Consider the following 115094-nt stretch of genomic DNA (forward strand, 5'->3'; position numbering starts at 1 on the left):
CATTCTAGCCCCTTCTCATCACCCCCAACCTGAGCTCCCCCAAAGAGAACCCTTGCCTGCTGGAGGCACGGCCCCTTCGGGGTGGGGGGGAAGGGAGAAGCCTTTGCCAGCTGCAAGTCCCCCCAGATCAGCTCACACCTCAGAACATCTTGTCCCCAACGAGCTGGCAGGGGCGCCGGCACGGAGTTGGGGGCGGGGAGGTGCTGCCATATCTAACTGGGTCGATTGTGCATAACTGTCTGGGCTGGTTCATGGAATGTTCTCAGGGGCCCCCTGCCCCTCCCTCTCCACACCCACACCCCCCCGGAAGAAAGGAAAATTATTTTTCGTATTGTAAACTTTAAACACGAAAAAGCTGTTTTTAATTTAGCAGAAACTGGCTTGCATCTTCACTTTGTGCACGTTTGTGTCCTTCAGAGGGAGGCGGAACATGCGTGCACACAGGCACGCAGACGCTTACACGCACACCTGCACTCATGCATCTGACACCCACATCCACGTGGTCACACTCACAGGTAGCCTTGTTCATAGGCCGTGTAACGTGCTCACGTGCTCACTCACGCACAATTAAACACACAGCTCACATGTGTACGTGCTCCTGGACTAGCCTGGCCCTCCTCTGCACAGCACCCTGAAGGGGTCTGGAGCTCATCACCTCATCACCTCCTTCACCTTTGGCCCAGGGCAGCTTGGGCACGTAGGGACTGAGCTTGTGGAGAGCCCGTCTGCTTCCAGATATCCTGCTTTCCCACCGTGGCCCTGGATGTGGCCGGCAGGAGCCTCCCTCTGCACCTGGGCTTGGGCTGTGGGAAAACGCCATCTCCTGGGACGGTGGGATGGAGGCCCGCGAGAGGGAGGCCAAGTGTGACTTCTGGGGCCTCACAGTGAGCGAGGGCCAAGGGGGCCTCGGGGGAGCCGTGTGAGGTGGGAATCTGCCCCAGACCTGGCCAGCTTGGAAACCCGCCCCTGGCTTCATCTCTGAGAACGCAGCTCCAGCCCCTCTGTTCTCACGGGCCCTGGAGCTTTTGCTTCTCATGGTGGAGCCTCGGCACATCAGTTTTATTAGGGGCACCTGGCCATGTGTCCCAGGAGGCACAGCCTGAATGTTTGTTGCACAAATGACAGCTTTTGGGGTGGGGCGGTGGGAGCAGAGTCTCATCCACTCCAGGATCCGTGGGCACCGTTGGCCTGCAGACCCCCAGGGCAAGAGGGCCACGAAGCCGTGCTCCTGCCCACAACAAAGGGCCCAGCTTAATTCTTGTGGCTGACCCCGCTTGTTGCCATCCCGGCGATCATTTCACCCTCCTCACCAACAGAGCCATGGTTTGGTGCCCAGCCTCGGGGGTTAATTTAGGATTTGGCTGAGCCATTCTTGGCAACGTCTTTTGTGGGGGTTTTTCTCGATCTGGGCACATTTCCCAGTTCTGGCCAGCAAGTTTTAAGGGGAGGTCTGGGGTAGGGGTTTCTGGACACAGGAAAGGTTTTATTGCCCCCTTCCCTCCCTTACTGTTTCCCACGAGGACATGATGCCAGGAGCTTCTGTAGCCATCTTGTGGCCATGAGGAGCAAGTTAAGACAGGCACAGAGATGCTGCCTCCCAGAGCCCTGAAACCATGGGGGCACCAGTCCCACCCTGGAACCTCTTACCTCCAGACTCCTTTTTATGAAAAATCACAATGTCTGTGCCACTTAAGATACTAGTGGTCAGATATTCTGCTAATTGTAACCCAAACAGTTCCAAAATTATAATATAAATGTAACAGATGCTGGGGTTTCCCCATCTTATGTAAGTCAAGGTTTTAATTTGCAAGCAGCGGAAACACCAGCCAAATTAAATAGCAAAAATGTGCATTGGAAGTCTGTTCAGTTCCTCACAAAAGTGGCAGGAAGGCTGGAAAACCAGACTCAGAAAGTGGTAGAAATCAAGGAGGCGAGGGTGATTAGCTGACATCATGCCAGGGAACTGGTTGGTGAGGTCACTTCTGCCACCACCACAGAATCCAGATGCCTCAACTGGCACTGCCATTGGTACTCCGCCATAGCTGCCCCTGGAAACCACATGCTCCTGCCCCAATGCTGTGTCTTTGCATCACTTGGAAACATCCTGTTGGCCCAGCGTGTCCTGCTCCAATGCCCTAGGGAGTGGGGAAAGTTAGTACCTCAGTGTATTAGTCAGCTGCTGCTGCTGTGTAACAAGCAACCCCAAGTCTCAATGGCATGCAAAAATATTTTTCACATGTCTGTGACTCAGCTGGGGTGGGGTATTTGTTCTAGGCTTCCCTTGGCTGAGCAGCTCTGCTTCCAGGTGCAAGACTGTGGAGTAACCAGGAAGTTCAGCTCCACCTACCTTGCATCTTCCTGGGACCAGCAGCTAGTCAACCTATGTTCTCCTCTTACAATGGTGCCAGAGGACAAGTGGGATCACATGAGGCTTCCTAAGGTCCAGATTCGGAACTCTTGTGCTGCTGCTTCTACCCATATTCCTTTGGCCAAAGCAAATGATGTGCTCAAAATCAGGGCTGGGTAAATATCCCCTACCTTAGGCAGGAAGAATGCACAGCGGTGTGGCAAAGGGTGGGACACAGAAACGAAGGGGAACTGAGGCCCATAATTTGACTGATCACACCATTGGCTTTGGAGCCTCTGTTGTCATTGGAGAGGCTGAATTCCCATTATGGGGATTCCCCAGCCTCCAGATGCTGGGCCACCAAAAAGAAAAGCCAGCTGTATCTCTGCTGCAGCCACTGCCCCCTAGAGGTTGGGGCATCTTTCTCTTTTATTGTGGAGTAGATTGGGGCTGTAAGTGTCCTGGGCTTTTGGACAGCGGGTAGCGGGGGGCTCTGTGAGGCAGTTTAGCTGGAGCTCAGCCAAGTCTCAGGGCATTCTGGTGTCACTGGAAGGCCTGCCCCAGATGTCCCTTCAGCGTGGTGGTTGTTGTGGTGGGGACTGGACGGCTGGCTCTGCCCCACCATACCCTAGATCCATCCCCCTGGGTCCCTGCCCCCTCAACTCCAGCCTCCTTGGCAGTCCGGCAGTCCGCCCCGTCCTACCTTCCACCCCACACTCAGCCTGCGGTGGGGGGCTGAGGGGCCTGGGTCCTCATCTAACCTCTTATTCGGTCGTAAGGAGTGAGCTCCATGTCTGGTGTTTCTGGCTCCCATCGGGTTCCTCCCTTTCGCTTCATAATCAAACCTGGTTCTTGCTTTGCCTTTCAAAACTCTGTCTGATGAGGGCCTGGTTTGGAAGTCAAAGACGGGCCCTGGATGGTTTTCCTCTTTGCCTTCCAGCTCCCAATGGCCCGAGTTCACCTTCATGCAATGTGGGTACCCTGGATTGACTAAGATTCCATATAAGGCAGTGCAGAAAAGCAAGCCATGAAAACTAACATCTCGATGTAGGGTTTTGCTTCCCTAACAGTTATTGAGTGCTTGCGAGGAAGCAGGCGCTGAGCTAAGTGCTTTACATGCATTATCTATTTAATCTCCCAAGAGCTTGCTCTGCGGAGTGCCATTATCTGCATTTCACACGGGAGGACAGTGAGGCTCAGAGACATGAAATCACTTGCCTGTTGTCACACAGCTGGAGAATTGGCAAGGGCTGGGCCACGCAGAAACGCACAGGAATTTAGGTTTTAATTTAGCTTGTATTTAGAAGCTTTACATTGAGGGGTGCTGTGGCCTGGATGCAGGGGAAAGGGCATTCTAGGCAGGGAGACAGCCTGTGCAAAGACCCACGCAGGATCAGCAAGGCTGGATGGAGGACATGAGAAAGGGAAGGGTGGGAGAGGATGCTAGGGAAGCTGGCAGAGAAAAAAAGGGAGCCAGCCAGAGTTATGGAGCACAGGAGAGAAAACTATATCATGGAGGCAGCAAGAAGTAGCTTATAGGACTTGCCTCTTAGCTCACACTTGGATGTGCTCTGTAACTCAAGGGAAGCTATTTAAGAATGGGATACTCCTGGGACTTCCCTGGTGGTCCAGTGGTTAAGAATCCACCTTCCGGGACGTCCCTGGTGGCTCAGTGGTTGACTCCATGCTCCCAATGCTGGGGGCTGGGGTTCAGTCCCTGGTCAGGGAACTAGATCCCACGTGCATGCCGCAACTAAGAGTTCGCATGCCACAACTAAGGAGCCTGTGAGCCACAACTAAGGAGCCCACCTGCCACAACTAAGACGCAGCACAACCAAATAAATAAATAAATATTAAAAAAGAAAAAATAAAGAGTCTGCCTTCTAATGCAGGGGACGTGGGTTCAATCCCTGGTCGAGGAACTAAGATTCCCACATGCCGCGGGCAACTAAGCCTGCATGCCGCAACTACTGAGTCCACACTGCACAACAACTAGACAGTCTGTGTGCTGCAACTAGAGAAGCTCACGTGCCACAACAAAGAGGCTGCGCTCCGCAATGAAGACCCAGTGCAACCAAAAAAAAAAAAAAAAGCGACAGAGAGAATGGGATATTCCTTATCCCTTTGGGTCAGGGTTGGCTGGAGAAGGACCCAGGGCTGTGTGAGTCCAGAGGGAGGAACAGCTCTGCTTTGGGGTCAGGAATGGCTTTCTGGAGGAGGGGTCATTTGAGGTGGGTTTTGAGGGATAGATAGGAGTTTCCCAGGCATATTCATTTAACAAACCCTTCCTAATTCCCCATTTCTGACTAGTCTTGTGTTAGCTCTGGGGAGCCAGGGAAACAGAATGAACACAGATGAGTATAAAATGAGGCCTAAAGTGCTCAGAGCCATCAACAGAGAACAAGCCTTAGGAGTAGGGAATTGGGTGTGTCTGTGTTCTTTCTGCATCACACAGGAACTTCAAGCCCCCGGAGTGTCTGAGAAGGGTGAACATACTTTCAGCTTCTGATCTCTGCTCAGTCTATAGGGGAGCAGACAGTACTCCAGACACAGCTGCCTTCAGAGGGTGGGATGTTCCTGGATCATGGGACAAACATTCAAGGGTACACTTTAGATAGCGCCCTCAGGGTGGGTCTGCCAGAGGAGAGGTCTGAAAGATGAGAAGGTGCCAGCCATGAAAGGATCTGTGGGGAGAGCAGTGCGGGCAGAGGAAACAGCACATGCAAAGACCTGGAGGTGGAGTAGCAAGGAAGCCAGGGTGGCTGGAGTGAGGGGCCAGGCTGTGTGAGGACCCTTCGGGCCACAGGATTTTTTTCTGAGTGTCATAGGGAGCATGAGATCCGCCCCCCTTTACGAAGACCATGAGCTGCTCCAGAAGTCTTGCCCGGGCCACACTGGGTGGTGGAAGGTGTCTTTGATGAAGGGAGAAAGTGATAGAGTCGGGGCTGGGTTCTGCCTGGGTCACCAGACGCCCTGGCCTCACCCTTCTCAGGGCTGGGGGTCAGTGGAGTGGGAGGAGGGCTTTGGTCACTGTCTGGCCATTGTGCAATAAGCAGGCTTGTGGCTTCCTCTGACTCATCACCAGGGTTTAGGATGGATCGAGTTGCTGCTGGGGTGCGGGGTAAACGGGGGTGAGTAGGGCGAGCACTGGCCCCTCACCTCTGCCCTGTGGGCACAGCCTCTTGCTGTGGCCCCTGCTCCCCCTGAAATCTTTTCTCCTCCATCTTTCTGTGCAGAAACTGGCTTAATGCAGCCTTATGTAAGTGATCTGGGTAACCAGCATTTTTTGAGCACTTATTATGAGCCAGGCACTTGACATATATTAACCTCATTTAAACTTGACAAAACCTGGTGTAGAGGAGGAAGCCGACCTCTGCTGTCAGGCCCGAGTTCCAGTCCTGGCTCTGGCGCTTAACTTGTTATGGGCAGCTGCCGTCCCTGCTCTCTGTCACTATTTCCTGTCCAATCTCAGGATGGTGGCAGGGACTAAAAGTCACATAAATAGAATGTCCAGTCCCTTACCTGACTCCCAGAAGCTTCAGTCTCTGTGCCAGGGAGAGAAGATGGACTTCAAATCGACTTCAGCAAAAAAGAGCATGAATTATTGGCTCACATAACTGAAAAGGCAGGAGTGTCTAGCTTCAGGTATGGCTGGATGCAGGAATTCTGAGAGTGTCTTTGCCTACATTTGGTTCTGTTTTCCTTTGTGTGGGTTTACTCTCAGGCCACCTTTCTCTTTTTTTTTTTTTCTTTTTGTCCACGCGTACTGTGCGACTTCTAGGACAGTTCCCTAACCAGGGATTGAACCCAGGCCACGGCAGTGAAAGCACAGAATCCTAACCACTAGACCACCAGGGAATTCCCCAGGCCACCTCTCTTCAAGTGGTGACCTCTGGCTCTGCAAACCTGTGTTATCCTTCAAATCAGCCACCCAAGCAAAGAGGGTGCTTCTCTTTCCCATGCTTCAAACAAAAATTCCAGACTTGCATCTCATTGGGCAAACTGGGTCACATGCCTGCCCTGACCCAATCGTGCTGGTCAGAGCAATGGCTCTGCTGATTGGCCAAGGCTTCCAATTTGAAGGGGAGACTGTGGGGAGAGCGAGTGGTGAGACCAGCTCTACCACAAACCAGGGACTGAAAGTTGGAAAGGGTTCCCTGAAGGGTAGTTGGTTGTTGACACCCCAGATAGGTGGCAGATACTTGCTAAGCAAAAAGGCTAGAAGTCCAATAAAGTGCTCAAAACCATATGAACAAGAAGGATAAAATAGAGCAGTGGCAGTGCCCAGGACACTCCAAATTAAAATCTATGTATGTGTATGTATTTAATGTGGACTTTTCATTAAACTTGTAAAATGTAAATAAAAGCATGTTTGGAAAATGTTGGTTTCCCCCTATGATCTCCATCAGTGTCCCCTCCAGCCATCCCTCGCCCTGGTAAAAAAGTGTGCTTGTTGTGCAATTAGAGATGCCCCCAATTCCCCTGGCTGCCCCTCCTGGCTTCTGCCCCACTCATGCTCCGAAATCCCTGGAGCCTCTTGAATACAAACTTTGACATTGGTGGTTGGGGTCCCTCTGTCTGGGGAGAGACAACTAGGTGTCAGAATCCCTCTTGCCTCTCTAGGTCACCTGCCCCCCCACCTCATCATCGGGGAGACTCTGCTGTCCCTTTCACTGATGGGTCTGGGTGGGATTTCTGGACCTGTCCTTTAGCACCCCATGGCAAAGCTGGCTTCCTTGAGCAAAACTGGACTGGAGAAATTCACAGAGAGGAGGCTGAAGCTATGTAGCTCCAGTTCTCCGAGCTTAAGGATCCAGAAAATAGGAACTGGATAGGGGATAGGAACAGGGAAAGAAAGGTGTTAAGGACGACATTGGGATTTTGGGCTGGGGACTGATCGCACCCCCAAAACCATGTTGGCCATAGGAGCCTCCCTTCCTAACATCACTCTTCCTCCTGGCCCATCACTGGTTTTATTTTCCACATCACATTTCTCTCCATCTGAAAAGTTCTCGGGTCATTTGTTGGTGGGTTATGTTCCATCCCCCCGCCCCGACTGTGCATCCCATGAGGGCAGGGACCACGTCTGCTTGCTCACGCCGTTCCCCCAGTACGCTTGGCACACATAGGCGCTCCATAAATGAATGAATGCATGCATGGATGAGCAACGCCCTGAACTGGTCTCTGAGCTGAACTGGCCCGAGCCCAGGCTCAGCCTCGAGTGCTACCTGTCCTTGGGATGGGTGCTGGCTCCATCTTGGTGACCTGGAAGGGTTTGCGTCCAGGAGTCTCTCTCTTGGGAGCTCCAGCGGCCCAGCCTGTCCCTTGCCCAACAGCCAGACGGCCGCTGTCCAGCGGGCCAGGAGGCGGCTCACTGCGACTGCGCCGAAAACTCCACCCTCCCTCTCCCGCCTCCCCTTCTGGCCTCTAAGCGCGCCGCCGAGGCGCGCGCATGCGCTATCGCCCCCGCGCCGCGCGCCACTCCTGTGCGCATGTGCCGCTCTCACTACAGCCGGCGCGCCTGCGCACTGCCCGCCGCCCGCGGGTCCGGCCGGCGCTTGCGTGGTGGCACCGGCGAGTGGGGGGGGCGAGGAGGTGGAGGAGGAGGAGGAGGAGGAGGAGGAGGCGGCGAGAAGATGGCGACTTCGAACAATCCGCGGAAATTCAGCGAGAAGATCGCCCTGCACAACCAGAAGCAAGCGGAGGAGACGGCGGCCTTCGAGGAGGTCATGAAGGACCTGAGCCTGACGCGGGCCGCGCGGGTAAGGGGGCTGCCCGCGCCGACCCCTCTGGGCCGGAGAGGGAGGCAGGGGGCGCGTGTCTGGCGCGTGCACGGGGTGGAGGGCGCGCGGCGGGGGCGGGGCGCGCGCGGCGGGGGCGGGACTTGGCTCGGCCCGTGGGGACAGGTGTCCCCACGCCCCGGGCGTCGTGGGCGGGACAGGTGCCCCCACATCATCGATACCTGAAGGGGTGAAGGTGTCCCTGCATCATTGCTACCTGAAGTGGGGGACAGGTGTCTTTACATCATTGTTACCTGTAGGGGCAGGGGTCTCTACATCATTACTACATGGAGGGAGCAGGTGCCATTACATCATTGGTACCTGAGGGGGGAAAGGTGTCCCCACACTGCTACCTGAGGGGGATAGGTGCCTTTATATCACTGCTACCTAGGGCAGTGATACTGAGGTGTGTGAACTGGGTGCTGCTTGCAAGCATTACTGTTAACTGGGGCGGGGGGATAGGTGCTCCTATATCATTGGCACCTGAGGGGGACAGCTGCCCCCACACCATTGCTACCTGAAGGGACAGGTGTCTCTCCATCATTGTCACCTGTGCACTCACTGCCTGAGTGTTGGGGGAAGGACAGGTACCCCCACTTGCAGAGCTGAGATGGGATAGGTATCTCCCTTTTGGATACCTGAGGGAAAGGTCTGGCCTCCGCTGTGGGGACCTGGGCGGGATCAGGAAGGCAGATTGGGCTGTCTTGGAGCTTGGAGTGCAGACAGCTGCCCCTTCCCCATGCAGCCCATATGGTGGGGACCAGGTGATGTTCCTCCCACTAGGACAAGGTACAGCTGGCCACAGATGGCCCCTGGCCCCTCAGGACCAGGATGGAGGGACAGTTCTTCAGATGGCTGGGTGCTTTTGGTGTGCAGGAGCAGGCCCGGTTACCTGCTAACCTCATCTGGGAAGCCGCTGTAGGCCTGGAGCAGGGGCTTGGTTGTGGCTGGGGTTGGGGGTCCTGGCCCTTCTTCTGGGCCCCAGCTCTCTGGCGACCACCGTGAGGTGCCAAGCTCCTTGGGTCTCGGTATCCTCCCTTGTGGAGTGTGTGTAGCAAGCCCTTCCTCGTGGGTCAGGGAGGGGAGCATGCTTTGCACAGGTGGCAGTAAATCTCTGCTTCGATCCTGCAGAGCGATGGGACCCCTGTGCTGTACCCTGGGGCCTTGGGGAGGGGTTGAGTGGGAGCTGCAGACACCCACCCCGCTGGTTTCTGGATTTGGCGTCTGATCTGACTGGCCTAGGCAGACCTACCTCCATGCCGTGAGCCTCAGTTTCTGATTCCTCAGGTGGGCTTTTGGGGTGACGTTACTTTTTAATTAGTTGCTTGTTTCTCTTTGAGATCATGACCGTAAGACTAGAATGTGTGTCTTCATTTCCATGCGTTTGTTCAGCTATATCAGTCGGGTGCTCACTGTCGGCCAGGTGCTGCTTGTCCCTGCTCCAGCCGCTTGCGGCCTCGCTCAGGATGTGGTTGGTGAATGAATGAATGAATGAAAGCGCGCAGCTTGAGTGTTGCCCATACGTCAGGGCTTCTGAGTGCAGGAGTGTCCACTTCATCTTGTCTCCAGCATGTAGTGTGTGCTAGCATGCAGTAGGTGTCAAATGTACGTGGTGTGACAAGAAGAAGGGGTCACACTGGTTCTTGACAGCTCTTCATGATCCAAGGCCTGGTTTCTGCTTTAGGGTTGGAAATGAATTATTGATGTTTTTTTGTTTGTTTGTTTTTGAATTGTTGTTGAAAAGATATCTTTCAAATAACAACTTTATTGAGATAGTACCATATAATTCACTTGTTTAAAGTGTACAATTCAGTGGTTTTTAGTACATTTACAGAGTTGTGCAACCATCACCACTGTCTAATTCCAGAATGTTTTCATCATTCCTCAAAGAAACTCCACACCCATTAGCAATCACTTCTCATTTGCCCCTCCCCCCAGCCCCTGGCAGCCACCAAGTTTTCTGTCTTTATGGATTTACCTGTTCTGGACGTGTCATATAAATGGACTCATACAAGATGTGGCCTTTTGTGTCTGGCTTCTTTCGCTCAGCCTAACGTTTTCAAGGTTCATCTACATTGTAGCGTGTATCAGGAAGCTTCTTTCCTTTTTATGGCTGAGTAGTATTCCTTTGTATGGCTGGACCACATTTGTTTATCCATTCATTGGTTGATGGATGTAGAAAAGATTTTTAAGATTCGCAGACAGCAGTTCTCTCGGCCCCTGGTAACCGTTTCCCATCTCTTTCCTCCCTCGCCCTGTTGCCTTCCTTTACTTCGGGAGTTGGGGAGGTAGGGTGGGCTTGGGCCCTGGGCGGAGGTGCACTTATACTAGATTTTTACAGACAGAGCAGTGTTCTCTATTGGGGGTGATTCTGTCCTCAGGGGACATTTGGCAATGACATTTTTGGTTGTCTCGACTAGGGGAAGGGCTGCTACTGGCATCTAGTGAGTAGAGAGTAGGGATGCACCCCACGATGCATAGACGGCTCCCACCATAGACAGTGATCCGGCCCCAGGTGTCAGCAGTGTCAAGGCCGAGATACCTTCAGTTTGAAGGAAACGCTGTGTGGGCAGGGGTGCGAGCTTTGCACCCAGGCAGATAGTTCAAAACTCCGCACCCACCAATACGGCTGTGCCACTGTGGGCAGGCTGGTGGCTTTGCCTGCACCTGAGACCAGGATGGGCAAGCTCTTTCCCAGCCTTTTCCGGCTATTGCACATGGCACGTGGTACATCAGCAGTGTCTGGTGCAGGTGAGTGAACCCGCCTGATGCAGGGTCTCCTCCTGCTCACCCTCCCATGGCTGCAGCCTTCTGCGCTGCCTCCGCCTGCGGTAGACACAAGCGTTTCACCTGAGAACAGGTGGGACGTGGCCCAGTTGGTACCTGCTCTTCTCAGGGGAATTCCACAGGTCAGCACGCCCACTCCCGGAGCGAGCGGGGACGCTCGTGTCGATGTGTGTCTGTGCACGGCCCTCGGTCGTGATGGGTGCACCCGCAGTGCCTTCCCTTGTGAAAGGCCGGTCAGCAGGTGTTGAGCCTGATGAGTAGATCCATGCTGTCACTTCACCCAGGGGCAGGTACCCCAAGGGCTAGTTCGGGTGGCGGATGGGGTGCGACGTCCACTTTTGGGTCGCAGGGTAGAGAGGTGAGTGCACGAATGCTCCTTTCTCGTCCTCCGACTTGGGCAGCCTGATGTGCAGAGAGGGCTGTGGTGCTCTGCTGTGTGACTTCGGGCAGGTTTCTTAACCTCTCTGGGTCTCAGAATCCTCATCTGTGAGCAAGGGTAGCTTGCTTATTCCACAAAATGTCATTTTTATTTGCCCAGCACGTCGCAGGGACTGTATTAGGTACTGGGGAGCCAGCAGCATATGAGGCATGTGAGGGCCATGCTCTTGGGGAGCCGGCATGGTTTTAGTGGAGACAGGAGAGAATTGCTACAGATAAATGAGGCCGATGCTCTCAGAGAGAAGAAGCAAAGCAATGTGCTAGGACTGGCTAGGGCGGGAGGCTGGCACCTGGACAGTGAGACAGAGGCCCCCGCGCCCCCCACCCCCACCCCATGCTGGAGAAGGGTGTCCCTTGTGAGGGAGGCAGGTGCAGAGGCCCCGAGGTGGGAAGGGCTTGGCGAGGTTGAAGCTGGCATATTGAGAGAGAGAGAGGAGAGATGCGGCTGGCCCCTGAGGGAGGGGCCCTGGGAGGGTTTGTGATGGTCAGTGGCCTGATCCTTTGCTTGTTTTTGTAATAGCTTTATTGAGATATCATTCCCAATACATTCAAACCACTCATTTAAAGTGTACTGGGACTTGCCTGGTGGCACAGTGGTTAAGAATCCGCCTGCCAATGTAGGGGACAGCCCTGGCCCCAGGAAGATCCCACGTGCCGCGGAGCAACTAAGCCCGTGCGCCACAACTACTGAGCACGCACTCTAGAGCCCGCGAGCCACAACTACTGAGCCCACGCACCACAACTACTGAGCCCACACACCGCAACTAGTGAAGCCCGTGTGCCTAGAGCCCGTGCTCCGTACCAAGAGAAGCCAGCGCACCTCAATGAAGAGTAGCCTCCACTCACCCCAACTAGAGAGAAAGCCTGCATGCAGCAATGAAGACCCAACGCAGCCAAAAAAAAAAAAAAGAAAAGTGTACCAACTAGGGACTTCCCTGGTGGTCCAGTGGTTAAGACTCCGAGTTTCCACTGCAGGGGGCACAGGTTCAATCCCTGGTCGGGGAACTAAGATCCCTCAAGCCGCGCGGCACGGCCAAAAAAATAAATAAAGTGTACCATCCAGTGGTTTTTAGCATATTCACAGAGTTGTGCAACCATCACCAATTTTAGAACATTTCCATCACCCCAGAAGGAAACCCCGTCCCCTTAGCAGTCACTCCCCATTCCCCCTCCCACACTCCTGGCAACCACTCATCTACTTTCTGTCTCTGTGGATTTGCCTGTTCTGGACATTTCATATAAATGGAATCATATAACACGTAGCTTTTTATGTCTGACTTTTTTTGCTCAGCGTGATGTTTCCGAGGTTCATGCATATTGTAGGGTGTATCAGTCCTTCCTTTCTTTATTAAGAATTGTGGTAAAATATACAAAACATACAGTTTACCATCTTTTTTTTTAACATTTATGTATTTATTTTATTTATTTTGGCTGTGCCGGGTCTTAGATGAGGCACTCAGGATCTTCGTTGCGACATGTGGGATCTTTAGTTGCAGCGTGCGGACTTCTTAGTTGCGGCATGCGGGATCTAGTTCCCTGACGAGGGATCAAACCCAGGCCCCCTGCATTGGGAGCTCAGAGTCTTACCCACTGGACCACCAGGGAAGTTCCTAATTTACCATCTTAACCATTGATAAGTGTACAGGTCAGTGGTATTAAGTACGTTTACAGTGTCGTGTAGCCACCACTGTCCGTTACTTCATTACTCTTTAAGGCTGAATAATACTCCATGGTGTGGATACACTGCATTTCGCGTATCCATTTGTTCATCCGTGGACACTCGGGATGTTTCCACCTTTTTGGCTGCTGTGACTAGTGCTGCTGCGGACGTTTGTGTCCCAGTGCTTGTGTGGACGCGGGTCTTCCTTTCCCTTGGGTGTATACGCCGAGGAGTGGAGTTGCTGGTCACTCTCACATGGTAACTCTCCATGTAATCATTCAAGGATGCTTCGTGTCTTACAAAGATGGCTGTGAGCTGAGTGGGCAAGGGGGTGAGAAGGGAAGCAGGCAGATGGTGCGAGGCCGCTGTAGCATCCCGGCTGGGGAATGGAGAAGGTGGCTTGAGCAGGGAGGTGGCCGTGGCAGTGGCCGGAGTGGTGGATTTTGCCAGCAGAGATGACTGGACATGTGGGTGGACCGGATGTGGGAGGTGAGGGGAAGAGATGGGGGCGCGTCGCCCACTTGCCGGGGGCTCAGGGCACAGGAGGCTCTGCCTGTAACTGATCACTGAGCATCCCAGGGAGCAGCACCTGGGCCAGAAAAAGCCCGCGTGCAAAGCAGTCCACGGTGGCCCAGCCAGGGCTGCCAGCTCTGGCTGCGCTCAAGGAGGGTGTTCTCCCGGCCCTACCCTGTGACGGGGGTGGCTCTGCACAGGCTGTTGGAAAACGGGCCTCTGGGCCGCAGGCACCGTGCAGCGGGGGCTCGGGTTAGCTGAGCGTGGAGGCCGCCCCCAGTCCTGGCCTCCATCCTGGGCTTTGGCACCATTTGCCTCTGTGCCGGCTGCTTCAAGTGTCTGGTGCCATCTGCAGCCTTAACACACACACACGCACGCAGGACTCGCCGAGCTGCTCTGTTGAGAGGATGGGGTACACGGCACCCCACCTCCAGAAGGCCCCAGCAGTCTCAGTGCCCTCCAGCTGGTGATCTGCCACACCCGGTAATAGGTTGCATGGGGGCCCCTAAGAAGATGTGCCCACATCCTGACTCCCAGAACCTGCGACTCTGACCTTATTTGGAAAAGAAGGTCTCTGCAGCTGTGAGTAGGGTAAGGATCTCAAGATGGGGTTGTCCTGGATTTAGGTGGTCAGATGACTGGCGTCCTCACGAAAAGAGAAGACCCGGACTCACGTATGAGAGGCCATGTATGACGGAGGCAGAGATTGGAGTGTTGCAGCCACGAGCCAGGGATGCGTGGAGCCCCCAGAAGCTGGAAGAGGCAAGGGAGGATCCTCTCCTAGGGCCCCCAGAGGGAATGTGGCCCTGCCGACACCTCGATTTTGGATGTCTGGCCTCCCGAGCTGTGCAAAAATGAATTTGTGTTGTTTTATGCCCGCCCCCCGCCTTTGGCGGTCATTTGGCGGACACTCTCCTGGGCTGAGACAGAGCCCGCGGAGTCCAGGTACCATGCGGAACCCGCTTCGGGGCGGTGGGCCTGAGGGTTGTCTGCAGATGTGCACACGTGTCCTTCTCTGGCAGGTCATGTTCCCCTCGAGGCCTTGAGTGGATCCGTCACACACCCATTGTCAGGAACTGGGGACTCTCACTCTGTCCTGGGCCTGGTGGTGATGGTGAACAAGCCTGAGAAACAGCAGCTAGAGCAAAGGCCCTGGGGCAGGAGGGGCATCTTGTCAGGAGCTGACCAAGAGTATGGTCACAGTGTGGTCAGGGGTAAAGTCTGTCCTTTGCACTCTTGGGTCCTGCCCCCTGCCGGGCGCCGTGTGGCTTTCACTCATCCCCATTCTTGTTGCTCAGCCCCTCCTACCGGAGAGGAGGGTCGGCTTTGCCATTGTGCCCATGGGGAAGCTGAGGCCCAGTGCTGCATCCCAGCCGGGAAGAGGCAGAACTGACGTGTAGCTCTGGGATGAGCACACGCGCTGTGTCCGAAACAAGGAAGTAAGAACACAAACTAGAACCTTCAGTAGCTTGCCAGAGCCTGCTTGGCCCCATGTGGGCCTTGGTTTTTCCGAAACGTGACTCAGTTTCTCCCACCACGCCCCTGTTTCTCCCATGACTTGGACCCTGGACTCCATATTTCCTGTCACTAATTGTCCTCGTCTTGGAGGTGGCAGCCTTGGGACACCATCACACACACCTTTGTGTGGTGCCCATGGCGCTTTTCCCATAAAAGCCATGGTCTAGATCAGGCTGGGTGCCGAAGTCTCTGTGGCTGGCACGGGACACGCTTCTGGGTTAATTGGTCCAGTTGTCATTTGGAAGGAGGCTTTCTTGGAGAGCCCTGGTTCTGTTCCCACAGGGGACTGCTGAGTGGCCCTGCCAGCCGGGGGTCCTGTGTAGAGAACCCTCCTAAAGCTCATGGCCAGCCCGGGAACCATGCGGAGTGACCTTGTTTTGAAAAAAAAAGCCTTAAAAAATTGACGTGAAATTCACATAAAATGAACCATTTTAATACACATTTCGGTGGCATTTAGCACATTCACAGTGTTGTACAACCATCGCCTCTGTCTAGTTCCAGAACATTTCCATCACCCCAGAAGGAGATCCAGTCCCCATTAGCAGTCACTCCCTATCCTCCCCTGCCCCATCTCCTGGCAACCACTAATCTACTTTCTGTCTCTGTGGATTGGCGTGTCTGGACGTTTCATGTAAATGGGTCCATACAACATGTGGCCTTTTGTGTTTGGCTTCTTTCACTCAGCATGATGTTTTTGAGGTTCATCCACTTCGTAGCACGTGTCAGAGTGTCATTCCTTTCTGTGGCCAAATAATATTCCGTTGTGCGGATGGACCACATTTAGTTTATCTGTTACCTGTTGATGGGTATATGGCCTGTTTCCACTTTCTCACTGTCATGAATGGTGCTGCCGTGAACACGTGTGTGCAAGTATTTGCACAAGCCCCTGTTTTCACCTTGTAGGCACATGCCCGGGAGTGGAATTGCCGGCATATTGATTCACCAGGTGGTGGCCAGTGCTCAGGGTGTGCGGCGCTGGGGCCCACCTGCTCCGGGGAATCCAGGAGGGCTTGCTGGACCTGCAGTAGGTGTGGAACCGGGGGGGTCTGTGGCTGGGTGAGGGGAGGGTGTCACTGGCTGAGGGACAGGCATGGAAGCTGAGGGCTTAGTTCCGAGGCCGCCTTCTCATTTCCTTGACTGTGACCCACTGTTAGAAATTTGTGTTTCGTGTCGTAACAGCAGCCACCAGCAAACATACAATTGAAACAGTTTTCTCCAAGGAGTCCAGCCCTCCCTGTGCGCGTGCAATGTTCATATAATTGGTTCCCTTCTGTTTATTATAAAATGCCAGGGACCCACTGAATTGGTTTCATAACCCAGTAATCCAGGGCTCAGCCAGCTACACCTGTTTTTTTGTAAATAAAGTTTTATTAGAACACAGCCACGCCCATTCATTCATGCCTTGTCTGTGGCAGTTGAGTCATTGCCACAGAGACCTGATGGCTTAAAGAGGTGGAGATATCTACCATCTGGCTCTTTACAGGAGTTTGCTGGCCCTGGGCCAATGGCTGTCACCCACAGTTTGAGCCCCACTGACCAAGAGCAACAAGGAAGGTTGGGAGGATGGTGGGCAGTGGTTCTGTCACTCTTGGGGGTCTCTGAACCACCTTGGAACTAAAGGATGCAGACTCTGGGCTCCCCCAAGATCCTGCTTCTGGAGGTCTGGGTGGGGACCTGAGTTCTGAGTGGGGATCTGAGGACCCTGCCATGTGGGCCTTGCTGGGAGGCCCGGACACCGGGGTCACCAGGGCTGTGCCAGGTGGAGGGATAGGGTTGGCCTCCGTCAGAGGGGTAAGTGGGCTGTCTGGCCCTTGGTTGGTGGCCTGGTGGTAATTGTCGGTCCGTACCACCAGGGAGGGTTCTGCTGTCACTGTCCCCAAGGCTGGCTCGGGGGCAGAGTGCCAGGTGACTCTTGTCCATGCAGTGGGCCTTCTGGTCCTGCTCGGGGTCACTTAGGTTACTGTGGGTCAGAATTGGGCCGTTGCAGGCGTCCCGAAGGCTGAGTGCTGGGCCTCCTCTGCCGCTCTCGGCGCCGGGAGCTTCTGGTTTCAGCTCAGTGGTACAGGCTGCCTTCCGTGCTGTTCCGTGAGACAGGGTACTGGCGCCTCAGGGGCTGGGATTCAGAGTCCTTGGTGCTGGGGATTTCTTTTTAAACAGGGACCCTCTGGAAAATGCCATGCGGATGTCAGGGGTGGGGTCTGGCCTGGGGAGAGACCGGCCCGAGTGCAGTGGTGGGGAAGTGTCAAAAATGGGTGCTCCAGGGTGCTCACCCCGGCCGGTTCTGCCTCTGCGGGCATTTGGCAACATCTGGGGATATCTTGGCTTGTCATGACTTGGGGCGGTGGGTGTTCCTGGCATCTGGTGAACGGAGACCAGGGGTGCTGCTCAACACCCTGCAGCGCGCACAAGGCCCCTGATGTCGGTGGGTGCCGAGGCTGAGAAGCCCTGCTCCTGTGCTCCCCCGCGTGCCAGGATTGTGCAGGCGAGAAGGGGTCGGTAGAGGCCCCCGGTTCCTTGAGGTGCAGACCTTGAGCCTGGCGACATATCAACACCCCAGGCAGCTGACGGCATCCTCCCGGGTTTACTGAGGGGGAAACCACAGCTCAGAGAGCAAATGTCACAGAACATTCGAGGTGGGAGAGCTGGGATTTGACCCCTTTGGACAGACCCAGGTCACCACACGTTTTCCCCTGTCTCATGCGGCTCTGGGAGTTGGCCAGCCGGTCGGGGTGGGGCAGAGCCTTCCAGGCTGCTGGAACCCTGTGCGTGGAGGGAAGGGCTTGAGGAGCATAGACTGCACGGGCAGAGGGCTGGGGAGGGAGGCGGGGCGGGTGATGGAGGGCCCTAGGCCAGGCCCTGTTTGTGGGCCATGGGGTGTCATGGAAGGTTCCAGCAGGACGATGACGTGAGTGACACGAAGGTGCGGGAGTGGCAGGGGCCATGCTTGCTAGAGCCCAGGTGCCTACACCCAGCAAGTGGTGGCGATCACCCCAAGAAAGAGCCTGTTGCTTCCCCTGGTGCACAGATGAGAGACCAAGGCGTGACAGGTCAGGTGGTTTGCTGTGTGTGGAGGTGCTGGGATCGACCCTGTGTCTGAATCTGGGGCCCACATTTTTCTTAATGCAGCCATAAGGGGCCCTGTTGGAGGCTGGGCTTCGATTCATATACATCTGTTGATGACCGTGGCGGTCATCCCTGGTGTTTTGCAAATCAGGCGTTCATTGTATTCCTCCCTGTGCCTGCCCCAACTGTGTGTCTGTCTCTGAACCCCCTGCAGCAGGGAGGGGACTGTAGCACCTTGGGCTCTGCCACGATGAGGACAGAGGGAAGGCCGATTTGGCACATTTCAGAGGTAATAATGACAGGGTTTACTCAGAGGTGAGCAGGAAGGAGAGTGAGGTGGGGGAACCAGTGAGAAAGGGGTGGGGATGGGAGAGTCTCACCTCATCTTGGAGCTTGTAGGATGGATTAGCCCCCCATTTCTGGCTGGGGCGTCTCCGACCCCCTCTCCTCACCTCCCTCCCTCCACCATGTCCAGCCCTACCCCAGAGCAGAGGTGGGTGTGCCCTGCCCTGGCCAGGGGTGGCTCTGGTGCCGCCGGCTGGCTGGGGGTCCAGGTGCGCAAACAAGGAAGCCACTGCTTGCCTCTCGGGCCAAGGATTCAGAGAGAGTCAATATTTATTATTTGCCAGATGGAAATGAGGCGCGGCCGGGGCTTCCTCCTCAGGGTTCTCAGATGGGCGTGGAGGGGAGAAAGTGCTTGGGGTGAGGGGGTCCTGTAGCACCTGGTACCCAGCTTGGGACCGTGCTGCTGGGCTTCTCCCTGCTTCCTCCTGAGTGAGTTTGGGCCTGGGAGTCCCCTCTGGGCTCTTCTCCCTCTCGGTGAAGCGGGGGTCACAGTGGTGTCTGCCTCATAGGCTTGTGGTGAGACCTAGACGGGTTAACCCAGGTAGCGTGTCCGGAAGGGGGCTCGCACGTAGATGCGTGCTTGCCGCTGCTAGGATTCTGGAGGCGTGCGCACAGTGAACGCACGGCGGTACTCAGCGGCACTGGGCGGGCAAACGGCAGGCATTCAGCAGACACTCAGCTCCTGCTCAGCAGGTACCCGGTATACCCAGCAGGTGCTCAGCAGACACAGAGTGAACCATCGGTGGGTGCACAGCAGGCATTCAGCGGGCACCCAGGGTGTACCCAGCAGGTGCCCGCAGGCGCTTGGCAGCAGGCATGGAGTGGGCACAGCAGACAGCAGGCACGGAGTGGGTTTTCAACAGGCACTAAGCAGATACTGGACTGTGACCCCCCCGAGGGCAGGCCTATCTCTAGTTCATTTTAGAATCTTCTGGGTGCAAGTGTCCTCTAAAAGGGCCAGTCTCCCACCACACAGTCAGGCTTCTCCCCTTAAGTAGTGGGAATGTGGCGTGGGGTCCCGTTTTCCATCTGGGAATGTGTACCGGGTGCCGAGCGGCTACAGAGCCAGGTGGGTAGTAGGATCTTCCCAGAGCTACAGTTTTCTGAACAGTTTTAGGGAGAAACTTGGAGTTTGTATTGACTATGCAGGGGTCTGGAGTGGACTGGCAGACCCCTGTGGGCTCTGGAGGGCGGGCCTGGGGCAGCGTGGTGCCTGTTCGGCCCTGCAGGTACCCTGGGCTGGGGAACGTAGGAAGCACCGGACCACGCAATGAGGTCTCCCTGCAGTGGCCAGGGTTTGGGCTGGAAAGTCTAGTCCTTCAGTCAGTATTTATTGAGCACCTACTTTGTGCTGGGCCCTGGGGATACCTTGCAGAACAAGTGGGGAAACCATGCCAGCAGCCAGCTGGTCCCTGGCCCCAAAGTCATGGCTCTGAGAGAGTGAAATGGGATGGGAGTAGGGGGGCCCTTTGGTGGAGGTGGCGGTTGGGCTGAGCCCCGAGGCACAAGGGTGAGCCATGGGATTGGGAGATGTGAGGCCTGTTGTTGGGGAGAGTCTGGCCCGGCCGAACTCCGTGGGTGATGTGTCATGGGCCCCCGTGAGGGGTCAGAGTCCGATTCTGGGGTGGTGGGGTGCTCCAGAAAGGTTATGAGCAGGGCAGTGATGTGCGATGTAGGTTTAGCCAAGATCCCTCCAGCCACCATACGGGCACAGGCCTGGGGAGAGTGAGGGCAGGGGATGCAGGGGTCTGGGGTGGATAGTCCCCTGGGAGGGAACCAGGGCAGGCATCCCCAAGGGGTGGTGGGTGCTGAGGGAATGAACGCTGACTCCTTACAGACCAGGACTTGCTGACTTGGCAGAAGTTCTTTCACCCAAGAATCGGGAATCTGATTCCCCAGGGTGGGGATGGGGGAGGTTTATATTAAATAGCTTTCACTTTATGCTCTGGTGGCCCCCATAATGAGGAAAGGCATTTCTGCAGCAGAGAAGAGACCTTGAGTCCTAATTTCCTATGTGAACTTCCTTCTCTGTCAGGTGGTCCCATCCTGACACCCCACTGGTTTCACCCACGGGGGTTTCACCCCAAAGCCGGGGCACGGCATTCTATCCAGAGGGGTCAGTCTCTGCTGTGAAGGACAGATCTTTTCCCTTGTTGGCTGTTGAGCATTTGAGCCTCTGTTCCTGGATCCAGCCTGGGAGCTCGGTGGTCCCTCCTGAGTTGCCCTGCTCCCGCAAGGACGCTCATGATGGGAGAAGCCCTGTGAGAGCTTTTGAGGTGTGCCCTTCCCTGCCAGCTGGGGTTGCAGGGACATACCCTGCCACCCTTTTTTTTTTTCAGTAATAAAAGAAATTGTTTATGTCTCAAAACTTTGATGAGGATTGAAAACAGAAAACCCAAAGCACTTCCCTTTTCCTCCGCATCTGACAACAGCTCACCTGGGCGCGGAGGGTGGGTGGGTGCATGCCAGCTGGTCATTCGCCTGGAAATCTCAGGGAGGAAGTGTCAGCCCAGCCAGGCAGAGTGCCCAGGGCTGGCTCTGCAGGGCTGGCCAGTCCTCGGGCTGGGGACACCGGGGTGGGGGTGGGGGGTGGAGCATGCCCCACAAAGACCGAGATATGTCCGCCCTGCCGGAACGTCCAGGGGGCTGCTGTGTCCATGCCCTGCCGGCTAAAGAGCCTCTCTCACATTGAGATCAAGTTCAGTGATCAAGTTCAGAAGAGACAAACTCCTGCGGCCCTCCTCCGTGGGTCCTTTTGTACCCGTGAGCATTGTGCTGTCTTGATCCCTGCTGTCCTCCCAAGCAGGAGGGCTTTGATAGCTGTAATTAGGATGGGAGCGGCTCATTAAACCATCACAGAATCAATGCACAGCCTCAGGAGTGATTTATGGGCCCAGCAGCCAAGGTGCCAAGGAGATGCTAATTTCATCCCTGCTGGCTCAACAGATGCAGAGGGAGGAGCCCTGAGGGTCAGTAGCAGGGGCCTTCTGGGGGTCACTTGTGCCCAAGAGCCCTCCCCATGGCGACGCCCCCAGCCTGCAAGTCTAAGTGGCTATTATTGGGGCTCAAAGCCCTGCCTCTGCCGGCTTCCCCCAAATGACTCCTCCTCTTGTGCCTCAGTTTTTCCATGTGTAGAGTTGTACAGATTAGATGACGTGCCCACCCTAAGCGCTTAGCCTCGTGCCCGGGGGCATCAGGGTGCCCCATGGGGCAGGGTCTTACACTTTGCACCCATGTGCCCTGGCTTGACATGTGACAGGTGCCAAGAAACAGTTTAGGAATTGTCTGTTCAGTTTTATTGGGGGGGAGGGATATTCATTTCTTTTCACTTTTTCTTTTGAGAGAGTTTTAGATTTAGTGAAAAGTTGCAAAGACAGTACAGTTTCCATAGCCCCTCACCATGAACGGCGTCACAGGACCAGGACAGCAGCATTGTCACAGGTCTATCAGCTAGACTCCAGTCTGCGTTTGGATTTCCCCAGATGTCCCTCAGTGACCTTTTTTGGGCCTAGGTTCTGTCCAGGCTCCCACGTTGCATTTAGTCGTTGGGTCACCTCAGTCTCCTCCAATCCATGATGCTCAGGGTTTCCTCAGTGTCCATGACCTTCACCTCTTGAAGAGAACTGCTCAGTCTTTTTGTGGAATCTCATTCAGGGCGGTTTGTCTGTTTTCTTGCCATGGGGTTACGGTGGTGTGTTTTGGGCAGGAATTCCATAGGAGTGAAATGCTAATTTTCTTTTTGTATTTTTCCTTTTTAAAAATTGTGGGAGGGAATTTCCTGGTGGTCCAGTGGTTAGGACTCAGCACTTTCACTGCCCGGGCCCGGGTTTGATCCTTGGTCAGGGAACTAGGATCCCGCAAGTCGCGTGACGTGGCCAAATAAGTAAATAAATAAAGTGGGAAAATACACGTAATGGTTCACCATCTTAACCATTTTTAAGTTTGGGGGCATTAAGTACATTCACATTGTGGTGCTACCGTCCCCACCATCCATCTCTGGAACTCTTTTCATCTTGCAAAACCGAAACTCTGTTCCCATATTAAACACCTTCTGTCTCTATGAATTTGACTACTCTAGGGACCTCGTGTAAATGGACTGACTCATAATATTTGTCCTTTTGTGACTAGCTTATTTCACTTAGCATAATGTCCTCAAGGTTTGTCTGTGGTGTAGCATATGTCAGAATTTCCTTCCTTTTTAAGCTTGAATAATATTTCATTGTATGGATGGACCACATTTGTTTACCCATTTATTGGACACTTGGGTTGCTTCCACCTTTTGGCCGTTGTGAATAATGCTGCTCTGAACATGGCTGTACAAATATCTGTTCGAATCCCTGCTGCCATTTTTTGGGGGGGTGTATACCCAAAAGTGGGATTGCTGAATCATGTGGCCATCCTGTGTTTAATTTTTTGAGGAACCTCCACACTGTTTCCAACAGCGGCTGCACATTCCCGCCAACAGTGCACAAAGGTTCCAATTTTTTCACATCCTCACCAGTACTTTTTATTTTATGGCTTTTTGATTATAGCCATCCTTGTGGATGTGAGGTGGTATCTCGTGGTTTTGATTTGCATTTCCCTAATGATTAGTGATGTTGAACATCTTTTCATGCACATGTTGGCCATTTGTATATTTTCTTTGGAGAGATATCTATTTGGGTCCTTTGCCCATTTTATTTTTTTTTAAATGTAAGTTTCACGCATACAGCATTGTAGTTCAACATCTGTGTACACTGCAGAGTGATCACCAACACAAGTCTAGTTACCATGCATCACCATACAGTTGACCCCTTCACCCATTTTGTCCACCCCCAACCCCTTTTCCCTCTGGTAACCACTAATCTATTCTCTGTATCGATGAGTTTTTATTTTATTTTGTTTGTTCTTCTTTTTTTTTTTTTTAGATTCCACATATGAGTGAAATCATATGGTATTTGTTTTTTTCCATCTGACTTATTTGACATAGCATAACACTCTCATATCCATTTATGTTGTCTCAAATGGCAGGACTTCATTCTTTTTTTATGGCTGAGTTGTACTGTGTGTGTGTGTGTGTGTGTGTGTGTATGTATAAATACATATGTATAAAACATTTTCTTTATCCATTCATCTATCAATGGGTACTTAGTTTGTTCCCATATCTTGGCTGTTGTAAATAGTGTGGAAATGAACATAAGCGTGCGTATATCTTTTCTAATTATTTCTAATTAATTTGTGTTACTTTGCCCATTTTTTTTTTTTTCTTGTGGTACGCGGGCCGCTCACTGTTGTGGCCTCTCCCTTTGTGGAGCACAGGCTCCGGACGTGCAGGCTCAGCGGCCACGGCTCACGGGCCCAGCCACTCCGTGGCATGTGGGATCTTCCCGGACCGGGGCACGAACCCGTGTCCCCTGCATCGGCAGGTGGACTCTCAACCACTGCGCCACCAGGGAAGCCCACTTTGCCCATTTTTGAATTGAGTTGTTTTTTGCTGTTGAGGTTTAGGAGTTCCATATATATTCTGGATGTTAATCCCTTATCAGATACATGATTTGCAAATATTTTCTCACGTTCCATGGGAATGGGGCCTTTTCACTCTGTTGATGGTGTCCTTTGATACACAAATGTTTTCAATTTTGACAAAGCCCAATTTATATATATTTTTCTTTTGTTGACTGTCTTTTTGGTGTCACAGCCAAGAAGTCATTGCCAAATCTAGTGTTTTGAAGTTTTTCCTCTGTTTTCTTCTGAGCTTCTATAATTTTAGTTACATAGTTAAAGTTTTAGCTTTAGGTCTGGATCCGTGTGGAGTTAATTTCTATATATGGTATAAGGTATTGGTTTAGCCTCAGTCTTTTGCATGTGGAGATCCAGTTTTCCCAGCACCATTTGTTGAAACGAGTGTCCTTTCCTTTTTGAATGGTCTTGGCACCCTTGTCAAAAATCATTTGACCATATATGTGAGAGTTTATTTCTGGGCTCTGTATTCTATTCCGTTGGTGTTATGTGTCTTTATGTCAATACCACACTGTCTTGGTTGCTGTGGTTTTGTGGTAAGTTTGGAGATCGGGAAGCATGAGTCCTCCAACTTTGTTCTTCTTTTTAAAGATGGTCTTGGCTCTTTGGGGTCCCTTGAGATTCCATATGAACTTTACAGTGGATTTTTCTATTTCTGCCAAAAATGTTGTTGGAATTTTTTTTTTTTTTTTTTTTTTTTGGCCACGCTGTGCGGCATGCAGGATCTTACTCCAACCAGGGATCGAAACCTGTGCCCCCTGCAGTGGGAGCGCAGAGTCTTAACCACTGGACTGCCATGGAAGCCCCTGTTGTTGGGATTTTGATAGGGATTGCATTGTCTCTGTAGGTTGCTTCGGGTATTGTTGCCATCCTAACAGTATGAAGTTCTGCTCCTCTCCTGCCAGCTGCGTGACCCTGGGAAAACACATAACTGGCCCCTGTCAGTTTTCCCATCACCGCTCCCAAGATGTTCTGTAGAGCAGGTTAACCATCTCAGTGTGTGAACAACCCTTAGGACTGTACCTGCACACAGTTGGTGCCCTGTGGAGGGAATCACATCTGCTGACTGCCCTGAGGAGCTACTGACTTAGAGGGGAGAAGAGGTTACTGGAGGGTGGGGCCAAGCTGGGAGGGCTGCCTGGAGGCAGAGAGCTCTGTGGTGGGACAGGAGGTGGGTAGGGAGCGACAGAGAAGGAACAGCATATCCTGAGGCACAGAGACCTGGCAGGGGTTTGTCTGGGGCACGACTGTGGGGCGAGGGGAATCTGGGGGCTCAGGAGCTGTGGAGGAGAGGTGACCGTCAGGCTGGCCACGGCGGGGAGGCCCGAGGGAAGAACGGGGCCACCCCCGGGTTTCTGGCTGCCGCGTGGGGAAGATCACGGTGTCATCTGCCAGGGCCACGAGGAGCGGGGGTGTGGAGTGGAGGACTTGGGCGGACAAGAGCCTCGTGAGGGGCTGCTGAGATGGAGGAGGCTCCTGTGAGCGTGATGGAGAGCGTTCCAAGCACAGGGCCAGGTGGCACACTGGAGTTGCTGGCTGACTTGGCATCCGGGGCTGCCCTAGAAGGGGTGACACGTGAGAAGCAGAGGGCTGAGTCCTTAAGAGAGCCGTGTTGGAGGGAGCTGGGAGGGGACCACAGGGCGGAGGCTGGGAGAGGAGCGAAGTAATGGGGAGAGAGGGGGGTTTTCCTCGCAAGGGTAGCCACAGGCACCAGGCTGGAGAGGCACCCCCTGTCGACAAAGGCCTGACCAGCAGTGCCTGCTCTGAGCCTTCATGGTGCTTGGAGGTGCAGGGCTACAGCTGCGTCTGGAGCAGAGGGTGCCTGATGGGGCATGGGGGGAGCCATGTTGGGCCCTGTGGTGCCCCGAGTGAGGTTCGCCTGGGGGGGGCGGGCGAGGGTGCACCTGGCAGAGGCTTGGCGTGGCGGGGTGGGGGTTGCCCGTGAGAAGGTGGGGACCAAGGGCACAGGATCCTGAGAGCGCCTGTTCTGGCCTCACGCTCCTGCGGGCACGTGGGACTTCATCCTGAGGGTGGTGGCAGGAAGCCTGCAGTGAGGGGCACAGCCGCTGGAGCAGGGGAGCAGACCCCGCCTTGGGGTCTGGATGGGAAGGAAGGAGACATTGGGAGGAAGGCTGGCCAGCACCTGCATGGGCACGAGAGAGGGACAGATAGAGCCTGGGGACCAGCCAGGGGTCATGGATGATAATTGGGGTGAGCCGGTGTGCTTGTCAACACCCTCCTGGGACCTGCTGGAAAGCTGGAAGTGCACCCAGGGGTGCCGCCTGGGAGCACTTGGTCCCCGGGACAGGTGAGTCTCCAGGTCCCGTCTGCCCTGGGTGCCTTTCCTTGTGCCTGCGCAGCCCCTCATCTGTCCAGGTGTCGTATTGGGCCCCATCCTGGAAGGTGGCTGAGTTCAGGGGCCTAATCTCCACCTGCCCTGTGCCCTGCCTGCCGTGGATGGGCCGTCTGCTCCCCCATCGCCAGCGCGACACTGGCTCCTCTGTCCACCTCCTCCGAGCATGGGAACTCTGTGTGAGGGAAGGCAGCCTAGGTCACTGGCTTTAATTCTTCTCGTAGCTTCTCATCACACTCAGAATGAGATCCCGTGAGGCTCTGCGCCCTCCTCCCCCTAGCTTCTTGCTCACTCATGGGTGGCCTGGCCTGCCCCCATGTCCCCCTCTGCCTGTCATGCTCACTCTGACCCCAGGGCCTTTGTACTCACTGGGCCGCCTGCCTGGAGTGTTCTTCCCAGCTCTAGTGTCACCTCCTTTGCCACCTGCTCCCCCACCCCCGACCCCCTTTCCTGCTTGTTTTCTGCACAGCCCCTCTCACTCAGAAATCCTCAGCCTCCACCCAGCCCGGAACCTGGAGCGCCCCAGGACCTCTTTATGCTGGTGGGTAAGCACGTGAGCCACAGAGCTCGTCCCCGGCCCTGCTGGCTTCCCTGCCAGCCTCCTTTCCAGCACCCTCAGGTGACTGGCTCCCCGTGTCTCCAACTGCCTGCTCGGGCCTCCTGTCCTGCTGGCCCCAGGCGATGCCTAGTGGACCCTCCCTGGAGGGCACTAGCCCCGCCGGCTGGGCCAGACATATAGGGTTTTCTGGGACGGCTGGAGGGTGAAGACAGGAGCCAGTGAGGGTGGCAGGGCTCCTGGGCTGTGCTGAGCGGTTCCCTCAGGTGGGGGTTCTGGGTGGCAGTGTAGTGTGCGCTCTCCCCAAGGAACCCCTGGCTCTTGAGCCAGCCTGGGGCTGGGCCTGACTGCTGACCCCTTGCCTTTGCTCATGTCCCCTCCCCAGGGCTTTGCAGACCTCTTGGTGTCCACTCTGGGTGGGGCTGCTCATGGTTAAATGCTGGACAGGCAGCAGTGGATTTCTTTGGGGTTTGGCTCAGGGTGAGACCTGCATTCTGGGCCTCGCTTGGCCCACATGCAACATCTTAGCTCCATACCTTCTTGTCCCACACTTGGCCTGCTTCTGGGGGTGGGGTGGGGGCTTCCTCCCTCCAGGCCTTGGGTCGGTCCACACAGCTGCTGAGCTGGAGGGAGGGGCAGCGGGGACAAGCTGGGCTTCGCAGCCCTGGGTCTGCAGCCAGCTGGGCGACCTCAGGCCTGCCGGCCCTCTTGGAACCCAGACTCGCACATGGGGCGTGAGGGGACCTGTGCAGCCCTCTTGTCTCGCCGCGGGGAATGTGGCCCCGCGCTGGCTGATAATAAATCACGAGCCAGGAATCCAGGCCCCAAGTTGTTGGCACTTTTAGTGTTACAGGAGGAGCCAGCAATTCTGATGTTTAAGTTAATTTCAAAAAAATTTAGAAGTTGGCCACTAGTTTGCATTTTTCAAAATGCTTCTTAGACCTCAAGAAGGCCACAGCTGCGGCCTCGGTGCTCCTGCCTGCCAGATCACAGGCTCTGACGTGGACCGATGGACCCCAAGGCGCTGTGGGTTGGCAGTGCGTGGGCGGCTGTGCCCCTCCTGGGGTGGGTGCCTGGCAGGTTGACCCTGGGCTGCCTCAAGAGGGGATGTGCCACGGCCAGGAAGCCACGTGGCAGTCTGTGTTCCTCTTCTGCGTACACATGTGGGGCCGTGGTGGCTTCCCAGTTAGATGACACTGCTCTGAGGGCAGGGACGTGGTCCTTGGCGACCGTCCCCCACCCACGCCGTTGTCTTGCGAGCGGGGGCTCGGGACAGGTCGCTCCGGATCTCACCCACTGCTCACCTCCATGCTGACTTGCACTTTGCGCTTGGCCAGAATCTTGGGAATGCTTTTCCTTTCTCTTACATGTTGTTTTATTGTGGTAAAAGTCACATAACATAAAATTTACCGTTTCAAAGTGCACAGTTCAGTGGTATTTAGCACATTCACAGTGTTGTGCAACCATCCCCTCTGTCTAGTTCCAGAACGTTTCCATCACCCCCAAAGGAGACCCGTCCCCATGAGCAGTCAGGCACTCCCCAACTCCCTCCTTCCCCTCATGCCCCGGCAGCCACTTTCTGTCTCTATGCGTTTGCCTCTTCTGGACATTTCATATAAATGGGATCACACATTATGTGGCCTTTTGTGTCTGGCTTCTGTCATGTTTTCTTTTTTAATTTATTTTTTATTGAGGTAACATTGGTTTATAACACTATATAAGTTGAATGTGTACAACATTATGTTTCTACTTCTGCCTTCCCTACAGTGTGCTCACTGTCAAAAATTTAATTACCGTCCGACAGTTGATCCCCTTTACCCATTCCACCCTCTCCGCCCCCCGACTCCTTCCCCTCTGGTAACCGCTACTCTGTTCTCTATCTACATGTTTGTTTTTGTTTTGTTTGGTTATTTACTTATTTATTTACTATTTCACATACAAGTGAAATCATAGGGTATTTGTCTTTCTCCATCTGACTTATTTCCCTTAGCCTAATATCCTCACGTTCCATCCATGTTGTTGCAAATAACAAAATGTCATTCTTTTTTATGGCTGAGTAGTATTCTGTTGTATACAAGCACTACCTCTTTTTCTTTTTTTTTTTTAAGAGGGGACTTCTTAAAAAATTTAATTTATTTTAAACCAAACCAAGCTTTTTTAAAAAAATTAATTAATTATTTTTTGGCTTCATTGGGTCTTCGTTGCTGCACGTGGGCTTTCTTTAGTTGCAGCAAGTGGGGCTACTCTTCGCTGTGGTGCATGGGCTTCTCATTGCGGTGGCTTCTCTTGTCGCAGGGCATGGGCTGTAGGAGCGTGGGCTTCAGTGGTTGTGGCACGTGGGCTCAGTAGTTGTGGCACACGGGCTTAGTTACTCTGCGGCATGTGGGATTTTCCCAGACCAGGGCTCGAACCCATGTCCCCAGCATTGGCAGGCGGATTCTTTTTTTTTTTAATTTATTTATTTTAATTTATTTATTACTTTTAGCTGCGTTGGGTCTTCGTTGCTGCATGTGGGCTTTCTCTAGCTGCGGCGAGCTGGGGCTACTCTTTGTTGCGGTGCGCGGGCTTCTCATTGTGGTGGCTTCTCTTGTTGTGGAGCACGGGCTCTAGGCACGCAGGCTTCAGTAGATGCAGCATGTGGGCTCAGTAGTTGTGGCTCGTGGACTCTAGAGCTCAGGCTCGGTAGTTGTGGTGCACGGGCTTAGCTGCTCCGCAGCATGTGCGATCTTCCCGGACCAGGGCTCGAACCCGTGTCCTCTGCGTTGGCAGGTGGATTCTTAACCACTGCGCCACCAGGGAAGCCCTCTATTCTTAATTTTTTTTAGGACCCTCCATACTGTTTTCCATAGTGGCTGCACCAACTTAACATTCCCACCAACAGTGCACGAGGGTTCCCTTTTGCCCACGTCCTCACCAACACTTGTTATTTCTTGCCTTTTTGATAATAACCATTCTAACAGGCGTGAGTTGATATCTCATTGTGGTTTTGCATTTCCCTAATAATTAGTGATGCTGAACATCTTTTCATGGCCTGTTGGTCATCTGTGTGTCTTCTTTGGAGAAATGTCTATTCTGCTCCCCTACCCATTTTTAAATTGTTTTTTTTTTGTTGTTGTTGTTGAGCTATATGAGTTCTTTATATATTTTGGATATTAACCCCTTATCAGATATATGTTTTGCAAATATCTTCTCCCATCGGCGGGTCATCTTTTCATTTTGTGGCTGGTTTCCTTTGCTGTGCAGAAGCTTTTTAGTTTCCTGTAGTCCCTTTTGTTTATTTTTGCTTCTGTTTTCCTTGCCTATCTAGAGACATACTAGAAAAATATTGCTAAGACTGATGTCACAGAGTGTACTGCCTGTATTTTCTTCCAGTAATTTTATGGTTTCAGGTCTTACAGTTAAGTCTTTAATCCTTTTTGAGTTGATTTTTGTGTATGGTGTGAGTTGGTGGTCTAGTTTCATTTTTTGCACGTGGCTGTCCAGTTTTCCCAGCACCATTTATGGAAGAGACTATCCTTTCTCTGATGTATGTTCTTTACTCCTTTGTCGTAAATTAATTATTCATATATGCGAGGGTTTAATTCTGGGCTCTCAATTCTGTTCCGTTGAACTTTGTAGCTGTTTTTCTGCCAGTACCATAGCATGACGTTTTCGAGGTTCATCCATGGTGTAGCATGTACCAGTGCTTCATCCCTTTTATGGCTGAGTAATATTCCATTGTATGGATGGATCGAGTTTGTTTATCCATTCATTAGTCAGTGGACGTGGGTGTTGTTTCCACCTTTTGGTGATTGTGACTTGTGCTGCTATGGACATGGTTGTACAGGTTTCTGTTTGAACACCTGAGCTCTGTTCTTTGGGTCTGTAACCTAGGAGTGGAATTGCTGGGTCATGTGGTAATTCTGTGTTTCACTTTTCGAGGCCCCACCAGACCATCTTCCAAGAGCCAGCTGGTTTTGCAAACCACCCTTTCCATGTTCTGTGTTGCATCCCAGCTTGGGAGCTGGGGCTTTGTGCCCATTTACTGGTCCTTCACCTCCCCTCCCCACTCACTCCCAATTTTATTGGGATTGTCTTATTTTATATTGTGGAGGTTTGAGTTGTTTGCACACAGTCCTGTAACCGTGAGGCTCACCGCTGGTTGCTTCTAGCTCAATGTCTGGGGGCTCGATGCAGGCTGGGATTCCTGCCCTGGTCCATCTGGAACGTTCCATTTATATGCGAAGACGTGAAGGCACAGGGATGTTGCATAACACGCCCAGGCACAGAGCCCCGGGGTGTAGGCCAGAGCAGGGAACCCCTTTGTGCACATCTAACTGCATGCCCAAGGAGGTGCCCCTGGATGCCTGTGCAGTGGCTGCCAGCAAGTCCCCCACCTTGCTGTGCCCTGTACCCACACAGTCCACTCCCTGTCCTGGCGGCTTGGCCTGCGAGTGTGGAAACCCACCCTGAAAATAGCAGCCACGTGCCTCCTGTGGGCAGCCTGTGCTGGACTCCTTCCCTCACTCCCAGGCCCACCCAGAGGCAGCAGAGTGGCAGTGCTCACTGGGGCCCATGCAGTCCCCCCACTGGCCTCCAGTGTGACACCAGGCAAGTGACACACACCCAGGAAGACTGAGCAGCAGGGGGTCAAGGGCGCTCCAGAAATCACTGGGAATCATATTGGCTCTATTTCTAGGAAGATGGCATTGTGCGTGTACAGACACGATGGGGTCTGGGCAGCCTCACAGTATGGACCTGGCACATGTTTGCAGAAAAACTGATGCTCTGTGAGCAAACGGCAATAGCCTCCCATCCACTGGTCATGTTACTGCTGGTCGGCCTGCACCACGCTCACCAGAAGGGCCTCTGCAGAGCTTTTGTATTTCGGGATGGTGGGTTAGGGACTGGGATGCTATTCCCACATCCGGAGCGGCGGAGATGACCCCGGGGACCTCCCCGCTCTGGCTGCGTCCTGTTGCCTGCACCTCTGTGCTTCCCTCAGCACCTTTCCAGGGCCCTTCCTGCTACCCCTGGGCTCTGGTGCCCCTGCACCCAGCTGGAGGGCGATTTGGGGGAGGGTCCCCTGAGAGTCTTCAGGGACAGTTCAAGCACTGTGTTTATTAGTTTCCTGGGGCTGCCACAACAAATGACCACAAACCTAGTGGCTTAAAACAACAAGAATTTATTGTTTCGTAGTTCTGGAGGCCAGAAGTCCAAACTCAAGATGCTGCCAGGGTTGGTTCCTTCTTCGGGCTCTAGAGGAGGATCCTTCTTTGCCTCTTCAGCTTCTGGGGGTGTCTCTGAGAGAGGCACTTCCGAGTGGGAGGGGTGTGAGCGTGTGCACCAGTGAGTGAGCACACGTACGTGTGCACACACGAGTGTGTGGGTGAGTGTGCGCGCGCACGCGTGTGTGTGCATTCAGTACTGAGTGTGTGTGAACACATTCGTGTGAGTGTGTGCCCAGACGTGCATGCCTGCCTCTGCACGCACATGTGAGCGAGGTGTGTGCGTGTCTCGCCTGTGGTGTCTGTGCAGCCTCTCTGTGAGGATGGCGGGCGCTGGGTTGGAAGTCAGAATTTGGAGAGCTTCGAGGGAATCCTGACAAGAGTGAGACGGGGGCTGAGAAGAGGCTGCTAGACTGGGGTGTCAGGGTCCCAGTGGGCTTCAGTCAGGAGCCACGGGGAGGGCTCCTCCCCCTTATCGGTCTCTGGCCGGTGGCCCTCGGGGTCAAGTGTGCCCTGGAGCCCGGCTCCGTCTTCTCGGCGGCCCGTGAAGAGGATCGGGGTTGCAGCCCCACACTGCATGCTGGGGTGGATTCACTGCGGGCTGGTACAGCCCAGTGGCCAGTCCTCCCCTCTTCGTCGGCAGCCCCACTTGACCCCAGGGGGCTCGGAGGCCTGCAGACGCTGCTCCCGTCCTCCCGGGCCCAGGGGAGGAGGCAGGCCCGAGTGCCGGGCAGGGAGCAGATCAGGGCTTCTCGGAGGAGGGGGCTCGGCATGGGACCCCCAGGTCGGGATGCAGCTGTTCCCAGAACTGGGGGGAGCGTGGGCAGGAGGAGGGGACGCACAGACAGAGGTTCTGGGGGGAGAGGGACTTGGCCACCTCGGGGCCAAGTGACGGGGCAGGGGGGCAAGGGAGAAGATGGCAGGCACAGCCAGCCCCCCAGGGTTGGGCTCGATTTTCACTGATTGATTGATCATTGAGGTGAATTTCATGTAATAAAAGTAACCATGTAAAGAGAACAGTTGAATGGCATTTAGTATATTTACAATGTTGTGTGACCACCACCACTATCTAGTTCCAAAATATTCCCACCCCCCCGCCAAGAGGAAACCCCAGGCCCGTGAGCAGTCACGCCCCACCCGCTCCCCCAGCCCCGGCAACCCCTGATCTGCTGTCTCTGTGGATTTACTTGTTCTGGGCGTTGCACTTAAATGGAGTCATACAGCACGTGGCCCTTGGTGTCTGGCCGCTTTCCCTCGGCATGGTGTTTTCGAGGCTGACCCGCATTGCAGCGTGTGTCAGTGCTTTGTTCCTTTTATGGCTGAGTGATGTTCCATTGTGTGAATGGACCACGTTTTGTTTATCCATTTTCCCATCAATGGCCACTTGGGTTGTCTCCACCTTTTTGGCTGCTGTGAACACGCGTGTGCAAGTGTCAGCGTGGACGTAGGTCTTCATTTCACTGGGGTACGTACCAAGGAGTGGAACCGCTACATCCCGAGGTAACTCTTTTTAAGTTGTTCAGGAGCTGCCAAAGTGGGGTTGGCTTTGATTTTAAATAGGATAGCAACCTACTGGTGTGTTTAAAACAGGAGCGTGACACAATTTGAACTTAATTCAAGAAGGAAAGAAAGGCTTTCCTGGCAGCGGTGTGCGGAGACGGCTTCGGGCAGGGGGATCGGGGAGGAGGTTGTGCGGGCATCCTGGTGCAAGGTGACCCAGGCTGGGAATGTGGACGGGGCACACAGGGGCCCTGGAGGGGGAGCCGCTGGGACTTGCTCACAGAAACAACAAGGGGAAGAGGGAAAGGGGAAGCCGTGGGATGCTCCCTTGCCTGCCCCCGCCTCTTCGGCCCTGCACTCAGGCTTTCTCCAGCCCGGCCCGGCCCCCTCTCTGGCCTCACCTTCGCGTGGTCTCCTCGCCATGTCACCCTGCCCAGCTGCTCGTCCCCACAAGCCCTTGGCATTCACCGTTCTCAGCCCTTGTCTTTGCTTTCTTTTCCTTGGGGGGGGGGGGGGGCGTGGCCCCGGGCTGGTGACGGTTCCTGGGACATGTCCACTGGACACGACAGTTCCGAGTGGGGCCCGCCCTGCCAGGCCGACTGTGGTCTGCGGGCAGTGAGGCAGCCCTAGGGCTGACCCTGCCCATCCCCATGCCTGGAGCAGGTGCCACCCAGGGCCCCACTGGGGGCTGGCGGTCTTAGGGGCTCAGGCAGGGCTGTGAGAGTGCCTGAGGGGCACAGGGTGGGCCTGGGCAGGCCCGGGATCCTGCCTCCCAGACCACAGAACAGCGTGCAGTGTTAATATGTAACTCCAGAGTTGTGCTATGTCTGAAAAATGGAACATAAAAGCTATTTTGGGCCCGTGGTAATGAGGGCATCTCGCTTTTGTCTTATCTTCCCGTGGCCCCTTCCATCCTAGGGGGAGGCAGCATTGAAGGAGCCACTCGCGAGAGGCGGTTTCAACCCAGAACCTGAGTTCTGTGTGGAGGCCATTTTTAAAAGTCACTCGTTTGGCATCGGCCCGAAGCAGCTGCTGGCAGACTGCCCCGCGGCGCCGGGGATCCCGGAGGCCGGCAGGTGCTGACCCCTACGGCGTGCGGAAGGCTGTGCTCCCTGCTGCATCTGGCACCTGTCAGAAACTCAGTCTGATGTTTTCAAGGCGGGCCGGGCAGAGGGAGGCGCAGGACCCATCACGGCCCGTCTGAGTCCGGCTCCCTCTCCGTGCCTGGGCCGAGGGGCCGCTTGCTGGGAGGCAGCCCCGGTTTCCAGTGGCCGGCATCCCAGCTGGTGGTTTGTGTTCTCCAGTTGGTGATGAGATTTAAAATTAAACTGCAGAGGGTCCATTCTTTCAGCTGTAAACAGAGACACGTGCTCACATGTTCCAGAAGCGGTGTGTATTCGGAGTAAAGGTGGAGAAACGATGAGTTTCAGAGTCCCCCGCCTCTCCCCGTGTACAGCACGCACGCGCTTGCAAGTCCTCAGGCCCGTCTTGGTGTCCTGTGGCTGCTGTAACAAATGACCATGAACTGGGTGACTTAACAGCAGAAATACATCTCCTCTCACGGTTCTGGAGGCCAGAAGTCCCAAGCAAGGTGTGGCAGGGCTGTGCTCCTTCCGAAGGCTCTAGGGGAGGATCCCTCCTGGCCTCTTCCAGTTTCTGGTACCTCCAGATGTTCCTTGTATTGTGGCCGCATCATCCCAGTCTCTGCCTCTGTCTCCACGTGGCCTTCTCCCTTGTGTGTCTGTGTCGCTTCTCATCTTCTAAAGACACCAGTCATTGGACTGGGGTCCACCCTACTACGGTACGACCTCGCTTTAACTAATGAGATCTGCAAAGACACCGTCTCCAAATAAGGTCAGATTCCCAGGTACCGGAGGTTAGGGCATGGATATATATTTTCGGGGGACACAATTCAACCCACAGCAGACCCTCCACCAAGCAGGTCCACTGGCCCTCAGTGAGGCCCCAGCTCCCCGAGAGGTGCAGTGATTTGCCCTGCCTTCATTCAAGCACACGGGGGCGCAGCCTAGTATGAGTGGGGTCTTCACTGGGCACAGAGCCGGGGGTTTGTGGACGTGCACTGCGGGCCCCTGGTGTCCCTGCCTAGGCTCGCTGCATCCCAGGCACCCCGCAGTGCTTCCCTGTGAGAATCGTTCCGACCCCTCCTCCATCCTGCCGGGGAGGCACTCCCAGCCCCATGCTGCAGATGAGAAAATTGAGGCCAAGAGGTTACAGATTTGCCTATGGTCCCTTGGCTGGAGAGCCGCAGTCCACGGGTTTGGGGAGTAGGAGGGTGAGCACAGACACAGGCTGTCAGCCTTACAGCAAACCTGGTGGAGTAGGTTGAATGGTGTCCCCCAAACATGTATGTCCAAGTCCTAACCCCTGGAACATGTGACTGTGACCTTTGGAAAAAGGGTCTTTGGAGGTGTGACTAAGTCAAAGATCTTGAGATGAGATTGTCCTGGAGTTGGGTGGGCCCTGAATCCAGTGATTGGTGTCCTTCTAAGAAGGCCGTGTGAGGGTAGAAGCAGAGATTGGCGTGATGGAGCCATAAGGCAAGGAACACCAAGGATTACCAGCCGCCACCAATTTTTAGATTGAGGTGAAACTCACATAACATAGAATCCACCATTTTTAAGTGAATAATTCAGTGACATTTAGTGCATTCACAGTGTTGGACAACTGTCACGTCTGTCTAGCTCCGGAACATTTTATCATCCCCAAGGGAAACCCCGTCCCCATTAGCAGTCACTCCCTACACCCCCCCTGCAGCCCCTGGTGACTCCTAATCTGCTGTCTCTGTGGATTTACCTGTTTTGGACATTTCATAGAAGTGGAATCCTACACTGTGTGGCCTTTTGTGTCTGGCTTCTTTCACTCGGCCTGATGTTTTCGAGGTTCCTCCACGTCGTATCCTGTGTCAGTGCTTCTTTCCTGTTTATGGCTGAGTAATATTCCATGGTATAGCCGGACCACATCTTTTCTATCCCTTCGTCCGTTTAGTTGTTTCCGCCTTTTGGCAGTTGTGAACAGTCCATCCACGGTTTGTAAATGTGTTTACATATGACCTTCAGTCTCCCCACTTCTGTCTCTGTCCGCCGGTTCTAGCTGTGGGACTGTCCGACCTCTGGGGACGTGTGGTGGCACCACCGTGAGGTTTAAAGTGTCAGAATTTCATGCCTGTGGTGGGTTTGGTGTTTCCAGTAGTGGGCTTGGTACCTGCTGGACGGAGGACCTTGTGGGGAACTCTGGAAGGCCCGGGCATGTGCTTATCTGTTGGGTGTCTTTTGCCTCTGGGCCCTTTGGGGGCGGGGGGTGCCTAAGAGGGCCGTGTAACCTGGATGCTCAGAGGGGCCTGTTAGTGAGAGGGGTGTGGGGCCCTGATGGAACTAGACGGTCCCCAAGTAGCCTCTGTCCCCTCAGAGGCCCTGGTGCTCTCAGAGCCCCCAGAAGGCAGATCGTGAGTCAGTGCGTCAAGGGTGATGGCGTCCAGTGTCGCCTGGTGGGAAGCATGGCGGTAATGTGGGTGCCCTGGTGGCCTCCTCAGGGCTCCGTTGTCCACTTTGCAAAGTGATAGGCCAAGATGACGGAGTGGTGACAGTTATTAGGTCTTAGACTGAGGGAGTGGATGTGTGGTATGTAGTTCTTTGTGCTTGCTGGGGTTCAACTTCGTTTTCAAGTTAAAAGAGAGAGGTAATAGGGCACCATCTGTGCGTGGGGGAGGGGTTCAGGGCCCACCCACCAGCCTCAGCTTCCCCTGGGAAGGGGAGATGGCTGCATCTGTCCTGGCTTGGGCGATCTGTGGGTATGAGTGTCTTGGGGCTGCTGTAACAAGTACTACTGACTGGGGGGCTTCAAACAGCAGGAGTTTATTCTCTCACAGCTTTGGAGGCCAGAAGTCTGAAATCAAGGTGTCAGCAGGGCCATGGCTCCCTCTGAAAGTCTGGGGGCAGAGTCTTCCTTGCTTCTTCCGGCTTCTGGGGGCTCCCCCGTTCCTTAGTGTGTGACTGCATCAGTCTCTGCCTCAGTCTCTGCCTCAGTCTCTGCCTCATCTCCACGTGGCCTTCTCCCTGTGTGTGTCTCCTCTTCTGTCTCTTATAAGGACACTTGTCATTGGATTTAGGGCCCACCTGGATAACGCAGGAAGATTTCTCCATCCCAAGATACTTTCCTTAATTACATCTGTAAAGACCCTCTTTCCAAATTAGGTCAAAGTCACAGGTTTCTGGGGTGAGGATGTGGACTTAAGTTTTTAGGGACCTAAGTGAACCCACTGCATGTGCCTGAGCTGACCCACGTCAGGTGCCTGGTCGGCACCTGGTGGGATGTGGGAAGGTGCCGTTTAGGTCTTGCTGTCACCATCTTCGTTGCCCTTGTCAGTCAGGGGCTTCTGACCCTGTCGCCCACCCAGCCCTGCCTTATGTCACCCCAGCACGCCTGCTCTGTCCCTCCTACCTCCCATGCCCTTTTGGTGGGCCTGCCCGGAGCTGGGGATGCCTCTCTGTGTCCCCCAGGTATACTGGGTGGACATCTGTGACTCACTGTCTGCATGTGAGATCACGCTCCCACCACTCCCCAAGCCCCTTGGCCCGAGTGGGGGGGAGCCTCCTCTCTGACCTCTGACCTCTGCGGGGCCTCTGCACCTCAAGCAGCCTCCCTTCCCCTGCTCCATGCAGCTGGGGCATCTCTCCCCATGGCCTCCAGGGAGCCCCCCGCCCTCACAGAACCCCTCACTGTCAGGATCATTGTGTTGGCCTGTTTTCGGGTTCATGTCAGTCTCTGGCCTGTGGAGGACGAACGTGGAGTGTTGGGTCCCCGCTTCAAGCCCAGGTGGCCCCAGTCACCCTGGTTATGTGATTTGCCGTGGCCCTTCCTTTGACCTGGAGTTCCTCCCATGTCCCATGGGGCATTTCTGGGGCTGCCGGCCACCCTGCAGCCTGCACACTTCAGCTCCTGTTCCCACTTGGGGTTGTCCCTGGAAAGGGGATAGCCCGGCCTTCTCCCGGGTCAGCCTGCGCCTGCACGGACCAACCACAGAGATGGTCTAGAAATTGCACCAGAAGGTGGGTTCCCCATCGTCCACCTCCGGCCCTGGGGGCAGGCGTGTGTCCCCTGCTCTTCTCTGGAGGATCCTGCCATGCAGCTCGGGCTTCTCGCTCTGCAGCTCTGCGACGCTGCAGGAACATCCTTGTGCATAAATCTGCCTTTTGGACCATCTTCCTCAAGAGAGCTTCCCAGAAGTGGGATTACAGGTCATAGGGCAGGAACATCGTTTAGGCTCCCAATGGATGCAGCCAAATGGCTTTGCAGACGCTGCCGGCCACCTGCCTCTCAGGGTCTGGGTCATTTCCTCTGTAGCTGACGTGTGCTGGGCGGGTCTGTGTGCCGACCTGGCTTCACCCCTCAGCCCCTGGGTGACAGCGGAGGAAGTGAAGGAGAGAGCACGGCCCGGGAGGCCCAGGGGCTGCAGGAGCAGGGCTGGGGCTTGAGCTCTGAGATGTTGCCATTATGGGATGGTTCTTAGTGTGGGACTCGAGGGGACACAGGATGAGGTGACTCTGGTGGGTTGAAGAGTGTCCCCCCTCCCCCAAGTTCATGTTTAACCAGAACCTGCAAATGGGACCTTATTTGGAAATAGGGTCTTTGCAGATCTCATCAAGTCACCGTGAGGTCATCCTGGAATAGGGTGCGCCCCGAATCCAGTGCCTGGGGTCCTTACAAGAAGACAGAACAGAGTCACGTAGGGAGAAGGCCACGTGAAGACAGAGGCAGAGATCGGGGTGACACATCTACAAGCCCAGGAACACCATGGACTGCCGAAAGCCACCTGCAGTCAGGAGAGAGGCCTGGGACAGATTGTCCCTCAGAGCCTCCCGAAGGGTCCAACCCTGCTCACACCTTGATTTCAGACTTCTGGTTTCCAGAACGGTGAGGGAATAAATTCCTGTTTTTTAAGCCACCCAGTTTGTGATCATTTGTTACGGCAGCCCCAGGAAACTTGTATAGTGCCCCAGAGTGGGGGATGGACATAGATGGCCCTGGGGTCAGGGTTCCTGCACCCACAGAAGCACCCTTCCCGCCGTGCCTCTCCACGTGGCGAGGCTGCCAGGGGTCGGGAGTGTGCACTGTCCTGAACCGCCACCCCACTCTTTCTTTTCTTTCTTTCTTTTTTTTTTGTTACTAGGCAAGGAACTTTATTAACCTGGTTCCAAACATTATTCCCAGGCTTCTCCAGCTTAATTAGCTACACAGAATGAATTGTGGGTAAGCAAAACTGGGAAAGAACTGCAGCGTCTAAGGGGTTTGGACTTAAACATATCAGAGTTCTAGATCTTATCAGCTCCAGAAATCAAGTAACGTTAGAACACAGTCATAGTAGAAATGGGCAACTCCAAGTAGCTTCTTCAAGCCTGACCTGCTTTCGAAGTTCACTTGATTATTCTGTTGGCCTCACTCTTGGAAGCCTCTCTGGCCTCGAGCCCCCCAGCCCCGGGGCCTCCCCCCAGAGCCTCCTGCTGGGCCCAGGCTGAGTATCCCCCCTGGAGGCCGGGAGAGCTTCCTGAGGTCACAGGTGAAACCAGGTGCGTTTGGCCATTTGGAAGGGGCCTCACTGTGTGCTAGGCTCGGCCGCCTGCCTTGGGGGAGGCTCAGCCAGGCTGTGGGGACCTTCTGCCTAGACAGATGGGGTCGGGGCTGGCGCTCGTGTGCAGGCCATCCTGTGCCTGTGGGGCAGTCGGCCTCCTCTCCCATGGACGTCAGGCTGTGGAACAGGGGAGCAGCATCTCCAGTTGGCCCTGCTGGCAGCACTGGGCTTTGCCTTTGGGCTTGCAAAGCATGGCTCCCCTGCTTCCCGCTTGGGGCCCCTCACACCTCTCTAGGACCTGTCAGGGCTTGTATAGGGCAGGAGAGCAAACACTGGGCCCTCCTGGGCTGCTGCACACACCCTCCCCGCCGACTCCCACCCTCTGAACCTGACGGTGACGGGCTGTGGCCCTGCAGTCAGTATGTGGTGAAGGGGTTGGGGGCAGTCCCGTTGCTGAGGCCCCTGCGCACTTGATCCCACCCCAGCCTGCTGGGATGCAGTGCCCAGGTGCAGGCCAGAGGGAGGTGTGCAGCTCCCGTGGAGCTCTGTGCCCAGTAAGACCCCATGTCCCTTTTGTCCCACCTAGTACAGCCCCCAGAACCTTGGGGTGGGATTGGCATAGTGTCGGGGAAGGGTGCCTTGAGGACCTTCCAGGGGCGTTTCTTGGGGGGGCCCTTCTGCAGCTCCCAGTGTGCCAAGACTGCCCCGCCTGGCGAGTCCACTATGGTGTCACCAGCCCCTGGGTCTCCAGCTGGGCGTTCACTGCCTCCCTGTGCTGTCACGGACTGGGCACCTGTGCTTCCCCCCCTGCCCACTCTGCAGTAACTGCCCATCAGAGCTGGCCTGACCTTGTCTTCCCTCTCTTCCTGGGCTTCCACTTCTGCCCCTAATGTTCCCTCTGCCTAGACCCTTACTTCTTCACCCTGGAGTATCACCTTAAGGGTCCCCATCATCGGCCTTCCCCGATCATCCATTCTCAGGGTCCCCACCTCCCCCAAGCTTGGCTCTGAGTGGCCCTGCCTCCTCTCTGGGCCCCCAGAGTTAGTTTCCTAGGGCTCCTGTAGCAAAGTACCTTAAGCTGGGAGGCTTAAAACAACAAAAGTCTCTCCTGGGCATATATCCAGAAAAGATGAAAACTCTAATTTGAAAAGATACATGCACCCCAATGTTCAAAGCAGCACTATTTACAATAGCCAAGATATGGAAGCAACCCATGTGCCTATTAACAGATGATTGGATTAAGAAGATGTGGTATATTTATACAATGGAATACTACTCAGCCATAGAAAAGAATGAAATAATGCCATTTGCAGCAATGTGGATGGACCTAGAGATTATCATACTAAGTGAAGTAAGTCAGAGAAAGACAAATACCATATGACATCACTTATATGTGGAGTCTAAAAAAATAATACAAATGAATTTACAAAGCAGAAATAGACTCACAGATATAGAAAACAAACTTCTGGTTACCTGAGGGGAGGGGGAGGGGGAGGGATAAATTAGGAGTTTGGGATTAACAGATACACACTACTATATATAAAATAGATAAACAGGGACTTCCCTGGTGGTGCAGTGGTTAAGAGTCCACCTGCCAGTGCAGGGGACACAGGTTTGAGCCCTGGTCCAGGAAGATCCCACATGTCGCAGAGCAACTAAGCCTGTGCTCCACAACTACTGAGCCTGCGCTCTAGAGCCCGTGAGCCACAACTACTGAGCCCGTGAGCCACAACTACTGAGCCCGCGCGCCGCAACTACTGAAGCCCGCGTGCTGCAACTACTGAAGCCCGTGCGCCTAGAGCCCGTGCTCCGCAGAGGCCACCGCAATGAGAAGCCAGCGCACCTCGATGAAGAGTAGCCCCCGCTTGCCACAACTAGAGAAAGCCCATGAGCAGCAACGAAGACCCAACGCAGCCAAAAAAATAAAATAAATAAAATAAAATAAACAACAAGGACCTACTATACAGCACAGGGAACTATATTCAGTATTTTGTAATAACCTACAATGGAAAAGAATCTGAAAAAGAACAGCTATATATATATTTGTATAACTGAATCACTTTGCTATACACCTGAAACTGACACAACATTGTAAATCAACTCCAATAAAAAAGTTGTTTTGGAAAAAAAAAGAATTTAATAACAACATAAGGATCAAAAAATACCAAACAGGGCTTCCCTGGTGGCGCAGTGGTTGAGAGTCTGCCTGCTGATGCAGGGAACACAGGTTCGTGCCCCGGTCCGGGAAGATCCCACATGCCGCGGAGCGGCTGGGCCCGTGAGCCATGGCTGCTGAGCCTGTGCGTCCGGATCCTGTTGCTCTGCAACGGGAGAGGCCACAATAGTGAGAGGCCCGCGTACTGCAAAAAAAAAAAATACAAAACAAAAAACCAAACAGATTCAAAACAAAACGAAAAACAAACAGAAAAAAAAAAGAAAAAAAAAAACCCGGAAATCTACTCCCTCATAGTTCTGGAGACGAGAAGTCCCAGATCAAGGTGTGTGCAGGGTTGGATCCATCTGGGGGCTCTCAGTGGGAGTCTGTCCCAGGCCCCTCTCCCAGCTCTGGTGGCTCCTCATAACCCTTGGCTGTAGCTGCATCCTCCGATCTCTGCCTTCACCTTCACACGGCCTTCTCCCTGTCCGTCTCTGTGTTCTCTTCTTCGGAGAGCACTAGTCGTTGGATTTAGGGATCTCCCGAAATCCAGGATGACCTCATCTCAAGAGCCTGAACTAATCACAGGTGCAAAAACTATTTTCAAACAAGGTCATATCCTGAGGTTCCAGGTGGGCATGCAGCCCCCGTATAGTGGCTGAGCCGATTCATCCTGGGCTGTTCCTGCTCCTTCGTGCTGCCTTGCACGTGCCCCCACCCAGCCCCCACCCGTGACCCTGGTGAACAGGCACATGACTTTACATTTGGGCCACTGATTCTGGAAACGCCAGCCGTGATTGTCCACCCATCACATCTCTGTCTTCGGCAGCCCCGGAGCAGCACGCACCACTTGTCACCTCCGCCTCACTGACTCCCGGGACAGGTCCAGAGAAGACCTATCCTTGCAGGCCACCCCACCCTACACCCTGGGGGCTCCTGCTGGGAGAGTCCTGGGGTCCCTGGGCTTCGCCTGGGCCTGGCTAGCTGTGGGTGTTCCCAGAGGACTCAGGGTGTGGGGCGGTTCTGGGCTTCCCAATTCCAGATACAGCTGTTAGGAATTCCCTGGTGGTCTAGTGGTTAGGACTCCGTGCTTCCACTGCCGGGGGTGTGGGTTCGATCCCTGGTCAGGGAACTGAGATCCTGCCTACTGTGCAGTGCAGCGAAACGAAACAAAACACAGGACTTCCCTGGTGGTCCAGTGGTTAAGAATCCACCTTCCAATTCAGGGGACGCGGGTTCGATCCCTCGTCAGGGAACTAAGATCCCACATGCCATGCGGGGCAACTAAGCCTGCAAGCCGCAACTCCTGAGCCCGTGCGCTCTGGAGCGCGACAACTAGAGAGAAGCCCACGTACCCCAACGAAGAGCCTATGCGCTGTGACTAAGACCCGACGCAGCCACAGAAATAACTAACTAACTAAATAAATATTAACAAACCACAAGAACAACAGATACAGCTGTCGATGGTTGCTTCCTCAGGATGGGAGCTGGTCCCTGAGGCACCTATGGAGGCCAGGCAAGCAGGGCCCCAGCTGTCAGGGCCTGTTGGCCCACCAGACAGACACAGGCCGGCAGCTTATCCGTGAGAGGGTGCTGCGGACCGAACTGTGTTCCCCAGATTCCTGTGTGGAAGCCCTAGCCTCCGGTGTGACCCTATGTGGAGATGGGGCGTGCAGGAGGTGATTGAGGTGAACTGAGGTCATAAGGGAGGGTTCCTGATCCGATAGGACAGGTGTTCTTATAAGAGGGAGAGAGAGACTTCTCACTGAACGCACCCCAAGGAAAGGCCACGTGAGGACACTGGGAAAAGGCAGCGTTCTGCAGGCCAACAACAGGGCTCTCACCAGAGGCTGTGCCGGCACCCTGATCTCAGACTCCAGCGTCCGAAACTCTGAGAAGTACACATCTGCTGCTTAAGCCACCCAGTCTGTGGTATTTTGTTACAGCGGCCCGAGTTAATACAGAGGGTTATTTTAGAAGTAAGGGGTCAGGGTAGGCTTCTTGTCATGTTTGAGCTGAAACCCAAAGGATGAGAAGGAGCTCCATGGAAGGTTCCAGAAAAGGGTGAGGTGGGTGCAAGGGCCCAGAGGCAGGAGGCAGGGGAGGGCCTTGTGGGCCACCGGGAAATTGAGGTTTGCCAGGAAAAGAGCCTGGATTGTAACCGAGGCCCCGTCCCGTTTCCCAGGTGACCTCAGGGCGAGCCAGTCATTCCCCCCCGGGCTTCAGTTTCCCCCCTTGTAAAACGGAGGTGAAGCCATGTCTCCCCATCTCAGGGCTGCTTCGAGGCCCCACCCAGAGTGGGTGCCTGGCTGGCGGGCAGGGGAGAGAGGCCCCCCAGGAGCCAGCTGTGCTGCACTCAGACCCCAAGGGACCCTTCCTACATCCCAGCCCGACCGTCTGTGCTCAACAACGGCCACCAGCGAGGGAAACAAAACATGCTCAGAGCGGACCCTGCGAATCAGCTGGGGATGCGGATTTGGCAGCGGCAGCAGGGCCTGATTAAAGGCATTCCGAGGCGCACTCGGTGTTTGTGTATCTGGTTCTGTATTTACACTTTGGGAACGAGTGAGGAGGCAGCTGGGGAGTGTCTCAGTCGGCCAGGGGGGCCGGGGGCCGGGGTGACTCAGCCTGGAATCCACGCTCGGCCACATGCCTGTGATGCTTTCATTCATTCCCGAGTTCATTCATTATTCCTTCCCATGCTCGGTAGACGTGTAATGAGAAACTCCAGTGTACCGGGCACGCTTCGTGGGGGCAGCCTGGCTCTCCTCACTGTGGAGCTGTCAGTTGGCGTGGGGGCCCATGGTGAGGTGGGACTGGGGCAGCAACAAAGTTAACAGCAGTGAATTATTACTGTTTTTGGCCGCACCTCACGGCTCGCAGGATCTTAGTTCCCCGACCAGGGATTGAACCCGGGCCCTTGGCAATGAAAGCAGAGTCCTAACCACTGGACCACCAGGGAATTTCCAACAACAGTGAATTAAAAACGTACCAAAAGCCTAAATGTAAGAGCTCAATCTATAAAATTCCTAGAAGGAAGCATAGGTGTAAATCTTCCTGGACTTGGGTTAGGGATGGAGTTTTAGATGTGACACTAAAAGCACAAGCAAAAAAAAAATAGATTAATTGGAGCATATCAGCATTTAAAACTTCGATGCATCAAAAGACTGTCAAGAAAATGAAATATTTGCAAACCATATAGCTGATAAGGGATTAAGATCCAGAATATATAAAGAACTCTTATAACTCAACAAGAAAAAGACATACAACCCAATTTTTTTAAAAGGCAAAGGAATTGAATAGACCTTTCTCCAAAGAAGATGTACAGTGACCGATAAGCACATGAGAAGATGCTCAACCTCAGTAGTCATCAGGGAAATGAAAATCAGAACTGAAATGAGATACCACCTCCCACCCATCAGGATGGCTACTGTCAAAGCAACAGACACTAACAAGTGTTGATGAGGATGTGGGGAAGTTGGGACCCTCGTGCCTTGCTGGTGGGAATGGAAAATGGTGCAGTAGCTGTGGGAAACAGTCTGACAGTTCCTCAACAAGAGAAATATGGAGTTACCATATGATCCAGCAGTTCTGTTTGGAGGTACATACCTGAGAGATTTGAAAACAGGGACTCAGATACTTGTACATGCACATCCACGGCAGCACTAGTCACAGTCGCCAAAAGGTGGGACAACACACGTGCGTTAATAGATGAATGGACAAAATGTGGTCCATCCACGCGGTGGAATATTATTCAGACATAAAAAGGAATGAAGCTCTGACACGTGCTGCCGTGTGGACGAACTCTAAAAACACCACGCTGAGAGAAAGAAGCCAGATGCAGAGGGACAGATAGTGTGTGATCCCATTTCTGTGAAATATCAAGAACAGGCAAATCCACAGACACAGAGAGCCGGTTAGTGGTTGCCGGGGCTCTGGGTGGGGGGATGCGGAGCAACTGCTAATGAGCGCTGGGTCTCTTTTGGGGTGATGCGAATGTTCTGGACCTGGCTAGAGGTGATGGTCCCACGACACTGTGAATGTACTAGATGGTACTGAATTGTACAATTTCAAAGGGTTCTTTTTTTTTTTTTTTTTTTTTTTTGCGGTACGCGGTCCTCTCACTGTTGTGGCCTCTCCCGTCGCGGAGCACAGGTTCCGGACGCGCAGGTTCAGCGGCCATGGCTCACGGGCCCAGCCGCTCCGCAGCACGTGGGATCCTCCCGGACCGGGGCACGAACCCGTGTCCCCTGCATCGGCAGGCGGACTCTCAACCACTGCGCCACCTGGGAAGCCCCTCAAAGGGTTCATTTTATGTTGTGTGACTTTTATTTTGATAACAAAGAAAAAAAAATGTTTAAGAAGGGAGAAGAGTGGTTCCGGGCCTTCCTGGTTGGGTACCTGTGCTGCCACAGCCGTCTCCCCCAGAGCCCCAGGTTTCCGAGAGGTGTGGGGAGAGACGGCATGACCCACAGATATTGGGAATGGAGCCTGGGAGGGGCCGTCTCCCCTCCCCAAGCTCACGTCTGGTGCGCAAGCTAAGACCAGGCAGGCACTTGGGGCCAGGCCTTGGAAGGAACCTGGAGGGACACAGCCAGACTAAGTGGGGTGCACACACCTCTCAGGGACTGCTGGCCCCGGAAAATGCACTGGCAGCTCCACGTGACTCAGAATCAGACCCTTTCAGGGGCTCTCTGGGGCTCCCTCCACAGGCCCCTACTGCTGCTGGAATACTTGGAGAACCTGATGAAGCCCTGGTCTCTCCCTCCCAGGGAATAACCCCGAAAGGTGACCCCTCTGCTGTTGGCAGCCTGCTGAGGACTCCACCTAGGGGAGCCCTGAGGGGCCGTGCTCAGGCCAGGGTGTGCGAATCCCCTGGGGTCCTGCTCAGCACTCAGGTCCCAGAAGGATCCTGCACTTGAGGTGGGATTTGCCCTCCACCTCCCTCTCACGAGTGGCTCTTCGTGTACTTGGGAAGCCGCCTGTTCTTCCTTGGGCCTCAGTTTCCCCAGAGTCGGGGGGTGGGCTGTCCCATGTGGGCACAGGAGAAACATTGTCCCTGCCTGGGATTCTGAGCACAGCGAACAGTTAGTTGTTCCTGCATTCACATGTTCATCTGTTATCTGGTCTCTCAGTCCCCGTGTGAGTGCCAAGCTACTCCATTGTGCCAGGGTCCTTGCAGGGCTGACAGTCTAATGGGAGGAGATAGACCTTGGTCGGGTGGTTTTGGATAGTGAGCCGTGGAAGGAAGGAGGTGACCCCGTGGGGGAGAGGTGCGCAGTGTTGGGCTGGCCCAGCGGGAAGAGCCTTCTGGAGGAGGGAGGGCCAGTGCAAAGGCCCTGAGGCAGTTACCTCAGCTGGTAGAGCACAGTGGTTGGGGGAGGGAGAGCAGAGGGCCAGACAGTGCAGACCTTCCTGGTGAGAGGGGGAAACAGGTCTGCTGAGAGCTCACAGCTCCTCTCTGGTGCTCTGCTGTGGCCCCCATGCCTGCCCTGGCTTTGCAGGACAGAGCTCAGCCTTCAGCTACTCCCCTTAATTTCATTAGAAGCTTGGCCAGTTGCCATGGTGGTTGCTGATGGACCTGACCGAGGCCAGCTCCTTCTAGACAGCGAGGCCTGGGAGGGGTTGGCAGATGGGAATTTGCTGTATCCTGTGGGGATCCCAGAGGACGGGGGCTGCCCTGGAGAAGTGATTGCATCTGCCATGCCTTCCCAGGGCCACGGGCCCCCGTGCTTCCCCGGCCTTGTGGCCCCCACTCCTCCCAGCCCCTTGGACGGTGCCAGGATCGGGGGTTGTGTGCCCAGTAGGGATGTGGACACAGACTGGGGATGCACGCTGTGCTGGGCAACTCTGTCCCTGTGGGGTCCTATCAGCAAGGGGGTTGGGAGAGGCTGGAGAAGCCACCCATTTATACACGGTTCTGTAGGGGGAGTGGGGGTCGGGTGGGGGAGAAGGACTTTGGGGGGGGAGGGCCAGTCCTCACTCAGGCTGTGTCAGGGGCCGGGGCGGGGGAACCCTGTGTGGAAACGAGGGGCCCAGGGCGAAAGCAGGACCTGAAGTGGCTTTTTATAGTGAGATTTGTGCTGGGTCCCCCTTGGCAGAGCCGAAATGGTTGGGTTGATGCTCTGACTATAAGCTCCCAGAAGGGCTGGCGTGCTCTGATCTGTGATGTGATGTGGCCTCTGGGACACTCTGCGGTCCCAGCCACCCGCTGGTCCACAGGGTTATGCGAGAGTCAGGTTCCAGGAGTGGAGTCTATGCCCCACTTGGCCACTTCTGAGCTTGATGGCCCTGGGCAGTTCCCTTGCCTGCTGAGTCTCAGTTTTCCCATCTGGAAAGCAGAGTGTGCTGGTAACCTCCTCAAAGGGCCTGTCTTATTACTATTTTTTTTCTTTTCTTTTTTTTTTTTTTTGGCCTCGCTGCACGGCTTGTGGGATCTTCCCCGACCAGGGGTTGAACCTGGGCCACCGCAGTGAAAGCCTGGAATCCTAACCACTAGGCCACCAGGCAACCCCCAAAGGGCCTGTCTTAGGTTGAATTGTGTCCCTGCAAAACACGTGTCCTGGGGACTTCCCTGGTGATCCAGTGGTTAAGACTTTGCACTTCCACTGCAGGGGCCACAGGTTCGATCCCTGGTCGGGGAACCAAGATCCCCCATGCCTCATGACGCCCCCCACCCCCCAAAAAAAGATATGTCCATGTGCTCACCCCTGGAACCTGGGAATATGACCTTACTTGGCAGGAGGGTCTCTGCAGGTGTAATTAAGGGTCCCAAGATGAGATTACTTCTAAATTAGGATGGGCTCTGAATCCAATGACAGGTATTATTCTAAGAGAAAGGAGAGGGGGATTTGAGACACAGACACAGAGGGGAAGGCCGTGTAGAGACAGAGGCGGAGATCGGAGTGAGGCAGCTGTGAGCCAAGGATGCCTGGAGCCCCCCCCCGCCCCCCGCCCCGCGAAGCCAGGAGGGGCCTGGGACGGACCATCCCTCAGAGCCTCTGGAAAGAACCAACCCTGTCCACACCTTGATTTTGGACTTCCACCTCTTGAACTGTGAGGGAGTGAATTCCTGTTGTTATAAGCCACCCAGCCTGTGGCAATTTGTTATGGTCGCCTCAGGACACCCGAGACAGGGCAGTTGTGATGCTTAAATGTGCTGAGACTTGAGAAGGGCTCTGTGGCCCGTGGCGGGGGCTCAGGGGTGCCGTCTGCAACACTTGGGGTGGGAGGGTGGCTCAGAGGGTGCCTAAGGCCTATGCTGTGCTTCCTGGTCATCTGTCGTGTCCCCATCAGCCTCAACCCTGAAACACCTCTGACCCCTAGGGTGTGGCGCCACGTCGTTGGTTGGTTGGTTCACACGTGGGAGCAAGAGGATTTGAGAGACACGAACTGGACTGTTCTGGAAAGATCTGGGGCTGCAGGATGCTGGTGGGAGGCAAGGCCAGACATAAAGCAGCACTTCCTGGGGGTCCGGCGTGGCCCCATGCAGTGCTGGCACCAGACACGTTGTGACCAGTAGACCGTGAGTCTCGGGAGCCCGCCACCTGGCGGTTACAGGATGGGGATGGTGGACAGGGTTCATGGGCCAGGCATTTTGGATGGGGCAAACGTGGCTAGACAAACCAAGGGGCATATGGAAAAGGCCTGGGTCAGTCAGTGGTGCTATCATTTTTCTTCCTTTTGACCCAGTAAAGGAAGAGGGTAGCTTTAGGGGAAGCTGGGCAGGGTGATTCCGGAACTCCCTGTGCCATCTTTGCAGTTTTTCTGTGAACCGAAAACTTTATTAAAAACAACAACAGCAGGGCTTCCCTGGTGGCGCAGTGGTTGAGAGTCCGCCTGCCGATGCAGGGGACGCGGGTTCGTGCCCCGGTCCGGGAGGGTCCCACATGCCGCGGAGAGGCTGGGTCCGTGAGCCATGGCCGCTGAGCCTGCGCATCCGGAGCCTGTGCTCTGCAACGGGCGGAAAAAACAACAACAACAACAAAGCCAGAGGCCAGTGTGAAGGTGGCTTGGGGGGGCCTGCTCCTTGGGTGGGGTGTCAGGGAGGCCCCCCCAGGGTGGGTGTGGAGGGGGAGCTGTCACAGGCTGAGGCCCTGGGGGGAGTCACAAACTCGGGGTGCTTTGGGGTCAGGTGGCCAGAGGAAATGAAGAGTGGGGAGAGCAGAAGGCAAGGAGGCCACCGTGAAAGCGTGGGTGATGGGGCATCTGCCTGCCCTCAGCATCTGGAGTGGGGTCCACTCTTACAGTTGGGGAGCCTGGACTTGGACCCCAGACTGTCTGACCCGCAGGCCAAAAGCAAGGGGGAGCCTGGGAGTCACAGCTCCTTTGAGCCTTGTCCAGACTTCACTGCCCTGTCTGCGCCTGCCTCTGCCAAAACCCATGAGGATGGGGTGAGGGGAAGGGGTGGCCCAAGCCTCCTGAGGGCATCAGGAGTTGTGTTGGTGTCCTGAAAGGTTCTTATGTGGCCTCCAAATGGGACTGTCACCTGGCTGGTGAAAGTCACCTCCTGAGAGCGGGAGCAGTGGTGTTCATTCATTGATTCATTCCTTCACTCATGTGTTCTGTGTTTCTTTGTTCCACCAGCAGGTGCTGCTGAGTGTTAGACCCTGGCTTGGATGCCGGGTTTATGGCGAGGTTGGGGGTAGGGTAGGGTAGGAAGCGCCGTCGAGGGGGTACAGAGTGAGGACCACTGGGTGGAGGGATGCACGAGGGACTGTGGCTTGACAGCGGGAAGAGGCATGAACTTCAACGTCAGGCAGCTTGTTAGACCCTGACTGGTGGTGTCACTCTGCTCTCCTCCTTGTGGACCCTCTGAGGCATCAGGCCCATGGGTGGAGCCCAGGCTGGCACCTCCTCACCCCAGGACCTTACTCCTGGGGCTTCCTGGCCAGGCCTGGGATGGCAGTCAGCCCCTGCAAAAGTTAAGGGGGTCCCTAAGACCACCTTCACATCTGACACCAACTGCAGAATTCGAGGGTTCCCAAGACTACATTCAGCTCGGCAGTTCACTGGAAGGACTCAGGAGTCACTGAGAACCATCATACGGTCGCGGGGTCTGTTACAGTGAAACGACACAGATCACAGCTGGCGTGGGGCGGCGGCCAGGAGACTTCCAAACACAGAGCTGCAGGTTGTCCCTTCCCGGGGAATCACGCGGACAGTGCTTGCTTCTCCCAGCACCAGTGTGTGATGACATACATGGGGGCTGTCAACCAGGGATGTGCCCCAAGCCTTGGTGTCCAGGGTTCTTATTGGGGTTCGCCACGCAGACGCTGCTGACTGCTGTCTGCAGCTGCTGCAGAGGGTGAGCTGGTATTGCATTGGCCTGAGACCTCCACCCGCAGTCACACTGTTGGCATAGATACCCAGCGTGGCCCGAGGACCTAGGCAAACAGAGACACTCTTTATCAGGCAGCGCTTTCACTTCCCAGGAGCTGGGGGCAAAGGTCAAACTGCCCTGGGCCAGGTTAACTCTCCTGCACAGCCCCACATACAACCGACGGTGAGCACAGGGGTCCCCCCCAAAGGACGAGTGGGGCCCCGCACTGTGTCCACTCCAGAGGCCGCACCACAAAGCCTGACATTCCCAAAGCACAGTGGGTGGGGCTTGGGAACCATCAAGGGAAAGAAAGCCTCCGCCAGAGGGCCACTGTTGCAGCAGCGCACAAGCCACGAGCAGCCTGTCGCCAGTCTGGGCTCCCTCTGGGCCGGAACGTGGCAGCTTTGCAGAGTACTTTCCAGAATGCCGCGGTTTCCAGAGCTGGCCGTTCAGCCTGGGACAGAAGCACGTGTGTTATAAGCACTTCCTGTATCTCACACAACCGGCGTTTGTGCACACACGCTCACCTGGACCACCCACTCTAGAGAGGGGGAAACTGAGGCCCAGAAGGGGGCTGTAGCTCCCCAGGGCCACATGGTACTCGAGAGGTGGTTCTTGAGAGGTGGATGTAAGGCTAGTTCCTGCCACGTGGCTCAGACACAAGAAGGGCCTGGCGGGGGGGGGGGGGGGGCGGGTCTCGGGTGCAAGGTAACCCGTGCCCATCGCCCATCCTACTTGGCCTCCCCCTCCGTCCTGACCGGGGGCTAGCCTATTTCATCTCGTGCAACCGCAGGGAGGGACACAGTGGGGTGTTCTCGGTGAGCGTCTCCAGCCATTGGAGACAGAGCCTGGGCCGGACCCTACAGATGCCTGAGAACCACCCGCGGAGGAATGGAGCAAGGTCAATCTCCCTCCTGGCTCCACCGCAGCTCGCAGGAAACAGCTGTTTACCTGGGTGAGGTGCTCGGCCGGGCGAGCAGCCAGTTCCCGAGCTTCACTTCCCCCTCCGGTGTCGGAGGCCCCCCAGGAAGCCGGGTCTGGCGTGGGAGTGCCGGGCGGTGTGGGCGGACAGCAAACGGAGTGCTGCCAGGAGCTGTTTGTGAGGGAACGTGAGCCGGTCTTGTTGTGTACACAGCGTCGACCCTAGCAACCGCCCCAGCCGGCTGGAGCGGACACCCACCTCTCCCCGGGTGCCCAGCTGCCACCCCTCCGTCACAGCACCTGCATACCAGCCTGGGCAGACTGACAGGCTTTGGGGACCTGGCTGAGGGCCTAGGGCCACCGGTGGTGTCAACCAGGTCACGAGCATCTGCTATTCCTGGCAAAGTGGAATCGATGCTCCAGCGAGGAAAGGCCCGGTCCCAGCCCCGCACCAAGGCAGCCGTGGCTGGTCAGGGAGCCCCGGACTCCTGGTTCTGAGGCCTGGCCCAGCAGGACGAATCCCCACACGAGTGATGGGCAGAGGACCGTGCAGGGATGCAGCCACCCCAGACGAAGGCTCTGTAATGCGTGAGGCTGGCGGGGCAGGCAGAAGGAGCCTGGGGGCTTGGGCAGGACTCCTTAGAACTCAGGCGGGGTCTGGCAGACCCTCTCGCCCTGTGTGTGCTGTCAGAGGGATTGTACATGCTGCACTTTGAAAGCCAGCACTGCACTTCTGAGCTGGCCTCTCTGATTCAGGCCAGTGGAAAGACAATTTCTCCTGTGTCCGGGCGTAAATTCGCAGCCTCTGGCCCGCACCCCGGGAACGCAGCCTTTGGCGTGATAAGAAATGGCTCCCCTGGGGGGGTGAGGGGCCTCCTGCGCAGGCTCCAGGCTCCAGGTCCACTTGATACTCTTGCTTATTCACAAATTGTCTGAATCAGCTGGCGACGCCCCCTCAAGTTCATGGAGGCAGCACCCCCAGGGCGAGTTTCCCTGCCTGGGGAGGGCCACCTGGGCGTCTCGGGTCTCTGATTCTGCTGGTTTTGGTGGAGAGAATCGTGGCTCCTTTGAGAATCTGAGTCATGGGGGTGCCACACCCTCTGTGCCCGGTGCCACTGACTCCACTACTTGGGGCCCTCGGGAATGATGCTCCGCAGAGTGTGCTCAGGAACCACCACCCCCGCTCCCCCCACACTATAGCTGTCGGTTTCTCTCTTGCAGCTCCAGCTCCAAAAGTCCCAGTACCTGCAGCTGGGCCCAAGCCGTGGCCAGTACTATGGCGGGTCCCTGCCCAACGTGAACCAGATTGGGAGCGGCACCGTGGATCTGCCCTTCCAGGTGAGCCCCCATTCCTCTCCCACACCACCTCCCACCTGGAGTGTGTTGCAGTCTGGGCCCTGGCCACAGAGCAAGAGAGCGTGCATGACAGCCGGTGAACAGCTGGGGTCACCAGACAATTGCCGCCGCCCACCCAGCCCCCGCCTACTCCTTCCCCTGGGATGGCCTGGCCAGGCCTCACCCGGATCCCCCCTGCCCATCCTCTGTCAGCGGAGCCCGCAGAGAGGCCGAGGTCTGGCTGTGAGTGTTTCGGCAGCCGCTACACCTGTTGGCCGACTGTGCGGCAGCGGGAACTGCTCAGGGCCTCTGGGGCTTGGCTCCGTCCCGCTTCACTAATCCGCAAGCCCAGCAATTCTCAGAAGGAGGCCCCTCAGCCTGACCCCACTTGTCTGCAAACGTTTTCTGGCAGAGACCCACACAGCACGGCTCCCGCAGGCCGCATAGCTGCCGCGCACGTCCTTATCATAAATAAGAACAGATAAGGTCCACCGCCTGCCTGGTGCAGGGCCGGCCTCTTTTCCTGGGCCATGTCCCTCGACCCTGGTCTGCAGGTGGAAGTGGGGGCACGGTGGGCCCAGGAGCTGGGCCGATAGCTGGGCCCCCCGCCCCCCAGCACAATATCTGGACTCCTGCAGGGACAGGTCCACCGAACAGCCACGCACTTGTCCCGTGGCTGGGACAGAGCCCCAGAGACAGCCACGTCCTTTAGCATGTTGACAGGCCAGGTGGAGCTGGGTCGCTCCCACAGGGAGCTCAGCCCCCACCCACCCCGCAGTCATTCCTCAACTTGCACTCCTCCCACACTGCTGCTGGGATGTGTCAGGGCACCAGCCCAGGGTCCCGCAGGCTGGCTTGGGGTCCGGCTGGCTCAGCTCTGAATCCCCAGGGCCTCTTGGAGCACGGCCCTCCTCACGTGGCCTCCACATCAGAGCAGATAGATGCATGGGGCTGTCAGGCTGATCTTCACATGCTCCAAAAGCCTCACCTCTTTGTCAGGGCCCTTTCTAGTTTGGGTTTTCTCCTCTCCTCCCTGGCTCCCCTCTTCCTCTGTTTCCCCATCCCCTCCTCCGTCAAGGACAGTGTCTCGCTGGGCATCCCCAAACTTGGCCCTGCCTGAGGCCACTGTAGAGCCCCCGTGGGCCGAGGGTGCATGGGGGCCTGTTGGGCTTCCCACTGGGGGGCCAGGCGAGGCAGGAGTGTCTCAAAGTCTTGGTTCTTTGCATTTTCAGCCCAGCGGATATCTGGGGGAGGCTCTGGCAGCGGCTCCTGTCTCTCTGGTAAATGAGCCCCTGGGCTGAGGCCTCGGCATCCCCGGCACGTGTGCGGGCGCTGGGTATTCCTGTGCGGCCGCCCCCGTGGCCCAGCGGGAGGTGTCCCGTCTGCCAAACGGAAGCAGATTCGCTCTGCACCCCCTTGTCTGGGGAAGTGCATATGGTCGCGTCGAGAGACCCCTTCCCCGGGGGATCCTAGCATGCGTGCCAACGCTGCATGGTTCGTTCCTGTGACACATGCACATGCGTGTGCGCGGATCCTAACTCGGCCTGGCGAGCTGGGCTGTGGCTGGGCCCGAGCTTCTCTGTGCCTCTGGCTCTGCTTCAGCCGCCTTGGTTTCCCCTCTGGGCTTCCAGGCATCTCTGGGAGGAGATGAACGGCCCCTGTCCTCTGGTGTCTGTGCCTGGACAGTGAGGTTCCTACCCTCCCTCGGTCACTGCTATCTCCCGGGCCCACAGCCTTTTGGAGGCAGAAGCACAGAAAGACCCAAGCTGGCAGCGTCCTTGCTGGGTCAGAGAAAGACAGGGTCCCCGGACGCCAGGGGTCCCCAAACACCAGGGAGAGCAGTCAGCCCTGAATGCTAGCCGAGGTTTTCAGACAGGTGGAGAAGAGCAGTGAGCCAGCCAGTGGCATTCTTCCGGAGGAAATTGCTTTTTGCCTGGCTGCCCAGAGAAGACAGAAGGGCCCGAGGGCCAGATGGCCAGGTAGGAGGCTGGTAGCTGCCTCCAGAGCTAGCTAAGGCTGCCAGTCTCACCCCAGTCAGATGGTGAGGGGCCCATGGCACCAGGGCTGGTGGAGAGCAGGCTCCTGGGGACCTCAGGAGCATGGAGCCAGGAGCGGGAGCCGGGCGTGACCGGGGGCCTCATGCCAGCCCCAGGTGCTGGAAGGGAGCCCCGTCCAGCCAAGCTGTGGGCCAGGGCTCCGGAAAGTGCCTGCACTTGGCTGCCGGTGGTGCTGGGACAAGGCTGTGGGGGAGAGTGCGTGGGGGCCGAGTCTCAATCAGGACCAGCCCCAGGCTCCACGAGGAGCCTCCAGGGAGCCAGCACTTGGCCAGGTGGGCCCCTGACGTCCTGGGCTGGAAGCCCTGGGGCTGTCTCTTGGCAGGCCCCTCCAGGGATGACGTAGGTGGGGAGAGGAGGCCGGCCAGGCCCGGAGAGAGAGGGCGGAGGCCTGTCTGCACCTGGCGAGGCTGGGAGGGGGTGCTCGGGCCATCTGCACCCCTGGCACCCTGGCCGGCTCCGGGCCCCGAGCTTGCGCCGCTCTGCCTGGCCCGTGCATGCCAGCTGCACTGCACGCCTGCCGCCCCGGCACCTGGAACCCCAGCGCGCCGCCACCCCTACAGTGCTCGGAGGCTGGGGGCAGGGGCCGAGGAGGAAAGGAAGTCCGTCTGGAGTAGCCGAGGGTGTCCCCAGAACTGGGCAGGGGGGTTGTAGAGGGACCCTGAGGCGAGATCCTGGGGGCAGAGCTGGGGTCAGATCTTGGACCATAGCTGGTAACCGTGGTTTGGGTTCCTCTCTCTTTTTTTCCATCTCTTCCTCTCCTCCCTCCCCACCCCCAGACACCCTTCCAGTCCTCAGGCCTGGACACCAGCCGAACTACCCGGCACCATGGGCTAGTGGACAGAGTGTACCGGGAGCGTGGCCGCCTTGGCTCCCCACATCGCCGGCCTCTGTCAGTGGACAAACATGGAAGGCAGATATCCTTTTCCCAGAGGAGGGGGGGCGGGGACCACTTCATCCAGCTGATGGACCTGCCTGCTGCCAGCTCAGTGATAGAATCAGGGCCGCTCCAGTCCTCCAGGGCTACCGGGCCCCACCAAGAGGGGGTGCCATTGCATGGCAACCCTGGAAGACTTCCTGGAGGAGGCAGTGCAAGCTGAGGAGCCTTTAGCCAGGCGGGGGCTAGGGGAGCACAGGGAACAGTGACACAGAGTAGGCCACTGGAGCACACAGCCTGAAATGAGAGTTGGGAGGGTATGCTCAGATGCCTGACTGGGCAGTGGGGCCCAGGAAGGCTGTGAGCAGGGCACCCACACGTCAGGGCCATGGTGGTGGACCCCTCTGGGGGCAGTATGGAGCCAAGGCAGTGGGGCCGAGGGGGATCTGAGCCAGACACAGATCAGAGGGAGGCTTGATCGGAAGACACAGAATTTGCCTTTGCACCTCTGCCAAGCAGAGAGGTTGTGAGGAATCCCACCCCCACCACCGACTTGGCTGCCCCTTGGTACTTAACCAGCCAGGCTCCCCCGCCACTGCGTTCTGAGTGGCTGCTCCTGGGAACCCCGGCTCTCTAGAACAGAGAAGCCTGTTCTTTCCTGGTTCTCGTTTCCACGGGCTGGGGGAGCCTGAGCAACTGGGCACCAGACCAAGCCCTCGGGCCCTGGGAGTCACCCCGTCAGCCCAAAGTTAAGAGTCAAGACCGGGGTCAGCTGAACTAGACTCCCTGCAGCCCCCCCTACGGGCCCCCGTTTCATGGCTGAGGCCCCTCTTGGAAGGGGTGCAGCCTGCACGTGCGCTTGCAGGGGGTGAGTGCTGAGTGCTAGGTGGATGGGGCTGCACCCTGGGGGCTGCTCGCAGCCAGGCAGGAAAGGCCCCCGCCCCGAGGCCCCAGCTGTTTGCCGGCTCCCAGCAGCCTGGCTACTCGGGCCGGCCAGCGCAGGGTTCTTGAGGCTCGGGGCAGGGCCTCAGCTGACAGCACCATCCCCTTAACTTATACTCACGCGGACAGCTGCCCATATGGCACCGTGTACCTCTCGCCACCTGCGGACACCAGCTGGAGAAGGTCAGTGACCCAGAACCAACCCCCAGCCCTCTCATTGGAAACAAAACTATACTTTCATCGTGGCCGTGCTTGGAAAACCAATATGCAGTCACTTAAAAATGACAAAACTTAGAAGCATCCAGAAGTTTCTAGAAATCAGCTCTATCCCTGTAAACAATGAGGTCACAGTTTTGGGGTCTTCCAGGGATTTTTTTTTCCCCTCTATTTATGACTTTTTTTTCCCCTTCTATTTATGACTTTTTTTTTTCCTTTTCTTTTTTAAACAAAGTTGGGATTGTAGTGAATATTCAGTGATGTCACTTGCTTTATTTAATGCTCTATTATGATTGTTTCCCACATTCCTGAAAAGCCATAGAAAATTTGATTGGAAAAGTATGATATATTTATTACTAGAAGATTAGGAAAATACATAAATGCATCTAGAAGATGAAAAAAAAGTCCATAATGCCATCATCTAGGAAGATCTAAGATAACAACAATAATACAGTTAATATAAATACCTACAATAACACAGATGATAGTTGCATACCAGTGTGAATGTACTTAATGACATAGAAGTGTATGCTTAAGAATGGTTAAAAAGGCAAGTTTTATATTTATTTTAGCACACATACGCAAAAAAACATATGTAGGTGACTTCAGTAAACAAAGACCCAAAGTAAACAAGCTATTAAAAAAAAACCACAGCACAAAATATGTCTTTTAATTAGGGACTTCCATAATTAGGGACTTCCCTGGTGGCACAGTGGTTGAGAATCCGCCTGCCAGTGCAGGGGACACGGGTTTGATCCCTGGTCCGGGAAGATCCCACATACCACGGAGCATCTAAGCCCGTGAGCCACAACTATTGAGCCTGCGCTCTAGAGCCCGTCAGCCACAGCTACTGAGGCCGCGTGCCACAACTACTGAAGCCCGCGCGCCTAGAGCCCAAGCTCTGCAGCAAGAGAAGCCACCGCAGTGAGAAGCCCGCGCACCGCAATGAAGAGTAGCCCCCGCTCGCCACAACTAGAGAAAGCCCGCGCGCAGCAACTAAGACCCAACAATGAAGACCCAATGCAGCCAAAAATAAATAAATAAAGAAATAAATTTTAAAAATAACATAATTAAATGCCCACTAAGCACGTGTTCATATACCAGGTCCTATTTCAACCATCACATACATTAACTGATGTAAGACGCACAGAGCTCTGTGGAGTTGGTGCTGTTATCCTCCCCATTTTAGGCATAAGAAAGCACGCAGAGAGGTCAGAACACTTGCTCAGGGACAGACAGCTGGTGGGGAGCCAGAATCCCCCTGGCTCCTCACAGCTCAGCTGGCCCCTGGGTCAGAGACAGCCGGGTCCTCTGTAACCTGCTGTTGTCCTTGAGCCAAGTTTCCTCCACGTCACTCTCAGTGTCTGGGACATCCCCGTTGGGGGGGTGTGGCTGTTTCCCCGAATTGGCTGTGCAGCTGGACCTGCCCTTTGCGTGTCTGCCCAGCTCCCCGTGGCTGCCCCTGGTTTCCTAGGCAGCTGAGGGGTTTTTCTGAGGACCCTCCCTCCAGGCACCTGCAGCTGGGGGCAGATTGTGTTATTGGGGCAGAGAGTGGAGCCTCTCCCAGACTCCTGGGAGCACTGGGCTGGTTGGAGCAAGACCCCCCCTTGGCCATTGGTCACCAGTAGGGGACTCCATGATGGGTTCATACACCCAAGGCTGGGCCACTGTGGGACTGTCAGGCCCTCTCTCTTCAGGGTTTCAACAGGAAAGCACTACCTTTTCCCTAAAGCCGCGAAGGCCATCGAAGGGGCAGGGATGGGCAGGGGCTGGTTAGGAACGAAGGGACAGCTCTGCTGCAGCCTTTGCAGACGAAAACCAAACTCACTGTTGTGGTTCTTCAGGGTTTTTGCTCAGGTACGCAGCTCACAAAAATGACCCATGACTGCCACCCTGTTCCATCGGGTGGGTCCCAGATAGAGTGGAACCAGGACTGTCCCTTCGTCCCCTTTGGGGCCAAGGCTCACTGTCTCTCTCCTCTCCCCAGGACCAATTCTGACTCTGCCCTTCACCAGAGCACAATGACGCCCACCCAGCCAGAGCCTTTTACGGGTGGGTCCCAGGACGTGCACCAGAAAAAAGGTATCAACGGGGCCCATGGGTGTCTTTCCTGGGGTCAGGCAAGTCCAGTGGCTGACCGCTGTGCTCCCAGAGGTCACAAATATGTAGGTGGACAGACCTGAGAAGGAAGACTCAGCAGGTGCTGTGGGACAAGGGGAGGGGTTCAGGGAAACTTTGAGATGGCGCTATTTGAGTTGGATTTTGAGGAGTGCGTAGGAGTTTTCTAGGCAGAGAAAACGGTCCCTGCAAACTCAGATTGGCTTCTGATTATGGATTCAGGGTATGGCCGTGCAGTCTGGGGGCCTTGCAGATTCTTTCAAATGTTGGGAGCAGCAAGCCTGGGGAAAAGGGGCATTTATCAGCTCGTGACCAACAGTCGGAGCTAGATGTTCAGCTTCAGGTATCGTTTGATCCAGGGCTTCACACTGGATCATTTCCCGGCTCTGATGCTCAGAACCTCTTGGTCCACAGGGTCTGTCCTGGCAACAGTGTGTGGGAAAGAGGCTAACTGTTCCCTAACTCTTGTCCAGAGCCTCCTTTCCAACTGAGTCATGCACACACCCCTGCAGCTGGGGCAGATCTGTGCCCAGGCCTCAGTTCCTCCTTGGAGGCAGGTATGGAGGCAGCATCCCTGGGACCTTCCAGGAAGGTACATGGCATCTTAAAAACTGGGGCAGTGTCACCCAGAGAGGGGAGTGTGACGCTATGAGGCCAGCCCTAGAAGCCCATGTGGGCCTGGTCTGCTCCAGGACACTGAAACCAGACAGTTAATCATTTACACTGCAGGTCCAAACGTTTACCACTTTTTGGGTAGCATTTCACTGTGTGAGTATGTAAACATACCGGGGAGATTTTGCTGATAGAAGAAGGATGGTCAACCAGAACTTCACCCCTTGGTGGGCAGGGGCTGTCCTCATGTGATCTTTCCAGCTCATTGGGCATCAGAGGCGAGACTGCAGAAGGGAATGTCTCCATAATAAAAGCGAGGATTCCAAATGCCTAGGGGTGACGAGAATGGACCTGGTACTTCCCTCCTGTTCCTGATGCTGGGGGCAATTCAGAGGGCGCTGTCTATCCTGAGGGAGGTCCGCCAGGAACTTGGGGCTTTGGGGGTGGGTGAGTGGGCTTCGCCCTCCCCAGGGACTCTTTGTGACCGTGGAAGGACCCCTGGTAGCTCAGAGTCCAGTTGGCCTTGGTGGGTTGGGGGGGGTGGGACACATCACCTCTCCCCGTTGCTCTAGGAGGGGCCCAGGCAGTAACGAAGTCTGGTGTTAGCCTGGCTGTCCTCCCATCCCCCAGTCCAGGTTTCTAGAAGGAGGAATTAACCTCCTCCTTCTAATTATGTTCATAGTGGCGCTATTGCAGCACTGAACCTCCAACAGGGATCAGGAAATTGGATCTCATAAAGAAAGTGTTGAAAGTTTTAAGGAAAGGGGCCTTCAGGCACAGCTGGTTCCAGGGCCTCGACCGATGCCCATTCCAGTCCCTTAGACCTTCTCTCTCCTCCTTTCCTCCTCTGGGACTGGTTGGCATTGCAGCTAACTCACAGAGCCGTAGCTACCACGGTTGGCTCGACCTCAGACTACGTTGAGCTACGTGGCTTGGTGCCAAAAGCCCAAGAAGGGCCCGGCCCCTGAGTGCTGACAGCCCAGAGGGGGAGGCAGGTGTCCACAGGGCTGTAGGTGGGGTGCACGGGGTGAGGCGACCAGTCATGGGAGATGGGGAGAGATTCTTGGCTGTTCTCTGCAGCCCGAGGCCTGAGTGGGTCCTGTGAGAGGCAGAGTTGACACACGTCCTTAGCTCCAGAGCTTTCATTTTCATTTCTTTATAAGTCACAAGTTCTCTGACTTTTTTTTTTTCACTTTTCTTTCTTTCTTTCTTTCTTTTTTTAACGAAACTCCTTTTTGCTTTAGTACAATCCCCAGAAGTCACTGTTGGGGCAGCTTCATTCATATCACGGTCGCGACTCTGTATGTCAGGGAAGTGCCCTCCTGGTGCCACCGCACAGCTGCAAAGATTCCTTTTCTGCTTCTCCTTCTTCTCCAACCCCACCCCACCCCAGTCTTACTATTAACAGTCCCTGGAATGGAGGAGACCACATCAGAGATGGACAAGAACCTTTCCAAGCAGGCATGGGACACCAAGAAGGTAAGAGCCTAAGGGTTTTCGGAAGTGGTTTTCCTTCTTGATCTTTTTTTTTTTTTTTTTTTTTTTTTTAGCACAACCCACGTGAAGATGGTAGAATAGCACCTTGGGGGAGTGTTGCCTTCCCTGAAGTGTGAACCTCGTTCCATTTTTTTTTTTTGGCTGTGCTGCACAGCATGCGGGATCTTAGTTCCCCAACCAGGGATTGAACCGGGGCCCTTGGCAGTGAGTACGCGGAGTCCTAACCACTGGACCACCAGGGAATTGCCTAAACCTCATTCAGTTTTGACCAGTTGCATAAGCCTTGAATACTAATGGCAGGCCTGTTACACTGGTGAAAACCATGTAAAGAATTAAAATCTATGTTCACTTTGGCAGCATGTATACTAAAATTGGAACAGTGCAGGGAAGATTAACATGGCCCCTGTACAAGGATGATGTGCAGATTCACACAGCGTTCCATATTTTTATGTGTAGTGATAGATGTTAACTATTAACTAGACTTATTGTGATCACTGCAGTATACACAAATATCGGATTATTATGTTGTACACCTGAAACTAATATAATATTATATGCGAATTATACCTCAATGAAAAAAGAAAGAAAGAAATGGAAGCCAGGGAAGTTAAGTGATTTGCCCAAGGCTGTGAAGACACTTAGGGTTTAGAACGTATACCTCCTAATTTTTAGCCTGTGATCGTTCTACTAACCCACAGTATTGGGTAATTATCATCGTTTATCGTCATTCTTTTTTTTTTTTTTTCTGTTGCACCGTACAGCACGCGGGATCTTAGTTCCCCAACCAGGGATTGAAATTGTGCCCCCTGCAGTGGAAGCACGGAATCCTAACCACTGGACCTCCAGGGAATTCCCTGTCCTCATTCTGAAACGTAAACTTCCACTCACTTGCACAATAATTGCAGCTTTTATTAGAGTACAGAGTCTGCTTGGAATTCCCAATTGGATTGGGATTTCTGTGTTATTTCAAGGTCCAGAAACAAATTTCTCAAGTTCAACCTACAAAAATGGCTAGTGATAAGATAGAATTTGTGCCATGAATACAGATTTCAACGAATTTTTTAAAAAATTAATTAATTAATTTATTTTTGCTGTGTTGGGTCTTCGTTTCTGTGGGAGGGCTTTCTCTAGTTGTGGCAAGCGGGGGCCACTCTTCATCAAGATGCGTGGGCCTCTCGCTATCGCGGCCTCTCTTGTTGCGGAGCACAGGCTCCAGACGCGCAGGCTTAGTAGTTGTGGCTCACGGGCCCAGTGGCTCCATGGCATGTGGGATCTTCCCAGACCAGGGCTCGAACCCGTGTCCCCTGCATTAGCAGGTAGATTCTCAACCACTGCGCCACCAGGGAAGCCCCCAATGAATTTGAATAGGACAAAAATGCACTAACACTAAAGCAATTTTGAATGTTTTTTTTTTTTAAATTGAAACCCTGTCAGGAACTCGGAGGGAGATGATGAACGAGCAGACAGCACTATGTTCCTCAAAGGCATGTGTTCAGAACGTTTGAAATCAACAGGAAACAACCTGAATGTTCGACAGTGGGGGATTTATAAGGAAACTGTCCTCAGTCCCTCATGTGGAAAGCTCTGTGTGTGTGAATTGGGATCTTTGAAGGAATTTTAAAGGCATGAGAGACTTGTGATAAAACTGGTATGTGGAAAGAGCAGGATAAAGCTGTTTAGAAAGGCACAAGACACGTAAAGATGCCAACAGATCCCTGGGCGTGCAGGACCAGGCCCTGGGGGAGACCCGAGTGCAGGTGTGAGCAGCACTGTTGGCCTTTTTTTTTATTATTATTATTTTTGCGGTACGCGGGCCTCTCACTGTTGCGGCCTCTCCCGTTGCGGAGCACAGGCTCCGGATGCGCAGGCTCAGCGGCCACGGCCCACGGGCCCAGCCGCTCCGCGGCACATGGGATCTTCCCGGACCGGGCACGAACCCGTGTCCCCTGCATCGGCAGGCGGACTCTCAACCGCTGCGCCACCAGGGAAGCCCTGGCCTTTTAATCCCCGTCTGCATGTTCCAGTTTTGCACAAGGAACGCATATGATTTTCAAACTTGGGGGGAGAAACTTAAAAATTCTAACAACCCAAACAAAGTCAAAAAGTAACTGAAACGTCTAGTTGCAGAGAGGTGCGTCAGTAAGGACATCAGGGTCCCTACACATGCCCAAATGTGGTGCTGCCATAAAGAAAGTGAAGATGGCTAGCGTCGTGACTCTGGGGAGGGGGACGGCCCCAGCATCCTGGGAGTGAGAAGATGGTGGCAGAGCCCAGCATCTTGGCCAGACTTCCTTTAACTGCCGCTCAAAACGATGCATCTGTGAGGATGTCAGTAAAGGAATTCCTGTGGATTTGTTGGGGGTGGGGTGGGGGGTGATGGGTGAATTTTTAATACTGTTTAGAAATCTCTTAGGATCCCATAACATTCGTGGAATGCTTTTGAAAAGATTCTTTAGAAAAAGTCATTGTCAAAGTGCTTTGTAAAAAAATCTGGTAATGAAGCGAGTGTTTACCCACGGAATTAAGGAGCCTGTGGCCAAGTAGAAACCCGTTCCTCCGGCATTCCCTGCAGGGGCTAAATGCCTGTTGGTCACATGCCAGTCGGGCCTCCCCCACCCCACCGCACTGGGTATGTGCATGGGAGGCAGGCCTAGCACCCCGCCCCCCCCCCCCCCCCCCCGCTGGTGTGTCCATGCTCCTGTAACAGTCAGCCAGGAGTGTCTGCCCCAGGGCCCGAGAGGCAGAGAGGAATAAGGGAACATGACACAGCCGAGCCCGCCACTGGCATGCCAGGTTCTGTCCAGTCATGTCTGCTGCCATCGGAAGAGAGTTTCCTCCTTTGTCCTTGAACAGGTCTGGGGACCCTGCCTGGAGCCTGCAGTTGTTGGATGGTGATAGTGTCCCGGGTTCACAGAAGGGGAAACAGGGTTTCTCTGGGACCCTCTCCCCGGGGCTGGTGTCCAGGGCGGCCACGGTCTCTGTCCTTGGGCCGCGTGGGCCAGGGAGCACGTCAGCAGCAGGGTCGCCTGTGGGAGTCGCAGCTCTGGGGCACCGCACCGCTGCAAGGCGGGTCAGCAGGGGGTGTGGGGAGCGCCCTCTGTGTCACTTAGGGCATGCGGTTTGAGCCTCCTCAGGCTTCTCCACGTGGTGTCCTTCCTTGCCGTGGACAGAGGCACACAGAACAGAGGTAGCCCCTGCCACTGGAGCCCTGCCTGCCTCCATTCAGGAGTGACACAGGGTGTTAGCCTGGAGTTTTCAGTAACCCTGCCCCCCGGCTGGCTGCTAACAGCCATGGTACAGCCCTGGGGGGGTTCAGATGTGAAGAGTGGGCAAGCTTCCTCTTCTTCCCCAATGCCTGCTCTCACAGGGGACCTGTGCCCACAGGTAGACAGAGTTGAAGCTGGGAGGGGGCTGTAGAAAGACCATCTCCACACAACTCTTGGTTTTGCCCCTGGGTGTGTCTGGGGCAGGCCCCCCCAATGCCATGGGGCCACGAGTTCTTCATCTGCAGATGAACTCCATTCTTGTTGAGCATTTCTTAGCCCTGGTGGGGAGAAGCCATGCTGTGAGGAGGAGCAGTGCACATGAGGAGGCCAGCTCAGCCTCTGCTGTCTTCTCTTTCAGACGGGGTCCAGGCCCAAGTCCTGCGAGGTCCCTGGAATCAAGTAAGTCTCAGCAGGGCCCACCCTGTGTGCCCAAGGCCACCCTGGGCTGCTTGGACGATGCCAGGGCTTCCCCTCCGCTCATGAGGCTACATATCCTGACAAGAGGGACACTGTACCGCTGGCAGCCACCCAGCAAGCCCCACTGCAGGGGGACACGCCTACCCCTCCTTCCCTGAGATGACAGAGCCCCTGTCCTAGCCCCAGCACACTCACCCCTCAGACACACCCTTTTCCTGGGCAGTGGGAGGACCCTCACCCCGGCCCCCATCCCACAGGGATAGGCAGCTTCCTGAGGTTCCACTGGAGGTGCTGACAGTCGTTTCTCCAGCAGGGCAGTGCCTAATTATGGGGTGTCATTTTGCGCCTACGAATTTTTTTGCACCAGCCTTCTTCTGCCCCTGCCACAGCTTTCGTGGGAGAACAGGCCAGCCGCCACCCCAAGAGCTCACCGCCCCCTCTGTCTGGCCTTTCCCCCCAGCATCTTTCCATCCGCCGACCAGGAAAACACTACAGCCCTGATCCCTGCCACCCACAACACGGGGGGCTCCCTGCCTGACCTGACCAACATCCACTTCCCCTCCCCCCTCCCGACCCCGCTGGACCCCGAGGAGCCCACCTTCCCCGCACTGAGCAGCTCCAGCAGCACCGGCAACCTCGCAGCCAACCTGACACACCTGGGCATCGGCGGTGCCGGCCAGGGTAAGGCTGGGCTGGGTGGCGGGGACACTCCCTTCCCTGACAAAGGTCACCGTCTAGTGAGAATGACAAGTGTGTTTGAATGATGACTTAGCAGGGTCACGTCCAGAATGCCAGGCGTGGGGGTGGAGCAGAGTCCACCACTGGGGTTCAGGGTTGCCAGGCTGACCCAAGGGGAAAGGCATCTGGGCAGAGGGCACAACCTGGGCAGAGGACCAGGGCTGGGAAAGCTCATGCCCCCAGGGATGGGACCATGGTTCTTAGGGGGGGCTGGGGGCTTCAGAGAGTTGGGGTGTGCCAGGCTTTCCTCATACCCTTCATCAAGGGACAGGCCTGATCTGTTCCTCTCCCCCACCTCTCCCACTCCCCCCACCCCGACCCCCCAGTCGCCCAACCGTGGCTGCCTGCTTAGGATGCTCCAGCCCGGCCCCCTCCCCTGAGGACGTTTCATGGGCCCCTGGCCTGTCCCAGTATCCCCCGGTGCTGCCCCAACCCTGTTCCTCCTTGGGACTTCCGGCAGCACCGTCCTTCTATGACTCAGGCGGGGACCCTGGAGGTGTCCTCCTCCACTCAGACCCTCTCCCCTGCGTGGCCTCCATCTGCTTGCTCCCTGCCCAGCCCGTGCCTCTTCTCCACCCAGAAGGGCCATCCGCTCATGGCCCTCCTCTGGTCAGGACCTTGCACAGCACCTCAGTTTCCTCCCTAGTGAAAGCTTGAGACCCGCGGGGCCCCCTAATTCCTGCTGCCCATGCCGACTCCTCTCCAGCCAACAGGCTCACCGCCGACCACCGTGGGGCCTTTGCACATGCCACCCCACCCACACAGCGCTCCTCCAGGCTCCTCACCCCGTCCCCTACGCAGACCGCCTCCCCTCCCCTCTGCAGGCCTTCCTGACTCCCTGCCCATGCCCCCGCCCCTGCCCCCTCTCACACTGGGTTGCTTTTCTGCACTCACCGTGCTGCTGTTGAGTCACTATTTCGCTCTTTCGTCTGTCCCCTGGGCTGGGCCTTGATCTCCCACGCCCTTGCTCTGACCCCTCTACCCACGTTGACTGTGGGAGGCGTGGGTTTGCGCCCAGGGAGGAGACAGGATGGGCCCCCGACAGCCTGGCGGTGGGACGGGCAGGAGGGGCCGTGGGGACTCACATGTGTCCCCACATGTGTCCGGACTCGGCGGTCGGTGAGAGCACTGCCTCGCTGTGCCCTCCCTATGTCCTGGAGCCACAGCACAGGTCAGCGCTCAGCGCCCACGGCACCTCCGCCCCGACCGTGGTGGGCAGCGCCACGCAGGGTTTTCTGAGAGAGAATCACACACTCACATTCGTGTTTGCCACACTTCCTCTGACTGCCCCGGGGAGAAGCTGACTGTGAGGAATGGGCGGCAGCCCCTGGGCCAGGGCAGAGCCCCATTGGGAGCTTTGCAGAGAGACTTCAGGGGGAAATTGGCCAGCCTCGGAGCCAGGTTGATTCAGGGAGTGAAGGAGAGCAAGGAGGCCGGAGTCATTCCCGGCTTTGGTGCTGACCGGGCCAGGGCCAGGTGAGGGTTGTTGAGGGCGGTGCAGACGTTCCCTAGGTATTTAGGCGAGGAGATAGAGGCCAGAGTGGTGAAGAGGAGAGAGACATTCTGCCTCATGCCATTTAGGCTGTGTTCTTTTTCCCGTGCCCCTGGCCCCATGCCTGCTGAGGCTCAGCCATCGGGCAGAGGATACTGGCCCTGGCCGTGTGCACCCCACTCACCCACCCACCCCTCCAGGGAAGGCCCAGAAGGCAAAACGAGCAGATCCAGGGGAGCCCCAGATCTGTGGCCCTCCCACCAGTGGGTGGGCAGCGTCCACAGATGCCCGTGCAAGGAAAGAAATCAGAAGGTTGGCCCTGGGGCTGCTGGCCCTCCGGCAGAGAGTCGCTGTTTCCCGCCCCCGTTTTTCTCCTCACGCCTTGGCAGCAGCCTCCAGGGCACCACCCCCTCTGCAGCCCCCCAGCGCCCGCCCGGGAGCCTCGCACCTCCAGCCCGCGCCGAGTCTAAACAAGTACAGGAAAACACAACACATGTGAAAACCATAGATGCAGGAACGAGTGCAGACCCCGAGCGTGGGGCCCAGACCCCAGCCTGCCTGGCTCAGAGCTTCGGCCCGGTAATGTCTGACATGTGTTCGGTTGTTTGCGAACCTGCCGCGCTCCAGCAGCTCGCCTGGCGGGGGCCTCACTCTCCGGGTGTGTTTTAAATCAAGCAGAGCCACCGGCCCCTGGCACACATGGAGATCGCCCCCCACACCACCTGGCCCACCCTGCAGTCAGGACGGGAGCCGGTGGAGGAGGAGGACAGAGGCCTCCGCCGCCAGGAAGACAGTGGCCCCTCTCATCTCCTTCCAAGTTTGCCAAAGTCGTTTCCCTGGCTGCACGCCGGAAGCGGGAAGTGGACAGGCTGAGGTCCTCCTTCCCTGCACAGCTCCGTGGCCAGTTAGCCCCGTGCACAGGGCTTCCATGCCACTGGGGCGGGCTCCTGCCACCTGGGCTGCCCTCCCCTGGCAGCTGTCCCTGCCCACGCTGGGCTTCCCTTCCAGCTGGCCCCACTTCTTTTCCTAAAGTTGATCCAGGTTGTCAAGAGGAACTCAACAGCAAGGCATCCCTCAGCCCTCCCGGCCCAACTGGTGTCTCAGGGGGTGGTGGCCGCCCCATGTGAGGCCAGGAGCTCACGTTACAGCCTAGCAGAGGATTAAAAACTCCCTTGTCTTCAGGACAGACGTCAGAGGCGGCAGCCGAAGGGCCAAATCCAGCCCCCCAGTGTATTTTGGCTTTCTTACACGATTGTGTGTGTGATGCTTTGAATTGACTTTCAAATATGCACGTAAAAACCTGGATGTCCAGCTTCTCTTGAAGCGTCAGGCCCAGCAATGGTGGGTCGAGGTCGTGTGCCTCAAGCTGGGCTAGAGCACTCCAGTTTGCTGCGGGCCCCTCCCGTCCCCGTCGCCCCTCTGTCCCCGCCACTCTTGGCATCTGCCCCTGCTGCTTACCGAGCCCCGACATCTGCTCCCGACGTGCATGTGGAGCGTTCCTCGGCCCGCCGGACACACGAAGCGTCAGATGCTCAGAGAAGACGAGGGAGCAGTGCAGGGTCCCGACTCCCAGTGTGCTCTCAGCAGGCGTCTTCCGGACTCCTCCTGACTAGGCCTCTGTCGATGGCTCCCTTGACGTCGCTGTGTTTGCAGCAGCCTGATTCTGGGCCCAAGGTCTGTGCAGAAACTGGCCCCCGGGGGCTCCGCTACAGGAGCTGTCGACGGTGCCAGGCCCCCCCAGCAGTGCTTAGTGGAGCGGAGCTGCCAGGGCATCCGAGGGGAAGTGCAGGCGTGACCGGGCTCGCCTTGCACAGATGACACAGCCCCAGCGAACAGCTGCCTGGGGTAGAGGGAAGGCTGCCCGTCATCTCCCCTCAGTGTATGCTGGGTGCGTTCTTGCCAGCCCTGGAACCTGCTGCCTCACCCGCTGGAACCGGGTTGATCCGGTGCCCTCCGCGGGGTGGGCCCAGCTCCCCCAGTGAGTCAGGCACCTTCACCTGGCCTTGACTGCGGGCCAGATTCTCTCGGAGCCTGCTCACGACCTCCTGAGGGCCTCGCGGGGAACTGGAGAGGACAAAGAAACTGAGTCTGGGGTGATCAGGCCAGGCCCCCAGGGCTCCCCTCCTGCCCCCAGCATCAGGGGGCCCATTGCTTCCCTGGCACAGTGCCCCAGGATCATCTGGCAGGCCCCAACGCACTGAACTTGACCTCACTTAGCTCCTTCACAGCAGACACATCCAGGGATCAGATTGCTGGGGGAGGGGGCCGGGGTGAGGGAAGGGGTGACTTGGAGCCCCCACCCCCCAGCAAAAGCTCCATCAGGAAGAAGATAAAATAACTGAGTTTCTTGCTCAGGTATCCTGATGGGGTTGGTGCTGCAGCATGCGGGAGTGCATGAGGTGGGAGGAGAAAGAAGGTTGTGGGTGCGTGTTGTGGGGGGAAGGGCTGCCAGATACAGAGGTCAGGGGCCAAGAGGAGATCTGGCCAAAGGAGCAGTTATGGGAAGGGGCACGTTCACGGAATGGGGGTGAGGAGAACGATGAGGCTCAAGAAGAAACTGCAGCATCAGGCGGCACCGATTTGGTTGGAGCTAACCAAAACCCAAGCCATTTTAGGGAAAAAAAAAAAAAAAGGGGGACTGTCTCTGAAACTAGGGAAATGCCAGCGTGGCTGGATCTGGGGCTCAGGTGCTAACTCTGCCCCTCATTGCCCTTGTGGTTACCAGGATGCCTCCTCACACAATTCTGGACCTCCCTTCCTGGAGTTCCATCAAAAGCCCCTGGGCAGGGTCTCATTTGGCCAGCCTAGTCACATGTCCATCTGGGGGCCAATCATGCGGTAGCCCGGAGGTGGGGAAGCGCTGATTGGCAGGGCCTGCGGGACACGCCCCTCCTGGAGGGATGGCAGGATCTGTGGGGAGAGTGTTGGTCAGCACTGGAGGTGGGAGCCCATGCAGAGCTGGGGGACCCTGAGGTCAGGGTATCGGGACCTCAGAGGGGGCATCCCGGGTTTGGTGATCAGAATGTGCCCACTGGCGTCTGTGTGAGCGATTGGACTGTCCTCAGCCATGACCCTGGGTGTGTGAGTGCCCCCTGCCATGATCCCAGTGGCTGGCATCATGCCCACCCTCCCTTCCTTTCAGGGATGAGCACACCTGGCTCCTCGCCGCAGCACCGCCCGGCCGGCGTCAGCCCGCTGTCCCTGAGCACGGAGGCAAGGCGGCAGCAGGCCCAGCAGGTGTCGCCCACTCTCTCCCCACTGTCACCCATCACTCAGGTGCGAGGGCTTAGTGGGGCGGGGGAGGTGGGGCCCGGCTCTGCCTCTCTGGGAGGCCTCACGCTCCTTCCAGGGAGCAGAATCCTGAAAATCTTGCCAACACTTTTTTTTGCTTTTTGTTGTCGAATTTTCAAACACACGGGGAATGCAGAAATCAGTGGCCTGGATTCCCCTGTGTCCATCATGGCTGTTAGCTTGTACCCGTGTGACTGGGCATTCTTTATTATGCCGTTCTCTTCTTTAAGATCTAGTTGCAATTTCCCAAAATAAAATGTTTAGAGAAGGTTCCCCCCCCACCACCACCACCAATTTGCCATGTTTGCTTTGTCTGCTGCTTTGGTAGTTGTGCGTGTCTAGGAGTTGGTCCGTTTCATCAGGTGCCCCACGTGCCAGCATACAGTGGTGCGTAGTACTCCCATAAGCCTTTTTATTTCTGTGAAGTGGTTAGTAACGTTGCCCCTTTCGTTTCCGATTTCCATAATTGGAATCTTCTCTTTTTTAGCCAATCCAGGCTGGTAGAACGAGTTAGGAAGTGTTCCCTCCTCTTCTATTCTGTTGAAGAGTTTGAGAAGCATTGGTATTAGTTCTTCTTTGAACATCTGGTAGAATTCAGTGAAGGTGCTGCGGTCCTGTTGGATCGTCACTGGAAAGTTTTTGGTGTCTGATCCCACCTCCTTACTCAATATCGGTCCAACTCAGACGTCCTTTTCCTTCTTGGGTCCGTTTCGGTAGTTTGTGTGTTCTGAGGAATTTGTCCACTTTGTCTGCTTTTCAGTCCCTAATAGATAATATTGTTTCTTCGGTTTTTTAACATGACCTCGATGGTCTTATCCACCCACAACGAAATTAACAGTAGTTCTTCTATACCTTCCGATGCCCGGCCTGGTCTCGGCTCTCCACGGTGTCTCTGTCTCTTGTACGGTTCTTGTTCAGCTCAGGATCCAAACAGAGCCATGCGTGGCTCCTAGCGGCTGTGTCTTCAGTCTCTTCATCCGTGCCCCCAGCCTCTTCTCCCCTCCCCGCCACGCCCCACCCCTGAGGCCTGCCTTCCCTTTCCGGAAACTCCCTTCCGGCCACTCCTTTCCTGCGTTCTGCTAAGTGTTTACATCCTGTAGCTCCTGGGCATATCCAGCCTCCCTCAGAGGGCAGGAGCCCATGCCTGCCTGCCTGCCTGAGGAACTGTCCGCGCAGACTCGTGAGCCTGGAAAACTTGCCTCTGGTTATTTTCCTCTTTCCAACTCCAAGAGGGGCCCGAGCTGGTCATTGCCGAGTGACCACACAGGAGCCTCCGTCAGCCCCACCGTCTCCAGCCTCCCCTTGGTGCCCAGGCTGCAGGGTGGCGGGAGGGGGTTCCTTCTCCCCGGCAGGACCCCACAGGGGCTAGGTGCTGGCTCCCCGCTGGGCTACCAGAGTGTGGTGCCCTGTGCCTGCCCACAGTGGGGAAACTCCGGCTCAGAGAGGCGGGGGATGGGGGCGGAGCATCCTGAGTCTCTGCAAGTGTGGAAGGGTGTGCAACGAGAAAGGCTCACTGGGGGCAGCCCAGTCCTCCGTGGGCCCTGGGGGAAGCCCGCTTCGCTTCCCTGGTCCAGGGTCTGGACATCCCTCTGTTCATCTCTCACTTCAGTGTCAATCACGCCAGGCCATGGGGGTCCCCTGGGGGCCAGGTGCTCACAGCCCGCTCGGCCCACTCCTTTGAGCATGTGTCCCACCTGACGCCCTCCTCTCCGTTCAGGCCGTGGCCATGGATGCCCTGTCTCTGGAGCAGCAGCTGCCCTACGCCTTCTTCACCCAGGCGGGCTCTCAGCAGCCGCCGCCGCCTCAGCCTCAGCCCCCGCCCCCGCCGCCGCCTGCGTCCCAGCAGCAGCCGCCCCCGCCGCCCCCGCAGGTGCCTGTCGGCCTCCCCCAGGGCGGCTCCCTGATGCCGAGCGCCAGCCTGACTCGGGGGCCCCAACTGCCCCCGCTTGCGGTCACGGTACCATCCTCTCTCCCCCAGTCCCCCCCAGAGAACTCGGGCCAGCCGCCGATGGGGATCGACACTGCTTCGGTAAGCCCGGGGCGGGGCCTGATGGGGGGGCGGGGGGTGGGGCTTGTGCAGGAGGAGCCCAGGGGCTGTGGGAGACCCCCATCAGACCTGCAGGAGGAGTGTCAGGGTGCCTGGCTTTATCTGAAGCCACCTTGAGGCTCCACTTTGAGGCCAACTTGGCCAGGGGTTGGGGCTGCGGCAAACACTGCCTGGGGCTGGGAGCTCAGTGGGGTATTCTCCCTGGAATCCTCAAGCCAAGTTTGTCACCCCGGTATAGATGGGGAAACTGAGGCACAAGCAGGGGTCAGGTGCCCCAGACTTCACCCAGGACGGGCCACCCCACGTCTGGCTGCCAAGCCCTCCCCCATGGCCCTGATTGCCCCCCTCAGCCCTTCCCACCCAAGACAAGGCTTCCTCGGGGGCAGGGAGAACACGGAGCTCTCAGGGCCTCGGGAATGGACTTCTGAGAGCCAGAGGGATGGAGATGAACTTGGAGAAGAAGAAGGGATGAAGCCAGTTCTGTGGTTCCTACAGCACAGTGCCCTGGGCCGGGGGCCTGTAGCTCAGACAATGGGACCCCCTTGCCTGGGGCCAGGCTTGGGGTAACAAGTGCTAGGTTTTGACCCCTGCACCCCAAACCTTCCTGCTTGTTCAGACTTTCACCCAGGTTGCCCTGATGGGAAGGGAGTGGTCACAGCTACCTTTGGCCACATCCAGAGGAACAGGGACCCACGTTTGGGGCCCAGCCAGCCCTCCCCACTCACTTGGCCCATGGCTGCCAGCCCCAGGATAAATGTCATCAGAACATCATGTGCTCTGTGAAGAACAGGCCCCCCCTGGGTTGGCCAGGGCGGGCAGGTAACCCAACAGGTGGAAACCCACATTTCCAGGCTGCTCTGATCCCTCAGAGGGCAGACCTCAGGGGTCCCCTTGGATGGGACTGCACCCCAGCCTTGCCTTGGGCAGAAACACAGCAGGTATGGACGTGGCTCTGACAGTGGGGCTGCCTGGGGCACCCAGTTCCATGACACCCTGCCATGGCGGTGCCTCTCTGTGGACCTGGGGGGACATAGGAGACATGGGCTATCCAGGCCAGGCTCTCGGGTCAGGGCGCTGTTGTCGGGCAGCCCCTCCCCTCCCGTGGGAGTGGTGGCTCCCTCAGGGCTCAGGTTCCAGCGGCCTCCTCTGTGAGTTTCTGTAGATGCACCCAAGCGAGGAGAATGTCCCTCTGGTCATTTTCCTCTTTCCAGCCCGAAGAAGGCCTGAGCTGGTCATTGCCAAGTGACCACGCTGATGTCTCTGACACCCCCACCCTCCTGCACGAGCCCCCTGCCCCATCTGGGCTCAACCGCCATCCCAAACTGCTCAGAACAGGCCGCTGAGGAAATGAAGGAGACATAGCGCTTAAGGAGCCCTGGGCCGGCCGGCTGGGTCTCACTGAACAAGCTCAGAGAGGTCAGGCAGCTTGCCCAGAGGCACACAGCAGGGCCTCACTGGTTAGGACCAGAGCAGGGTCTAAATCCAGGTCCTGGCCGAGCTCGTCCTGCCCCCCCAGGAGTCTGATAAGAAGCCAAGACCCTTTGTCATTCGAGTGAGAAGGTGGCCGTCCTTTGGAAGTCTGTGGACAGCGTAACCCGGCGGACTTGTCCCAAGCAATACCAGTGGTAGTGACTACCCGGCGCCAGGAGCCCTGCAGTGTGCCCCAGGTGGCCTTTGGCTGTCAGCCCGAGGGCATCTGACCGGCCCTGGCCTTCCCTGCCCTTGCGGGTGTGCGTGTTCACACGTGTGCGGCTGTGCGCACACGTACGTGGGTGTGGTGTGCGTTCGTGTGAGTGCTCTAAAACCTGCTGAGTAGAACTGATCCCTCCGCCCCTCCCCAGCCCCCCAGGGCGATTCTGTGAGGCTGGGTTCCATGCTCTCTGACAGAATGCCCCACCCCTCCCAGAGTTGGGTTTGGAGGAAGGGCCCCTTGAGGCCCCGGGCTTAGGTGCCCTCCTGCAGGTGCCCTGGGTATTCAGCTCACCTGAGGGATGGGGGCCCTGCCAGGGGTGTCAGCAGCGAACAGCCAGTCCCGGGAAGCCAGGCCTGGGGCCCCGCGAGCATCCTGACCTGTCTGTCGTCACAGGCGCCGGCTCTGCAGCAGTACCGTACTAGCGCTGGCTCCCCAGCCAACCAGTCTCCCACCTCACCCGTCTCCAATCAAGGCTTCTCCCCCGGGAGCTCCCCGCAAGTAAGGGACGCCGCCTCCCCTCCCTGGCCTCCCCCACTCCAGCCTAGCTGGCACCCCCCCACGTGTCCCCCATCCACCTGTCTGTCCGCCGTCTGTGCCTCCCGTCTCACTCCACCCCATCTTGTTCACTCCACGCCATCTTGTTCACTCCACCGGGGTGGGGACCGGTGAGGGGTAGCCACCCTGGGCAGTGGCCAGGGAGAAGGCACCCTCTCCCGGAGCTGTCACATTCCCTCGGCGCCTCTGTGGTCCACGCCAAGCCCCAAGTGGGGTTGGCGGGCTCCCCATTCGCATCGGTGACGTTGGTGTCGCCTTCGCCCCAGCTCTTCACCCCATGGCTGGGATGCCGAGCCCTGTGTGCGGCTCAGAGCAGGCATCGAGCAGCCCGTGCACCCGTCCCCACCCATGTCTGCCCGCCCTGAGGCCTCCTGCTTCCAGGCTTCTGGAGGTGGAGGCGTGCTCCCCCTGCGTCAGGGTGCAGCTGAGGTGACGGCCAGCCTGTGATGGGGGCTCTGACTCTTCAGCCCCCTCCACCCCTTAGGATGGTGTGTCTCTCGCCTTCAGACTCCCAGCACAGGAAGCAGCCCCTCCAGTGTCTCCGTCCTCTTCCCACAGATGAGACTGAGGCTTGCCCCAGGCAACAGGCAAGGCTAGATCATGTCTATCAGACTCAGGTTTTCCCTCCATACCAGGCACCACAGGACCCCGATCTCTGACACAGACACACACACACACCCCTTCCAGGTTCCTCAGAATCCCTCTTGGCTCTGCTCCATCCATGGGTGCATTCTGTCTGGAACCTTCCATCAGGGGAGAAAGGGTTCCTGCAAAACTGACATCCAGGCCCCAGACTTCTTGCTGTAGCAGCAGAGCCTCCCCAGGACCCCACCACCCCATCCCCAGGCTGAGAAACCTCAGGAGCTACTGCAGTGCCCAAGACCCTGAAGTCTCCCTCTCAGCTAGGGGAAGATAGGGCCTTACTTCCCGGGAAGAGCAGGGGGAGGAGCTGTTCCTCCAGGCAGGACGTGGGCTCCCTTGTCCCCGGCGACATGCCCCGCTGTCCATCTCCCAGGCTCGCAGCAGCGCACCCCGAGCCAGGCCCTGTGTGTCAAGACAGTAGACCTAGCCCTCAGGGGACCTGAGCCTGTTCTCATGGCTCACTGATACAGGAGGGGCTCTCCCAGGGCGCTCCCTCCACCACCCACGGCAGCCAGGGGTCCCGCTGGGACTGTTGGCATGCAGCCCCCCACTCCGCAGAAGGCAGGGAAGGTGCAGTGAGCTCGGGGCCGGCGGGGGGTCAGCCTGGTGTCTGCATACTCTCCGTCCATCCCTGTCGGCTCTGAGCTCTCGCGGCTGGTCTCGTCACGTGGTGCCGAGGGGACGCGGGAGTGGGAGAAGTTGGTCCAGGCAGGGAAAGCGATAGGGGGCGCCTGCCCGAGGTGGGCAGCCCTGCCTGGGGCTGGTGTACGTGAGGCAGGACAGGAATTTAAGCGTGGAGCAGATCGCTCTCAGGAGAGGTTCTCCTGCACCAAAGTGGGCCATTCTGAGCGGAAAGCATGTCGCTGTCTCATCAAGCCCGTGTCTCTGTGTTGGTTTGTCCGTCCGTCAACTGGGCACTGGCCAGGGAGGCAGGCTGCTCACTCAGATGTGAGGATGGGGCCGGCAGGCTGTCTGGCCCCAACCAGGGGCTTGCTTGGGGGCAAACCATGGTTTCCCACTGCAGCTGGATCTCTGGGGACATATTCATCAGCCCCATGGGCCTGGGTCACCCCACGCCTCTCCGGCCCAGCCAGCATCTCCCCTGGATGCACGAGGCAGCCGCCTTGCCCCACTTGGCCCCAAGCGGATGTCGCTTGTGTCCGGCTGCACCCTGAACCTTAGGCAGCTAGAATTGGCTCCTTTGTGCTGCCCCCTCCGGCCCCAGCCCTTCCATTCTGGGCAGACCTTTCTGGCAAACCCTCGTGGTAGCTTCACAAGAGAAACCACATCTGGGGTCTCCTGTGTGTGCCGGGCCTCTCTGGGGTCAAGGCCATGGGGACAGGGTCAGCTGCCCCAGAACAGCCTGCCCCCGGCCTCAGCCACGGCCATCATCTGCCCCCTTCGCAGGTAAACCCAGCAACCTCACAGCCCCCTTCTCCAAACCTGAAGCTGGCGATTTTTAGGGCAGGTGTGGCCTTTTTGCCACGTTGTCTTTTTGGCTTCTTACTCCTTTCGCATTTTTAACTCTTTCCTGGTGTTTGAATGGAATGTGCATTCCCAGGAGCCACCGCACCGGCCGGAGCGGCTGTCCCTTTCTGCGGTCAGTCCACTGAACACCCAGAGCGGCTGGGGGCATTGTGGCCAACTCCCCTCTGGGATGGAGGCCTGAGAGTCAAGCTTTGGCAGCTGTCAGAGAACGCGGGGGCCTTTCTAGAATAGAGAGCTCAAAGCGGGGAGGTCCAGGGCCTGTGGTCCATGAAGCCTCTGACCTGGAAACGGCCGCAGGGGAGCGACTTCTGCAGGGCCACCCTGTTCTACAGAGGAGGAAACAGGCCAGAGTTCCCAGCCGCGGGGACGCCGAGGGCCCTGGGCGGGGCATCTGTTTCCCCAGGTCTGTTGCCTCCGGTGTGACTTGGCGACACACACGGCCATCCCTTTCCTCCCTTCCACATCCTGCCAGACTCTGTCCTGCCATCTCCCTGGCAGCACCTCAAGAATGGGCGGGAGCTCCACAGTCCTATTCTTGGCATCTCCACTGCCTCAGAGGATCCCCAGCCCCCTGCTCCTCTCCCAGGGGCAGCCCCCATCCCTCTGCCCCAGCTGGCATTGGGCAAACAGGAGTGGGACTGCCTGCCATCCCCCAGGCCCCAGGGCCTCGCGGGCAGGCGGGCAGCCGCGGCTGGACAGGTGGGCAGGGGCTTTCCGTGTACCTGTCCTGTGCTCACTCTGTGCACCCTTCCTGCCCACGTGTGTGTGGCCTGCTGCCTGTCCCGCGTCTCCCATGTCTGACAAGGTACGCATCCCACCCTGAACACCGAGTATCTCCCGCCTTGCCCCACTCACACACTTTCCTCTGGGGCCTGTCAGGTGGGGTTTCCGGTCCCTGTGGCCCCTCGTCTTCCATCTGACGACGGCGGGTTCACCCACACCTGAGCTTAAGGAGAGGAGATGGGATGGCACTTTGGGAGAAGTTGGGCGGCAGCGGCCCCCTCCCCAGGAGCAGGTGGTGGAAAGGAGCAATCATCCTGAGAGTAGGGGTGCACCCCTCCACCCCAGCGGGTGTGGGCTCTCCCAGGAGCCCTGAGATAGACGTCATCAGCCTCTCACGTCCTGAGCACCTTCCAGGAAGTTCCAGAGGCCTCCCTCCTCTCCCAGCCCAGGCCGGTGGTGAGGTCCTGGGAGAAGGGTATGGGTGCAGCCAGCCCGTGGGAGAACCACCCCCCCAACCCCATAGCAGCCTCACCCCCTGCCTGGTTTTAGGAACCCTGACGACAGTGGGCCTCTCTTCTGTCTGCAGCACTCTTCCACCCTGGGCGGCGTGTTTGGGGACTCATACTATGAGCAGCAGATGGCGGCCAGGCAGGCCAATGCTCTGTCCCACCAGGTGAGCAGGCGCCCACCGCAGACGCTCGCCAGACCCCGCCCACTCCTCTGCGTGAGCTTCTCAGCCTCTCCAGTCTCCAGACTGCAGAGGCCCAGGCCCTGGAGGGGGTGGCTTGGCTTGGCCTCTCCTGGCGTTTGCACCCTGCCCGCAGAACGAGGCCGCCAGCGGAGCGGGGAGGAAGGGTGGGCGGTGAACGCTGGTAGGGACAGGCAGTGGCTGTTACAGCGGTGCCTCGGTGTGGGCTGTGCACGTGGGTTTGCGGGAGGTCGCAGTGGCTTTGCGTGAAGGCCGGGATTGGGGGCGTGTGGGCACGGGAAGGGTTGGCTGCAGCCTGGAGCTGTTCACTCACTCACTTATCCATCCATCCATCCATCCATCCAGCAAGCTCTGAGGGGGCCGTGAGCCGGCAGGCCCAGGCAGGTTCGGAGACGGGGAGACCCCAAGGCAGAGGGACTCATGCTTGGCAGCCCCAAGCGTACCTTGGCACGGATGCTGGCCGTCCTGTAGGGGAGGAGGTGCCGGCGGTCGCAGGCAGGCCGGCCAGCCAACCACGGCCGGGGCCCCAGGGTGGCCAGCTCGGGGGGGGCTGGCCTCACACCTGTATGCTTCCTGTCCCAGCTGGAGCAGTTCAACATGATAGAGAATGCCATCAGCTCCAGCAGCCTGTACAGCCCGGGCTCGACACTCAACTACTCACAGGCGGCCATGATGGGCCTCACGGGCAGCCATGGGAGCCTGCCGGACACACAGCAGCTCAGCTTCCCCAGCCACGGCAGCATCCCCAATATCATCCTCACAGGTGAGAGGCCGGGGGAGATGGAGTCCCTGCCCTGCGTGGTGAGGCGCGACGGGGCTGAGGTGTCCCTGCCCAAGGAGGCCAGAACCCACTGACCTCGGCTCACTGCTGGGCTTACAGGACACAGGCTGGGGGGACGCACACTGGACCCTGGACCAGGTGTCCGGTGTCCCAGGCTGAAGAGTGTGAACAGGATGAAACCGGTCACTCACCTAGCCCTTCACCTCCTGCCCAGTCCCCTGAACCCCAGTAGCTGAACATGCCGGGGATGCATGTGACTGTGGGGTGGGCCCTGCCTGCTGGGGCTTGTCCCGTGCAGCTGACAGACACGTAAGAGCTCGCGCATGCTGCGTCGGGCCTCCCTGAGCGGCCTGAGCACAGTGCCCAGGCACCCAGGCTTGCGCACGCGCATGTTGAGTGAGTCTTCTCCCAGCAGAGCTCAGACGCTGCAGTCCCCCACCCCCACCCCTCGTCACGCCCCTGAAGGTTCTAGGTTTTATCAAAGACGGAGGCGGTTTCCTCATAAGCCAGGGCTGTCGGGGAATTGAGGGTGAGGCCCTCTCAACAGTCCCCACTGACATCTCTAGGATGGAAGGGGTTCCTGCCCAGAGCTCCCCACAGCCGGAGTGCAGACCCAATGCCTCCTCCCCGCCCCAGGGGTCTGCAGGAGATGCTCTGGGTGTAGAAGCCTTGGCCTTGGAAGTTGTGTGAGAAGAATCAGGCCTCTGTGATTGTCCAACAGCCCAGAAGGAACGAAACTTTCATATCTGTTTCCCAGATTGGGAAACTGAGGCCCAGGGTCTCACCACAAGTAGAGGAAGGAGCCCAGGTGTGAACCTGGGTCTCTGCAGGGAAACCCGGGCTTCCCCCCAACCCACATGCACACGGAGCAGACTGCCTGGCAGAACCTGGCAGAGCCTGAGAGGCCCCTGCGCCCTCCAGGTCACACTGAAGTCTGTGTCGCAGCCCTCATCCCAGGGCTTTCCGGCCCTGGTACCCCGACATCTGGGTTGGGACCGTCCCGTGTGCTATGGGGTGTTGAGCCGCATCCCTGGCCTCCACCCACCTGATACCAGTAGCATTCCCTCCAGTCGTGACAACTAAAAATGTCCCCAGACATCGCAAATGTCCTTTGGGGAACACACTGCTCAGGTGAGCTCCCTGGTATGGCCTGAGCGTCGATGGGAGCCATGGAGGCGCAGAGTCGGGGTGCGGGGTGTCAGGGCCAAGCTGAGCCTTTTGTGTGTACCCCCCACCCCCAGTGACAGGAGAGTCCCCTCCCAGCCTCTCTAAAGAACTGACCAGCACGCTGGCCGGGGTCGGTGACGTCAGCTTCGATTCTGACAACCAGTTCCCCTTGGACGAACTCAAGATTGACCCCCTGACCCTGGACGGACTGCACATGCTCAATGACCCAGACATGGTCCTGGCCGACCCGGCCACCGAGGACACCTTCCGGATGGACCGTCTGTGAGCCGCACGCCCGGCACACGGCCGCCCAGCCCCCGGCTCCGTCACCCCACCGGTCAGTGGTCCCCACGGCGTCTCCCCAAGCCTGGGGACGGTGGCGCTCCGTCCCTCGCAAACGGCCGAGCTTGTGATTCTGAGCTTGCAATGCCGCCAAGCGCCCCAGCCCACCCGCCCGCCCGCCCCGATTGTCCACCTCCCGCGTGAGGCCGCGTGTCGTCGCCCCCGCGGACCCTCCCTCCCTGCTCTCTCGTCCCCATGTAAGATGCGGAAAGCGTGCTGGGCAGGGCCGCCGGCCTCGGGGGGCGCCGTGCTCTGTGACGGTGGTGGGATGAGGTGCATCTTGCGACTGTTGTCCAGCTCTCACTGCCTTCCTTTGTCCCCGGTCCCCCCACCCGCCCGCGCCCCCAGCCCTTGGTTAGGTAGCGAGCCAGCCCCACCCCGCCAAAAGGAGAAGGCGCCGGGGGCGGGGGGTGGGCGGACATGAAGCGGAAATAAACACTATTTGGACTGCTGTCTTTTATATTTCTGAGCACACGCAGAACACTAGACTCCATCCCACAGAGGTGGGATGCGAACATGTGAACGGAGCATGCGAAGCAGCTGCATCCCCCCCGGGGCCCAGTAGGGAAGCCCACGCCCCCGCCTCGCCACCCCCAGCTGGGCCCCTCGGTGGCCACCTTTGCTGCGAAATCCCCACCCAGGCCTGTCGGGGATGCACGTGGAGGCGGGGATCATTTCTAGGGGGTTTTGCGACTTGTTTCCTCTTTCTTTCTCTGTACCGTGGTCACTGTTAGTATTATTTAAAGAATGGCCGAGGGGGCGGGTGGAGGCGGCCGGGGCATTTTTTTGGTTTGTTTCTTTCGGTTTGTATTTACATTTTGGTTGTAGATGAATAACTGACTCCTTCAAGCCAACACTTGCCTGAGAGCATGTTTTTATTCTAGAAATCCAACGTTATAATATTTGTAAGCTAACTGGAAGCGGTCTGCTGCCTGCCCGGGTCTGAGCGGCATCTCCGGCCTTTTTACTTTTGCTCCGTTATCCCAAAACAGAAGGACATGAGGTTGGGCTGGGCTCGCTGGCCTGGGTGGGCACTCTGGCAGAAGCTGGCAGCAGCGGCCAGAGGGGCCTCTGCTCTGATCCCTAAGGGACTTCTGGGAAGGAGCCCCAGCTTCCATCAGGGGTCTCGTGAAGACCCAGCTCTGCCCGGCCTTCCCAAAGGTGCCAGCCAGTCCTCAGGGCAGGCCTGTCCTAGACCCCGTGGCTGGCGGCAGCAGCCGCGGCCCCTCTGTTCTGAGATGCCCCGGAGACGAGCTTGTCCTCAGCACCCCCATCCCGAGGTCCAGCCGACATTCATCCCCTCCCACCATCCCGCCATCTCTTTCGTAGCCCTTCCTGGCAGGGCTGGATTTGGAGGCAAAGAGCAGTGTGCATTTTAGCGGCTGGTTTCCAGGTGCTTCTCAGAGTGCCTCAGGAGGCCCAGGTGACCATCCATCGGGGCTCACTGGCGCACCAGAGGCCATCCGTCTGCCCTGCAGGCCCTGCGAGGGGGCGACAGGGCTGGCTTTGTGTTCTGTCAGTTGCTTTGGAATAGGAACGTCCGTTTCATTCCCTCCGACATCGCATCTCGAGTTCTTACTCGCTCCTCCGCCTGCCAGCAGGGCTGGCACCCCCTGCCTGGTGCGTTTCCGCCTCCGTCGGGGTCTTGGGAGCGCCCGCCTCTATCTGTGGGAGCCAGATTTGATCCTAGCGACCATCCCTCTCTCTTGTTCCCTGGCCGGGCTCTTAGCATGTGGCCAAGTGGCCGCGTGGCCCCACAGACGGGAAGCCCCCTGTCCTCGGTCACTTGGCCTCCGCCGCTGTTGTCTGGACTGGAGTTAGGTTTAGTGTCAGTCCATCCAGGTCAAGGGCCCGTCTTCTTTCCAGGGCTGGGGGCAAAGAGTGAGGACTCTTTCTTTTTTTAAAGAAAAACTACATGTATGTACATAGAAGGGTTTGATTACCATTAGACTTGTATGTAGAACTTTTTTTAAAAAATGGCCTTAATAAAATTACAAGCAACCTTCCTGGATGCAATTTTCAAACAAGGAGTTGGGGACCCTGTGAGGGAGCCCCGCCAGCCCACATTTCCCATCTGCCCAGCAGTGGGTTCTTGGTGCAGATGGGCAGGGAAGGAGGGACTGTCCAGCCCCATGGCCTGTTTCTGGCATCCCTAGGCCAGGAGCACAGGTGACACTGTATTAACACGGCAGCCTCAGCCCATGAGGGGCGTAGGTGCAGAGCTTTCCCAGGGAGGGGATCCAGCCAGGAGCCAGAGGCCAGGCGTCCTCAAAGGGTTCACTGCCCCCTCCTGGGCCTGGGCAGGCCTCTGGGGGTCTACAACAGGGGATTTGGGGTTTTTTCTTAAATATCATTTCTCTACTAAATATTGAATATGAGTAGCCAAGACTTTTAGAAACAGGACAGCTTAAGGGAATCAGCCCTTTGACTTGTGACGTGAAAATACTGTGATTTCAGACGAGCTGCGCCGTGAGGGGTGAGCTGGAGCCCCTGCGTCGTGTATATAGACCCGCTCGCTGTGGCCGAGCCCCCCTCAGCTGTGCAAACCTTTCCTCCGGGAGCGTGAGCCAACCAGCGTGTCCCCACCTGCCTCAGTTTACCCTCTGTCCTCTGAGCCCCCAGGGTGGTAAATTTGTTCCCCCGTGAGGCTCCATGGGCCGAGGATGAGACCTGGGGTCAGCCTGTCTCTGTGTCCCCCAGAGAAGAGAGTTCATGCCCCTGGTCCCCACCCTCCGCCTGTCAGCATCACCCCCTGCAGTGCCCAGGGTTGACTTGGGGAAGGAGGAGTCTCATCGGGGTCACATCCCTGTCACAGGTACCCGTGAGGACCTCCCCCTGCACCGTGCCCTTAGCAGAGGGAAGACAGGCAGCACTGTTTGGGGTACCCTGCAGCCCCCCCCCAGCTTTCCTTGCACGCCTTGCTTCCCCCCAGCGCTCTTCCGGGCAAGAAGGGTAGGCGCCAGTCCCCTGGGGCAGGGGGCCCTGAGACCCTCAGTGGAAAGCTCAGGGGGCAGGTCGACCCTTCAGCAAAATTTGGAGGCCCACGGCCAGTGGTATCCAAAAACCAGTCAGGCTTCCCTGTGGGGACAAGTACACAGCAGAAGGGACCCTAATTGCGTTTGGTCCAGCCCCCAACCCCAGTGTGGTCCACGGAGTTCCCTGGGACCAGGCCTGCGAGGCTGGAAGGCAAGGGCAGGTGTGTGTGTTTGCAGCCCTTTCCCCAGCAACGCCTCCATTCACTGGGAGTGCTTGGCCGGCCTTTGCGGCCTGTGTGCTGTTATCTCCTTGTGGGTGTTGAGGGCTGGGCAGGAGGGTTCTGACGTCGTAGGTGTGTTTGACCTGACTTCTTCAGGCGGCCGACCTCCCAGGAGGGCGGCCAGCCAAGTGGGCCCGTCGTGAGGCCTGTGTGTCACAGTGGCGCGGGCAAGGACAGCTGTCCATCTGTCCGTCCATCAGATGCTGTGAGACTCCTGCATGGAGGGCGAGACGTCCCGTGTCGTCCATCCATCCTGCTGGGGTGGGTGTCCAGTTTGGGGGCTGCGTGCATGCTGGGTGCTGGCCATGGCCTGGTCCCAGGGGACGGGAGTAGGTACGTATGAGGCCCATGGAGGTGCTGGGTGGGACTCAAGCAGCAGGGGTGACCCCCCTCTGTCCAGCCTCCTGGGCCTAATGAGCCCCCATGATCACCTTCTCCTAGAGAAAACTTTGTTGACCTGGAGGCCTCCAGGCAGCTGAGAACGCCTGGGATGGTACACCCCTCCCCAGACCTCCACATCTCAGCCCACCCTGAGCTAGTTCATAACCAAACTTGCTGCCGAACTCCTGCCCCCAACTGGATTCTGAGTCTTCTGCATTTCCAAAGAAGGCATCCCCACCCCAGGGTGCAGGCTGGGTGTGGTGAGGCCTGGTGGGGTCAGGAGACCCCCGCCCCCAGCCCTGACACAGCAGTAGCAGCACCCATCGCCCTCACTGGGTTCTGAGGGAGCTGTAGTCAGAGTCCTCAGGGTGCCCTTGGCGTAGTGTTGGGGCGCAGGGATGCAAGGTCAAGGGTACCTGCTGCTCTTGGGCCTGGCCTACCACCCCTGCAGGTGACGCTTCAGGTGAAGGAGCTGTGGCCACCTGAGCTCCACGCCCCCCCCCCACGTGACCTGAAGAGCTGGGGGAGGTTTTGGCACCTCGCCTACCCTGGGAGGCTTGCCTGGGGTGAGTGGGCAGACAGGTCTGTTTCTGCCCGAGTTCTCCGTGGACCCTGGGCCCCCATCCCCTGGGGGTCTCGCATCCTATGACAGGGGTCCTTGGGACATTCCTTTGTCAGGCCCTGCCCGGCCAGCTTGGCCTGAACCAACTCTTTTTGGCTTCCTCGGCTTTTGGGGGTCCTGGCTGCGTGGGGCTCAGGCACCTCTCCTAACCGTTGGTGTGCCACAGGTGGCTGGCCACAGATAAGAGTTCTACCCCAATGGAGGTGCGGTGACCTGCACCCCCAGGCCTAGGCGCTGGGGTACTCCTGAAGGCGCCGGGGGGCAGACAAGACCCTTGTGACCCGGGCCTCGGTTCCCTCTTGTCATTAGCTCAGGCCCACAGGTCTCAGGGCCCCAGGCTCACCCCAGGCAGGGGCTGGACGTCAGGGACTGGTTCCAGACAGCTCCCTCTGCCTTCTGCCCTCCTGGCCAGTGCCCAACACCCTGTCCCGAGGAGCCAGTGACACTTGGGTTGCCCCCATCTTGCAGGGTTGTGGAATTTGGGGGTAATCGATGCCCAGCCTGTCATTTCTGACCTCCTGCCAACCGGGGACAAGGGGACACAGCTGTGGCATTTGCTACCAGACTCTGGAAGGGAGGGCTTTGGCAGTCAAGGTCCACTGACCCCGCCATGCCCTCCGTTGGAAACTGCCCCTGCCCCTCCAGGGACTGGGCACTGATATATGCAAACCTGCCAGTCCAAGCCCTGTCCCACTCATGTCCCTCTTTCCCCCAGGCTGGCTCTGCCCCCACCCCCAGCATGTGCATTGTGCTGTAGATGTCCCGTGGGCCGCACGCGTGGGTGCCCATGGCGGGCGGGGGCGGGCGCTCAGGGCGCACTCGGCCGGCCCCTGCCCATCCTCTCTGGCGTGGACGCTATCGTCTGTGTACCTTTGCATCCTTTGTAATGAAACGTAATAAAAATACAATGTTTTCATCTCTGCCTCCTCCCCTTTTTTCCTGCCCTCTTCTCCCCTCTGGAGGCTGAACTGTGGGTGTTGCAGGTGCACCAGGCAGGAGCCACACGGGGGCCACACACACAGACACAGACACACGGACACGCAGGCATGAGCCCCTCACACACACACCCCAGGATCCTGGGGCAGACGCCCCAGGAGAGTGAGTGGGATGCAGCAGGGCCGGACACTCCTAGTCAGGCTTCTAGGGCCCCAGCCAGTCACGGGGGGAGAGAGTGGCAGGCCCCCAACTCTCCCAAGGCCTGAGTTTGGGGTCCCTGGCCTCTCCTCAGAGGCTCGACCCTTCCATCTCCCCGCAGCAGAGACCACAGCCGGCTTGCTCCGCCACACACACACTTTATTTTGTCCTCTTTGAGCCCCTCTCCCTCCCCACCAGGCCAGCTGCCTCTTGGGGCCGGGTGCTGATGGCCTCCCACAGTGAGGGCAGCCGTGAGGGTGGCCGTCATCCAGTGGCGGGTCCTCACCTGTGTCCCTAGGCCTGCAGCAGCCTCTGGACCTCGTAGTCCTCAGGGATGGTGTCTGTGGGGAGAGGGTGAGCAGGTGAGGGGGGGTGAGGCTGGGCGGTATGGACTCCCCACCTTCCCCAACAGGGTCCTCTTACCATTGCAGCGGTAGCGCAGGTTGGCCCAGATGATGTTCTCCTGGGAGAAGCAGAAGACTCCCAAGCGGCCTCCCCGCATGGTCGTGTCCAGGACCACATTGCTGTCCGCAACCAGCTCCGGGCCCTCGTAGAACCTCACTCTGCGGAGAAGGAACGGACTGTGATTCGGGGCCCTGGGCCAGGTGCCTCCTCCCCTCTCAGAGCGTCGGCATCCTGCCCCATGAGCTAGGCCCCCTCCTCTCTAGAAGAGGGGGCCGTATGTCTCCCTGCCTGGGCCATGCTCAGGGCAGAGGGGGCTCCTGACCTGAGCCTCAGTTTCCCTGTGTGAGAGGATGGACATCTAGGGCCCTGCACACAGTAGGTGCTAAGCGTAGTGCCTGGTCTTCCTGGCAGCGTAGAGTGGGGATTGAGAAACCAGGAGTGAGTGAGACCCCCCTACTGCTGTGTGCAGAGTCCAGAACCACCGGACCCTTGAGCCCAGACCACCCAAACTGGCCCTGCCTTTTCTGAGTCCAGGCTCCCCCATGTCTCACCTCTCCTCTGGCCCTGCCCCCTGAGCAGCTCCCTGGACAGCCTGGCCCCTCCCCCTGTCCTGGGAGGGGTATCATGCCCTAGGGCCAGACAGTTATTTCTAACTGCCTATATTATTCCCATTTTACAGATAAGGGGACCGAGGCCCCCTGAAGCACCCCCCTCCTTCCCTCAAGAGCCAGGATAGAGCAGGGACTCTGGGCCCCCTGGCAGAGGGCGGGTTCCCACCTGATGTAGCCCACTTGGGGCCGGTGCTGCAGGAACCAGCGGTAGGATGTCTTGTCCTTCCAGCCCACATTGCGGGGGTCCTTCCACAGCAGCCGCACCTGTGACTCTGTGTCCCCCGTGTGCCACAGTGCATTCCGAAGCTGCTCCCCAGGGCCTGTGGAGGACTTCACGGCCTGCCACGCCGGAGAACAGGGGAGCGGGGGTCAGAGACCACACAGGCCACCAGAGCCCCCAGACAGGCAAGGAGCTGTGAGTCATAGAGGAGTGGTGGGGGGCCCCAGTATGCCTGGATGGGAGACCCATGAGAAAGCCTTGGGGGCCACGAGGAGCTTTGCAGTCAGGCTGTAGGGGCAGCAGTGGTTTGTGGGATAAACTTGAGTCTAGAGGACTTGGGGAATTCTAGGGTTTCAGTGAAATACTGGGGTCTATGGGGCCTGCAGGAGGATTTGGAACCTGAGGGAAAGTTTGGGGCTCTGTGAGAGGGTTTGGGGGCTTACAGAGAGATTGGGGGATCCCGGGGGAGTGTTTGAGGGCCTGTGGGAGGAACTAGGTAGAAAGACTTCTAGGTCCATAGAATGAGGCCGGGGGCTGTAAGGCTTTGGGGATCTGTGGGAGGGTTTGGGGCCTCCGAGTTGGCACTGAGACCAAGAGTTCAGGTAGGGCCCAGCACCTTGAGCTGGATGCCAGGCTCTGCCACTGCACGGAAGGGGTTTGCCTGCCAGTATGTCTGCTCCATCTGCTTCCACATGACCACATAGAAGCTGGAGCTGTCCTGGTAGCCAAAGATGAAACCCGCGTAGTCGTCATCCGTGACCGTGTTCACGTGGAACGTGCCTTCGAAGTCCACGCCATTGAAGGCCGTGTAACCTGGGGAGAGGAAGGGACGCTAGCCCCTGCCGCACCGGGGCCCAGAACCGCCCCCTGGCCCCGCCCCTCCAGAGTCCAGAACGCCCGACCCCTGAGCCCAGACCACCCAACCTGGCCCCGCCTTTCCTGAGTCCAGGCCCGCCCCGTCCCACCTCTCCTCTAGCCCCGCCCCCTGCACGGCCTGGCCCCTCCCCATGTCTCACCCACACCCAGGCCAGGGTCGCTGTTCATCGTCTGCACGATCTCCATCCCCTGGTGGGGTTCAAAGGAAGAAGGGCCTCAGGCCAGCCGTGTGGGCCTCGGCTCCCCGCCCCTAGCTTAGGACCCGCTGTGGCGGTCCTGGGCTCCCCCCACCTCCCGCCTGGGCCCCGCCCGCACCTGGTTGAGCACCACCCAGTTGGGGTCTATCTGCGCGTCGCCCTCGGGGTCCAGCACGACCGTCTGGAAGGCCCGGAAGTCGGTGAGGGTGACCTCAGCGTTCTCCGGACACACATCGATCTTGTCCACCACCTTGTCTGCATCAAAGTCCCCCTGGCACGCGTCGCCCACGCCGTCCCCTGAGAGGAGATGGGAGGCCCCCCCACCGTAGTAGAATCAGCTCCAGGCCCCGCCCCAGGCCTGGCCACGCCCACACAGGCTACCGGCCCTGCCCACACCATGTCTCCAGCTCCGCTCACACGTGCCACTGGCCCCACCATGCCCACCCCAAATCTCACCCTAGTGGCTCCACACTAGCCCCATCCCCACCACAGGCCCTGCACCCTGCCTTACGGTCCACGTCTTCCTGGCCCGGGTTCGGCACCAGGCGGCAGTTGTCCCGACTGTCGGGGACCCCATCGTTGTCATCATCGTCGTCGCAGGCGTCACCCTGGCCATCGTGGTCTGAGTCCTGCTGGGCGCTGTTGGGCACTGTGGGGCAGTTGTCCCGCGAGTCCTGGTGCCCATCCCCATCCCTAGAGTGGGTGGGTGGGGCAGAGACAATGAGACCCCAGAAAGCTGGATCAAGGGCTGCCCACCCTGGGTGCCCACCTCAGCCCCAGATGTCCTCCTTACTGGTCTTGGTCGCTGTCACAAGCATCTCCCACAAAGTCGTGGTCCACATCCCTCTGTGGGCGGGGGAAGGTTGTAGATGTCCTTAATCAGGGCAGAAGAATTCAGAAGCCTCCTGCCCACCCCCAGTTCCAGAGCCAAGGTCCTTCCTGACGTGGAGGAACACCCCCCCACCCCCCCAGGCTGCTGGGACTGGGCTGGAGTCTTGTTAATCAGCCTGGTGCTTACCCCAGGGGTCTGACCCAGCTGGGGTCTGGCCTGCCCTCACCTGGTCTGCGTTGCTCTTCTGAGGACAGTTGTCACAGGCATCCCCTACACCATCGCCATCACTGTCCTTCTGGTCTGAGTTGGGCACCCTGGGGCAGTTGTCCACTGCGTTGCGGATCCCTGCGGGAAGCAGAAGGACAGAACAGGATCCCAAGATTAGGACGGGGCCAGGCTGACTTCAGCAGGGCAGGTGCAGCCCTGGGGCTAGCTTGGGACAGAGTCCCACCCCATCTTTGGCTCCCAATAACAACAAAGTTAAACCAAGTATTCATGCCCAGTCACCAGCCTCCTAGAGACTAAATGAATGGATGGCGGTGAGGGGACTAGCTCTGTGAATGCACCACCTCGAGTCTCTGCCCAGATGTAAAAATGGTACCTCCTCAGCCCTAAACCCCAGGCTCACGTCTCTGTCCTCTTATTTCCTCCCTGCAGCATCTAACACAGGGACCACCTTCCCCTCCTCCAAAAGTTCCTTCCTTTTCTCCTCGCCATCATATCCCAGCTTGCATTTTGCTGCCCGCCGGAGCATGGTCCACGGTCCCTGGAGCCCTAGGCGAGCACACCCCCTCCGGCTTCCAAAGGAGGCCGAGCCCCGCCCAGCCAAGCCCCGCCCCTTGGTGCCAGCCCTTCCCTCTCCTCTCCCCCCTGCCACAGAGCTCACGGTCGCCGTCTATGTCGTCGTCGCAGGCGTCGCCTCGGCCGTCGTTATCTGTGTCCTTCTGATCGTCGTTCTTCTGGGACTGGCAGTTGTCGCATGCATCGCCCCACTTGTCGCCGTCCGCATTGCGCTGGTCTGGGTTCCGCACCAGCGGGCAGTTGTCCTAGAGGTCAGGGCCGGTTGGGAATAGTCAGGCCTAGAAAGGCAAATGTCACTCCCCGGACTGTCCGTCTCCGAGGCCCCGCCTCCTCTGCAGGGAACCCCCTAACCCTCTGGGACCCGTGAGATCAGCCTCTAAGGCCACACCCCTCACTCGAGCCAAGCCCCCATCTAGTCTCACCTAGGCCCCCGCTTTTGCCCCACCTTCTCGTTGAGGACGCCGTCCCCGTCGGCATCCGGGTCGCAGGCGTCTCCGATGCCGTCGCGATCCACGTCCTCCTGCCCTGAGTTGGGCACCGTCACGCAGTTGTCCTAGGGGTGGGCGCGGCGGGCATGAGGGGCGCTGCCGGGGAGCCCCGCCCACCCTCATACCAGGCCTCGCCCTTCAGACCCCGCCCACCTTTCGGCACTGGCGCTCTGAGCAGCGCAGCTTCTCGTCGGGAAAGCCGTCCAAATCTGTGTCGCTGCCGCAGAAGACCCCGTTGCCAGCCCAGCCGACACCGCACTGCGGGTGGGGGAGTGAGTGGGTGCTCCGGCGTGGCCCCACCCCCGGACCCTCATCGTACGCCCCTCCTTGGCCCGCTCGCACTCACCACGCAGGATCGCGACCCATCACGCTCCAGGACGCAGTCGGCCTTCTCGTGGCACGGGCTGGGCGTGCCGTCGGGGCAGAAGCGCTGTGCGCGCCGACGACAGCCTGATGCCTGGTCTCCCACGAAGCCGGGCTGGCACGGGCCGCACTGGAAGGAGCCCTGAGCCCGGGCCACAGGAGGTCAGCGCCCCCCCACCCCCGCACGCCCGACACTTCGCGTCCCATCCTCCATCTCTCAGTCCTTCCCCTCTCCTCCCAGGCCTTACCAGGGTATTGACGCATACGGAGTTGGGGACGCAGTTATGCTGCCCGGTCTCACACTCGTTAATGTCCGTGCAAACCTGGGTGGGAGGGAGGGCAGAGGTCACTGATCCTACGCAGATACCCCCAGACCTCCCACCCGTTCACGTCTCCTCTGAATCCTACCTCTCCCCTGCATCTTGCCTCCAAGCCCGACCATCCCTGACGTGGACCCTTAACTTCCTCTGTTCCCCAGACTCCGGTCCCTATGCCCTCCCGCTGGAGCGAGGCAGGAAAAGGCTGCGAGACTGGAGGTCGAGTTTACTCAACAAAATGCCCCCCACCCCAACATGCTTCTCCTGGCTCCCCACCCCAACCCCCCACGGCCCTCACCTGCTTATTGGCCTTGGCGAAGGCCAGCCCCACGCCCTCGTGGGTGGGGCCGCTGTACCCCGGCGGGCAAGCCTCGCAGCGGAAGCCCGGACTGGTGTTGATGCAGCGGACGTGGGGGAAGCAGGGATGGGCGTTGCACTGGGGGAAGAAGGGCCCCGGAGGGTCAGAGGACGGACGTATAGCTGGGCCTCCCCGAGAGAGGCTTCTCAGGGCTTATTGGGCTTGTACTTGTAAAGTTCAAGGGCCGTCAGCTACCTCTTGGGGGGCGGGGAGTGCCATGTGGGGCAGAGGCCACTGTCCCAGGGGTCACACACGGTTTTGCCTTGATGTGGGAAGGGGCAAGACCAGGCGGGGAACAGAGCGTGCCTGAGGGGATCTGCTCCCGGGACCCGGTGGGCTGGGTGCTCATGGGCGGGGGAAGACATTTTGAGGGCGGGCGTCCCCAGAGGAGGCGGATAGTGGTCGTCGGGGCGTGCGTGCCCGGCGGTGAGGAGGCTGTCGGGGCGGGAGCCCCCCGGTGGTGGAAGGGTGGCTGGGGTCGGCGGTTCCCGGCGGTGAGGGGGGGTCGTTGAGGCGGACGTCACCGGCTACGGAGGAAGTCGTCGGGATGGGCGTCCCAGGTGGAGAGGGGGGTGGTAGTGGTGGGTGTCCCCCGGCGGTGGGGAGGTCGTCTGGACCTGCGCCCCTGGAGATGAGGGGGCTCTCCGGGAGAGCACCCCCAGCGGATGAGGAGTTCGTCGGGGCGGTGGGGAGCTGTGGGGTCACGCATTGGGGGATCGTCTGGGCGGTGGTGACGGACGCACCTCGTTGACATCGGCGCAGTGCGAGCCGTTGCCGCTGAAGCCTGCGGGGCAGGGTCCGCAGCGCGGGCCGCTTGCTGTCTCGGTACAAGCCACGCCGGGGAAGCAGAAGCCGGGCGCGCACTGGCTTAGGGGCCTCACGCTCAGTCTGGGGGTGCGCGCGGGTTGCATCCCTGCGGGGGTGGGGCGGGAATGGTTAGGGTCACGCCCAGGGGTGGAGCCTGGGGGGGAATGGCCCCTGAGGGCGTGGTGAGATCCTGGCTGTTCTGCGACCCCGCCTCGTACTGAGCGCTCTGCCCTCCAGGTTTCTCCAGTATCTGGATCTCTGCGCTCGGCCGTTTTTTGCTTCTCCCTCCGCGACTCTCCACCTCCCAGCATCTCTCGCAAGGTTTCTGGCACTTTTGGGGTCTCCCCTTCCCATAGTCTCTGTCTCCCCTTCCTGTTTCTCTCTCTCCATCCCTCATCCAATCTCTCCATCTCTGTCAGCCTCCATCTTCTCTGTCTCTTTTCCTCCCGGTCTGTCCTTCGCTCTCTGTCTCTGTCTCCCCATCTCTTCTCACTCCCCCGCCGCCCAGTCTCTGCCGCCCCAGCTGCGCTCACCGCACGCGTCACACTCCATCACCGTGTTTTTCAGAAACGTGATCTCCTTGACCTTTGGTGCAAGGGGGATGGGGTGTGGTCAGCGGGTCCATCCCTTTCCTCCCCCGTCGGGTCTCCCCTCTCCCTCTCTCAAACTCCCTTCCCGCAGACCCACCCACTCGGCCCGGGTCCCCTCCCCACGGACTCCCTACCCCGAGATCCCTACTCTCCTAGCCCCTCTCTTCCTTCCCTGGGATTCCCTTCCCCCCTCACGGATCCCTACCCCTCTCCCGCGGAACCCCCTTTCCCTGGGACCCCTCTTTTTCCTCTTTTCCATAACTCTGGACCCTCTTCACCTCCACCAGGATCCCCTTCTCCAGTCCTCCCCCCACTCCTCCACACTCCCCTACCTCCGAGACCCCCTTCCCCTCTTCCAAGCCTCTCTGTGCCAAACCGGCACCCCCGTCCCCCCAACCCCGGCAGGCACCTGCTGCCGCAGCAGTTCCCGCACATCCTGCAGCGCCGCGTTGGTCTCCTGTAGTTCGCGTAGCATCTGCGGGCCCAGGTCTGCACCTGCGCTGACAGGGGGCGCTGGTGGGGCGTCGGGGACCAGAGACCCCCATCACCACCCCTCACACCGCCGCGGCAGGGACCCCTGACGCCCACCCCATTTCCTGAGCCTCTGCCCCGCTGCCTGCTTTCTCCGCCCCGCACGCCCCGGCGAACAGTCCCCGAGTCCCAAGAAGCCGCGACCCCAGGCCTCCCGCGAGTCCTGTCCGTTTGGGGGTCAGGCGCGGCTTACCCAGCGGGATCTGCCCCTGACCCGATGCGACGAGGGCAGCCAGGGTGAGCAAGAGAACGCGGGCGGCGGTGAGGACCATGACGGCGGCGGGGAGCCGGACAGCGGCTCGCTCTCTGCCGCCCACGAGGCCCGCGTGTCCTATTTATGCCGGCGGCGCGGCCGGCCCCGGGGACGGCCCTCCGCGGCCCTGCCCAGCGTCCAGCCTCAAGGTAAACAGACGGCGCTGGCCTCCGCGTTCAAGGCCCCGCCCAGCGCGGCTGAACCCGGATCCGGCGGGGAAACTGAGTCACGGGGGGAGGGCTTGTGCGGGGGTTATTGGGGCGGGGAATCAAGCGGGACCGCCCTCCAGCCCTCTCATTCGCTTATCTGAGTGATGGTTGCGTGCCAAGACTCGGGCATAGCTGGGAACGAAGTGATCGCCACAGTGGCGCCCCTCAGCTCACACTTGGGGAAACTGAGTCAAGAGTGGCTAAAGGTTAGGACTCACCTCCTCCCCCAACCCCTTTCTGATCTCTCTCTGCGGTTCTCAAGCTGGTGAGTAGGGGAGGGGGGCAGCCTGGTCGCCCAGGGGCCGGAGCCCACTCAGTCTCCCAATCTGTGCACTGGGCTGTGTGTGTGTCCCTCCCCAGCAGGAGGGTGAGCAAATTAAAGGGCTGTGGCTGGAGGAGATCTGAGCGGGGGAGGCCCTGTGCTTCTGTTTGTCGAGACTTTGCCATACCATCCAAGCTCCAGTCCAGCTCTGTGGGAACAGCCTGTAATAAAAATAGAAATTACTGCTAATCAGGAAAATCCTCCCAGCCCAGCCATGCTCTTAAGCTACAAAACACCTCTGTTTTCTGGAGTTAACCCTCTTTGCCCCTACCCTCCAGCATTTGCAGCCTCTGTTCTATAGGCAGGGAAACTGAGGACCAGAGACAGGAAGTGACTAGCCTAGGGCCACTGAGAGGGGCAGGGATGAAGCCAGGGTAGGTTCCTTGCCAGATTTGTTCTCATGGGAGGTTGCAGAGAAGTCACTGAGGGCTTCCTGGAGGAGGTGGCAAGGAAACCTAAAGGAAAGGAAGACTCAGATCAGCAGAGACAAAAAGGTGAGGACGGTTCTGGCAGAGTGAAGCATGTGGAGCTTGGAGGTGGGGAAATTTCAGGCACATTCATTATTCTCAAACATGCATTGAGAACCTACTGTGTGCCATGTCCTGTGCAGGATGCTGGGGACACAGAGTGAACAAGCCGGACTGGGCCCCTCCCTTGTGGGGAACCCAGGTTGGTGGGGAAGCAGCTACATGTAATCATCCCAAGGGGCCAGGACTGTGGTGGGGAATGCACAGGCAGCAGTGGGAGCTCCAAGAAGGTGCCTGACCCAGCTTGGGATGGCAGGGGGAGTCTGGGCAGGCTTCTTAGAGGAGGAGGAGGGAACACCGAGCTAGGACCAGGAAAGTGAGGAGGCCATGGCCAGATAAAGAGATGGTGGAAAGGCATTCCAGGTAGAGGAACAGCATGTGAAAAGGCCCTGAGGCAAAAATGAGCCTGGTCTGATGGACAGATTGATCTCAGGGTAGAGAAATCTTGGGGGCTCAGGAGAAGTAATACCAGTGGGGCAGGGCTTGCACTGCCTTCTGAGGGCAATGGGGAGCCACAGAGGGTGAGTGAGGAGTGGTGGGTCTGGAGGGGAGGCTGGGTAGGAACAGCCGATCCCAGCCTGGGCACTTCCAGTGAAGTACCACAGGCCCGTGCCCTGATGCCTGTGGCAGGGCCATGAGCTCACCTCCTGTTTTCCTTGGCGTCCGGTCCAGCGACCTGGGGGCCGCTCCCGGTTGGTGCTGGAATTCTTGGGAAAACCACGGCTCCAGCAAGGGCTATAGGCTTGCGTGTGCCTCATGCAGCTGGGACAAGGGCACATGGAAGCCAGGCCCCCACCACAGGCTTGGCATGGGGCTGCGGCTTGGACACACGCGGCCTTGTTCACGGCCCGGCCATGAGGGGATGCAGGGAAGGACATTCTAGGCAGAGGGAATGGCAAAGGCAGAGGCCTTTAAGATGCCCCAGTCTGCAGATCAGACAACAGAGGCCTGGAGACATGAGCAATCTGGTTTCATGCTCCTGCCTCCTGGATCCCATCGGCCCTGAAGTCCCCCTTCCAAGCAGCCAGCCCCCTCCTCCCACGCACACCTCGGCAGCCTCACATTACACAAGAACTCACTCTGGGTGTCCTTCCGGCCTTTGTACCTGCTGTACCCCACCATCTCGAACACCTTCCTCCATCCTCCAAGTTCTGGCTCTGGTGCCCACTCCTTCAGGAAGACCTCCCTGCTCTACTTGGGCAGGGCTTAGGGGCTGGTGCCTGTGTGACATTCTTCTAGGATGCCTGACAGAATATTTCTGGCAGAGAAAGTTGGGATGGCCTCACCCGGGGGACTGGAAACGTCTGTGTTTTGCTCTGTTCCTCCTACCCTGGGGGCCACTGGGCCTGCAAAGAACACCTGCCATGATTAGTATAACATTGTTATTATTCCTTATAATTAATGTAATGTAATTACTATTAATAATAGTAACCCCTGCTACCAGTGTACTTTAGGACAGACTCAGGAGCCACATGGCCTGGGTTCAAATGTCAGCCGGGCATAGCCTTGCTGTGTGACCTAAGGCAAGTTGCTTGACTTCTCTGTGCCTCGGTTTCCTCACCTAGAAAGTGGGCGTGATCACTGTTGAGAGGATTGAATGAGCTAACCCGTGCCCCGTATCTGCCTCCTGTGTTAGCCTCATTATATAATCTGTAATTTATACACTATGCCACTTATACCTCAGATCGTTCTTATTTACATTTCCCTCAGAGAAGGTATGAGACAGCTCAAGGTCACACAGCCAGGATGAAAACAGGAGAAGACAGGACCCCTAAGGCCTTCATACCACCCACTCTCTGCCCTTGGCCACAGATTCCAGACGAGAAATGCTAGCCCAGGTCCCTCATTAGCTGTGAAAACTCTGCTACCCAGGACCTCCTGGCCTGAGCCCTTGGCTGGAGCCCCAAACAGCCCCCCTTCCCATGATGCTGGACCCAGTAGTTCCAGGAACCTGGCCAGGCTGGGGCAGAGAGGCTGATGCCTGTGTGATGGGGCCCCTGAGCCCTTCCTGGCAGAGTCCTGCTGGGCCAGGAGACATGTGGGCGCCCCCAGCTCCCCCAGCCGCCTCTCCTTGTGAATCCAGAGAGAAAGTATGTCGGGAAGGCAGCCGCCCTGCCCTGGGCGGGCCCCACCACAGGCCCAGGGTCTGGGGAATTCATTAGAGCAGCAAGGGAGGCCACTTAGCCACTGCTGCATCCGCAGCTGAGGAGCCTGACCCAGCCTGCCTTGGATGGCCCAACTGGACCCATCTCTCCAGAAGGACCAAGCGGTGGGAAGGGGGACAGATAGGGGGACAGATAGGATGCCATCTGGGCACTGGAGTCTGGCAGACCCACCCTGACCTGCTCTGTAAATTTCAGCAAGCCCCGCCTCCCCTCCCACCCTCCATTTGCCTTGACTCTATTGTCATTCGGTCTTAGGCTCTCCAAAACGTATGATAAAGAAAAGAAGAAAATGACAAGAAATATAGTGACACAATTTTATTGAGCAAGCACCAAATGCTCGAAACCTTGCCACATCACTTTTGTGGGTTTTCCTCTTTTGCCCACTCTCCCCGCAGCCTCAAGAGGCAGGAACTCATCATCGTGGGAGGCAGCAGGACACCGCCATGAAGGTCTTGGTCTCTGGCACCAGGACCCTGAGTTTCATATCCCAGCTCTGCTGTGCAACTTGAGACAAGTTGCTTAACGTTGCTGTGCCTCGCAGCAGCGGGTGTGTGTGTGTGTGTGTGTGTGTGTGCGTGTGTGTGTGTGTGTGTGTGTGTGTGTGTGTGTGTGTTTCTTTTCTTTGGACAGGGTGGGGGAGGACACCTTCAAAAGTTTATTATAATGTAAATTTTTACTTCTCCAGTTTAGAGAATGGACTATGGGGTTGCCCTTAGGAGAGAAAGGACTTCACTAGGAAGCGACTGGAATTTAACAACATGTCATTCTATGGGCACTGATTTCTGAGAATGATTTTACACCACCATTATCTTCATAATTTTTCCAGGGATAACTGTGGCAGGACAAATGACTGCCCTGCTCTTTTCTCCTTTCCTCTCGCATTTAGTGAGAGTTTTGTAGGTAACAGCAAAACAAACCTGTGTCTGTGTTACACGGAGAGAGACTGCCTGCGGTCTCACTGCAGTGGTTTCCTTCTCTCCCTCAGTCTGTCTGTCTGTCGGTCTGCCTCTCCGTCTAATGAAGTGAAAATTGGAAATTCTTAAAGTTTTTCTGCACTATACCAGCAGCACTAAAAACCCAGGTGAAATGGGGACAATGAGAGCCCCAACTTCTTAGGCTCATCATGAGACCCAAATACATTAGTCCATGAAAAGCGCATTCAGCACTTTTTGATGCTGGTGGTTGCCAACGTTCCCCACTCTACAGATGGGCAAACTGAGGCTCAGTGTGGCAGGCTCGTCGTGCCTCCTCTATTTGGGCACTGGATGCTCAGAGAGGGAAGACACACAGCCTTGCCGCGGGGAGAAGTCCCGCCACTCAGGTTTCTGTGGGTGAGTAGGCAGGAGAGATCACAGGAACCAAAGCCCTGCCCCCAATTCCTCCTCCCCCCTTCTCCAGCCCCCACCTCAGCTCATTAACAGGAGGACCTTGTTCTGGCCAGTGAAGGGCGGGAGGCCGAGGGTGAGGGCGGGGTGTGTTTACCCACTGGCCGCCTGGCAGGCAGAGGCCCAGGCTCGAATGGGCCAGTGAGAGAGGGAGGCTACCAGGCAGGGGAGAGCCCCAGTCCCGAAATGGGAGGACTGCATACAATATGTGCCAAATAAATGCTTAGCAATCAATAGGATAAAACTAAATAACTCCATCCACTGCACAAGCATTGACCCCTTGCTGCACAGTGGATGGGAAGGAGGTGGTCTCAGCCTCTCAGCCCTGTGGTAGGTAGCCTCGAAGGTGGACAAGTGCACCCAAGCTGCATGGAAGTAGGGGCTGGCTGGGCTGTGGAAACAGAGCCCAGGGGTCAGGGAGGCCACTCTGCAGTGGGATGTTAGTATCGAGACCTGAACGGGTGAACGGGTTCCAGCCGATGAGGGGTGTCCCGGGCAGAGGACACAGCAAGGGTGGAGGCCTGCGGGGAGGATGTGCCTGATGTCTGGGAGGTTCAGCGGGGAGGCAGGTGTGGCTGGAGCAGAGGGGTGAGAGTGTGATGGAAGGGGAGAGGGCTGGACGGGACAGAGCCGTGAACCATTTCGGGCTTCACGGGCCTCTCCAGCCCCATCTCTTTCTGCCCTCCAGGCCCTTCGTTGGACTGTGACTCCACCTGGTCCACCTTCCCCTCTAACATCACTCACTCCTCTTCGTCCCAGCTGGGTTAGCAGCGTCCTCTGGCCTCCAAAGTGCCCTGAGTATCATCTGTCACAGCTCTGACCACACCAAATGGACATAGGTGGGTTACATGGCTGTGGGGCTGCATCCTTCATCACGCTGAGTCCCACCACATCTCCAGCATCATACGCATGTTAGAATAAATGAAGGATGGATGGATGGACGGTTAATGGGTGAGTAGATGGATGGATGGGTGGATCGATGGACAGATAGATGAGTGAGTGGGTAGGTGGGTGGTTGGATGGGTAAACGGGTGAGTGGATGGACGGACTCACAGAAAGGAAGGCAGATGGATGGATGGACACGTGAATGGATGGTTGGATAGATGATAGCTGGCTGGCTGGATCAGGGGATGGATGGATGGAGGGATGACTAGATGGGACGGCTAAATGAGTGGCTTGATACACAGGCAGATGGGTGGGGAGATGGATGGATGGGTTGGTGGATACGTGGCTGGGTGGGTGGATGGGTGGATGATAGGTGGATGGATGTATCATAGACAGATGGTAGGATGGATGGATGAATGAATGGACGCCCCCTTGGGGCCTCTCTAGCTACGTGACAAGCCCATTCAAAGGTCATTGTGAGAAGTCAGTCAGACAGTGAAAGTGAAGCACATAGCAGATGCCTCTGTCCGGTCTCTGTCTCCCTGACCTTACATGAGACAAAGGAAAGTGAACTGGCCTGGCTCACTGTAGCCACACTGGCTGCCTCTCCCTGTGCCTCCCACTCTCAGGCTTCTCCCCACCCTAGGACCTTTGCACAGGCTGTGCCCTCCACCTGGAGCACTCTTCCTTCTGCCCTTTACCTGGCTGACCCCTATTTACCCTAACATAAAGTTTACTCCCTCAGGCCGAACCAGGATGGCTGGCCTGTGTGTCCCTATTCTCACCCCACAGAAGGAGACTGACTACAGCAGCTGTTGGGATAGTCTGCGAGAGAGCTATGGGATGATGACAGCCACATGGAACCCTCTGGAAAAGGGGTGATGCCACTGTTGCTGCTGGCCCACATAGTGCTGGTGGAGGGGCGGTCATTGCAACACCCACCCCATGAGTTTTCTTGACTCTGTTTCCCACTGGGTTAGATGATTTACCCTTTTCTAAAGTCACAAGTGGGGCTTCCCTGGTGGCGCAGTGGTTAAGAATTTGCCTGCCAATCCAAGGGACACAGGTTTGAGCCCTGGCCTGGGAAGATCCCACATGCTGCGGAGCAACTGAGCCCGTGCGCCACAACTACTGAGCCTGCGCTCTAGAGCCCGCGAGCCACAACTACTGAGCCCACGTGCTGCAACTACTGAAGCCTGCGCACCTAGAGCCCGTGCTCCGCAACAAGAGAAGCCATGACAATGAGAAGCCTGCGCACCACAACTGAGAGTAGCCCCTGCTCGCCGCAACTAGAGAAAGCCCGTGTGCAGCAATGACGACGCAATACAACCAAAAATAAACAAACAAATAAATAAATAAATTTATTTTAAGAAAGTAAAGTCAGGAAGTTCCAATGAATCCAAGAGTCACAAGACCACAGAACAAGGAGCCACAGAACTAAGGAATGACAGAGTCCTAGCATTATGGGTTAATGGAGACCTGGGACCACAGCATGCTAAAGCCATGGCACTGTGGGATGCTAGGGCCATGGGATCACAGTGCTAAAACCCACAGATGCAGGTGACATGGCCGCCAGTCAACAGAAGCACAGAACCGTGGGATGGTGGAAGCCACAGGAGCCCAGGGAGCCTGAGACACAACACTGGTGAGCCCCACATATGAGATGCCACAGGATGGAGTCTCAGAGGTGATCCCATCAGAATCACCCTGTCTGATCCACCCTCACCTGTTGGCACCTGTCCAGGGAGGCTCCCAGAGGCCGCGGGAGCTCTGAGGTACTCTCTCCCTGCTCTCTGGGGCAGCCACGGGAGAGAAGGACCACGCCATCGCCGATGCCTGGAGCCAGCCAGCCGCCAAACGCTCAGCGAGTCCCTGTGGCCAGGGCCAAGCGAGGCTGTCCAGGTTCCAGGAAACAGTGCCAGCCTCCGGCCAGGCGCGCCGGGACGCCGAGTGCTCAGCAGCAAGTGGAAAAAGAATCAACAAGTTCCTTCTACATCCATATCCTCTTAAAAGCCAACAGCAACACGGCATGGAGGGGAGGCTGTATCCTGGCTGCGTTGCCTCCGGATGGCAGTAAACTGGTAAGCTGCCCCCCAGCGCTGGCCTCTGCCCAACACCAGGAGTCATAGCCCAGCTCGGATTCCACCAGACACATCCGTGTATTAATGAGCTCTCCCAGGACAGCAACGATTCACCCAGCAGACCCGACACCTGACGCCCAGAATAACTAGTCTGTTTTGGAGAGGGGAAACCGAGGCCCAGAGGTGAACACCACTGGCCCGGGATCACAGAGGGCCAGAGCTGAGACTCGAACTCAGGGCTGTTGGATGCTAAGAGTGAGCTTGTCACCACCCCGCTGAGCCTCCTCTTGGGAGCCCTAACCCCCCTCCTCCTGAGGCCCCAGCCATTTGCTTCTAGATGTGACGCAGCATCGAAGGCAGAAGCATGGGCCTCAGCAATTTCTTCCCTTTGCTGAACTCAGAGCACCTTGTTCACAGAGCTGCCACGGGGACGAAACACGATCGTACGTGATCAAACATGAGTGCACACTGGGACCTCGTATTGCTGGCATGGAGGGACTTTCCCTTCCTCCCATTTTACAGATGGGAAAGCAGAGGGTCAGGGAGGGGATTCCAGCCTCCTGAGGCCCCCAGCACCTTCAGTGAGGGCTGTTCTCATCATGATGGGGACGAAACAGCTGATTTTCTGAAATACCAGGTTACAGGGAGGGAAAGCCCATCCCTTGCTGCCTTACCTTAGCGTCAGGGTTCCCTTCAGCTATGGCTGGGTCCAGAACCCCCAAATGATGCCTTCAGGATCTGTGTCTCTCTGTCAGCTGTCTTCTCCCTTTTCTAAAAAGAAAAAATTGTGATAAAATACACATTACATAAAATTTATAATTTCAACAATTTTAAAGTGTACAGTTCAGTAGTTTTTAGTACCTTGGGGATGTCATGCAATCATCACCTCTATCTAGTTCGAAAACATTTTCACCTTCTCCCAAAAGGAAACCCCCGTTCCCCTTATCAGTCACTCCCGTTCCCCCTACCCCCAGCCCCTGGTAACCACTCTTCTGCTTTTCTGTCTCTACGGATTTGCCTGTTCTAGACGTTTCATATAAATGGAATCATACACCATGTGTCCTTTTGTGTCTGGCTTCTCTCACTCAGTATGTCTACAGGGTTCATCATTTTGTTTATCCATTCAGCAGTTGATGGACATTTGGGTTGTTTCCACCTTTTAACTATTGTGAATAAATAACTCTGCGAACATGTGTGTGCAAGTGTTTGTTTGAACACCTGTTTTCAATTGGGTGTATACCTAGAGTGAAATTGCTGGATCTTGTGATCATATGATGATGAACTATGCTTCACTTTCAGAGGAACAACCACCACATTGTTTTCCACAGCGGCTGCAACATTTGACACTCCCACCAGCAATGCGCAAGGGTTTCAGTTTCTCCGCATCCTTGCCAATGCCGTTTTTTAGATTCTTTTTTATTATGGCCATCCTAGTGGGTGTGAGGTGATGTCTCTTTGTGGTTCTGATTTGCATCTCCCTGACCAGCCCTCTTCCTGCTTCTTGGAGTGGCAAAGATGGGTCAGGCTTAAATTTCTCCAGCCCCATGGTCCAGCGGAAGCAGAGCACCTTTCTCCCTGCTAGGCCCAGTAGAGATCTCAGGGCTGAGGCTCACTGGCCCAGCTCAGGTTCCATGCCCTTCCCGGAACCAGTCACTGTGGTCTGTAGATAGAAGGTTTTGATTGGACAGGCCAGGGGCTTAAGTCATCCTCTCGAGGTGGGGAAGGGGGTAAGCCCCCAGATGGATGCCACCAGATGCAAATGATGGAGACTGGATCCACCACCTGCCTCCTGCCTTCGTGATCATTCTGGATTACAGGTTGCCGGACACCACCTGCTTTAATGGAGGTGACCCTGGCAGTATGCCAAGCCTCCACCGTCTGCCTCCATCTCCAAACGCTACATTCAAGGCCCTTCTTGTTACCTTCTGCCTGCAGGAATGGTAGTGGTCCCAGCTCTGGCCCAGGCTTTCCCTGGAAGGCTGCCGCTGGGGGAAGCTCCAGGCCCAGCCAAGGCCCTTCCTTAGTCTGCTGGCCTCTTGACCTCCCCTGGGTACCAGGCAACCTTGAACATCACAAGGAAACAGGCTTTGCCCGGGACGGCTGCCGTCGCCAGCGTGTTATTTCCAAATGGCTGGCAGGTGGCAAGAGGGGCCCACACTCACTAGTTTCTCACCCCATCACTCATTTCAAGGCTGCTCAACTGACGTTCATCTCCCTTGCTCCCCAGCCCCGCTTCAAGCCCCAGAGGGTTGAAATGGGGGAAATGCACAATCACAGGGAATCATCAAGTTCAGAGCTGTGACTATGATCCAGAGCTGGCAGGGAGGCAGGGAGGGAGCAAGCAGAAGCCCAGAGAGGGCAAGACATTTGCTCAGGCCACACAGTACATGAGAGGCAGATCTGATTTCAGTCTTCACCTTTTTTTTTCTTTCTTAAAAATTACGTTTTATTGGGGTGAAAACACATAACATAAAACTTTCCATCTTAATCAGTGCACAGTTTGGTGGCATGAAGTGTGTCCAGATTGTTGGGCAACCATCCCCGCCATCCATCTCCAGAATACTTTCAGCTCGAAAAACTGAAACTCTGTCCCCATTAAGCAAAGCCCCAGCCCTCTCCCCGCCCCCGCCACCTGTCCCCACTTCTTAAGCCGCACTTGAACCACTTCCTCCTAGTGACTGGGATCAGGAGACCTGAAAGTGATTCAACCCAGTTCCCACCCCGCCTGATTTTAAACAGCTGACTTGTGCCCCCGATCTAGAAGATTTGGGACCGCTGGGATCTTGTCCATGGGGCCCCAAGCTGGGTCGTGAATGGTCCGAAATGAGGAGGTTGTCATGGTGATAGTGCTGACTCCCTGAGGGGGGGCTGTTTTCCTCCCCATTGCAGGGATGGAAAACGGAGGCCCAGGAATGTGACAGCTGTTGTCTAGCGAACCCCACACCCCGTCCCGCTGGACTGGGAGGCCCTCTGGGCAGGGCTGGCCATGGCTTGTCTGAGGGGTTGGTCTCCAGTGCGTGGCCCGCGGCTGAGCACACAGCTGGTGCTTCAGGAGACCCTGAATGTGGGTGCGAGTCCAGAGCAATGCCCCCCTTTTCCAGGTGGAAAACCGAGTCAACTTTCACGTCTAGAGAAATGCTGGGAGCCAGTCTTTTGCCCTCCTGACCCCTGCCCTTGCTCCTAAACAGGTCCCTGGGCGGGTCTCAGATCTGTGGGTTGGCGAGGGGCCCGGGGCCTGTTTTTCCACCCGGAGCTTGGGTTGACACCGGGAAGGGTGAGGCCTCAGCGCTGGGATTATTTTTCTAAACTTTGCAGTTGCAGCCAGAGACACAAAGCTGAAACCGTCCTGCCCCCCACACCTGGCCGGGCCATGGCCAGAGAGGCCACACGGAGGCCGGACCCACTGGACGCCTGAATGCTGGGCCTCCCCAGACCGCACGGTCTCGGGGCTGCATCCAACTCCACATCTGGATTTCTCCACTTGGTCCCAGTTTCCAGCTGGAACAAAAGGACCCGGATGGGGAAAACTTGGGCCCTGCCTGCTTACACAAAGCTTGGGGTTTTAGGGCTCGGGCCACGCCCCTGCCTGCCTCTCCCTGGTGGACCCGGTCCAGGCTTGGACGTCAAAGGCCACTCTTCGCCCATAAGGTCCACAGTTTCATCTGGAGCTCGACCAGCCTGGCCCAGGCATGTGGTTCCAACCAGACACCTTGACCGCACGGCCAAGGCACAGCCGTTGGTACCCTGATGTCATCTCTCCGAGGCTTTCTGTCTCAGGCAATGGTCCCACCATCCATTCCATGCTGGGCCTGAGACCTGGGCAGCATCTGAGGCTCCTCCCTCCCCGCCCCCACCCCCCGCCATGTTCAGTTGGTCAGCAGCTCTTGTCCCCTCGGCCTCCAAAACATACAAATCCAAACACTTTGCCCCTCCCAGCAGCCCAGCCCTGGTTTCCACCCCGCTGACTCCTGCCTGGACACTGCCCCCCATTCCCCAGGGTAACCACAGGGGATGTCTCAAATTCATAAATCAGATTCATAAATCAATTCATAAATCCTCTCTGGCTCACACACCCTCCATGGCTCCCTATTACTCTCAGAATAAATTCCGCCTCCTCTCTGTGTCCTGCAAGGCCCCACACAATCTGACCTCATCCCATCCCTCCTGCCTGTCTCCTCCTTCCCTCACTCTGCTCCAGTCACACTGGCTTCCTCACTGTTCTGCCAACAGCCACGTCCTTTCCCACCCCAGGGCCTTTGCACAAGCCATCCTTTCTGTCTGAAATTCTCATTCTCCACATTTACACGGTACTTTCCTGTCCTTCAGATCTCAGCTTAAATATCACCAACCTCAGGAGGCCTCCCCAACCCCTGAACAAAAATACCTTCACTCAACTTTCTTCCAAACACTCTTTGAAATTATCTTCTTTGAGTGTATGTTCATACAAACTGTATTTTACCCCCAGCATGTACCATCATGCCCAGCCCATAGTAGGTGGGGTCCTGTCTTCTAGGGGACAAAGGCACCTATGAGCCCCAATGACAAGGTTTGAGAAACATCTACCCCTCTGAGTCCCCCTGACCTCCCCCAGCAATGCCCCAGGATTTATAATCAAGAACTTCACCCTCAATACATGCCAGTGTGGGCAAAGGCCTGAGGGGACGAGAACAAGGCAGTGTTCCTGGACCTGGCTGTGGTGGGGCCCGGCTTACGTGGGGGGAGGGGACACAGGGCGATACAACTAGACAGGCCAGACTGGGATTCCATCCTGGGACAATAGGGAGCCATGGGAGGTGTGTGGACCCCATTGCCCTGTGCTGGGCACCGGGAGGTTCCTTCCTCAGACGTCAGCACCCTGTGGGTTGTTCATGTTTGCTGGGAACATCTCGAAGCAGCTTTATACGAATTCCTGTGGAGAACCGTCTCCGACTGGTGAGGCCACGCACCACCTCCGTCACCACAGGACTCAGGGAGGTCTGTCGGTCTGCAGGAGCCTCCCAGACCCAGATAACGTGCTGACAGCCACCTGGCCCTGCCTGGGCCCCTCAGCCTCCCCCAAGAACAGCAAGGTCCCCTCAAGGCCCTAGGCCTGGCGACCCCTTCCAGGCCCTTCGTGGATGCCAAAGACCTCTCTCCTTATTCCCCTGGAATTTTCCTCACAGGCCCTGCCAACGCCTCCAGGAATATATTAAAAGAAAATGTTTCCAGTCCGAGCAGGACTGTTTTATGGTTCTCGGGGCTGGGAGTCTGACTGCAGAGTGGAAAGGCCTCGTCACGACGCTGTTCCTTCTGCAGAGTGGCTGCGACCCTGCTTGCCTCCTGTACCCTCCTCAGAGGCCTGGGCTCTGCAGGGATTTCCTAGCCAAGCAAAGTCCCCCTCACCCCCTTCCCCCAGACTGGAGAGAAATTCTCCAGCAAAATAGAGGCTCAGGATAAAGCCTGGAGCTAATACATTTTCCAACAGTTATTCATTCAACAAACGCCTGCTGTGCTCCTACTGTGTGGTCTCCTTCGGGTGCTGGGGACACAGCAGGAACAAGTGGGACCTGTCTTGCCCTAGAGTGGGGACCGGAATCAGGTGGGAAGGGGCACTAGAGTACCCCCAGCTCACAGGTCTATAAAGGTGGGCAGGGAAGGTGGCAGCTTGCCTGAGACGGGGCAGGGAATAAGCAAAGGGGCAGAGATCAACATAGGCAGAGCAGTTCCAAAGACGCCTTTCTTTTGTCTAATTGAGGTGAAATTCCCAAAATGTAGAAATCACCATTTTAAAGTGAACAATTCAGTGGAATTTAGTACATTCACAATGTTGTGCAACCGGCACTTTATCTCATTCCAAAACTTTTTCACCATCCCAGAAAGAAACCTTTATCCATTGACAGTCACTCCCACCCCACTCTCCAGCCCCTGGCAACAACTGGTCTGCTCTGTACCTCTGTGAATTTGCCTGTTTGGACATTTCACGTCAATAGGGTCATACAATCTGCAGCCTTTGTGTCTAGCGTCTTTCACTTAGCGTAATGGTTTCCAAGTTCATCCACGATGTAGGGTGTGTCAGAGCTTCATCCCCTTTTACAGCTGTGTAATATTCCACTGTACGGTTGTACCATGTTTTGTTAGTGGACATTTGGGTTGTTTCCACTTTTGGCAACTGTGACTAGTGTTGCGCTGGTCCTGGACTTTTGTTTGTAGGGAGATTTAAATTTTTTATATTTAAAAATATTTTATTCATTTATTTATTTTTGACTGAGTTGGGTCTTAGTTGCGGCACGCAGGATCTCTTTTTTGCAGTGTGCGGGCTTTTCTCTAGTTGTGGCACATGCAGGCTTAGTTGCCCCGTGGCATGTGGAATCTTAGTTCCCCGACCAGGGATGCAACTTGCGTCCCCTGCACTGGAAGATGGATTCTTAACCACTGGACCACCAGGGAAGTCCCTGTAGGGAGTTTTTCAAATTACAGATTCTATTTCACTGCTAGTGATCTGTCTGTTCAAATTATCTCTTGCTTCTTGATTCAGTTTTGGTGGCCTGTATGTTTCTAGAAACTGGTCCATTTCTTCTAGTTTGTCGAATTTGTTGGCATAGTATTCTCTTATTTTTTTTGTATCTCTGTGGTATCGGTTGTCATTTCTCCTTTTTCATTTCTTATTTTGTTTATTTGGGGCCTCTCTCTTTTCTTCTTGGTGAGCCTGGCCAGAGGTTTGTCAATTTTGTTTACCCTTTCAAAGAACTAGCTCTTGATTTTATCGATTTTCTTCTAATTTTTAATTTCTATTTTATTTATTTCCTCTTTGATCTTCATTATTTCCTTCTGTCTGCTGGCTTTAGGTTTTGTTTGTTCTTCTTTTTCTAATTGTTTTAGGTGGTAGGTTAGTTTGTTTATTTCAGATTTTTCTTGTTTTTTGAGGAAGGCCTCTTCACTATGAACTTTGCTATAAGAACTGTTTTTGCTTCATCCCGTGGATTTTGTATGGTTGTCATTTCATTGTCATTTGTTTCCAGGTATTTTTAATTTCATTGTTGACCCATTTTTTTTTAATGTCCCTTAGACATTTTTCTTTAATTAATTTATTTTATTTTTGGCTGCATTGGGTCTTTGTTGCTGCGTGTGGGCTTTCTCTAGCTGCAGCAAGTGGGGGCTACTCTTCATTGAGGTGCGGGGGCTTCTCCTTGGTGGAGCACGGGCTCTAAGCGCCCGGGCTTCAGTAGTTGTGGCTCACGGGCTTAGCTGCTCCGCGGCACATGGGATCTTCCCGGACCAGGGCTCGAACCCGTGTCCCCTGCACTGGCAGGTGGATTCTTAACCACTGCACCACAAGGGAAGTCCCAACCCATTGGTTTTTTAGTAGCATGTTGTTTAGTCTCCATGCTAGTGCTGCTCTGAACATGCATGTACAAGTTTTGGTTTGAACAACTGTTTCCAGTTCTCCTGGGTCTACACCTGTGAGTGAAATTGCTGGATCATTGCTGAAATTGCTGGAAATTCCATGTGGAACTGTTTGAGAAACCTCAAACCAGTTTTCCGCAGCAAAGCCAGGTTCAGTGTGCTGAGTTTGGTATACCAGGAACACACGGACCCTTCTTTGGACAGTCCAGACCCTAGAAGCCACCTTGACCCACGCAGAGCGGGGGTTACTCTTGGTTGCGGTGCGCGGGTTTCTCATTGCGGTGGCTTCTCTTGTTGCAGAGCTTGGGCTCTAGGCGCGCGGGCTTCAGTAGTTGTGGCTCACGGGCTCAGTAGTTGTCACTCGCCGGCTCTAGAGCACAGGCTCAGTAGTTGTGGCGCATGGGCTTAGTTGCTCCGCGGCATGTGGGACCTTCCCAGACCAGAGCTTGAACCCGTGTCCCCTGCATTGGCAGGCGGATTCTTAACCACTGCGCCACCAGGGAAGTCCCTAATGCACCCTTTTTAAAGTGCACAATTCAGTGGTTTTTAGTATATTCACAGTGTTATGCAGCCACCACCTCTATTTAATTCCAGAACATTCCCATCACCCCCAGAGGAAACCCAGTCCCCATGAGCAGTCACTCCCATCTCCTCTCCCAGCCCCTGGCAACCACTAATCTGATTTCTGTCTCTATGGATTTGTCTGTGGTGGACGTTTCACATACATGGATCCTTACATTATGAGGGGTTTTGTGGCTGGTTTCCTCCACTCAGCATGATGTTTTCAAGGTTACGCTATTTTCAATTTATTTTTACTTTATTTTGCTGAAATATGTTAAAGCACTCCCAGGCCTCGAGTCATTTCTCTGTTTCTCTGCCACTTGGCTCCAGAAATGATGGGGATTTTCATAGGCACCCACGATGCATCATGCATCTCCCAGTTTTCCCAGCTGTCTCAAAAGAAGACTTTTTACAGTTGGTGTATTAGAATCAGGTTCCAAACAACATCCGTATTTGGTTGTTGTCTCCCTTAAGTCTCTTTTTATCCCCTCTCTCTCTTTTTTATTAATTGTGGTAAAATAACATAAAATTTAACATCTTAACCATTTCTTTTAAAATTTTTTTTGGCAGTGCCATGCGGCTTGCAGGATCTTAGTTCCCCGACCAGGGATTGAACCTGGGCCCCCTGCAGTGGAAGCGTGGAGTCCTAACCACTGGACCGCCAGGGAAGTCCCCATCTTAACCTTTTTTTTTTTTTTTGCGGTACACAGGCCTCTCACTGTTGTGGCCTCTCCCGTTGCAGAGCAACAGGCTCTGGACGTGCAGGCTCAGCGTCCATGGCTCACGGGTCCAGCCGCTCCGCGGCATGTGGGATCTTCCTGGACCAGGGCACAAACCCGTGTCCCCTGCATTGGCAGGCGGACTCTCAACCACTGCGCCACCAGGGAAGCCCCAGAATTTCCTTCTTTTTAAGGCTAAATAATATTCCATTGTGCGGCTACACCACATTTGGCTTATCCAGTCATCTGTCGATGGACATTTGGGTTGTTTCTACCTTTTGCCTTCTGTGAATGTTGCTGCGGTGAGCACAGGTGTGCAAGCATCCATTCAAGTCCCTGCTTTTGCTTCTTGTTGAAGGCGTTTTGTCCAGGAACCAGAATGTAAGACCAGAGGAACGAGAGTGCACTGACTTGGGGGCACCTTCTTGGGACACGTTAAATCTTGGGATTTAACATCCTGGCAAGGACTCAGAGGATGATGGGCCAGCTGGGTTGCTGAAATGGCTCTTAGAAGCCTGGAGAAAGTGCTGGCCCAGGCTGAGAGGCGTGGAATTACCTGGGTGAGCTGTCCTGGCAGTGGCTGAGGGCAGTGGAAGCATACGTGGAAGCATCCCAGAGGATGGTGTCCCGTGGGAGGACCCAGAGGGCACGCCATCTCCCAAGGCTGTCAGAGAGAGATGCCAGTGCCAAGAGGGAGCTGGGTAGTGGTGTCTTCTGCAGGTGGTCACAGAGCCGTGGGCATGATGCTCCAGGTACGAGGTTGGGTGAACACTTCACCACCAAGAGCCAGAACCCTCAATTATTCTAAGACAGTACCATGGTTTCACATGTCAGCTTGTTGAGTTTTACATGTCAACTTGGCTAGACTGTGCCCAGTCATCCCTTAAGCCCTAGTCTCGGGGTAGCAGTGGAGTATTTTGTAGATGTGGTTCGCTTCCATATCCAATTGACCCTAAATAATCAGGGTGGGTTTCATCCAGTCAGCTGAGATGATTTATGAGCAAAACTAAGGTTTCCCCAAGGACGGAGAAACTCCACTTTGTCCAAGATAAACAAAGCCAGACCCTAGTTAAAGTGGTCAGGACAAACTTATGGTTACCAAAGGTGCAGGGCTGGGGGCAAATTAGGGGTATGAGGTTAACAGATACTAACTACTATACATAAAATAGATAAGCAGCAGGATGTACTGGATATCACAGGAAATTACACCCAATATCTTGCAATAACCTGTAATGTAATATAATTTGCAAAAAAAAAAAAGAAAAGCTAACAAACACCCTGAATCACTATGCTGTATGCCTGAAACTAACACGACATTGTAAATCGACTATACTTCAATAAAAAATAAATGAAAAGCGGTCAGGGGAGATTTTAATCCATAACATACTATTGCCATAAGGAAAAAGATTCAATGTGGAGCGAACTCAACTTTGATTTGGCTTTCTGAAGGGAGAATGAGGGAATGGAAGTGGGGGGTGAAGGAGGGCTCTGTAGAGGCAGGGAAGTGAAAATGACAAAAAGCAGGAAGGAAGGGTTGTTCCACGTGAGACCCATCTAGGTTTGCCAACTGATGCTTCTCAAAGTTTGGCCTCCATCCTCCCACCAAGGCCGAGAGACTGGGGTACCATCTCCAAGAGCTGACTGGAACAAATGGTCAATTCTTTTGGCAGCCCTGAGTCTTCTCAGGCAGGGACTTTAAGAGGGGCTGGGGTCTGGACTTCCAGCGGTTAAGACTCTGCACTCCCGGGGGGAGCAGGGGGCCCGGGTTCGATCCCTGGTCGGGAAACAAAGAGTCCGCATGCCTCAACTAAAGATCCTGCACACGGCAACTAAGACCCGGCACAGCCAAATAAATAAATAAATATTAAAAAAAGAAAAAAAAAAAAAGGGGCTAGGGTCATCCTAGGGAAGCGACCTTGAGCCATTGGGTACCACATTAGTTCAAGTCGTTATAGGCCAAGATTGGAGCCTAGTTGAGAAGAGGGGTCGGAGGAGTTGGGCTTGAGTTTGGTCAAGGAGACCAATTTTTTGGCTCCTGCCTGAACCCCCAGTCTGCCAGTCTGGATTTCGAACTCACCAGCCCCCATGATTGCAGAAGCCAATTCCTCACAATACGTCTTTTGATGTATACGTGTCCTAATAGCTCCATCTCTGGGAGAAACTGGCTGATACAGCCAGGCAAGGTGGAAGGGGGCTTGACCCCAGCGAGCTGTGGAGATGATTAATAAGGCTAATAGAATATCCCTGGGGTGAGATGGATGGGCAGCTACCAAGGATACCGCATCATCAACAACCACGATCTGAAAGCACAAGAACAGAGGAAAGGGAGTCTGAGTCTCAGTCCCTTTGCCCAGTTCCCAGACCCGAGCTGGCCTGAAGAGCTGGTCAGGTGCGAGGAGGGAGGACTCTGGAACGTTGTCTCCTTGACAAATCCTCAGTCCTCTTTCTCACTGCGACCTGTGGTCCTGTACTCAAGTGGCCGTCCACTGCAGAACCCAGATGCCCAGACATTTTGAGGACTCTCAGACACAGGGTCTGAGCTGACACTGATCTCAGAAACCAGGGAGTCACCACCCCGCCCGCAGACAGAGGGCTGGGGGGCCAGATAATGAAAAAAGTCCTGGAGAAAGTCTAGCTCACGGTGGACCAGCTCAGCGGTCCCTGAGTATACAACAAGTAGAGCTGATGAGAACAGAGATGCTTGGAAGTTGGAGGAACTTCCTCTCACTGTTGAGGCCTGAAGGATAAGAGTGGGGAAGGCCACAAGAAGCCTCTAGATCTGTCCCCACCTGCAGCCACGTCGTAAAACACAAACAAGATCACATCCATAGAGATCCGCCACCATCAAAGGACGCAGGGGAGGGTCCCTGTCACACCTCTGTTTAATTCTCCAATCAAATCCTCCAGTCAGCCTCTGAGGATACCAGATGGGCCCTGGAGAATGACCATGGACTTCCTCAGGTCTGACCAAGTGGGTGCTCTATCCAGCTGCTGTGTAGAGGGGGTGGTCCTGACAGAGCTTATTCCTGAGGCTTCAGCTATGTCGCCTGTGGCCGCTGGTTTGGCGGATGCATTCTTTTCTATTCTGATTAGAAAGAAGGACCAGAAACAGTTCACATTCCCACAAGATAGACAGGATATGCATTTACAGTTTTGCCCCAGGGCTAGGATTGCCCAAAAAGCTACAGATGCCCATTCTGTTTGGGGAGGTGATGAAAAAGTTCTGGAACTAAATAGTGATGGTGGTTACACAACATGGTGAATGTACTAAATGGCAATAAATTTGCACACTTAAAATTGGTTGAAACGGTAACTTTATGTATATTTTACTGCAATTAAGAAACAAACAGGACTTCCCGGGTGGCACAGTGGTTAAGAATCCGCCTGCCAATGCAGGGGACATGGGTTTGAGCCCTGGTCCAGGAAGATCCCACATGCTGCGGAGCAACTAAGCCCGTGCACCACAACTACTGAGCCTGTGGTCTAGAGCCCACGAGCCAGAACTACTGAGCCCATGCGCCTAGAGCCTGTGCTCCGCAGCAAGAGATGCCACTGCAGTGAGAAGCCTGCGCACCCCATGAAGAGTAGTCCCCGCTCGCCACAACTAGAGAAAGCCTGTACACAGCAACGAGGACCCAACACAGCCAAAAATAAATAAATAAATTTATATAAAACAGACAAACAAACAAAAATATAGGATGCACCGTTGAATTTGAATTCAGATCAACAATGAATAAATTTTTAGGATAAGTATGTACCAAATATTACATGGAAAATACTTATCCTAAAAATTTATTTGCTGCTCAACATGAGGAAATGCAAATCAAAACCACAATGAGGACTTCCCTGGTGGCGCAGTGGTTAAGAATCCGCCTGCCAATGCAGGGGACACGGGTTTGATCCCTGGTCTGGGAAGATCCCACATGCCACAGAGCAGCTAAGCCCGTGTGCCACGACTACTGAGCCCGCGCTCTAGAGCCTGTGAGCCACAACTACTAAGCCCATGCGCCACAACTACTGAAGCCCACGCGCCTAGAACCTGTGCTCTGCAACAAGAGAAGCCACCGCAATAAGACCGCACACGCAGCAAAGAGTAGACCCTGCTCGCCCCAACTGGAGAAAGCCCGCACGCAGCAACGAAAATGCAATGCAGCCAAAAACAAATAAATAAATAAATAAATATTTTTAGAAAACCACAATGAGATATCACTTCATCTCCGCTAGAATGACTACTATTAAAAAAACAAAACAAAACACAAAATA

At 56.4% G+C, this 115094-nt stretch overlaps 2 protein-coding genes and 1 non-coding gene across 5 annotated transcripts; 2 read left to right on the forward strand and 1 right to left on the reverse strand.

Annotated features, from left to right (window-relative positions):
* Positions 1–7979: 7979 nt before the first annotated feature.
* CRTC1 (CREB regulated transcription coactivator 1) lies at positions 7980–86727 on the forward strand. 2 transcript variants are annotated; one of them, XM_060144820.1, is made up of 15 exons: positions 7980–8109; positions 53772–53888; positions 55118–55165; positions 56719–56856; positions 57880–57941; positions 59962–60056; positions 62098–62183; positions 65826–65866; positions 66345–66565; positions 71257–71390; positions 73123–73434; positions 75539–75643; positions 79140–79226; positions 79845–80025; positions 81285–86727. In XM_060144820.1, exons 1-15 carry the CDS (start codon positions 7984–7986, stop codon positions 81494–81496), a joined length of 1965 nt encoding a protein of 654 aa, XP_060000803.1. In that variant the 5' UTR covers positions 7980–7983; the 3' UTR covers positions 81497–86727. The 2 variants fall into 2 exon arrangements, with proteins under 2 accessions (XP_060000803.1, XP_060000804.1); XM_060144821.1 differs by lacking the exon at positions 55118–55165.
* LOC132518901 (U6 spliceosomal RNA) lies at positions 62543–62649 on the forward strand. The gene has a single exon (XR_009540025.1). It is a non-coding gene; the product is annotated as a U6 spliceosomal RNA (small nuclear RNA).
* A 360-nt stretch (positions 86728–87087) lies between the features above and the next one.
* Positions 87088–94662, reverse strand: COMP (cartilage oligomeric matrix protein). Of its 2 annotated transcripts, none has more exons than XM_060146645.1 (19): positions 94535–94662; positions 94220–94305; positions 93754–93805; positions 93157–93326; positions 92354–92491; positions 91987–92061; positions 91722–91880; positions 91529–91633; positions 91333–91440; positions 90973–91132; positions 90313–90431; positions 90048–90100; positions 89766–89947; positions 89373–89551; positions 89198–89246; positions 88798–88994; positions 88128–88300; positions 87369–87508; positions 87088–87286 (listed from the first exon to the last, which is right to left on the reverse strand). In XM_060146645.1, exons 1-19 carry the CDS (start codon positions 94611–94613, stop codon positions 87240–87242), a joined length of 2271 nt encoding a protein of 756 aa, XP_060002628.1. In that variant the 5' UTR covers positions 94614–94662; the 3' UTR covers positions 87088–87239. The 2 variants fall into 2 exon arrangements, with proteins under 2 accessions (XP_060002628.1, XP_060002629.1); XM_060146646.1 differs by having other exon boundaries at positions 94220–94323; positions 94535–94609.
* Positions 94663–115094: the final 20432 nt, after the last annotated feature.

The sequence above is a fragment of the Lagenorhynchus albirostris genome, chromosome 3 (assembly GCF_949774975.1).
Source record: "Lagenorhynchus albirostris chromosome 3, mLagAlb1.1, whole genome shotgun sequence".
Taxonomy (NCBI): Eukaryota; Metazoa; Chordata; class Mammalia; order Artiodactyla; family Delphinidae; genus Lagenorhynchus; species Lagenorhynchus albirostris.

Coding starts and splice junctions, on each gene's coding strand:
- CRTC1 (XM_060144820.1), top strand. CDS start 7,984: ATGGCGACTTCGAACAATCCGCGGAAATTCAGCGAGAAGATCGCCCTG. Junction 73,435..75,538: donor TGGGGATCGACACTGCTTCG/GTAAGCCCGGGG, acceptor CTGTCGTCACAG/GCGCCGGCTCTGCAGCAGTA. Junction 79,227..79,844: donor CCAATGCTCTGTCCCACCAG/GTGAGCAGGCGC, acceptor TTCCTGTCCCAG/CTGGAGCAGTTCAACATGAT.
- COMP (XM_060146645.1), bottom strand. CDS start 94,613: ATGGTCCTCACCGCCGCCCGCGTTCTCTTGCTCACCCTGGCTGCCCTC. Junction 93,806..94,219: donor GGGAACTGCTGCGGCAGCAG/GTGCCTGCCGGG, acceptor CTTGCACCAAAG/GTCAAGGAGATCACGTTTCT. Junction 90,101..90,312: donor AGAAGAGCAACGCAGACCAG/GTGAGGGCAGGC, acceptor CCCCGCCCACAG/AGGGATGTGGACCACGACTT.